The following is a 144,179-nucleotide window of genomic DNA, read 5'->3' as shown; positions in this document are numbered from 1 at the left end:
ACCGGTTTCCTTCCTTCAGCTTCTCTTGGTCCTTCTTGTCAGGCAGAGGTCCGTCTTGGTCAAAACAGGATCTGATTTGTTAGGAGCGGAGCTACTATAGTTATACTCAGTTTCTTTTGTCTTTGCAGGCCAGGGGGCCTGAGCCTGGTTCAACCCAGTTTTGGAGCACTCTGTTGACAGGAAGCTGCCGTCTTCTTTCAGGGTGCAGGGCAGGGACATCAGACGCTCCGCAGGAGGTGGAGCCAGCATTGTGGTGGTGGAGTACAACCCTATTCAGAGTCAAGGACTACTCCGCCCACCCATCCTGGTGTAAGCACCCTATTCACCACCTGGCAACCCCGACTGTCCCCGGGAATCCCCCAGCCCTGTCACTCAAACAAACCCAGACAGCAGATACACATCCTGGCAGAGGCGGGCTGAAATAGTTAGGCGAGCAAATGCTAACTTTCTAAAAGTAGCATTTGCAAACACAGGATATTAAAATAAACCTTGTTAAAGGAAGTATTTTATTATTCTGAGTTCAGGCATACTAAACTCGACGTGCCACCGTGTTCCCTGAGCCTACCGGGACTATAGCATGTAATAATTCCGGCTGCTCACCTTGGCCTAAGAGAACAGGCAGCCCCTCAATAGTGAAGAACGAAAAGGGTGGTAATTCACTATTAGGATATACCACACACATCATGGCTTGTCCTACCTTACGCTTACAATGCACCCTGCCCGTCGGCCTACCATAGGGGTGACTGATATGAAGGTTAGGGAAGGTTTAGGGACTGGCAAGTGTGTGCACTTGCGCAGTCAGCGTGACAGTACCAGACTGTACGCAGGGTCTGCAATGGCGGACCCGAGACATATCTTACGAGGCCGCTTCTGTGGGTGGCGCAACCAGCGCACAAAGGCCCACTAGCAGCATTTGTATCAACAAGCCCCGGCACTCCGCGTGCACGTTACTGGGGACTAACAGTAAACCAAATAAACCAATCGTGGAAATCAATTACAGATACACTTTACATTGGGAGCACTTGCACCTAGGCACGGGTTGGCCATGGCGCAGTGCCCTGAGCATCGAATACCAGCAAAACATCTGAGGCACATCAGCAAAAAGTGGAAGGGAGACTCACGCCAAGGTGCCAGGTCTAACACGTGTCCCCTCCAGCTGAAACGTGAGAAGACCTACCCTTCCCCAGGGAATTCCTCATCACTAAGGTGGAAAAACCTTGACAGACCGTCCGCATTGGCGTGGTCTATGCCAGGGCGGTGTTCCACCATGAAGTCCATACCCTGTAGGGAAAAGGACCACCTCAACAGTTTTGGGTTCTCACCCCTCATCTGCATCAACCATCTGAGAGGCCTGTGGTCTGTTTGAACTCGGAAGTGAGACCCAAACAAGTAGGGTCTAAGCTTCTTCAATGCCCAGACCACAGCAAAAGCTTCTCTCTCAATCGCACTCCACCTCTGTTCCCGTGGAAGTAACCTCCGACTGATGAAGGCTACACGTTGGTCCCAGCCCTCCTCAGTCATCTGTGAAAGAACAGCCCCTACCCCATGCTCTGAAGAATCTGTCTGCACTAGGAACTCTTTGGAGAAATCAGGAGCCAGGACTACGGGCGGCGTGCACATGGCCGTCTTCAGGGTGTCGAATGCTTCCTGACAGGCGTCAGTCCAGATCACTTTCCGGGGCTGCTTCTTCGAAGTCAGCTCTGTCAAGGGGGCAATGATGCTGCCGTACCCCTTGACAAACCTCCTGTAGTACCCGGTGAGTCTGAGGAAGGCCCTCACCTCTGTTTGGGTCTTGGGGGCTTCCCAAGTTAGGAGGGTCTCAATCTTGGGCTGCAGGGGCGCCACCTGGCTGCTCCCAACTTGGTGTCCCAAATACACCATGGAACCCTGCCCAATCTGGAACTTGCTTGCCTTGATCGTGAGGCCTGCCTTGCGCAGTGCCGTCAACACTTCCCAAAGGTGTCGCAAGTGTTCTTTCCACGTACCGCTGAACACTGCGATGTCGTCCAGGTAGCCGGCACTGAACGCGTCCAGTCCAACCAACACCTGGTTGACCAACCTCTGGAAGGTGGCAGGGGCGTTCTTCATCCCAAATGGCATAACCCGAAACTGGAAATGCCCATCATGGGTTGAAAACGCTGACCTCTCTTTGGCCCCGTCAGTTAAGGCGATCTGCCAGTACCCCGACATTAAGTCAAACGTGCTGAGATACAGGGCAGCCCCCAACCGATCGATGAGCTCATCAGCTCTGGGGATGGGGTGCGCATCGGTCTTCGTGACCGAATTGAGTCCTCGATAGTCCACACAGAACCGGAGTTCGGGTGTGGCTCCCGGCGTTGCAACCTTCGGGACCAAGACCACTGGGCTGGCCCAAGGACTGCTGGAGGACTCAATCACCCCAAGAGCAAACATCTTCGAGACTTCCTCCTTGATGCAGGCTCATACCCTGTCAGTCACGCGGTAAGCCTTGTGCTTCACCAGCAAACTGTCTCCCGTGTCCACATCATGGACGCACCAATCTGTGACACCGGGAACCAGGGAGTACAAGTCAGGGAACTGCCCCAGCAGCTGGCGGCAGTCACTCTGTTGCTCAGGGGTCAGGGAGGGTGAGAGGTTAACTCGGTCCACTGACCCATCTCACTCGGAGGCTACCAAGAGGTGCGGAAGAGGTTCGGTCTCCTCCTCCATTCCGTCATCGGTTGCCAAGAGCATGCCCACTTCGCACCTCTCCAAGTGGGGCTTAAGGTGGTTAACATGTAGGACCCTCAAAGGGTTCCTGGGACTTTACAAGTTCACCAGGTAAGTGGCAGGACTCTTGCGCTCCACAACCTCAAATGGACATGTCCACTTATCCTGAAGTGCACAAGGCTCCACTGGGGCCAAGACCCACACCTTCTGTCCAGGTTGAAGCTCTACCACAGTGGCATTCAGGTCGTACCACCGCTTCATCTCTTCCTGGCTGGCTTCCAGGTTTGCCTCAGCAAGTTGCCTGAATCGCCTGGTCTGGTTTCGGAAGGCCAGCATGTAACTATATACATTTTGGGGAGGTTTCCTGGGAAATTGCTCCCAGCCTTCCCTAACCAGACTCAGAGGTCCTCGGACTGGGTGACCATACAAAAGCTCGAAGGGACTGAACCCGAGCGACTTCTGTGGCACCTCTCGGTATGCAAAGAGTAGGCATGGCAAGAGGACGTCCCACTTAAGCCTCATTGGTCCTTCTAGGCCAATGATCATGCCTTTCAGGGTTCGGTTGAATCTCTCGACCAACCCGTTTCCTTGGGGGTGGTAAGGGGTGGTGAACTTGTAGGTTACACCACATTCTTGCCAAAGGGATTTCATATATTTCAATGTGAAATTGGTGCCGCTGTCAGACACCACCTCTAGAGGGAATCCCACTCGGGAGAAAATTCCCATCAGTGCTCGTCCCACCACGGGGGCCGTCACTGTCCTCAGAGGGATGGCTTCAGGGTACTGGGTGGCATGGTCCACCATGATCAGGATGAACCTGTTGCCCATGGCTGTCTTGAGGTCCAGAGGCCCCACAATGTCAATTCCCACTCGCTGGAATGGGGTACTGATGACGGGGAATGGTTGGAGGGGAGCCTTGTTCTTCCCTCCACACTTACCACTTGCTTGGGAAGTTTGGCAGGTCATACAGTGAGCATCTGACCTCCTGTGCATTTGGGGTCAATAAAAGTGGGTGGCAAGCCTGTCATAGGTCTTGTCCATCCCCAAATGTCCCGCTAACGGCACATCGTGAGCCAACCCCAGTAGGAAGGCTCTGAATTTCTGTGGTAGCATCATCGCACGGGCTGACCTAGGTTCAGCAGCCTTAGGCTCTGAATACAGGAGATCGTTCTCCCAGTAGACCAAGTGTTTTCCGGACTGAACACCATTGGCCTGGTCTGCAGCCTGCTGCCGCATACCCACGAGAGAAGGGCACTATTTCTGCTCCTTGCAGAATTCCTCCCTGGAGGGGCCACCTTCTTGCTGCCAATGGGTCAGCGCAGGCAGGTCCCCCTTTTCGGCGATCTGTTCCCTGGTAGGCTCCAGGGCATCCCCCGCAAGGTCTGCCTCCTCCTGGGCTGTGGAAACTTAGGGGGCCGGCTGTCCGCGCCCCCTGCGCCTTCTCTCTAAGGCCGGTTCCTGGACCTCCCCTTCAGGCTCCAGGACTTCTTTAACACCCCTACTGGCTGCCATGGACCGCGTGGTCATGCACGCCCAGTCAGGTAGACCCACCATCCGCAGAAGAGTCGTTCTCTCCACCTTTCCCCAAGGGAAGTTTTCCAAATCGTTCCCTAGCAAACAATCTACAGGCATGGAGGTCCTCACAGCGACTTGCAGAGTACCTGAGACCCCCCCCACTCGAAGGGAACCTGAGCCATCGGATACTGGCTCTCAGAATTGTCAGCATTGACAACCCTACGGTAGGCGTGCGGTAGCACCTGCTCTTGAGACACCAGGTGCTGCCTCACTGCAGTCACACTGGCTCCGGTGTCTCGAAGAGTCTCCGCCTTCTTACCGTTGATGGTTACTACCTGCCCATATTTCTTAGTGTTACTAGGTAGGTAGTTCTCGGGGACCATCTCACTGTCTCCTAGTGAGACTAGGGTCATCTGTACGGGATCCCCACCCCCTTGGACTGCTACTTCCTCCCCAAAATTAACACTAGCCATTTGCCCGGGGGAGCACCAGTGCGTGTGGGTTTTCCAAATAGGCGACATTTAGGATCAGTGGCTATGTGACCCTGGTCGCAACATCTGTAACAGGTGATGGGCCCTCTTGGAACAGGTCTACCTGTTCGGCCTCGGTCTGCTTCGGGGGTGGAGGAGGCTGAGAACCTTTCCCTTGGTTCCCTTGGGGATTACTTTGGGTGCCTTTCTGGAACCCTTTCTGTTTTCCCCTGTTCCCCCCACTCTTCTGCTGGGGACCCTGCCCACCTTTGGCTGAGTCTCCCACTGGACCCTTGTGGACCCTAGTGCTGAGCCAGCGGTCCGCTTCCTCAGCAAGCTTCCTCTGGTTCGACAGCTTGCTATCGATCAGGTGCTGGCGTAGCTGAGGAAAACAGTTAGCGGACAAGTGCTCCCAAGCCACTAAATCAAGATGCCCTTGAAAATCATCCACTTTGCTACCCTTCACCCAACCATCCAGCGCTCTGCAGAAAAAGGTCACATATTCCACATATGTACCCCCAGGAATCTTAGCACAACCCCTAAACCTCTGCCGGTACATCTCCGGGGTTAACCCAAACCTGGTTACTAGGGCATCTTTCATGTGTGGGTAGGAAGTGCACACCTCGGAAGGGAGATCTAGCAGGGTGTCCGGCCCCTCAGTCAGGAACCGCCCCCACAACCCCACTCCCCAATCTTTCTCAGGGAGCCGGTGGGAGGACATGGCTACCTCGTAGGCCCAAAACCACTGCCCTATGTCATCCCCCTTAAAGTATTCCTTCACTACATCTTTCGGTACGTAGACCCTTGACTCTACCTGCACTGGCATTGTGCTGCCACCAGGAGCTGCGTCCAAGCTATTTGCTTTCAGCTCCAATTATTTTAGTCGTATCTCATGCTCTAGCTGGAATTTCTTCTCCGCCATCGCCATCTGTCCGTTCAATCTTGCCATCTCAACTTCATGCGCTCTGGTCGCGGCCCTGTCCGCCAGCTCGTCTGGGGACAGGCCTCCGTGCACCTCGACAAGGCTATCTGGTGGATCCACCACCAGCCGATTCTGTGGCTCTCTCGAATCTTTTCAGGCTCTCAGTGCCTTGATGGGTTGGGCTTTGTTTTTGCACCCGGTTTGGGCGACTCAGAACCTTAGGCAGTAACCTTTCAGCTGCTCTACTTTGTAATTTTCAAGCCTTTCCCAATCAACATCCTCTTCTCCAGAGATGACAGAGGCTGCTCTCACGGGGAGTGAACCAGGCATGGTTTGACGATACGAGATCTCTCGGCAAGACAATAAATCTGTGGCTTCGTTATAGGTCTGCTCTCACTACGTGGTGATCAGTAATTCACTGTACATAAATCATAAATGCAAATTCGGAAATCCCACCGCTGCTGCCAATGTTAGAATCGGAGGTCTCTGGTTGGCACAGGTATGCACTTGTGACAAGCAGGGGCCTTCTCCTCTAGTCAGGGCAAGGGAACTACTCCGTAGGAATAACCCCTGCTCACCCTCTAAATTGCGTGGCTCGAGCAGACAAGGCTAATCTTCAGGGCGATAGTTAGTTAAGCATTTATGATCACATACTGTAAACCCACTAACCCACCACAAACGGACACCAGTCGTTAGGTTGTATCAAAAATACGTAGACTTTATATAAAAATATTTCATATGCAGAATTATCACAAGACCATATAACGTTTAACGATTTGCGGGCCACCAGATTTAAATAGGAAATTGTTCTTTAGCGTTTCTTGGTTAGCAAGGTAGGATGACAGGGAAAACAAATGTTGCGGACCCTGGATTCGAAGCGAACTCGGGATGGAGTTCAAGTGTACCTTGCGTTGAGTGTCTGAGGCGTTTCAGGCGCGGCTACTGGTGAGGGCGGACCCGAGACGAGGCCAACTGTTCTCCACGGTGAGGAGGGTTGTGGCGATCCGGGGTCTGATGCAGCTCACGGGGCGAGGCGCCGTTCAGGCCTGCGGGGCGTACTACTTCCTAGCACGCCAAGTCGTACCTGTGGATCTGTGAGGGGCGTCGCGTTCTCGGGCAGACGGCCTTTCTTGAGGTGCGGCACGAGCCTTGGTATGCAGGAGGGCAAAGCGAGACAGTCGGGTATGTTACGACGTACGGACCGTCCGAGGCTATCAGATGCACTCCGTGCAGGATTCCGGCGGGAGAAGATGAGAGGCGCACAACGCGCTCCGTAGCAGGCGGGGTGGCAGGAGAGCGGGCGGCCCGGCACTTAAGCGGAGAGCGACTCAAGCTTGAGCGGGGCTCTCTGCAGCGGGGCGACCAGGCTCCGAGCTGTCACGACCTAGGAGGGGCGAAGGCACCTGAGTCACAACTCCGGCGAGGGAATAAGAATTTAAGGCCCAACAGCAGACGGGCACAGGCAGAATAGAACCCAATGGTCCTGGGGTTCCGTTAAGGGTGCAAGCTCGTGATCAAGCCCTTGGAGATTGTTTCAGGCACAAGTCTACAAAGTCCTCTCTGGTCTTTTCCTCTCCGTTCTCAGCAAGGCACCACTGCAGGCCAGTCCTTCAGGGCAGCGACCGGTTTCCTTTCTTCAGCTTCTCTTGGTCCTTCTAGTCAGGCAGAGGTTCATCGTGGTCAAAACAGGATCTGATTTTTTAGGAGCAGAGCTCTTATATTTATACTCAGTTTCTTTTGTCTTTGCAGGCCAGGGGGCCTGAGCCTGGTTCAACCCAGTTTTGGAGCACTCTGTTGACAGGAAGCTGACGACTTCTTTCAGGGGGCAGGGCAGGGACATCAGATGCTCCGCAGGAGGTGGAGCCAGCATTGAGGTGGTGGAGCACAACCCTAGTCAGAGTCAAGGACTACTCCGCCCACCCATCCTGGTGTAAGCACCCTATTCACCACCTGGTAACCCCGACTGTCCCCGGGAATCCCCCAGCCCTGTCACTCACACAAACCCAGACAGCAGATACACATCCTGGCAGAGGTGGGCTGAAATAGTTAGGCGAGCAAATGCTAACTTTCTAAAAGTTGCATTTGAAAACACAGGATATTAAAATAAACCTTGCTAAAGGAAGTATTTTATTATTCTGAGTTCAGGCATACTAAACTCGACGTGCGCCTGTGTTCCCTGAGCCTACCGGGACTATAGCATGTAATAATTCCAGCAGCTCACCTTGGCCTAAGATAACAGGCAGCCCCTCAATAGTGAAGAATGAAAAGGGTGGTAATTCACTATTAGGACATACCACACACATCATGGCTTGTCCTACCTAACGCTTACAATGCACCCTGCCCGTCGGCCTACCATAGGGGTGATTGATATGAAGGTTATGGAAGGTTTAGGGACTGGCAAGTGTGTACACTTGCGCAGTCAGCCTGACAGTACCAGACTGTATGCAGGGTCTGCAATGGCGGACCCGAGACATATCTTACGAGGCCGCTTCTGTGGGTGGCGCAACCAGCGCTGCAGGCCCACTAGCAGCATTTGTATCTACAAACCCCGGCACTCCGCGTGCACGTTACTGGGGACTGACAGTAAACCAAATAAACCAATCGTGGAAATCAATTACGGATACACTTTACATTGGGAGCACTTGCACTGCGGCATGGATTGGCCATGGCGCAGTGCCCTGAGCATCGAATACCAGCAAAACATCTGAGGCACATCAGCAAAAAGTGGAAGGGAGACTCACGCCAAGGTGCCAGGTCTAACAGTTACGTATTGCAGTATTTCTTTTCTTTTGCAACGTGTGTGATTCTAGCAATGCAACCTGCCTAACCTTGTGGAAACAGTTAGAAGTAAGCTGAACTGTTGCTTAGAAGTGGTGACTGGGATTAGAACCTACCAATCCACCGGAAGGAATACTACCCATTATTATAAATTGGTTTTGTATTGTGTGGTCATATTGTATATCTTCTTATATAAAGATTATACTTGTTTTATAAAAACTTGTGTGGAGTCTATTTATGGTGAGATTATTGGGTTGCTGTGAGTGTAGTTGCACATGCTGTACACTTGTGCCTTGGAGATAAGCCTGACTGCTCATGCCAAGCTACTAAGGGGGTGAGCAGGGCTATCTCAAACAGTGTCCTTACTTAGCCTAACGTTGTAACGAGGGTTCCGGATCTCGCATCTGGTAACAGCAGTGTGGGACAGGGACTCCCGCCTCCAGCATTTAGTGGCAGCGGTGAGGGATAAGGACCCCTACTTCCAACAGTGGCAATTTGTTTGATACCATGAACTGCTATATTCGGTGGTTCCAAATGGACGTTAGCAGTTAGCGCAGAGGCTCGTGAAACCCCATTTCAGTCAACAGGACTACTGGTCGTACTGCAGTGAAACCCACAATTTGGAGTTTTCACCATTGGGATATGTAGCACCCTGCATTATGGAAGTAGAGGTGACTAACAAATATTAAAAAGGAAGGTTTGGAAATAGAAACAGCTTTATTATGCCATGCAGAGTTGGCAGTTAAAAAGCTGATGAATGGGCTGCAATGGCAGGTCAAGAGCCATGTTTTCGCTTTGTCACAACTTTAGTGCCAAAATTAATAGTGCAGTCCACTGCTGACATTTAACTTACTAGCCATGGGTACCCTTGGTACCATATACTAGGGTCCTATAGCTAATGTAAATATGTCAAGCAGGAATTCGCCAATTGCACATACATTTTGAGGGGTCCAGAGAATATGCACTGGAGCCTGGTCAGCATGGGCTGTGTGAGTCAGAGTATAAAAGCAACAGCATCAGTTAACAAACTGGGGGGTTATCATGCACAAAAAGATCCCTTATCTTCAAACGCTGTAGAAAGTAATGTGGGAATGGGTTAAATAGGCAGGCTATACTTAGACCTTGAAACACATCCTGTCTCTCCCTCTTTCCTCTCTCTTTTACTTGCTGTCTCGTTATGTTTGGTTTTGTCAGTTCCATTTTCTCTCACACAATTCCTTTTGTATTTCTAGAATGACTTAGTCTATCTAATTCACTTTCTTACCTTTATTGTCCCTGTAACCTTATCTATGTGGGCGTGACCACATGCAAGGTTAAAAATAGGATTAGAGAACATCGCAGCTTCCATTCGATGTAAAAAAAGAACACCAAACTGGCAAGACTTTTTAAACAAAAGACACTCAGCCAACAACATTTTCTGGCTGGTCCTTGAAAAACCCAATTACACTACAGACATGGGCTCACTATAAAGGGTACTCTTCTATAGAGAGCAGAGATGGGTTTTTTGTCTGAAGAGTGATAGTAAGGGACTTAATGATGACATCCCTTGGACGTCCCTCTCCAAGTGATTAAGATTCCCTTTGTTAGGCCAATGACACAATACCTACTTCCTGCGTGGGTTTACACCATCCAATACCACTATGGTACCCCTTTGCCGTTTTTCTCATTGAGCTCCTTCATATTGTGAGACATCAAGTGAGAGGTCTGACCTTCCATCCTCCTTAACTTCCCCTGATCTTTGGGTAGGCCTCGAATTGTTTATGCTGTTCCCGGCCATATACATATCCTTGGGGTTGGGGCATATTGGAGTTTCATGTGGTGACTTGTTTATACCCAGATCCTGTCTATCCTCCAGGATCACAGTGGGATGTTTCTTTCCCATACCCATTGGGGTGACACTACCACACCCTTTGAACCCAGGCTCTTAAGCTAGGTAACACTCGCTCCTGGGTTCTGTATGCACTGCCGTTTTGAATAGATGGCACCCATCTAACTGTAACACTTGAGTTACTGGGTTTCATCTCTATGTGGATCGCGGAGGTGCCGGCCACCTCTGCTACTCTTCCCCCTGGCTCCAAATTGCCTGGATCCACCACCTCCAATTCCCACATGACGCCCCACATCTTGCTGTAACACTTGGGATTTGGGCTGCAGCACTAGGTGGGTCGGGAAACTGCGTGCCAACTTTTGCCATACTCTTTCCTTTTTGGCTCCACATTGCATGGAGCATTTGTAATGACTGGTGGCCCTCCGTTTATGCCTAAGCCCTATCCTGCCATGTCGCATGACTCTTTACAGTTATGCACTTTACCGCAACAGTATTTGTTATTTAGCGGGTGATTTGAATAACTTGCGGCAATACCTCAGCCCAACCCTGCCATGTCGCATGACTGAGTCTAAGTCCTGCACTTTGCCACTTGGAAACTTCCCTGATTAACCCCACGGGAAGCATAGTGCCTCACTTGGTATACTGTGGTTTTCCTGACTCGCCAGCATACCGCCTCCTTTTTTTACATGGTCTTTTCCCTATTCCCTGAGAATTGCAATACGATGTTTGTTTTATGGGGAGTGAATATCACACACGCCTCACCTGGATGTGTTTGTGGGTTTAAATCAAACTTGCAGTTCCTGTAAGAGCATCTGCTAGGGGTTGCTATGGGCTTGATGACCCCCACAACGCTCACTTTTTTTCCCCCACCACTGTGGCGATCTAAATTATGTCATCAGTCCTACAGGTAGCCCCCCCCAGCTGAGGGTGAGCTTTATACCGACCTGTGTGTGGGCTGGTCTGGCGCACTCCACAGGTTTGCATTAATAGGTTAGTGCACTGGCCTGATGTTGGAAGAGGGGTTGTTTTAATGAAAGAATCCATACTAATATTATAAAGAGAGAGCCCAACCCTTTGAGGCGGGTAATCTCAGTAACCACAGCACCAATCACAACACCCAATACAGCATTGGAAAGGGCAGTTGCAGCAGAAGGACATAGGCTATGCAGACGGCACCATATATATATATATTTTGTTTTTGCTGAGTTTTATATAGCGTGAACGTGACCCGAACTGAATAAGGTATCAGAGCGCTTTACATAGCACCAGATACGTTACATGAGGACACACATTCACTTTTGTTAGGCACGGGGAGATTAAGTGATTTGCCCAGAATCACAGGATGTTTGGCGTCGTTACCAAGACTCAAACCCAGATCCCCAGGTTCGAGGTCGAGCTCCTTAGCCGTTAGGCCAACTCCTCTAAACATTTAAAAGGTAAAAGAACCGTGCCAGCAAAGTAGTCCCTTGTGGGCGTGTCTGCGTTGTGCTGTGGGCATGGGCTGGGGGCATGACTAACACCGGGGGCGTGTGGTACAGCCATCACATCGTGGGCTGTGGGCGTGTGCTGGGGGCGTGACAAACGCTGGGGGCGTGTGTCCTCTCTTCATGCCATGTGAGTTGTACATACAAGCGCCAATTACGTTGCTGCGCAGCATCAAGGGGCACGCTGGGGGCGTGACATGCTGGGGGCGTGAGAAACGCTGGGGGCCTGTGTCCGGCCTTCATGCCATGTGAATGCAATTGCGCCGCATCAAGGTGCATTCTGGGAGTGTGAGAAATGCTGGGGGCGTGTGCTACGTTCCGCCCTTCATGCCATGTGGGTCGTACATTAATCAGAAGATCGTCTGCTGTGGCCGTGTGCTGGGGGCGTGACAAACGCATTCACCTGGAGGCCTGGCAAGTAACGTTACTGCAGCCTTTCCTGCGCGCTGTTACTGAACTCTCTCATTCAACGAAATTACACGCGCCTGCTACCATCAACCAGGGCTCTAGCCGGGCTCAGGCGGCGGATCAGTACACTAATTACACGCGCCTGATAACATCAACCAGGGCTGCAGCTGGGCCTCAAGCGGGGGAACAGGCGCCTGCTAACATCAAACAGGCCTGCATCTGGGCCTCAAGCTGGGGAACACGCAAATGAGTGTGTCTGCGGGGACAACCACTGCAGCCTCTCCTACTCGCTTTCATTCAACTCTCTCGTTAAACGGATTTACCCATGAAACTAAACGATTGACAAATGCATGGATTAGTACATATAACAATATAAGAACAAGAATAATAAAATGCAAAAATTCATGAGTTTCAGCGGCGTATTCACAAGAGAATGATCAGGTCTCTTAGAACAGCCGCTCTTCTAGCAGCATCAATATAATAGCAGCTTCCGACTCAACTAGTCCAACTAATCCCTGCCTTACTCTCAACTAGTCCCTAACCATCCTCTAGCTACCAGAAAAACTGATAGAGCGCGCGAGGCCACCCGACCAATAGTTTACGCCGTTTCCGGCTTCAGGGCCCATATACTTTCAAACCACCATATATATCGATCGGGTGACTTCACGAGCTCTACCAAGTTGATGTGTGTGTGTTCCCTGCTAATAATTTTCAGTGCACCCGACTTACCATCCACCGATGCGGGTACCTAATGACCACAATGAATCAGGGAGCTAGCTGTAAAAGAAAGGCAGCAAAATGCAAACCCAAACAATATCATTCAAATACTGTTTAAATGACCACGGACAACTGGAAGTTTTAAAATGTTTATCTAAATTCAATATTTCCTTGCATGAGGTACAGTAAAATAAGGCAATCAATAACCAAGATAACGTAAATTATATAGGCATAAAGAAATAATGACAGGGTAATCATTCAAATGTAATATGAAATGCAGATGGAAAATACTATAAAATCTCAGAAATGTTTAAGCATGGACAGTTTATGCATGAATAACTATGGGAGGGCCTATAAAGAGTAACACGCTTCACTTAAGGTGAATGGGCCTTTGAACAATCTAGGCAATGAAGTTCTAGACCATATCATAAAATTACAGACTGCAATGCAAAATATAATTTCTAACCAGTGAGAAGACATAGGAACAAAACCTTATGGAAAACATGTAATTGACTTTCAATAGTTGCGGAAAGGCATGGAAAATATAACATATGCAATGATGAACTTTATTAAAGCAAAGTCAGAAATTCAGAAGGTGCAAGATTTAAAGAGTTTTCCGAGCAATATTTACCTAGAAAGGTGTGGAAACCAAACCCTGGCCACGGGTTAGTTAAGGACAGGAAACCCTCAAGGAAGGATACCCCTCAAAGGACAGCAGGTGCAGAATGGACACCCAGGACAGGACAGGATACCCTCGGAATAGGAATCAGGACAGGACCCTCAGGACAGGACAGCAAACCCTCAGGACAGGACCCTCTTCAGGACAGGACCGGAACCCACAGTTCGGAAGCAACGCCTGCGCTCCACCCGTTCTGCAGCTATCGATCAAGACCCCGATTGGGTCAGCGAACTCCCAGCTAAGTGCTTGCCAGCACTTTAAGGTTCAGTAGAACCTCAGTCTATGGTCAAATTCGGACAGAGTGCTTCGCAGCGCTCTGTATCTTCAGTCACCTATTGAGTGCGTTGGGTCAGTGACAGGTCAGCTAAACCAGACAAGTCGGACGGCTCCCTAGGTGAACCCAGGGTAGATATACAGTTTGGGGACAGTGTACCACCCCCCAATGTTGCAAAGTGTCAGAATCCCTCAATTTCGATTGGTCCTAAGGTAGGATTTGGGTAACACACCAATCACAATACAAGATTTTAAGCCTTCATTAGCATACTTGGGTACCGCCTAGCAGGTTTGGGGTTCCCAGGAGAAACTGTGCAGAAACACAATGACAATTTAACATTGTATCATATGAGGAGCAACATTCGCCGATCTCGCAGGGCAGAGGTGACTTTCTCAGGAGCATCTCGCCCATCACTGCCAACTGGCTATGTTCCATCAGCCAAGGTTGTCAGGTCCCCGAAAAGTCGCATCTGCGCAGAAGGGACCTCCAAGATGGCTTTCAGTACAGACAGACCCCCATTCCCCGCGGTACATGAAAAGTAAGCGAAAACAAATTAATACATAATAATGTCATCATGAAAAATACATCACAGGATTTGTACTTTTGACTCATCATCAAGAAATAAAACTATTGCATTAAAATGTTAGCTACATTGACACAGTCACAAGAGCAGTGGCACGAGCAGTACCACATGATAAGCACAGCTATGAATTACGCATGCGCATAACTTTCCCTCCACTTCTGCAGACGCGTCAGGACACGTGAGTGTGGCTGACGCATGCGCAGTAACTAAATACAAGCGGCGGCCATTTTAGGTGACTTGGGTAAATTATTTTAGTAAAACACATGTGCAAGCTTCACTATCTATGTTCAAACTTAACATAAACGTTAGTAAAACATACATTTGTTACCTTATTACACAAAAACGAGGTTCTTGACTTCGGCAAGCCGCAAAATATGCGAAGCTTTGCTTCATCAATTAATCTTCACTTCTGGTGTCATTATATGGTTATGATGAGATTGAAACTGCAATAAAACATGTAACAACTTATCACACTAAACCTCCTATAACTGTTTCACCGTTTAACATATGTTATATACTTAGTTATATCAAATTCTATCAATTCTAGATATCCCACGAGACAATGGCTTTAGCTCCTCTTTGAATAGGTGGGAAAAATAAGCCATAGGAATTATTCTTAATAAACTCTTTTAAAACACACTTTTAATTATTTCTTCAATTGCTTTGCTTAAGTAAATTCTTAACTCTTCTTTATCAATAATTCATTAACATTAAACGTGTAAATGTTAATTTCCTTTTAACTTGTGTATATGCACATTTAACTTTTTTAACATTTTCTTTTCTGTGTAACTCAAAAACTGGTCTTCAGATGAAGTCTGTGAAGGATAAACACCGACTCAGCGAGATCTTGAACAGGTAAGTTCAGAGCAGTGTGAATGTCTTTCTTTTGTTCTTGTTTGAATTTGGGCTGGTTCATTTCCCTTCTTTTGCTCAGAAAAAAACAAAGTGTTCTTAAACTCAAGTCTATAGAAAATAGTTTTTCTCTCTTGGGACCAAAAAAATGGTGCATTTTCCAAAACGCTAATGTCCCTAAATAATATGAGCCTGAAACATGTAATTATTGCCACCCGAGTCGATGCAGAAGTAAAACATTTCTCCTCTCGAGAGCCGGTGCAGAGAAGAGACACTTCTCTTCACAAACTGAAATGGAAGTGGGAGGAACCCAAAACTCTTCTATAACAATGTTCACTTAGCGACACCACTACCCTGAGCTATCTTCCAGGATGGAACAGTACATTCGGTAGTGAGGTGTTCTAAGGTAAAACTCTTCAGTGAAGTGTGGTCTTTTTTCAGTGAAGTGTGCTGCTTCAAGGACAGACCACACTTCACATTCTATTTTTTGAGAGATAAGAAAGAACAGCTAGTAAGCTCGATGGCAGCCATCTTGAGATTCGTTTGGTGTAGTCTTGTTCTTCAGCTGGGTAACCCTAATTTTTTCATGGGTGGGAATTGTTTTCTACTTTTAATTACACCTACTGTATGGGGCGTTCGTTTGAAATTATTCTTCTGGACCCTGACACTATGGCACAGAGCAGACAGGCTTAACTTTAAGGCAATGTGTATAGTATTTATGCACTAATCCAACAGGATAAAGTCAAAACTAAATGCAAGCAAAATCCCAAACCAATTAAAAAAGATAGAGCTCCTTCTCTTTTAAGAAATAAAGTGACACCAAGATGACAAAAATTCAATATGTATAACCTGGGTTATGAATTTCTATACTTTGAGGGTGAAAATAGCTCTAAAAAACATCAAGCTTCAACAATGGGCATCTGGTTGCACTTGAAAGGGACAAGGGGGTAAGTCTTAATGCCAACCATGATGAGGTGCTCGCGGGACACAGGGACCAGGTTTGTTCCGGTGAAATGTTTTACCTTTGCACTCAGTCTCTGGAATGGAAGTCAAAAACCTGAGTGGGGCAAGGCAGCAGGCTGTGGCTGAAGAGGGCTCCATGTCATCAGATAGCTGCTAAATGAGGTCTCATGAAGCCATTGTCTTTGGGCAGGAAAGCTCCAAGCAGTAGAAGTTTGAATTTTGCACCTCGGACTTAGTCACTTTTATGGATCTCAGATTCTTCCAGTATGTCAAAGCTGTAGGATATAGGTAAACAGGGCACCACAAGTCCGGAAATGTTGTCCATGAGTTCCTGCTAACCTAGATTTACAGGTGCAGATAAGAACATAGCGGAAGCAACCTGAGTCTTTGGCCCAGTGGCTACAAACCTTCATCAAATCGGCTTGGCAGGTTGGTCTCTTTCCCCTGCCAGTTTGTGGATCAAAACGTTGGCAAGCCTAGGTTTCAGTATTTCTTAGGAGGACAACTTGATACTAGCGGAAGGTCCAAGGCCTTGGGGACAGCACCTGGGGTTCAAGACTCACCCTCCCAACAGAGGGCAGCAGCAGGATCCAGGCTAGGTCCAGTTGGATCTGGTCAGCTGGGAATGCAGACAAAGATCTTGAAGCTTGCTGTATCCTTGCAGTCCAAACAGGAGCCTTATGCCTCTTGGAGTTAACTTTTTTGTCCTGGATACAAGAGGGTGAGCAGGTCCAGTGTGTGGGGCCCTTCTGAGGTCACAAACAGCAGGCCCAGTCCTCTCTGTTCTTTCACAAGTCCAAAGTGATATGAGGAGGGCCCTGTGGGTTCCACATTTATGCCTCGCGCTAGCCTCTGGGCGCGAGGCATAAATCGCCTAGTCACTCCCTAGTCTATGGAGCAAATGTTCAATGGGGTGACCCTACCCACTTTTGCACCACTTCGTGTGTGTTTTACTGTAAACAATACCACAGAGTCCCTCTCAGCCCAAAACTAACATGGCAGAATCTGTCTTCCCCTGTGCAAAGCTCATGTGCTCACCCTAGAGGTGTGGCCAGGGAAATAAATAACCCCTCCTCTGCAGTTACTCAAAACCTGTTGTGGGAGCAGTTCCTTTCCCACTGTGTCTGGTGCTTGACTGGCAAGACGACTTTCTCCCAAATAAACCCTGAAGTCAAGGTTAAAACAAGAAAGAAACCCTGAAGAGGTTAATGGGTAAAAGACATTGCAACACCCTTCCTGACAATAGTAGTTTAAAGGTTGTGTGAGTGAAACCAACTCGTGCTTATGGTTACTATGTTTGTTCACTGAATCTTGAGGAAATATAACTTTAATATTGTGAAAGATACACTAAAGTTACTTTACAGCATTTGCAAAAGGAGGAGGTCAATTCCAGTGAATGCTAGGATAACATTCTTGAGCATCTGTTTTCCCAAGAGGTGAAAATAAATGTAGAACAGTAGAAGAACCTACAACTGAAGTGTGAACACTTGGGGAGTCCACCCCAAATCCATGATCTGAAGGAACATGCGGCTGCCTTAACAATGATTATAAAATGTAATGAACTGAGTGGAGATATTTTTGGAGGTACTTGCATCTTTTAAGAGTGACACGATGTATGAATTGGAAAGTAAATCTAAATAGTTGTATTGCATTTACGGTTTGGTGTACCTTTTTGGGTGTGCAAATAGAGACCATATGATAGTTGGATTTTTGTTTTGGATTGGCTGCACTTATGATTCTGCTGACACTGTTAAGCAAAGGAGGAGGTATCAAGTGCATGGACATTTGCAACAGCTACCATTTTTGAAAGGTCAAATTACTTGCATTGCAATTTGATATTATTCACCTCGAGTTTGGAGACACAAATAGTAGAACATATACTCACGCCCAGCACGATCGGAAGGAAGCCCCAATACTCTGGACCTGTTGTCTAATTTACTGCATTCAATTGGGGGTGAAGTAGCCCTGTTGATCGTAGGAGACTTCATTTGCCATTTTGAACCGCTTAATGGGGTCCCTTCGATCACAACAGAAGAAGATGAAATCTGGTCAGTTCCACCCCCTAATGTCTATCCAGCAAAATCTTGGAAAGCCCATGCTATACAGTTGACCTCTCTCACTTACACCTTTTCTATCAGAGCATGCAATGGGCGTTTTCAGGGTGATATCCCAGGCCAGCCAACCTATAGAGGTATGGGACACGTATCCGTTATAGATTACTTCATGGTTAGTCTGCCTCTGTGGCCTAAAGTGCTGGATTTTAGGATTACTGCTCATACTGAAAGTGATCATAATCCTTTGACCACTGAGATGGACTTCCAGCTGACTAGTGAGGTCGACGCCCAGATTGCTACTAACAACACTGAACTGAGAATAGTCCAAGGTGGGAGAAGAATCCGATGGGCACCCGTTAAGATGTCCACTGAAAACATGGCCAAAATGTATCGGAATATAATCCCCCTGCTCGAAAGAGCTTATACAAACGACGCCCACTTTTCTGATAAAGGTCTTTGATAAGGAATTGGTATTAGTATTGGAAGACACATTTTACAAATCAGGCACCATTAACTCAAAACCGGGAAGAGATGGCAATCTCTGGTTTAACAGGGCCTGCAGGGATGCGAAGGGTGCATTATTATCAGCACTACAACAGGGTAACATTTCTTGTGTCACTACAGCTAGACAGGCATATAAAAATATCATAACCAATGCGAAAGCAGAGTGGGAAGCAGACCGCTGGTCTGCCATTAGATCCGCACTTGTGGCAAAGGATGCTAGGTCTTTTTGGAACCTTGTCCATACTGGAAAACCAGAGGGCAGGACTACAATCGACCCTAACATCCCAGAAGAAGCCTGGTCTTCTTACTTCAAAGAGCTTTTTTCAGTTCCCTGTCATCACTAAGCGAGTCCCCGTCAAGCCTCGTGTCCCCGGATCCTATGTGGCCTTCATCGCTGTTTACTCTGGCAGAAGTCCAAAAGGCTTTATTAAGTATCCAGCCTAACAAAGCCCCGGGACTAGATAGGATTCCGGGTGATCTTTTTAGAGAGGAGCCTATAATATGGGCCCCCTATTTCTTAGTTCTATCCAATGCGATACTGCAGGGGCAACCATTACCTTGTACTTGGTTGGGGGCGGAGATCATTCCAATCTTCAAGAAGGGTAGTCCACTTGAACCTTCTAATTATAGGCCTATAAGCCTTATTGACGTGAGCCAGAAAATATACGCTAGGCTCCTTTTACAACATCTACAGGACTGGACTAATGATAACATCTTGACTCCGCTCCAAGCGGGCTTTAGGGATAAGACTACAACAATAGACCAACTATTCCGACTACAGATACTTCATTGGAAGCACGTAGTTCTGGAAGGGGGAAGCTTATACCTTACCTTCGTGGACCTAAAATCGCATTTGATATGGTGGACCGGAATCAATTATGGAATATTTTATTATCAATGGGCGTACCACCGTATCTATGCTACCGATTCAAAATTTTACACGAAGGTACATATGCTAGAGTTCGCTTTGGCAAGTCAGGCCAACTAACTGGGCCATTTCCGATTGGGAAAGGTGTAAGACAGGGCTGTGTCTTAGCACCGACCCTGTTCTCCCTCTTCCTCAATGGGCTCAAAGAAGACCTCCTTGCCATCGACGACATTGACTCCCCCAAATTGGCCCTTCAAAGATTTCCTGCACTAATGTTTGCAGACGACACTCTGCTGCTTTCAAAATCGCCAATGGGCATGCAGCGAGTGTTGAACCAGTTTACCAAGTTTTGTAATAAAAGAAACTTGGTTGTTAACATCAATAAGACCAAGTACATGGTCTTTAATGCAAGTACCATTAATTGCCCCCACCCGACGATGGAAGGCAGACCTCTGGAAAGGGTCCCAATTTTTGAATACCTAGGACTATCCCTGAACGACAAAATGGGGTGGGGCCCTCAAATGACCAAGGCCAATCTAAGATTAACCCAGGCAGCAGGGGGGATTCTTAAAGTGCAAAAAAATTGTGCGCTTAAAATAGTAAGCGCCCCCCCTTGAGATCTTTAGAGTCCAAGCCAGGGCATCATCCCTCTATGGGGCTGAACTATGGGGGCACGTAACACCAAATGACCTTTCTATTACAGAAAATAACTTTATTAGGCAACTCTTGACCCTGCCAAGAAGTACCCCCTTGGTTCCACTTAGACTGGTCTTGAATATCTGTCCAATTGCAGATGTTGTTGCTGCACGGCCAATACTTTATTGGAGGAGGCTGTGGAGTACTCCTGAGCTGCTGTGTTATAGGGAGGAATTGAAAGTGGGCATGGCCTCACTAGGTGCTGGTAGAATCCCTTGGCTATCTTTTGTAAAGCAGACCCTCATTTCGGTTGGGCTCGAGGAACTCTGGTTAAACCCCGAGGTCTCTTGCCCAGCGATTTTGAAAAAGACCATGTCGTGTACTGTAAAAGACTTCAATCTAAGGAAGGTTCTCCGTACAGCTAAATCCTCAAGTTTGACTGATACCTTCCTGGATTTTAAGTCCACTTATAGCTTTGAGCCGGAGTTAGATGCCATTCAACCTACCCTGGCGAAGAAGCTATATTTACAATTCAGATACGGTACTTTGCCCCTGTACTCAATGATTGCTAAGTGGACAGGTGGCCCAGCGCGTCCTTGCCCAGGATGTGGAACAGAGGCTGAAACTCCCACTCACGTTATCCTCTTCTGTCCGGCTTATGGTACCATCAGGAAGAAGTGGATAATCCAGTTGTGCAAAAACCTGGGCATTAAGCACTATCTCGCTTTCTATAGGATTCTGAAAACTGATACCAACTCTGTGATAGAGTCTGCGGTGGTGAAGTTCTTGTTCTCAATGTGGTTAATTCGAAGGTACTTGATAGCCAATACAAATCTGCACTGAGTTCTAATGATAACCCGAGTATGGATTAAAATGATTTTATATCTTTTAGCAATTTTAACACTAATGGATTTTATTACATTTTATACTTTTTAAAGAAAGTGTATAAATCAAGTTTTAATGCTTCTTATTAACATTTACTTGAAGCCGACACATGATTCAAATGTAAATTTTGGTTAAATCGATTGGATGTAATGTGTATATCTTATGTGCTTTTATGGTATTTAAAACCGCAATAAAGCTTTGGAACGAACGAACGAGAACATGAGCTATTTAGAGAATACAGATTTATAAGAGAAAATCAAGTGAAAAACTAAATCATGCAGAAGAGCTGTTCAGCAAATTCATGAGTGATCCCCTATTGGGGAAGGTAAATAAGTCAGGCCCAGATTGACTGACATTTTGCATCATGGTGGCGACACTTTTGTAGTGCTCCCATGACACTAGACGTTAGTTGAGATTTACAAAGCCACACAAATATGGATTTGCATGGCTTTGCCTTAAATTACCCCCCAAAAACTGCCTTGCATTATCTTGCTTCGAGGAAGCGTTATATGAGTAGGGTGGAGCATTGGCGTTCCCATGCACCCACTCGTGCATTTTGACACAAACCCAAATTTACTACCTATGCCATCCTAAACAAAAAACATTCTAACTACAGCACAGGCACCCTTGCAGAACAGTGCAAGAGTGCCTGCATTGGCTCTAGGCAGTTTCAAGTGAGCCAGCACAAGGAGAGTTCAGAAGTGCGCCATATCATAATAAAGATTGCCACATTTCTACTCTTTCCCTTTCACACAGCACAGCGCAGCAAGTTCCCTTGCTGCATTGCATTTGCTGAAAGATTAGTAAATCTGGGAATAAATGCTGCACAGGAATAAATATAAGATGCTCTCGGAGAAAAAACAACCAAGCATTGGCAAATTCAATAGGTTTCACCGTTGCAAGAGCTATTGGCTTTGGTAATGTATTTTAGCCATGTTGTACACCAGTGTGGCTGCTGTTCAACATGACTAAACGTTAGTGGTGTGGTGTGGGGTAGATTGGAGTGGTGTAGTATGGGGTAGATTGGAGTAGTGTGGAGTGGGGTAGACTAGGGTGGCATGGAAAGGGATGTTTTGTTTAAGTAGCATGGGGTGGGGTAGATCGAGTTAGCATTAAGTGGGGTTGAGTGGTTCAGACGAGAGGGGGGTAAATTGGAGTAGTGTGGAGCAGAGTTGATTGGTTTAGAGTGGAGTGGGTTAGAGTGAAGTGGGTTAGAGTGGGTAGATTTAGATAGAGTGGGGTTGACTAGGGAAGTTTGAGTGAAGCAGAGTGGGGTATATTGAGTAGAGAAGAGTAGGATAGGTTGGAGTAGAGTGGGGTAGATTGAGTGGGGTAGATTGGAGGGTGGGGTAGATTGTAGAGGAGTGGGATAGATTGGAGTGGAATCAAGTCAAATCAAACAGTATTTATAAAGCATTGCTAATCACCCCTGGGGGTATCCAGGCTCTGAGGTCCTGAAGGTCTCTTGTCAAAGAGCCAGCCTTCCTGAAGTCTGCCATTGAGGGTGATGTTCGTAGGTGGAGGGGGAGGTCATTCCAGGACTTGGCGGCGTGGTAGGAGAAAAGGTACAAACTCTGCTTTGGCTTTGACGGATGCAGGGAATGTGAGCAAGGGAGGCACAGTGCAGCTGTCCGTCAGAATGGAGTGGGGTAGATTGCAATCGAGTAGAGTGGCATAGATTGGAGGGGAGTGGTGTAGATTTGGGTGCATTGGGGTAAATACGAGTAGATTTGGGTGGAGTGTGGTAGGTTAGAGTGCGGTAGATTGGGGTAGGATGAAGTGAGGTATATTGGAGTAAAATGGAATGTGATAGATTGGACAAGAGTAGAGTGGTTACTGGGCATGCTGAGTGAATTAAAAGTAGGCTTAAAGTGGCACTACTTTTATTTAAACAAAGAGTAGCCATCCAAATTTAAATCAGAAACCCAAAGCCAGGACGTCAGGCCTGGTCACAACCCCTAAAGCTATTAATTCGTAGTTATTGCTACAAAGTAATTTAGTCATTATCTTGACTGACAAACAATGCAGGGCTCTAGGTATAACATTCATGTAGAATTGAGCAGACAGACATTGAAATGGTCCATAGTGTAATACAGGGAGCATTACAGTCTGCCAACTACTTTCAACAGCAAGAAGCAAAACCAAAGAATACATGTCATTGAGCAAAGAGAATTGCCGTAATGTTAGTGCAGGTGTTGGGGCTAAGAACAGTCTGAAAGAGTATTCCACCATTGGTCACTAGACCTTCCTTCTCCAGTAACAACACAAGAAGGAGCTGCACAGAGAGGTTGGGTCAAAACTCCTACAATAATTCTCATCTTTTATTCTGGTGCATCATTACTTGGTTTTGTAGCTTTGCACCTGTCTAAATGTACATTGTTTTAATTTTGGAGAAATTCTTTTAAGACAAGGCCTTAATAGCAATGGCCCAATTTAAAGTTTGTTTAACAATAAAGAAACATTTTTACCAATTTGTCAATGCCACTCCCATAGTGTGTTGACAAAACTACTAACAGTCATGCAGCTTTGTGGTGCTGCAAAACAAGCTTATGGTGAAAAAACAGCGTGTTAGGTTGGCTTTCCAGTCAAAAATGAATTGCTTACGCAAGTATGCACATGGTTTGATTTAACAACCTACTGCTATATTTGCGCGCTTGTTACCAGTGTTTCCCAGGATGGTAGACTTTAGTCAGTAGGGTAGCTAAGTGGGTTGCACACTAGCTATACAGATTGCTTGCATTTACCGCTCAGACCCCCTCGTAACTGAACTTCACACAGACCCCCCAGACTCCTGCAAATACCTCACACTCTCCATATGCAAGAGCGCCGTTCAATTGTGCAGACTGCACATCTTCTACCACTCCCCCAGGTAAGACCGACACCTTCACCGACTACCTCATGGAAATCATTACAGCCAAGGTTTCCCTCACCTCTAATGACATTTTCCTGTGACTTCAATCTGCACTGTAGCAACCCCAAGGACCCTAAGGTCAAGGCCATCAAAGACTTCCTGGCTGATCAATCAGTTACCCAACCTTACACACTCCCAACACACATGAAAGGCCCCACGCTCGTTTGGATCATTGCTAAGTAAACAGCGGTCAGGCTTATCTCAAGAGACTCATGCGACTGGTCTGATCACCAGGCAATTACCTTCCTATTACCTGGCACCCAGAAGACAAGGCCAGCACAAATTGTGAAACCAAAATGCTGGCTCACAAAGAGCCTAGAACTGGTGAAACTGGCTGCACACTGCGAGAATGACCTCCCTCCCCCCAAATATCTCAACAACCTTATAGAACAATATACCTCGACTATGTCTGATATACTCGATGATCTTGCCCCGCTAAAGTTAAAAAGAACCCAAATCATAGACATAAACCCCTTCTTCAACGGTTCCCTCAACAATGAAAGGAGAGCCATCCAGCTGATAGAAAGAAACAGGTGACAGCACCCTTCAGCCTCCCATCTAAAGCTTCTCTGACAGACCAGAAATGCCAACAATAGGAACACTTACAAATCAAAAAAATGAATTATTTATATCAGAACTGGAGAACACCAAGAACAGACCTCACAAACTCTTTGAAATGTTCAAACACCAATCTAATAACCGGGCTAAAACGTCCAAAGAAACCCCAAGTTCTCAAATAACCTGCAAAGAATTCTCCTCCTTCGTCTCTGCCAAAATTACCTCCGTAGGAAACAAACTTAGTTCTGCTACCTACTTCTGCCCCCCTCTGGATGGGCCCCATCTCTCCTCGCTGCTGCCGCAGACGTCTCCCAAACACCACACGCACTGGTCCAACTTCAAGGTATATGACATTCATTCCACCTCGGAAATTCTATCCTCCTTGAATCCAAACAACCACTTTAATGACCCACTCCCCTCCAACTGTTTGGCTGCTACCTCCCCATCTATCATTCCTATTTGGACTGCAATAATCAACACCTCCCTTCTACAAGACTCGATTCCTGACTCTCTAAAAGCCGGTCAAGACGTCCCCATCCTAAAAAACCTAAGCTGAATCCTGTCTTTCCAGACAACTTTAGACCAATATCCAATATCCCACTACTAGCAAAAGGTCTGAAGAAATGTGTACAACTTCAACTAAGCCAACACAACACCAACTTCAATCTACTAGACAATTTCCAATTGAGGTTCAGCCAGGGCACAGCACGGAAACCAACATTCTCCATATTGTGGATGATACTCTCTGAGCCCTTGACCAAGGCAAAACCTGTCTCCTAATCCTACTAGATCTATCCTCTTCTTTTGATACAGTAAACCACGAGAAACTTTTTGAATGCCTCGAACTCAGGATGGGACTGGGGGATCCGAGCCCAAATGGTTCAGACCCTTCCTCCAGAACTCCTCCAGAGATTCTTAGTCAACGGTAATTTATCCGCTCCTTCTCCGATTATGTTTGGATTCCTCTACGGATCAACTATTTTCCCTACCCTCTTCAATCTCTACTTCGAACCGCTAGCAGACGAACTACGTACCGCCAATCTCTCCTACCACATGTATGCCCATGATACCCAGATCAACCTCAAATTCTCTTCCCCGGAGGAGATGTATTCCCACAATGAGGCCCTGAAATCGACTGTTCAATGGCTCACTTCCAACCAGCTCAAACCAAATGCACAAAAAATGGAGTTCCTTCTAATCTCCCCAAAACCAACCCTGAAATTAGGGAATGGACTAAGTCGATCAAAGCACTAAACTGCTCAACGACCATAGTGGCCTTTGCCAAATCTCTCGGAATAACTCTTGACAGCAACCTGAATATGCGTCACCACATCAACTTGATGGCTAAAACTGCCAGGTTTCACCTGAGCTATCTGAGAAAACTAAAACCATTCCTTGACACTTTGGACCTTAAAATGGCAGTCCAGGCACTAGTTATCTCCAGAATTGAATATGGAGACACTACCCTCTCTGGCCTACCCAAGATCTCCACAGCCCCGCTAAAAGCTTGCCTCAATGCCACCACCAGAATCCTAACAGGTTAAAAAAATTCGGCCACATCTCACAGCATCTGAAAGCTCTGAGCTGGCTTGCTCTTGAAGCCAGAGTCCAACTCAAACTGGCATGTATCACTCACAAGGCGCTGCACACGAAACCCTCTGCATTTCTCACCCAGAAACTCATGGTGTCCGGTGGAGCCAGAAACTCCCGGCCCTCCAGACACCTTTTGCTCCAGCCACCCCGCTTCCGAAAGAAAAAAACCTACAATTGTGTATTTTCTGTGGCCACACCAAGAATCTGGAACTCACTGCCACCCGCCATCAGAAGAATTCCTTTCTGGCACTTTTTAAAATGGAAGCCAAAACATTCCTAATGGGAAAGTTCCTCTCATAACTCTTGCATTGCACACACCGTTCAGCAACCTTGTTTTATTTTGTTGCTACTACACCTTAGACTGTCCGGCTGCTATCCACCTTGCACCTCTCTGTACTCCCACAGATCTGACTCTTAAACTTTCTCTACATTTCGACTTGAAAATCATATGCACTTGTTTTAGTCCCAAATGTTTCACCACCCTACCTACATCTTACTTGTATGCAACTTGTTATCCCAGTAAAGGGCTCAGATACCCGAATGGATCATGTTTGCGCTCTATAAAACACTAAATAAATAAATATAAATCAAGGTTTTAAATCGTTAACGGGAAAGGCATACATTTTGCAAGGTCGATAAAATAGGGACAACTGGTTAGGATAACAGAACATAGCAGTCATTGATGTGTCCTATATAATCCGTCTCTAGTTACTATATAATACTTTATTGCTTTTCTCAACGGTACTCCTGTATTGGCTTGAAGTCTGTGCCTCGACCTCACTAAGCACATCAGTCTAACAAGTTATATAGCTAGCTACAATCTGCCCTCCTGTGTAGTATTCTCTGCGGTCATCCTAAAAAGCACTCCCAATCCCTCTGCATACAAATACAACATATTCTTCAACTGATATCTCTTGCTCTGTCTCCAAGGGTGTTAAATGTCAGGCAGCCTTGAACAAATCCACTCACTAATGGCTGCGTAATAAAAGAACTATACAAAAAAAAAGGATGATTTTGACTCCAGACAATAATATTTAATGGCACATGCAAGTACATTTTTCTAATCGATTGTTAAGGAACAAACATTGAACTAATGTAAACTGACAGTGGTTCATAATGCAGCATGATCCATTGCATCAAGTAAGAGCAACCAACAGCAAGAAATTACCGTCCCAGAAAACTATAATGAGGCCCTAGGAAAGGGTCCTGATACTAGTAAGCACACACCGGAGCGGACCAAGGCAGTTATCACAAGTCATCAATCAATTAAACCTTTTTAATCAAATGGATAATCATTTTTTTTTTATTTTTCATATTAGCAAAAAACATTTCATACATTTTTGGGGAAGAATAGATACACTACAAAGACAATGTTCAATAAAACATTAATACATTAGTCATGTCCCACACATCATACTCACATATCACAGTCCTACTATCATCCATTCCGGAACTCATCATCATTTATCCAGCAAAACACATACACATCAACAAGTGCATCAAGTAACCAGGAGAAGGCTGCTGAACTCGTGCTGGCATCAGAAGATCTCGAGTGAGCAATGCCACTGTATCAGTGATCCAGCGGCGTACCAACAACAACAGCTACTCCACTATCATATACTCACCTGGGCCCATAAACACACACTTGGTTTAGTAAACCACTGGAGTCAATGTTTACAATGTTTTCTACAGTTTTCAAGATTAGTTATTTACTATTCCTAACTAACCTTTCACTGATCAAAAAGTTATTTCCTCTGTTCAATGGACCATTAGTTGAACTAGTTGTTTGTGAAAATGACATAAGCTAACTTGTACTTTTATTTAATGTAAATAACCACAGACTCCGTAAAGTTGTATATCTTTATCTCAAACGCATGTGAACCATCTCAAATACACAGTGCAGTCACCACCTTTCTTAGGAGAGAAAATGCAATTAATTCATCAAACAATACTTTGGACTCATGCAATGATCAATGCTCAGAAAGGGAGAGGACAGAGAGAAAAGAACATCTGCACATAGCATGAAAATATATTTACCAAGAATGGTGTGAAGACCAACCCCATGGCCAAAGGGCTGGTAAGGGTCCCCCTGGGATAGATCAGGTGACAAAGACTTCTGGATAGGAATCAGGACAGGATAGGTGACCTCTCTAGAATACCAACGATTGGGTTGCACCCCTCTCTGAGACTCTCTTCCTCCTCGAGATTCTTCTGCAATCTTCTTATCTAACCCAAATAAATTAGGATAGCATTCGATTCTTCATCAGCGTCTCACTGCATCTCTCCCAGCAACAGCATCTCCCGTGGCAACAGCATCCCAAATTGTGCTAACTATCTAACTAACCAAGGCTACCTCAATTATACTTTTCGTTCATCATGTACCACCCACTAAAGTTTCAATATCGTGAAAATACGAATTCTAATTGGTCAGGAAAATGGGAAGATCATCACACCATGCTTACATGTCATCTAAATCAATTTGCCCATTGTTCACAAACCCATCTGCTTAATTTTTATTCATAATTTTATTTCCCACCTGCATTCATGACTTATTCGCAATAAAATTGTATACAGTCTTAATGCAATTACACATCGTTGAACTTTTCACCATCCGTTCCCAAGCTAAGACACTTTGCAACCTTGGCTTTCGTTCAATATCCAAGTCATCATTCCGGGTTAATTTTCAGTGCCCATGCGCAGTCAACACATGACTCAGCTTATTTCAGTTATGCATGAGAGGCCCAAATACGCACTAGTGATAAAGTTAGACAGATGTTACTTAAAAAAATAAATGGTTTCACTATACCACCAACCTCAATTCTAACCCAGTTTATTTATTAGACTTATCCCTGCATTAGCTTTAGTAAAATCCACTCGATTTAGTTCAAGCCAGCACATGTCATGCATGCGAGTCTTCAAGACTCTATTTTAGTATCTTCTGCTCATGCACAAGAATTTCCCTCCAAGCATTAGCTCGTCATACTGCGTAGATGCAGATGACACATGTGCAGTAAAGATTTCCCCGTTTAAAGCAGTTTTAGTCCTTTGTTCATGTTATTCTTGTTAGCAAACACATAAGCAAGCTTCACTAACCCGCCTATTGGTGTGGTGCGCATTAGTTTTACACAAAATAGTTTTAATAACTTGTTAGTGAGTTAAAGAAGTGGATTGCTTCAGAGCAACTCTCTTTTCTACAAGTTCTTGCTGCATCAATCCCTTCTCTGATGACATTTTGAGCCATCACAAAATTACCCATCTCAACCAGATGCCAACTTTCAGCATTTCTCATTTTCATTCTCCTCTCTTCCTTTCTTAATTTCGTCTTTGTTTTTTAAATCTTTAATCTTTTTCTATATCCTTCCTTTCATTTCCTCCATTTCTATCTCCTCGTATTCCGTCTTTCTTTTCTTTCCTTTTCCATTCACTTCATATCTTCCATTTCCTTTGTTTCTGCAACATTTGAACCAACTAGTGTTAGAACTATTATTGTTATACCAACTATTGGAAGAATTATTTGACCTAAAAATATTTTTCCCTAAGTCAGAAAACCAAGTCCCTATTGAAGAAATACTCTTTGTTAGTCTTTCCCATACACTGTCAACCTGTAGTAGTTTCAATTCTTCATGTAGTTTTGCAATATTCTTAATATACCCTCTAATTTCCTTACTTTTGTTAGGAATGTAAGTGCAACAATGTTGAACTTTAAGCATTCTACAGACTCCACCCTCTTTTGCAAACAAAATATCAAGCGCAGGCCAGTTTTGTAAAACCATAGACCTAGTTGCAACCATTTCTGTATTTATCATCAAGAAACCCCCAGCAGTATCCATCGAGAGATGATCAACTACTGTTGACAATTTACAAATTCTATGTGAATTCAGAATGACTCCCACTGAAGGTATCAATGCACCAAATATATCACCTATTATTTCTGAATAATTAGTTCTCTTTCTTCGTGTTAGTCTATTAGTGTTTTCATTGCTTCCAGTGATTCTTTTTACATGGTACATTTTTGTAAATACTATTCCAAAGTAGCAGCTTCCGTACCACCGTGCAGGCAACTTATAATAAGCACTATTTCCATCCACGTAGTAAACCTCAGAAAATACTTGATCAGTTCCCCCTTTTAATCCACAACCCCCCAAAATTAGGATGTTTTGTTCACATTCACTGGAACCAATGAATACATTATTATAATCTGTCTTTAACCTATGGAGGCAGGTTTTCTCTTTCTTCTCAAAGTCCAGGGACATCGTAGCATGAGCCTTGCCAGTTGCATAAATTCCATCTTTCCCGGCCCATGATGACACTTTGGTTTTCTGTTCAGCAGCTTTCTTTTGGAAATCCTGTCTCCTTCCCTCAACTAAATTTAAATACGCTTTCTCTTCTTCATGTAATATACATGTTAAATTATTCTTGTATGCCTTGACTATATCTATTGATTTCATTGTTAAGAAAAATTCACCCATAAACTGTGCATCTTGACTACTAAGTACTGGATTCATATTCGAATAGTAAGCTCTGAAAATACTACATCTAAATTTGAATAATAATACTGAAGTTTTCCTGTCGCATAAAACAGACTTTCTAGAACGCTACATGATATACCATATGTTAAGGGTAAATGGTGATACGTAACTCTCTCTGATACTGATGCTGGTAATTTCATACAGGCATAACAATCACTAATCTCCATTGTATCTACATATTGAAATAACAATTTTGTAAAAACATTTAAAGACGTGTCATTATCTGATACTGCATGATGAAAATCTGTCTCATCTGCTGCTTCTAATTCTACTCTGTCTCCTTTTATTGTAGCTGTCTTCTCATTAGTAACTGTATCATTCTTTCTACTTGTTATCATCAAATAAGGCACCGCCACTGTTAGAAATAACCATACTGCAATCACTAGTAAAATGCTACATATGCAAGCCCTACAACATCTTTGTGTGAAACTTCGTTTCAGTCGCTCAGTGACTCTATTTTTCTCCATTTTAATCGGAGAAGATAATTTCTCCTCTTTCTTTCTTCACTTGGAAATTCAAGCTCTTGTTTTAAGGTGGTCTCAATTTTCTTTCATCAATCTGTGTAGCATCTACTTCTTCTGATTCCTCACTCAAATCTAAAATCTCAAATTTTTCTAATATTACATAGGTCCACTCAGGGGCCTTGAATTTATTGTTTAAAATTCTCAGTCTTGGGCTTCTTCATGGATTTCTCAATGTTGACTGTTTAGACTGAGTTTGACTTGTAACCTCGTTCACTTGCTCTGGTTGTTTGTTTGTATTTCTCAGATAGTATCTCAGCCTTTTCACTCCACCTGGCCATTATCACCTTTTCTGACCCTTTCAACCTGAACTGCACTTTCACCCTCTTCGTCATTTCTAGAGCTCTTTTATTTTCAGTATGTCTAGGCACAATCTGTTCTTGTTCTGAATCACTCTCTACCAGTTCCTGTTGAGGTCTTATTATTGTTATTTTATCCACCTGAACTTGTTGTTCTTCTTCTTCTACCTGGTCCTGTTCGGGTCTTATTTCAAATTGATCTCCTTCTTCTGCCCGATCTTCTTCTTCTTCTTCTAACTGGTCCTGTTCAGGTCTTATTACAATTTGCTCTTCTGCTGCCTGAACGTGTTCTTCTTTTCCTGTCTGTCCCTGCTCAGGTCTTTGAATAGTTCCGTTTGCTTTTGCCTGAGTACATTCTTCTTTCCCAGTCTGGTCCTGCTCAGGGTTTCGAGTAGCCTTGTTCACTTCTTCCTGAGTGTGCTCTTCTACACCTATCTGATCCTCACTACTTTCCGGTCTCTCTAATCTGGTTCTTCATCTTGTCTAAATAACAACTTCAGGTATGTCAACCACTGGTATCCAACCCTCCTGACTTGTGCTCGGTTGTTCCTCATCTATAACTTCAGAATATGTCACTCTAGATTCTTCGACTTCACAACCTTCAGCTGTTTCAACTGGTTTATTCAGTTGCTGTTCATCTTCAGTAGGGTCTGGAACTCTTTTGGTATGACTCGCATGAATCCAATTGGGTAAACCTGCACTCTTCACTGCTGTGGTAGTGACCAGTATGATTTGACGTGGTTTAACCCACCTGGGTGCTAGGTTCGACATTCTGGCGTGTTTCTTCACTACCACCCAGTCTCCGGGAGTCAAATCATGCTCCTGTGTTGGCTGCCTAACAACTGCGTCTTCTCCAACCTGGTGAGAAACAGAACGCCCTGGGTCAGCCAATCCTTTGCAATAGTCTAATACCAAGTCATCTGTTATATTCATCAATTTATGACCAGGAATAAATGCTTGTTTCATTGCCCTTCCCATTAGTATTTCATGTGGACTCAATCCTGTTTTTCTGCCAGGAATACTTCGGAGTCCCATCAACAAAAGGGGCAATGCATCAGGCAATTTTAGTGATGTGGATGCACGGACCTTCCCTAACCTTGACTTGATTGTGCCATTTAGTTTCTCAACTATTCCAGAAGCCTCTGGACGGTATGCACAGTGCAGTTTCTGTTCAATATTGAATGCTTCACAGATTAATTAGATTATTTCATTATTAAAAAGAGGTCCTCCATCTGATTTCAAAGTGACTGGGAAACCAAAATGAGGAATCAACTCCCTCAACAGTAATTTAGCAACTGTGAGACTGTCATTTCTCCTAGTGGGATATGCCTCCACTTATCATGAGTACACACTATGACAAGGACGTACTTCATTCCGTTGCTTGGAGGCAACTTTATGAAGTCAAGATGCAGCCTCATGAATGGTCCTTCTGCCTTTCCAATTTTTCCCTAACTGACCACTGTCTTCCTACCTGGATTTAACTGCTGACAGATCAAGCATCTTTGGCAGAGGCTCTCTGCGACTACCCTGAACTTTGGAGTGTACCAATTCTGTCTGAATAGTCTAATCATGGCGTCCCTATGATACATTCTTGCCATCTGAGCGAGTAAGCAGTCTGGCATAACTGGTCTGCCATCAGTGTATAACCATATATCATCTTCTGTCCTTCTTTCACAACCTGTCTTTATTCATATTTCCTTTTCACTTGCCTCCACTTTATACTGCAACTGTCTCACCTCATCCCATGTTTCTAGAGCTGAGAAAAACATAAGTTGACAGCTGATTTCACTTGTTTCAACTTTTCTGTTAAGTACCATGTTATTTCTTGGACAATATTGAGCAATTTGGTCAGCATATCTGTTACCTGCCGCCACATAGTCATTTCCTGATGAGCAGCACACTTGACCACTGCTATTTTCTGTGGCAATTGTATTGCTTCCAATAATTCTTTCACATGTTTGCCATTTCTTATGGAAGATCCTGAAGAAGTCAGAAATCCCCTCTGCATCCAGAGCTAGCCAAAGTCATGCACAGCCCCGAAACCATATTGACTAGCCGTAAATATGGTTATTCTCCAATTTTTCTCAATTTTGCATGCCTTTGTTAAGGCCATAAATTCGGCTACTTGTGCAGACTTGACACCCGGTAAACAGGATGCTTCAATGACCCCAGATATTTTACGAACAGCATAAGCTGAACAGAGTCCTCCTTTCTCTGTTCTCATGCAGGAAACCATCTGCAAATGCTTCATGATCTGATTCCTTATGGGGAGTTTCTTTAATATCAGGGCGGGGCTTAGTACACAATTCAGTCACATCCAGACAATCCTGATCCACGTCATCTTTCACTTCTTTACAACTTTGGTCTGGCAATAATGTGGCAGAATTCATTATTACACATCTTATTACTGCCCCATTTTCCGCTCCCAGAATCACTCTTTCACACTTAGTCATCTGACTTGGGGTAAAGCGCTGTGTTTGAGTTCTTGTTAAAAGAATCTCTACTGAATGGGTAATGTAAACTTTGACTGGATGTCCCATCACAATTGATTCACTTTGTTCCAGACTCATACAAGTAGCAGCTACTACTTTTAAGCAGCAAGGTAATGCTGAAGCCACAGGATCCAGAGTAGCAGAAAAATCTGCTACTGGACGTCGGCTTAATCCATGACTTTGAGTCAAAACTGAAAGTGCTCAACCTTCTCACTCACACCAGAACAATGCAAATTATTTCGTATAATCAGGCATGCCTGAAGCAGGGGCCTCACTCAGACAATTTTGAGATTTCACAAAGGCTTCCACGCACTCATCATTCCACGTAATCTGATCTTTTGCTCTTTTCCGGGTCAACTGAATTAATGGTTTTGCCAGCAAGGAAAACGCAACTATCCACTGCCTACAGTACCCAACTACTCCAAGAAACATTCTCATTTCCTTTTGTGTCTGGGGCAGTTGCATTTGCTTGATTATTTTTATTCTTTTTTAGGTAACTTTTCTAACTCCTCTTTCTATTTTATGCCTTAAGTATCTAACTTCTTGTTGACAGAACTGCAATTTTTCTGAAGACACTTTGGGGCATATTAGCAAGAACCTCGTTAGAATTACTGCCGTAAAACGGCGATAATAGGTTTGCTAATATTCGCTATAGAATTCCAACAGAAGCCCAGGTTAGATGTCCTGCACATCTAACCTGGGTTTCTATTGGAATTCGGTCAAATGGTTCAGTAATGCAATTGTGTCAGTAACATAATCTTCAAGTGTTTTCGATGCCACTAGGAGGTCATCAATGTACTGAACCAGGACTGATTCTCTGGGCATGACCGATATTTCTAAACACTTTTTCAGGATTTGATTAAAAATCAAAGGGCTCTCTGTATAACCTTGAGGAACTCGGCACCATGCCAAGACACGGTCTTCGAACCTAAATGCGAACAAATACTGGCTGTCTGGGTGTACAGGAATAGAGAAAAAGGCTTGGCATAAATCAATTACTGTAAACCAGCCTGCATTCCAGGGTATTTGATAAGGAATCACTGCTGGATTTGCCAATACTGGGCAACAAGGCACTACAATTGTGTTGATCTTTCGCAAATCCTGCACTATCTTGTATTTTCTGCTAGGCTTTTCAAGTCCTATTATTTGCGATTACAAGGACTACTCATTATTTCTTTTGAAATGCCTTGTTTAACCATCCAATCAATTTCTGGGGCAACTCCTGCTTTCACTTCTGGACTCATTTTATACTGTTGTGTGTTGAGATAAACTGCACCTTCTTTCACTGTCACTTTTACTGGATCTACATTTGACCTTAGCCCAATATCTTTTCCTGTAAAATCCCACACTTCTGAATTCACTGTTTTTCTCAACTCTTCTGGTAATTCATTTACAGTCATCAAAGAATACATCTCATCTACTTCAGTGCCTTGCTTAGCAAGCATCATTTTGTATATAACATCCTCATCAGAGGTTTGGAAAGCGACACCATCTGGTGTACAATAGATCGTGCAATTCATTTTGCACAATAGATCTCTTCCCAACATATTTACTGGACTGGAATCGCAAACTACGAACTGGTGCAAATCTTAAAAATTTCCAATATGTACTTACATTGGTTTTGTGACAGGGGTTCTAATCTGTTAATTTGACACTCCTACAACTTGGATGGTTTTTCCCAAGAGGGGTAGGTTTGGGATGTCTGCTTTTCTCACAGTAGACCGGGTAGTACCAGTATCCAATAGAAAAGTGATATGACGACCTTCCACTTTCTCAGCAATAAATGGACCTAACTGATCTACCAGCAAGGATGCGCCAAGCACGCACTCCTCTTCCTCCCCACTCAGGCACTGTCATTGCACATAATCATCTTCGTCATTAACATTCTGTAAAAAATATTGTGTAAACACAGAAATTTTCTTACCGCTTTCTCCCTGAAATCCAGCATTTGCACTGCGTCTTTGAGGGTTCACAAAGTTTGGCATAGGAGCTGGTGGCACCTGATACAGTGGAGTAATTACCTGCTGTGGCTGATTCATGACCACTTCATTCTGCATCTGTGCATTTAAATTTTGATTTGGCCCATTATTATTCTGAACACTCTTACACTCGGTATTCCAATGTCCTAGCTTTTTGCATGCATGACAAGGAAACTTCTTCGCTTCCTCTCTATTCATTTGTCCTTTACTCTACCACCATTCGCCACTTGATCTTTCTGATTCTGCTCTTTCACCTGATTATCAGTCTGAGTATTTTATTTATTTTCCTGCTGTTCTGCCAATTTTACTTGTGCCCACATCATGTTCTCTTTTAACTTTCTACACCTTGCCTCTATATCGTCTCCGCAATACTTGGCATATTTCAACATTTCATCTATAGTCTTGCTCTGCCATCACAACATGTGCTGCTGAATCATCTGACTAATCCCTGGTTGCAGACCATACACAAACCGAGACACAAAATGTCCCATATCCTTATCACCAATATTCTCAAAACCACTATACTGCTTATACACCTGTAGTAACCACTCAGAATATGCATGTACAGATTCATTTGACTCTTGAGTTGTTCTATCTATCTTTACCCAATCTGTTTCATTAGAAGTGTTTTTGACTTTCAAGAAAGTAATTACTTGGTGATATTTGTTCATCACTTCCTCTGAGGATGCTCCTGTTTTCGAGTCTCTAGCATACTCCTCACTTGGCCAATCAACTGTGATCTTACACTCTGTCCATAAGCCAGCAGGTACTAAAATATCAAACAAACCATCCAGACCCTTCAACAGAACCTTCAAAACTTTCACAAATCTTCCAACCTGTTTGAACCATTCAACAGGTTTCTCCCTTAACCTAGGGAAATCATTTATAAATTACAAAATATCCTGTCTGCGCCATGAAACATGAACATATCCACCACCAGGAATCTCCCTCATGGGGCACAATCTCTCTGCTTTTTCTGATTCTTTCAGCAAGTATGCCGATGAGGCTCCGTTTGCTTGTGCTTCCTCCTTCTTTCTTGTCTACCTAGTCCTCCACTTATCAATGTCTCCCCACTTCTGCAAAATGTTCATTCACTCTTTTATCTGTAATCTTTTACCAGTCATATTCTCCAAGTCCTTGTCAGTAAATTCCACTCAATGTGGTTTCTGTAATAGTGTTGATCTCCATATATCTACTTGCAAGTTCTGTCAATCTCTCATGTAACAATTTTGCATTTCTGTGTATACTTCTACATACAAACAACAACTCTTCATCATTGTAAATGTTTAACCTTTCTACTCCCACATTTCCAGCTATCATCTCTTCCAATTCCACTTTCAATTTGTAAATATCTAAGAGTTTTGGTGTTGAGCTTTGTTTTTCTATTCCCTGTGCCCACCTCTCTAAATCTTCTGGAGTGACCACTGTTGAGCTTCTAGTTCCTAAAGGTACCATAGACCCTTTTTCTTTTGAATTTCCGGGTGCAACTCTTTTTGGAGTTTCTGTTAAAGGTTCCCTTATTGGGAGGTCCATTAATGAAATGACTGAATCACACTCACTGGCCTGATAATCAGATATTAATATTTCTATTTCTGAGATTACTCAAAGGAGTTATTACTTCTTGGAGTGTTGGGCAACTCATGTTATCTCCATATATCTGGATAACAGGACCTATAGTCACTGGTACTGTTAAAGCTTCAGTATTTAAATTCAATTGACTTATTTTCTGTACTATTTCCTCCCTAGTTTTACTTAAGAATTCTCTTTCTTTATCTTGGGGCACCCTGTTAACTGATGTATCATGTACAATTTGAGGAATTAACGGTGTTCCCGTTACTGGTGCACTTGGGGGCGACTCAACTGAGTCCTTTTTGGTCCGGTGGAGGATTTTTAGGTAAAATGTCCTCCGATAATTTGTCATCTGATTCACCATATCCTGACACACTTCTGATACCATAGCTCTTCTCCATTGCTTCCTCTGACCTTCGCGTGACTCATGCAAATATCTGGGAAAAATCCCCTATAAGTATCTCTCCCTCTGCAATGTTCTCATTAAAATGACTCAGTCTCCCATTCCTTCAAAGCCTCATACTGAGTTAACCTAGGTCTTGGTTCCAAATCATTCATTCTTTTCCTTAAATTCTGAAGTATTCTCCCATTAAACTTTCCATTTTCTGGGAAAGCTAGAACTCCATCACATTTGGTATATTCTATCCAATTCTTCAACCACACACAAGTATGATATCCTCTTTACATCATCATAAAGGAAGCAGGCATGTTCGGTGGCGGAATAGGAATTCCGTCTCTAGTTAACACAGGCTTATCTTTCTTAAAGAAAATCTTAATTTATTTTATTAACAAAATGTTTCCCTTTCCCCATACATTCTAGATGAATGATATATAAAAGAATATTCTGCAAACCCTTGAACTCTACTATCTGTGCGACTCACACCAGCAGTCAAATCAGGATCCAACGTATTATTTCTTCTTAACTAATGCTAACAAAGCGTCTATCTAATAACCAGTTAAGGCCCAGGCTTGCGGGGTTTGTTTAACCAATACTAGGGCAGCTTTCACTATCAGCCAATCAGGCTCAGGCTCACGCTTGTTGTCTGACCAATGCCAGCGTGGCCTTTTGTGACATCAGCTTTTGCTCCTTACTACTGACCCCTCCTTTACAATCTGCTTCTGTCTCAAGCCTGCTGTTTCAACCAATCCCAGCGCAGCTCTCTGTGACGTTTAGAAACCGGTCCTAGGATGCTTGATTCCGGTCTAGGGAAGACATAGCTTGGCAGTTCCGGCTGGACTGTTCCCATGAGGCACAGGGTCAAGACTGATTTGCATATGGCCATGTCTGAACTGGGGTGACGTGGTGAGCAAAATAACGATGGATTAAACCCAGATCTGTGACTGGGGGTGAATGTTTTGCCAATGTGCAACATTCCGTCCATCATCCTGTGTGTTTTGCAGCGCAGCTCTCTGTGACATCAGCACAACTCTGGCGACTGACCTTCCCTTCCCAAGGTAATGGAAAAACGTATTTCTTTACTTTTCTTTTAAATAAAATCTGTTAGTAACAAGATAAAAACATTCGCTACTCTGCCTGTTCTTACTAAACAAAGGATAGATTTTTTACTTATTCTGGAGTCTCAGAATTGCTCCTCTTCTGCTGTGAGTAAAAAACCTCTGCTTACCCTTCATTCAAGCTCGGGAGAACCTGTTACTCCTTCAGTGTTACCCCTAGTGGGAAATAAGACCACCAGTGAACCCTCTGCTATCACTCACACTCTACTTTTATACAAAATAGTCCCTAGTTTAATACTGCCAGCACCTACGTTGCTGCTCACTATCATTCCAATTGACGAGTAACCTCACTGCAGTATGGCTTCTGTCACCGCCCCCTAAAATTCTTTTACCAGGGATTTCCGGACAACATAAAACAAGATGCTAACTCTTTTGTTAAACATAAATCAATAATCAATATTTATCACCAAACTAGTCAATAATATCCATAACTCTGCTACCAGAATACTGATCCTGCGGCGTACCAACAACAACAGATACTCCACTACCATATACTCACCCAGGCCCATAAACAGAAAATTGGTTGCGTAAACCGCTGGAGTCAAAGTTTATAATTTTTTCCACAGTTTTCAAGATTATTTATTTACTATTCCTAACTAACCTTTCACTGATCAAAAAGTTCTTTCCTCTGGTCGATGGACCATTAGTTGAACTAATTGAGGGTGAAAATTACATGAGCTAACCTGACCCTTTATTTAATGTAAACAACCACAGACACTGGAAAGTTTTAAATCTTTATCTCAATTTCAAGCGCATGTGTCTCATCTCAAATACACAGTGCAGTCACCATCATTCTTAGTAGAGGAAATTCAATTAATGAATCAAACAATTCTTTGGACTCATGCAATGATCAATGCTCAGAAAGGGAGAGGACTGAGAGAAAAGAACATGTGCAAATAACGTGAAAATATATTTACCAAGAATGGTGTGAAGACCAATCCCCTGGCCAAAAAGCTGGTAAAGATCCCCCGGGATAGATCAGGTGGCAAAAACCTCAGGACAGGAATCAGGACAGAATACCAACGATTGGGTTGCACCCCTCTCTGACACTCTCTTCCTCCTCGAGATTCTTCTGCGATCTTCTTATCTAACCCAATTTATTAGGATTGAAGGTCCTCATTTAATTCTTCATCAGCATCTCTCTCAGCAACAGCACCTCCCACAGGAACAGCATTCCAAATCGTGCTAACTAACTAACTATGGCTACCTCAATTATACCTTTCGTTCTTCATGTACCTCCCACTAAAGTTTCACTTTCGTAAAAATACGAATTCTAATTGGTCAGGCAAAGGGGAAGATCATCACACCATGCTTACATGTCAACTAAATCAGTTTGCCCATTGTTCACAAACCCATCCCCTTAATTTGTATTTATAATTTTATTTCCCACCAGCATTCATGTCTTATTTGCAACTAAATTGTATACAGTCTGAATGCAGTTCCACATCCTTGAACTTTTCACTGTCCGTTCCCAAGCTAGGACACTTTGCGACCTTGGCTTTCGTTCAATATCTAAGTCATCATTCTGGGTTAACTTTCAGTGCCCATGTGGAAGTCGTCACATGACTCAGCTTACTTCAGTTATACATGAAAGGCCCAAATACGCACTAGTGATAAAGTCAGAAAGACAGATGTTACTTACAAAAATTAAATGGTTCCAGTGTATACCACCCACCTCTACTCTATCCCAGTTTATTTATTAGGCTCATACCTGCATTAGCTTTAGTAAAAACCAATAGATTTAGTTCCAGCCAGAATTTACCTCCAAGTATTAGCTCGTCATACTGCAGTTGAGGCATGCACAGTAAAGATTTCTCCATTTAAAGCAGTTTTAAACCTTAGTTCATGTTATTCTTGTTAGCAAACACATAAGCAAGCTTCACTAACCCGCGTATTGGTGTGGTGCGCATACGTTTTACGCAAAAAAGTTTTCATACCTTGTTAGTGAGTTAAAGGAGCGGATTGCTTCCGAGCGAGTCTCTTTTCTACGAGTCCTTGCTCCATCATCATTAAGCAAATGGGGTATGACCCAGAAATAGTCCAAGGACCTGGGTAACATATAGTATAGAAAACAAAGTGGTCCTAGGCACAATTTATATAGTACATTTCAATGCAATATTCATTTCTGCATATAGATAATCTTTAGAGGATTCAATCCTAAAGAATGGAAAAAACAACAGAAAGCCAAATGTGTATGCAGTCTCAGCGCAAAATTATACATATGTACCCAAAAGGAATTATTACCACACTGAGTTTTTGTATGACAAAATAAATTCACATTTTATTTCATATTAATATATACATATTTATAAACGACAGGAATAGGAAAGTTCTGCCAGTGCAGTAGAACGTGCAAGAAGGTGTGCTCAGGAGAGACAGGAAAAATAAGGAAAGGAAATTCAAATGGTTTTAGAACAAAAGATAAGGTTCTATTCTCTTAGTGTTGAGACTGCCCCTCGTATACTGTTCATATGGTTCCGTTATAGTGTTTCACATGGCGGGGGGAAAAAAGGGTGCAGGTCTCAGAAAGGGTGGGGATCGTCGACGTTTCGACCCTAGCGCTGTTGGGGGAGGATCAACGCCTCAGCTATGGGTCTTCCTCAGGACGGACAGAGGGAAGGGATGGGGCGAACCTGGGAGAAACCATATCAAGAATCAAACAACTGATGTCTAACTTAGTATTCCAAAAGTAAAAAGCCCAGTCCAGGGGTTGGGTACATTACCTAGACTGCAGAGACAGCATCCCAAAAGGAATGGGGTAGCTACCTAGAGACACAAGACACATGGCTCAGTGCTTACAACCAAATACTGACACTCAAGATAAATCTTATGCACCATACACGATTCTAGTGCATTTGCAAGAGAAAAAAAAAACATAAGCACTCACCAATTAATGGTGTGCTCCAATATTCTAAAGGTTAAACATCTGATGTAACAACTCAACCATGCATGGAGAGGTTACTCGGAAAAGTATCCAAAAGGATTGTATCCAATTCACTAAAAACAAAAAAAATCCATACAAATAATTGTCATGCCATACATATATCACAAACAGACTCAAAACTGGCATCGACACAAAACATTAAAAAACATTTAAAAGAAGACACTCACCCAAAGGTGATGTTCAAAATGTGGCAACCCAATAGGGAGCAGACTGTACTAAATGTTTTAAGCAAGCGAAGTCAAAACGCCAATCTTTAGATTCCAAAGTATCGTCCTGTAAAGTTAACATGAGCTAATTAGTCATGATTCCGAATTATTCCATAAACTATAGCCCCAGAGCTTACATGTACAATAAACAGCCTCCTTACTTGTATTGAATACAGACGACCTCCTAAACGGGTGCCATCACCTCAGACAACCCGAGGGAAGTAGCGTGTGGAAAGGTATATGCCAGACGCGTTGCGTGCACGCTTCCTAGGAGACATTCAGCCTGATTCGCAGCGTCAAATTAAAAGTCCCCACGGGGGAGCGTCTGCTAAAAGGCCTTCAAAGCTAGAGTCCCTGATCGTTGAAGGATAACTTAGAATGGCAACAGAAGGGTGCTCGAAAATGATTGATGTGTGACGCAGATACCAATGTAGAATCAGAATGACATCGTTGAACAAATGAACACCTATAGGATTATGTACACAGCGTCATAATCCAATCGACTTGAGAGAATACAGTCAAATGTAAAAGGTTAGAGATATAACAACATGATGATTCATTGTCTTTACTGCAAGGTTCATTGTCTATATTGCAAGGAAAAGTATATACATCTGGCCACATGATACATCATTTCAAACTTAGATGGAAAATACACAAAGTGAATCACATTATGACAGACAGAATACAAAATCAAAGCCCACTGTTCATACAAAAAGTACAGATAACAACAAGTGGAGCCCCCTGAACTTTACAGCGTACCCGACTGCAATGCTGCTGGATGCGTGTTTTAACTTTCTGCACCGTCTGACCTATGTACATAAAGCCACACGGGCAGAGGATAGCATAAATTACTCCCATTGAGTTGCAATTTGTATGATGTTGTAACTCATGGCTTCTCTCATTGTATGAAAATGTCTACAACTCCACAGTCATTGTACAGGCCTTACAGAACCCACATTTATGATGGCCTACTGTGGGCGCCATATTCCACAACGTGGTCTGGGTGTCCATACTTTGTTTATTAAGGAAGGATTGGACCATGAAGTCCCTTACACTCCTGCCCTTGAGAAATGCATGCATCGGGGGTTCTGGCATATCAATCTCATCTGTCACAAGGTGCCAATAGTTATTGATAACCTTCTTTATGTCTGTACTGCGGGTGTTAAAGGTTGTAACTCATGTCATTCTTTCATTACTCTTGTCTTTTACAGGTTTTGGTTCAAGAAGGTGTTCTCTATGACAGAACCATGCTCTTTTCTTGGCTTTTTTTTAAAAAGCTCTTTGGGTATCCTCTCTCTAGTAAACTTTCGGTGAGGATGGCTGCCTCTGTGAAGAAGTCAATTTTTCTACTACAGTTTCTACGCAACCTCAGGAACTGTCCATAGGGGAGATTATCCCTGAGGTTGCGAGGATGGTGGCTGGAGTATCTAAGTAGTGTGTTTTTTTCAATGGGCTTTCTTGTTATAAATACACAAATGAAGATACAGAATATAAATAAAATGATACATTTGAGAGCAATAAAACAGACCATCAGAAGATGAAATCCAAAAATAAAACATATGAAATGCATCCATATATAATAAATAAAAGTATTCTGCCAGAAATAAAAATAGGCATTCATGAAGACCAAGCATCTTAGCTTATATGTAGACCATTCACAAATGTATCACTATCAGTTGATATAATCAGAAGAAGAAAAAAGCAGAAAAAGAAGGAAGAAAAGCGAGATTAAGAGGGAGCAGACGGAAAAAAGAGGATACAGAGAAGAAAGAAGGGGAAAAAGGAAAGAAGGATTTCCCAAAGAATAAACCTTAAAAATAATGAATAAATCCGAACAAACAATACACCATTCAACCAGACATACTAAAGGGATATTGGTCAACCAACCCCTGTGATGACAAATCCATGTAATTGTCTAGAGCGGTCCAAACCCCACTAGCAATCGACGGAGAGAGATGAGCTTGATCAACCGAAGTATGAGCACTGCGTAAGAAGGAAACCCAAGCCCACCAAGTATGATACGAAACAGAGGAGAAGGATTTCCAGTCCATAAGAATTACTTTCACAGCAATGGTCAATAGAAGATCTAATAATTGTAGCTCCATGGGCTCCAAGGGGAGCGGAGATGAAGCCGCAAAAAGGCCTAATAAAATTAATGGGAGAGAAATTTGGAATTTAATATCAAAGATGAGCATAATATGCTTATGAATGAGGTCCCAAAAGGGTTGGAGTAGAGAGCAATTAAAAAACATATGTGAAAAATCTCCTGGCGATATGCCACAACTCCAGCATAGATTATCTTCTTTGAGATTAAGCGAATGCAGTCGCACAGGTGTCCAATGAAGAAGATTGATAGAGAAAAATTTAGATTGCATTAACGATGGGGCGATTTTATTTCGCAGAGAAAGTTTACCAATCATCTGCCATGTATCTGAAGAAATATGTTCAATGACACTATGTTCAAAATGACGTAACCATTTATGTTGAGCAACCGTATGAGGGGAAGATGAAGATGTAGATAAAAATTTATAAATTTTTGAGGCTACATGACCAGATTTTAACCACATTTGAAAAAGAGTAACCGTAGAAGAAGTAGGATGAAGACGTACTTTAGCAAGTGCCACCTTTATTTTAAGAAAAGTATAAAAATCTAAATTAGTTAAGGAGAATTGTTGAGCTAGAGAGGAAAAGCGTAGAGGCTCATCGTTAGGACCATAAAGATGTTTAACCAACGATATCCCTTTAGCCGCCCAGTAGGAAATCAAGGAAGGATCAATATTAATTTTAATTTTAGAATTCCGCCAAACAGACGACCATCTAGATTTATGAAGTGGAAACGCTACCAACTTATCCACCTTTGGAACCGCAGATAGAGTGTCTAAAATGATAGAGCGGGAAAAAGGGATAGATAAGGTAGACGCAGGGCCAAAAGATGCAGTCGGTAATGGAGAAGCCAATTCCTGTTCTATGAACAGCCAGGAAGGCACATGACTAACGGGACAAGAAAACCAAAGAGCACCTTGGGAGGCCAAAAAGGCAGTTTGGTATTTATCCCAGTCAGGCAGATTAACCCCTCCCATATCATAAGGTTTCCGTAAGAATTTATAAGCCATTCTCGCTCGTTTATCATTCCATAAAAATTTAGACGTCAAAACGGCAACTTCATGAAAAAAGGAATCTGAAAGTTTCACCGGAAGCATAGAGGATACGAAGTTAACAATAGGTGTAATCATCATTTTAAGAGTCTGAAGACGACCCCACCAGGAAATGTGTTTCGGTGACCAAGTATCCAAAAGGTGGCGAATTTTAAGAATAGTCTGGTTTTCATTATAGACAATCGTATCATATAAAGTAGAACAGAAATAAATACCCAAATATTTTAATTGTTTAGACTGCCATTTGAAACCAGCAGAACCCATATGTGTGGGGAAGCAATAGGCATTCAAGGGAAACAACTCCGTTTTATCCTTATTTAAGGTATAACCAGAAACCTTTGAGAAAAGGGCAATCGTATCCGAGATAGCAGGTATAGCCACAGCAATATCATCTGAAAATATAAGGACATCATCTGCGTATGCCGCAGTTTTAATGCAATGAGGACCAAAAGAAAACCCTTTAATGCCCGGATTCAGCTCAATCAATCTAAGGAGAGGGTCAATAGATAGCAAGAATAAAAGAGGGGATAATGGACAACCCTGTCTGGTACCCTGGCGAAGATTAAAAAAAGATGACGTAGCACCATTAACTCGTATATTAGCTCTGGGCTGGGCGTATAAGGACATGACCATGTTAATAAAGGAGTCACCAAGATTGTGTGCATATAAGACAGCCCGCAAAAATGGCCATGAAACCTTATCAAAGGCCTTTTCAGCATCAAGCGCCAAGGCCACAGCTGGGAGAGTAGACCGTTTGGCAGCTCCAAGAATGTGACAAAATGTGCAAATATTGTCACGCGCAAGACGTCCTTTCACAAAACCAGTTTGAGAGGAATGTACCAATGTAGGAATGAAGGATTCTAATCTCTTGGCCAAAATTTTAGCAAAGATCTTAGCCTCCATATTCAAAAGGGAAATGGGGCGAAAATTTTTGGGATCTGAATGATCCTTTCCCTCTTTAGGGATCACCACAATCGTAGCATCCGCCGCAGTACCAGAGACAAATCCATTCTGAATAAAAGCATCAAACACAGACTGAAGCTTGGGTACAATCACAGGAAGAAAGGTTTTATAAAATAGTATAGGGTATCCATCAGGCCCTGGCGCTTTTCCCGAACGAGTAGCCTTAATTGCGGAGGTAATTTCATCAATAGTAATAGGGCCACCCAAAAGAGTAGTATCTTCCTGAGAAACCAATTTCATAGGAACAGATTTTAAGAACTCTTGACATTGTTCAAAAGAGGCCTGATCAGAAGGTGAATATAGGTTATTGTAAAAATCACGAAAAACTGCAAGAATTTCCCCTGTCTGGAATTTTTTAACACCAAGATGATCAGTAATAGAAGAGATTTGGAAAGACTTAAAGGAAGAATCTTGGAATTTCAACGTAGCTGCGAGCATCTTTCCAGCTCTATTTTTTAACAATAATCTTTTGGATTTCTGAGCTTGAACCCCAATATAGGCTCTTTTGGTAACTATAGTGTTGTATTTGTATTTTAGGTGCTTAATTGACTGTAGGCAAGATGTATCTTTAGAGTGACGAAAGGAAGATTCCAGAGTTTTAATGTTAGTAGCAAGATCTGCAAGTTCTTTTTAATATCAGCATTCCTTTTAGACATACATTTAATAACCTGGCCTCGAAAAGTACATTTGAACGAGTCCCAGAGCACAATCGGGGAGGAAACTGATCCTTCATTCTCCAGAAAAAAAGTATCAATCGCGCTAGAAAATTCATCCACCTGGGAAGTGTCATATAAAAGTTCTGTGTTTAACCTCCAAGATCTAGCTGTCGATTTGGGAGCAAAGGACAAGAGAGTAAAAGTAACCGCGGCATGGTCAGAGATCAGAATAGGATGAATAATCGGAGAGGAGGAAGCAGGAACAAGGGAAGAATGAACTAGTAAGTAATCAATACGAGAAAAGGTAGAATGAGGTGAAGAAAAGAAGGAAAAATCACTACCAGTAGGGTTATGAAGGCGCCATATGTCTTGTAGATGAGAAAGGGAGCACATATTAAGCATTTGTTTATGGGATTTTGGAGGACGAAATTGGAAAGCTGAATTCCTATCCAGAATGGGATCCATTACCAAATTAAAATCTCCCCCAACAACAAGGTTACCAGAGTGAGGCGTATCATTCAATTTTTTAGCAACTGATTTCCAAAAAGCCGGGTCATCCTTATTAGGGGCGTAGATGTTCATAACATAAAGATCAGAAGAACCATCAGACAATCTAGTTAATAACCAACGACCCACAGAATCATGATCAGAAGAAACTATGGACAATGTCGAACCCTAAACCTTAAAATTACACTTATCTCCCTTCACCACTACCAACCCCCAAACCCTAAAAATCCTATTCCCTTCCCACTATCCTCACCTAAACCCTTTTTTAAAAATAACATAATAATTATGGACCTGATTTAGAGTTCAGCAGACAGGTTACTCTATCACAAATGTGACGGAAATCCCTTCTGGAATAATACAAGTGCATCATAACCAATCACACTTACAATACAGTGGACGGGGTATCCATCACATTTGTAATTGAGTAACCCGTCCGCCTAACTCTAAATCAGGATCTATGTTATTTTAAAAAAATACTTATGTATGCGGTGAAGGCGTGCAAGGTAAATTGTACAAATGCTTAGCTGTGTGGTAATTACCTACGTAGTGAAGACTACATGGTAAAAGCATTGCATGGTAAAGACTGCATGGTAAAGGTTGTCTCCCCTCTGGACATCTAGGTCTAGATTATGTGCAAGCAGTGGTTGAGGAGTTGGATATCTGAAGCTGAGGAGACATTCATATAGAGTTGTCCATCATCATTATATTTGAAAATCATGATGCTGTTATCTGAGAGTATTGTACCAAGTGGCTCTATGGAAAGGTTGAAGATGACAGGAGGCAATATAGAGGCCTTGCCTTATCTTGTCTTAGATATATTCTCTTATCCTATCGTATTTCATATTATCTTATCATGACATTAAAAATTATGTTATCTCTATAAAGATCTTTGTGAGACAACATCGCTAGCTATGTAGATAGCTATGATATGATGTTTTGTGCATGAAAGTGTTGTATGTTGACGCTAATTTTACCAGAATGCTTCTAAGATAAATGCTGGTGTGGAATATATATCATCACAACTGTGGTGCCACTACAAAAATGGTGCAATTGATCCAGGTATGAGCAACATTGCCAAGTCAAAGGGTATGATTCACAAAGCTTTATTCTCTCTATAAATATAAATGTTGGTGCAATTCATACCCAATGTGGGATTGCATAACACCATATTAAAGAACAATGTTCAGGAAGTTGACTCAAAGTTGGAAAGTTGTTGACTGACTGCTGTAGAAGCACACGTCTAGAAATTCAGAATGCGCTGAGATTACACTGAAACATCAGATGGAGAACAGAATAAGTCATATGAGGTAAAAGGCAAGAAAGGTAAGTATAAACTGCATGCCTGACGTTTGTGGCATAATCATAACTATTAACTGAGGGGCTGCTGTACTGAAGACTGATTCATGCAATGAATCAGAGAAAGGGACTTGAGGCAAGGAGTGCTAAGGAATTTTGCGATTACAAACCCAGCGATTGACAAAATCACAGGGTTTGCAACCATGAACTGGCTTTTAGGTATACATTAAACCGACTTTGTTAGAAAAGCCTTTCAAACTCTCAAAATGGGTTTAGTGACCTATACCTGAATCACAGTTAATAAGGGCATAATAATAGTGATTCTGTATGGCATGTATGAGGGGCTTGCTACAGCAATTGCGCGATGCAAACCATTGATCAGTTACTTGCACCACAAAGGAGGTGGCAACTGATTCGTAATAGGGAAGGTGTAATGCAGTGATTGGGGTTGTCTGTAATAAGAAGACTGTATCTCTACCCAAAGGAGCCCTCTTATGCAACCTTAGAATTAAAACAATTGGGTAAAAATAATGATGTTCTAAACCTATGCCTTACCGTTTACATGCAGCTCCTTGACGCCATTTCTTATCTCACTGTGCTATACTTGAAGAACTGAAATTTATGAATTGCAAGTTTTGTTGCCAATCATAGATCTCTAAACACAGCTTTCACTGTTTTCATTTAATGGCATGCTTGTGGTTAGTGTTCATTAAGGGCATTTGAGCCTTTTCAGCTTCTCTTTGTTTTTTGGCCACAAAACTGATAAACAGTGGACCCAACAACATATTCAACCAGAAAAATGAAGTTGCGATGCGACTGGTCCCTGCTCACTCTCCACAAACAGCACCAGCAGTGGTCCTCCACTTCACCACAAACAAAGCTAGTTGTGCACAGCCTCCATCGCTTCACTGGGCCCTCAACACGCATGGCAAGCACTGTACCACTATCCTGCAGGTTCAGCAATAGACCATCCCCGGGGCATGATACTGGTTCATCAGCATGGACATGGAAAGTCAATTAGGGGTCGCTAGGGGTCTCAGCTGTGACCCCTGGCTTGCCCCGTGATACCCCTGCCACTGTCTTTGCGACCCCTGGCCTCAGATGCAGCAACATCAGTGCCAGTAACAAAGTGGTTGCCCGTCCTTATGGACTGTGGTTGGGGCTCCACTCTCAGTTTTTATTACACCAATAATGAATAATGTTTCTGTTAGACTTGACATCCTTACCGTTGTTTCCCCTGACTTTTGCCTCCTGTATTTTTGATGCTGTGCTGGATTGTGTTTTTGCTGGCATAGTTGCTTTGGTCACTTTGCCACTGCTGATCAGTGACAAAGTGCAATTGCTCTCTGTGTAAATTGTTATTGCAATTGGTTCTTTCTGATTGGCATATTTGATTTACTGGTAAGACCCTAGTAAAGTGCACTGAGTGTGCCAGGGCCTGTAAATCCAATGCTACTAGTCGGCCTGCAGCACTGATTGTCTACTCACATGAGTAGCAATGAAAATGTATCTCAGACCTGCCACTGCAGTATTGAGCGCAGTCTTAAACTGCTATGTCAACCTGGCAAGTGCACCCACTTTCTAAGTCCTATCCTTCCCTCTTCTTAAATGTAAGACACCCCTCAAATAGGCTCAAGGCACCCCCATGGGCAGGGTGTGCGTGTATGGGAAAGGTAGGACATGTACTGGTGTGCGTGACATGTTCTGATAGTGAAATACTGCCAATTTTGTTTTTCACTATTGAAAGTCCATCTGTCCCATAGGATGACATGGAAGATACTCTGTAGCATCTTACAAATATAGCCTCCCATTGGGATGTGATAGAGGAATAAAGTTTAGGCTCTCTGAAATCAGAATTTAATAACACCTCTTTTAGTAAAGATGGTTTTTAAATTGTGTGTTTGAAAATGCCACTTTTAGAAAGCAAAAGACACACAGATAATGGACGGAATGCAGAGCAAATCAAACATTCCCCCAGTCTATAGATCTAGGTTAAATCCATTGTTCTTTGCTCACCAAGCCACCCCACTTTAAACCCAGCCATATGCAAATCAGTCTTGACCCTGTGCCTCATGGGAATAGTCCATACTGAACTGCCAAGCCAGGTCCTCCCTGGACCGGAAACAAGCATACTGGGACCGGTTTCGGGGCATCTTCCCTCATCAGCTAGGCTAGCTTGAAACCAGTGGTACAAAAGGGGGTGGTGATGGAGGGAGCGTCTGAACCAATCAAACACTCACACCCAGTCAACAGATCTGGGTTTAATCCATCACCGTTCTTTAGCCCACTCTGCCACCCCAGTTCAGACATGGCCATATGCAAATCAGTCTGACCCTGTGCCTCATGGGAACAGTCCAACCCGAACTGCCAAGCCATGCCTTCCCTGGACCGGTTTCTGGCATTTCAGCCGTCTTCAGCCAGGCTTGCTTGAATCCAGGGGCAAAGTGAGCTAGGGACTCATGTCTGAGCATACCCTGCCAACTTATGGCGAACAATGCGGTACAAAAGGGGGTGGTGATGGACAGAGCATCTGAACCAATCAAACACTCACAACCAGTCAACAGATCTGGGTTTAATCCATCACCATTCTTTAGCCCACTCTGCCACCCTAGTTCAGACATGGCCATATGCAAATCAGTCTGACCCTGTGCCTCATGGGAACAGTCCAGCCCGAACTGCCAAGCCATGCCTTCCCTGGACCGGAAACAAGCTTCCTAGGACCGGTTTATGGCATTTCAGCCGTCTTCAGCCAGGCGTGCTTGAATCCAGTGGCAAAGTGAGCAAGGGACTCACGTCTGAGCATACCCTGCCAACTTATGGTGAACAAAGCGGTACAAAAGGGGGTGGTGATGGACAGAGCATCTGAACCAATCAAACACACCCAGTCAACAGATCTGGGTTTAATCCATCACCGTTCTTTAGCCCACACTGCCACCCCAGTTCCATGAAACACAAGGCCCCAGGGCATCAACATTGGATGTAGGCCAGCAAAAGACAAACAGATATTTCAAACCCATCTAAAGTACAACTCCCTCATGCCACTCAGTCTCACCAGTGCTGTTTTCACTGGAAAATGCCATCTCAAGCTGTCTTGATTAATGAAGAACCCACTTGACATGATAACACACATTAATACCATACACTTAAATGTTGCACCTTATTAATATCAGTTTAAAAACAAAATTCATCTAACAGCAACTGAAAGGTGACCTACCTCTTCCCAAGGGAGAGTCTGCTGCTGTGTGACAACATATACGGAAGTGATTTTAGTAACGTTTGATCCGTTAGAACATTTTTTGTTAAAATCTGCAGTTTGAATTTTTTTAGTTAAAATCTGCAAATTATGCAGATGATGATGGTTTATGGGTCAGGTGTGGCAAATCCATAATTATGCGCCGCTTCTGCAAAATGGCTTTATTCGAGTGTTCCTGGCTATTAGCGAGGTGCATTCAACTGTTGGTGAGTCAGCTGCTCCTTCTGTTAATGTGGTATCTGGCTCGTGTTTTCTGTTTGGGATTTCATCTTTGGGAGGATTTCCAGTAACATTTTGCTATGGGTGTTTACTTGGTGTGTGTTAACTCTGGCAGGTCACCAGGGTAGAGATACTTTTAGATGCCACAGCCCCACGCCTACACATGTGAATGTAATTCAGCAGTCTAGGGGGCAGGCATTCATAATAGAAATTATAGAGAAGAAAGCAGGATATGGGGTATGTCCATATGTTTGCAATGTTTTTTAATGTTTAAGTAAGCTTAGATACATGTGAGTGTTTACTCAATATTGCTATGTATTACACAAGCCAAAGAACATAACCTTTTTTTTTTATTTGTACCTATATCAGCCATCTGTTTACTTACATTATTACTTAACATTTGTAGATTGGTCTGTAAAGTTGACATTTTGTCCTATTTTTTTTTCCTTAATGTTGACTTGTTCTCAATGTTTACAATCACTACCAAAAATGTGCGGCAATATCAGGTGGTTTGCTTTTTTCTTTTGAAGCTGATCCTATTTATTTCAGTAGTGTATAGCAGCAAGCCCGTTTCTGCAGGCTCTCTTCTCGGTTATTCTGTGTATACCATTCATGTGGTTATGAGCTTGATTCTAAATTCCACTGGCTTTCCTTTTAAGCACGCTCAGGGCCTGATTTACAAGATAAAGTTACACTTTTGTGTAAGTTTACTACCTCGTTATTCACAAAATTAATTTTATGACTCTGCACCAGTGCTTAATTTGAGCTGGTGGTTTCCGGTGCTCAGCACCAGCACTTAATCATCAACACCGGCGCTTTTCATGAGCACCAGTTAACGACATATTCACATTCATTTATGGTAGGCACAGGGAGATTAAGTGAATTGCCTAGAATCACAGGATGATGAGCTGACGCAGATACTTGAAGCTCTGAAGAAGGCAGTTCTGGCCATTATGCCACATCGTCTCCCCACTTTCATGGTTTGAAGTTGGTTCTTTTTTAAGCAGCGCTAACAGGAGAAATGAGCTGCTGCAAGCTGCCTCCTGACGAGAGCCCAGGCACTTTTTTTTATAATTCACCACAGCTCCGCCCTCCATAAAGTTGTGTGCAGAGTTCTCTTCCTCAACTGAGGAGTCTTTGGGTGAGGAGAACTGCACACATATAAGTATAGGGAGTGTGGAGCCTTTAAGCTCCACCTTTAGTTTGCGAAAATATGAAAGGTAGAAAACATACATGAAATGTAACTTTACCTTTGTGAATCAGGCGCCCTCAGTGTCAGGTTAGCAACTAATTAGCACAAAAAGAAATTGCATAACAGTTAGGTGCCTATTTAATTTTTTTTATTTTTTTTACAAAGACCATTTTCCTACATGTTCCTAAATCAAGCGGTCAAATGTCTTTAGAAACACACAATGAAACTGATTCTCTTGAGGCCAGTAATCTAAATTCACCGCACCCGGCAGCAACTGCAGGAAAACGTATTGCCATTGCGCCTTGCTTGAAATAATCCATGTACCCAACCAATGTTCCCACAAGGACCACTGTTTCTTGATATCTAAATTATAGCACAAATGGGAGTTTGTACCTGAACTGTGGTCCCAGCTCGTAGCAGACTACAGCGCATACCAGGCAGTATTCACTCCGAAAAATGTCACGAAGTAAAACATGGTGAAATTTGCTCATGGAAAGCCTCAATATGGCAAGCCTTGTACCTCAGAACAGCGGAACACATGCAGAACTAACACTTTCTTCCCCCATTCAGCTTTGCAGTTTTGTGGTAAAACTCCCACCTGAGAAAAACTGAAGCCCACGGTGTTAGTAAACCCACTGTCAATTGATTTTTGAGACCTGTGAAAGATACATTTTGGGGTTTCACTGTTCGAAGCAGATTTAAATTTCATTATCTATCCCGCCAAGCCTGGATAACGCCCAACAATGATATTCTTAACTTTTCAAAGAAAAATAGCTCAAATATGTCTTGCCCAGTGCCCAAAATCCTTAAAATGATGCTGGGCAGAGAGAGAGCGTGTCAGAGGTAAAATACGAGAGATACGGAGGGTCTGATAGATAAATCAATACTGATCAGTGATAGTGAGAGGACTATCACTTTACCAAGGAGCCCCTGGAAGATGGGGTCCTGGGCATTTGTCCAAGCCTTAAAACGTCTATGTGCAGATCATTGGTTTTTTTTTGCTTTATATTGCGCAAACTAGAAGGGAAGGCATCAGTGCGCTTCACATGAGCACCTGTTGTGTTACAGACAGACACATTCATTTTTTGTTACTCACAGGGAGATCAAGGTCCATACGTATCAACATTGCATTTTGCGAGTCCATAATAGCGAATGTTACCGATTTGCTATTATGGACTTGCAAAATGCAATGTATGTAGATTTTGAAAAATAAGTTGCGATTCATACCCATTCCTTATTTGCGACTGGCAAATTGCGAGTCGCAAATAAGGAATGGCTTCCAATTCATTCCTATAGGCCTAGAGGCCCTTAGGAATGAATGGGAATTGCATGTGCAACTTGCGAGTACCGAATAGGTACTTGCAAATAATAATAATAATAATAATCCACATTTGTAAAGCGCACAATCACCCGTAAGGGTCTCTAGGCGCTGGGGGCCGTCGGGAAGATTAAGCAAGCTATTGCCCAGAGTCGCATGGTGCTGGGCTAACCTGCCGCCGGAGCCGGGGATCGAACCGTGATCCCCAGATTCCAGCGTCAGTCGCCCTGGCCGCGGCGCCACACCTCTCCCTGCCTCCCTCCCCCACCGCACATGCAATTTCAAGGGTGCAAGGGTGCCAAATGGACACCATGTTGCACCCCTGAAATATGCATGTGTGCACATATGGTGCACATACATGCCCTTTTACGCCACATGACACCAACAAAAATGGAAAAAAGTGCATTTTTCTTGAATTCACATATTACCACCACCTTGAAGTTGGTTGTAATGTGTGATTCCTTAAAGGCAGGTTGCAATTTTTTTTTGCTTCCTGCATTTCATTTAAGGAATCGCAAATTGCGATTCCTTAAATGCATTTGCAAAATAGGGAATCACAATTTTTGCGATTCCCTATTTTGCAAATGCCTTTTGAGATGATACCAAAAGGCTTTTTCTCGTTCGCAAACGGGGCGATTCTGCGAATTGGCCTGTTTGCGAATTGGAAAAATGCTTGATACATCAGGCCCCAAGTGATTTGGCAGAATCACAGGATGTTGTGCATCCCTGCTGAGAGTCGAACCCGATTCCCCTGCTTTGAGATCGACCGCTCAAGTGGTTAGGCCACACCCTCTCCATTTGGCTCATTTCAAAGGACGGTGCTACTTTACCTCTGCTGGGGCCCACAGCGTGTGACAGGCACTGCCTCTCGTGAGATAGCTGGCCCTGAATCTTGCTCCTTTCAGCGTTTCCTTCTTTGACCCACTGCACACAATCACATCAGTGCCAGGTAAGGCAGACGTGCCCTTTATCGCTCTCCCAGGAATGCCCCTCGAGTGCTGCTACTGTCGAGAGCGGGTCGCCATAAACACTTGCCAGTCATGAAGAAGAATTGATGTGCCAACCGTCACGAGGAAGCAGTTTGATATCTTTCATCCCGCGCCAGTTATAGCACGAGTCAAAAACGTCAAACGGCGCCGCGGAGAATAAATTCATTTCACGAGGAGTTTTATAGGTTTTCGTTTCTGAGCCTCGGAGCTTTAGCGGCGGCCTGGGAGATGGACGGCGAGGAGTGCTTTCTTATTGGCCACCTGCCAGTCTCCAAAGGCTGTTCAATACCAATCTGTCAGGCAATTAGTGGCTAATGAATAAGCAGAATGTAACCTCCTCTGCCAGCCACTGGTAACGCCTAGTCACAGCTAAGTGTTCAGATGCTACGGTACCGTGGCCTCCTGATTCAGCCCCAGATGGAGCGGCGCTGTGACAGGTGGCCAGTGACATGTAATGGAGATGGCTTTGAGGGCTGGAATGCAGGAATCTCACAGTCACGGCTCAGCCCACTCACGCCCAGAGAACAGGGGTTGTGCCGTACTAGACACTTCACTGCTCCCATACGGGGGAGTAAAAGAAAGAAAACAGGTGGTACTGTAGTTTCCCCCCTTCTGAGAAAGCTCAAGTGAGAAGAGTAACTGTAGATTACAAATAATAGATATTAATAATGATAAATACAATAAAAAAGAATACAAATAATGAAGAATGCAGCAATGTTAGTAGAATAGATACCTAGACCCATAATTTTATGTCAGGAATATAAGAATGGCTAAATGTATACATATAAAATAAGTTATTTAAACAAATTTAGACTACAGCAGATTGCAATTCGTAACTGTTTGATTTGCTCATGATGACGGATGTATGATGTTACAACTCATACTTTTACCACGCATACCTTTACAACGCGGTTTTTACATCGCATACCATTACATTGCATAGCACTTTTGGGTGTTGTATAGTGAATAGTTTAATTTACTATTCCAACTCCAGTCCCCGTGGACACTAGGGAAGGTTATTGGATAGTAAATTAACCTATTCCCTATCCTAGAGCGCCCCCCAGCGCAATGCGTTGTAATGGTTTGCGTTGTAATGACCGCGTTGTAATGGTAGTGCGTTGTAAAAGTTTCGTTGTAAAGGTTGTTTACCATGATGACATCACGCAGGTGACAGTTCCCCACAGAAGAGCCAATGGAATAGAAAGGATTGCACTGTCTTTGTATAAAGGATTAGTACGACTCTAAGGAGCAATAGAAATCCAGATCAGGGATCACTCCCTGAATGAGATTGTGTAAATGTCCTATGCCATGGAACTATTGGTCATTTCAGGTGATCGGCGTCAAGAACTATGATCACGTCACCCCTATACTGATGGAACTCCATTGGTTTTTGGTTTATCTTCCAGTTCCACACCATCTTCAAAACCAGCTACAACATTTATAAAACCATCCCTTTGGTTCTAGGCACACCCACAGCCAGGGCACCATCAGACTGCAGACTAGGAAATGCAAAAAAATAAATATTCAAGGCAGCCGGCCTTTTCAATCTCTGGGCCCAGGATCTGGAACAACTTACTGTATCCATCAGGATTTCCTCAATGCTCCTCCAGTTAATGAAAACTTTGAAGATTCACCTCTTTAAAGAACACGAAGGGTCCTATTTAGATTTTAGTGGAGAGGGAATTTTTTTGCAAAGGCAACGCAATGTCCTCTCAGCCAAAATCACGGTCTCTCCGCTCACCGGATTTAGAGGTGGGCAAGCTAATAGTATATAGATGATGGAGCCTACGACGGCTCCATCGCTGACATACTCCTCCGATGACCTGATGCAGTGCGGGCTGTCAGAGGTTAGCCATCTGCCCTTCTGCCCAATTTAGTGTGGGTGGCTGGGTTGCTTTATTTACTGTCCTTCTCTAGGAAAAGTTGGTGTTATGAGACAATAAAAACTAAAAATTTACCCTACGCCATCGGGAGAAAACTTCTGTGCTGTTGTGTTTATTCGTTTAATTTTTTTCAAAAATAAACTCCTGCTTTGGGTGTTTGTTTTGGAAAACAGGTAAAACTTTATACAAGTTTAGCAGCTAGCCATCATGTTTGATGGAGACATCAATTCAACTTTTGCAACATTGCCAGGAATCACCATGACAGCACTTCCTGCCAGTGTAAAGAGATGTCAGTGGGGCCAGCAGACATCTCTAAATTTGGGCGTCCGGACGTCTGTCAGGGCAACCTAGGAATTTACTTTATTACACTGACAGACATTACTCCATCCTACAAACTCTAAATCAAGCTCTAAATCTCAGTACATCAGGGGTCCATAACCCAGCATTCTCGCCTATTACTCGTTCACTCTATGCTTGCATTTGACAATGTACATTGCTCTGTTGCCTTTTTTTACTAGGTTCACACTATAGAAATATCATTGACATTGCTTTAATGCTCAACATGGGCAGGCGGTCGATTGGCGACACAGCTAGGCTGCACCCATCGCTCTTTTGGACTCGCATTAGGAAGACCCCCGAGCTTTCTAACTATGCCAAAGCCCTCACTGAGGTCAAACGGATAGACACTGGACGCAAAATAGGATGGATTTCAAATGTCAGGAAAATGGTGTCAACCCTGGGGCTCCAAGCACATTGGGCTAGGCAGGAACCACCAAGCAAAGATGAGCTTAAACGTTTGTACTGGGAATGGGTGGATCACCAGGAAACCTGTAAACCCAATGTTGGTAGACTAACAGCAAAATTGTATTTACATAAGCAGACCCTATTTAGACATAATTCAGGTCCCGAGGGACAGGATGCTGGACATCCACTTTAGGTTCAGCACACTCCCTGTCTGCGAGACAACTGCAAAATGGCACCAACCCAAACAGACACCAAATGTTTTCCCATGTTGCAGGGTCCCGATGGAAAGTATTGCACACGGTATGGTTGCTTGCTTGGCATATAATGCCCTGTGGTCCAAGTGGCTAAAACCAATCTGCTGACAACTGGGCACACAGGACCAAGGACTGCCCTGAGCATTCTCAGGTCTGATTACAGACCTTTTTTCGTGTGCTTCGTGGCTAATAGCCATGCATGGCTAATTAGACGAAAAGCCTTGTCAGTAGTGGCTTAGCACCCTATTGAATGAAGCTGAGATGAAACTTCCACAGGGTTTAAGGCCGACTATATTTTATATACGTGCACTTTATATCTTAATTTTCTCCATTGTCATCTTAAGGAGGGCTTAAACTATTCTAATTAGGCCTGTTAGGGGGTCGCAAACTGAGCTCATAAAATGGCTTCTATCATGATGGATTGTCATGCTGTTCTCTTCCCATTTCCTTTACTGTATTTTACGCATGTTTACTGGAGATACCCGACACCGTCGTTAAGCATCCTTTACTAAAACATATCACATTGTTCCCTGATGAAGGGCGATCCACCCAAAATGCATTGGAACATTTAATCAAATGGAATCATTTGCCATGTACAGACAATGTTTCATTTAAATGACCATGGATTGAAAATTTAAATTCATGTCAATACACTTGAACTATCCAATTGACTAAGCAGCATTTTCTCGAACTTGTTGAACATAGGGGCACTCGACAAGGGTTCCCCTGTTCACCATTATTGTTCGTATTATATATCAATCCGTTTATTGAACAGTTAAGTAATAATGCCCTGATTAAACCCTTTATGGTACACAATATCCCATATTCTGTATTTGCGTACGCAGATGATGTTGCAATAACTACCTCGGATCCCTACCTAGCACTCCAAGAGATAGAGCGGCTTGCCACAGTATTCGGTCAAATATCAGGCTACAAATTAAATGCCGCTAAAACACAAGTGTTAATTTCTGGAACGGTTATTCTGGATGATGCTCGAATTGATAGAGAAGTGACATATTTAGGCGTTAAAATGAGATCATCTTTGCAGGAATTAGCTGACGCTAATTGGGCCACACTAAGGTATTATATCTGTTCACAGCGGTACCATTAGAATTTACTACGTCTCAATTACAACATTTTCAGTCTATTTGTGCTAAATTTGTGTGGGCACCTGGCAAACCAAGAAGGGCTATGCGATTCTTGACTCTCCCAATTGAACATGGGGGATTAGCAATCCCTGACTTTACGTTTTATTTTTATACATGTTTTATGTTAACAATGCGGATCTTATTAACTGGGGAAGGTAATGACGCGGAGGCCCCCTCAATTTTTCAGATGCTGTTGGGACCAGAGACCCGACAATGTTTATTTAAAGAAATAGATGGAAGCTATTTTAATCGGACAAGGTTTAAGGTGTTAATATTGGCTTCCAATGTTTGGAAAAAAATACGTAAACTATGTCAAATTGAGAAATTATCGTGGTATACCCCTATCAATATTATAAGACTTCTTCCCCCTATTTTCTGGGATGGGGTTGCTGTGGGGTGGCGGGTTAAAGGTATTGCTCAACTGGGAGATCTTGCTGATACGGAAGGTTCCTTAATTTCTTTTGTGGATATATCTAGAATGTTCAACTTGCCTAAGTCACAATTTTTTAAATATTTGCAAATTGGCTACTTTATTACCCAGAAAAGAATTATATTGGCTTCCAATATAGTTGTTGCTGCCATTCAACGACAAGCTAAAATCTGGGAGGTTTATCAGTTATTATTATCGCATAGAAAAGATGATTTAGAGAAACATGATGGTAAATGGTCTGCAATTTTGGGGGTCGATAATATATTTTTGAAAGATGCTATCTTAATGTCAAGGGAATCTTTACTGTCTGCTAATTTGCGTGTGCAATGTTACAAAACGTTTTTTAATTTCTATTATACACCAGCACGTATGTTTAAATGGAGAACAGGATGAGATGGTAAATGTTTTCGATGTGGGGGGGACAATGCCGATATGTTGCATATTTTTTTTAGTTGTGGCCACTTGACGAATTATATAGTTAGTATAGAACATTTTTTAAGTAGAATTTTTGGGATGCCGATTGTTATAACTTCTACAATTATGCTTTTAGGCTTGGGGCCTCAACTAAGGAAGGTTGCCCCCTTATTTAAACATCGATATTTGATTTTTATTGCTATGTCTGTAGTACGGTTGTGTATTGCAGCAGAATGGCTTCAACCTGATCCTCCATCTTTTGAACGTTGGAGGACAAAGATGTATAATTTATTTAACCTTGAGTTTAGTTTATATGCAGTTAAAGGGGTGAAGAAACGTAAAATAGGCATTGGAATATGGGGATTGTTTGCAGATCATATGCATGTTTGAAGTGATCTAAATGTCTATATTAATTTTGTTGATATACTGTGGAACAACAATTTGTTGTTTTTTTTGCAGAGTTTGCAGAGTTTTATATAGCGTGAACTAGACCCGAACCGAATCAGGTATCAGAGCGCTTTTTCATAGCACCAGTTACGTTACATGAGGACGACACACATTCATTTTAGGCACGGGGAGATTAAGTGATTTGCCAGAATCACAGGAGGTTTTGGCGTCGTTACCGAGACTCGAACCCAGATCCCCAGGTCCGAGGTCGAGCGCCCTAGCCGTTAGGCCAACTCCTCTCCCCTAACAAATAAATAATAGAAATTAAAAAAAGAACTTGTTGAACATAATAACCCTTCTTAGGGCTCTGATTGTGCCTAGGGGGACTCACCCAATCCTTGAGTGAGCTGTAATTGACTTTATTTGTATGTCTTCCGAACTAGCTCATTTTAGTTCTGATGTCAAGGTTGTAGACTATATGGTTAGTGATCATAACTGTCTTGTTATTGAAACTAGGTTTTGGAAAGTTTGTATTATTCCAGATAGCAGCCCTATCACAAACATTGATGTACATAGACCGAACGGAATTAGAATAAGGTGGGCTGGGGATAAAGCTGAAGTAACTTCTAATTGCATTATCTCATGCTGCTCAAATGACATTACATCAATTATTGATGAGAAGTCAAACTTGGAGGCCTGTATTATTCACTTTACTAAAATCAATGTTTTTATTAGTGGTAAGTTTACTAGGGCTGCTGGAAATATTAACAATAAAGCCAGGGGATGGTTCAATAATGCATGTACTGTGGCCCTGAAGACCTTAAAAAAGGCATTATCCACCAAACCTAGAGACAAAACGGTTGTAGCTAAGCTCAGATCTGACTATAATTTAGCTCTTAAGCAAAGGAAAGCTGAACTACGAGAGGAAGCTTGGGAGAGATTCGATCTAGCGGCTGTTTCGAAAAATTTTACTCTTTTTTGGACAGTTGTAAACAGCCCTTTTTTAAAAGATGATAAATTCCCAGTGTTAACCTCAAACGTAGGTAAGGAGTCATGGGTACAGCACTTTTCCGGCATTTTTAATTCCAATATGGTAATGTTGACGACAAGTTGCTCTTGGCCAGTACTTAGCCTAGATATCACCTTACAGGAGGTTCTAAGTAGTATCAGGGCTAGTAAGGGCGGAAAGGCCCAGGGACCCGATGGTGTTCCAGTTGATGTGTATAAATCCGCACCTGAGACTTGGGGGCCAGTACTAGTCAAAGTTTTTAATGCTGCTGTTCGCTATACTATCCCGTGTACCTGGTCTGAATCAATAATAGTCCCCATTCACAAGAAAGGGGACCGAGGAAACGTTAAAAACTACCGGCCAATTTCATTGCTGGATTCGTCCGTCAAGATTATGAGCCGTGTACTCCTTGTCCGATTAGAAGAATGGGCAGAGTCCAATCAGATAATGACAGACTGCCAATATGGGTTCAGGAAAGGAAGAGGTTGCATTGAACAATGTTTAAACCTGGAACTCCTGATAGGGAAATATACCCGAGCAAAAAATGGTTCACTCTACCTCTGTTTCGCTGATCTGAGCAGCGCTTTTGACTTGGTTGATCATGCCATACTATGGACTACCTTGCTAGAAATGGGAGCACCTAGGGAAATTATCTATTTTCTGGCCCGTTTGTACGAGAGGCTTAGCTCGAGTGTTCGGTACGGGCTCTCGGGCGAATGTACAGACAAATTTAGGGTCAGGAGAGGTATCAGACAAGGGTGTGTTTTGGCACCCCTGCTTTTCCCTCTGTTTATTAATGAAGTAGACTCGATCCTTAAGAAAGCACCAGCGGACGCCCCTAGAGTAAACACAAGTACCATCCCCGTGTTACTCTATGCGGACGACGCTGTGTTGCTTTCTAGGACTCCCCGGGGTCTACAGCTTTTGATGGACAACTTTGTGGCCTTTATTGAAAGAAGAAAGTTGGTCATTAACAAGAGCAAGACATATGTGATGGAGTGTGGAGCTAGAAATGTCAAAACTAAAAAACCCTATAGGTTTCTCATTGATGGTCAGGTGGTGCAGTGTGTGGATAATTTCTGCTACCTGGGGGTTACCTTCTCTAAAAATGGTCGCTGGGATGTCGAGCATAAGGTGGTGCGCGACAAAATGATTAGGAGCGCCAATGGAATATTTGCTTTTGCAAGCAAATTAGGTAGTAGAAGGCCCAAAGAAATGCTTAAGATCTTTGAAGCTAGGTGTCTTTCGGCTGCTCTCTATGGAGCAGGGATATGGGGGGTATCCAGGGTAGAACCTTTACAGGTAGAAGAGAATAAATTTCTGAAAAAATTATTGTGTCTCCCGACATCCACTGCGAATAATTTGGTCCATAAAGAACTAGGACTAAATCATCTAAATGACCTACTACTGTTGAGACCTCTGACACTTTGGCGTTCGGTCTGGATGAAAGACGAAACCTCATTTAATAGGGTTATCATTGAGGATTGTTTACGTCTAGACTATTTTCTCAAAATCCCATGGATTAAATACACAATTGAATCCTTCTCTAATGTGTTTGGGTTAAACGTTACATTAGATCATTGTTCTGCTTCGGATCTTTCTAAAGACAGTCTGAAATCAATCTTCTTAAATCACTGTGCTGAAAGACGAGCCACGGATGATCTCAAACTTTCCACCTGTATACGTTACAACCAATTGAACGAATTTGTGGGCCTACACCCTTACCTCTTCCAGGTAACTAAAGGGCAACATCGGTTTGTTCTTACCAGGATGAGGATGGGTACGGTCCACCTATTGGTTGCATTCCCTGAGATTAAGATGCGCCCTACAGGTCCATGTCGGTGCGATAACATTTCAGAACAAAGCACAGAGCACTTTTTACTTATATGTAACCTGTATAGTGAATATCGTAAATTCTTTTTAAAACCTTTATTTATTAAATTTGGAGCAAGAACCATCAAAGCGGCAATGAAATTACTTTTTAATTTGCATCACCCTGACATCTGTTTTTATACGGCTAGTTATTTACTCAAGGCAATTAGTTCTAGGAAAAGCATGAATTTTTAAATAATTTTTAAAATAATTTATCCACTGGAAACTTTTTTAAAGTGCGTTATTTGATTTGTTATATGTATCATACTGTATTTTTTGCGGATTGCGATTGCAAAGTGTATTTTCCTTTAACATGTATTATATGTATGTACTTTTATGGGCATGATTTACATGTCTCCGAATAAAGTTTTGACTTGACTTGAGTGAGCTACTTGTTGATTTCCAAATTCATGCTGCGGACTGGAGAGCGTTACCCCGGGAGCACATCTAAACTACTTATCATATCTAAACTTTGTTACGTTACACAAGGTGGTGCACGTACATTTCTCTTTTATTGATGAATTGCATATTAACTTTTAACTAGTAGATCTTGGCAATTGCACCTCTCATAGAGGGTGAACAGTGTATCTCTATGGATTGCTTGTGTCCATCACTCTTTACCATGTTGCTGTATTAAATGTTTATTTTGTATTTCTTTTATAAAACGTTTTTTTATAGCTTTTTATGACAGTAGTTGTCGAAATAAAGCTTGTACAACAACAACATTGACATACAATCTTACATACATACAATCATAATTGGATACCTCATGGAAAGGTACATTTTTATCTATGCCGGGCCCCTCAATGTTGAGCATTATACCCAATACATACAAATGCACAAAGACTTGTAGCTCAGTCTTCAACCATTGTGTGACAAGTATTGAAGGGATGTCGTCCAACACTTTTGTTCCTGACACCAGCACGACGGCTGTGTGAATAACTACCCTCAGAAACATCATGTATCCTTTAGGAGTCTCAGTGAGAGAATATACCACAGTATAACCCAGCTAAGGCTACGGATTGTGTTGAAGTTATAAAGTTAGCTTGAGAGGTACAGTCTTTTTTCATGCTATTGTGGTTGCTTTCACCAAGAGCTTAGTCACCTCAAAGATTTAAGCCATTTATAAATGATCTTGATGATGATGATGATGGATTATTTCCTATGAAAGAGCTTGAGCTGGAATAGTACACTTGCTTGGAAGCTGATGTGAGAATGAAAAATCTGTATTTTTTCTAACATGCAGTCCAAGGATGTAGGGCATTTATTAAATGAAGGCATGCAATCCAGAACACTGAGCAACTCTATCCAAGAATGAACTGGAAGGAGCTGCGTGAGAAGAAAAGTCATCAAAAACTATTCTTTTAGAGCATTTCACTTTAGATCAGGGTAAGACAGCTATGACTAAAGTCAGTAACAGATTGGGAAGCTGAAAGGGAGGAAAACATGGTGGCTGCCGGTTAGGGCGGACCGCGCGTTTCAGCAGACCTGTCCGTAGTTTCAGTCTGTAATGCCGTAACTCTTACCGGAGCCGGCTGAGCGGTGTGGCGGAGACCCTCGGAGCAAGTGGATCGGTCCTTTTTGTCTTCGTTTCCCCAATTTTCCACCCCTTGTGTGGGGACTCTTGGCAGCGAGGAGAGAGACTCTCGGCTATCGGACTTCTGGAGCGGCTCCGGCGCAGCTGATGTGCGTGAGTCTCGCCCCACCCCCTGCCTCCGACGGTGGTCAGAGGCAGCCGTCGAGCTTTGGCAGAGCCGCAGAGCGGCGGCTCGCGGACTCCTGGGGGGGTGCGCCCAGCGGAGAAGCGGAGAAGCGGTGAAGCGACAGTGGAGAAAAGGCTGCCACCTGGGAGGTCGCTTCTAGTAGAGCCTGCATCAGAGCCTGTTTTTACTACGGTCGACGCTGATGCTGACTCTAACCTTGATTCTAGGAGTACTGCAGGTGTGGAAGGCAAGGTCCTGAAGGGAGGTGAGCGTTTGAGCGATAGCGCAGGGCACGGCAGTACCCTGGGAAAACAAGGTGCTGGAAAAGGTAGGAGGAGGGGTAAGGGCCCTGGCAAAAAGATAGTGGGCCACAGCGAGCTTGCCGGCGGGTGCAAAAGAGGGGAAGGACCACCCGGGGTGGAGGCCCTGGAGGAGGGACAAACCCGTCTGGCAACCCTACAATCTCTCCCTGAGGGGATAGCAGGAGGGGAGGCTGTGAGTATTAAACCTAGCACTACCCCCAAGAAGCAGTCAGTTGTGAAAAATAAGTCTAAGGGGCCACGAAAGACTGCTCCCCGAATCACGCCATCGCTTAGATCTTATTTTAAGGTCTTACCCCAGATTTTGGATATCGGGCATAGCCGGGAGGGGGAGAAAGGCTCCCATTCTAATAATATGAGTGCTAAGCCTGATAAAGCTACCTTCCAGGGGCCCTTGCCCTCTGGCCCCGCGAGCATAATGGAGGTGGACATACTTGAGCCAGTCAGAAACCCAGAGGGCCCTCAAAAGGTGTCAGTGGAGGCTGAAAGCGAGAGCGGTGAGACGGGGGAGATCGGTGGACCAACGCCCAGGGGCAGTAAGGGGGGTGGCTCCCTTGAGGCAATGCTGTCAGAAATGAGGAGTGAGATCAAATGTGGTTTTGCGGAATCAAAACAAAACCAAACCGAGATCAGAGCCGTCTGTGAGACTCTTGGTAAGAAGGTAGATGGTCTCTACGAGAGAACAGAGAACCTGGAGGTGGTAGTGGGGGAACTAAAGGCAAAGTTGGAGTACGTAGAGGTCAGGATCCAGTCTCTGCGGAGAGAAGGGGATGCTGTGAAGGACAGGGTCGAGTCCCTGGAAAATTATTCCAGGAGAAACAACCTTAGACTCCTAAAGATCCCTGAAGGAAAGGTGGGTGGTGAGATCAAGCAGTATGTAGTTTCCCTATTAAAGAACGCCCTCAATCTGGAGGAGACCACTGCAGAGCTAGAGAACGACATTCAGAGGATACACCGGGACCCCTTTCGTCTGAACCCGGGGAGGGTGAAGCCCAGGAAAATCCTGGTGAACTTTCTGACTTATTCCATCAAAGAAAAGATCTTGAACCTTGCCCTTAAGGCCAATTCATTGAAGGCCCCGGATTTCTCCTTTGAAGTCCAGTCAGACTTGTCTAAAACCAGGCTTGACAGGCAGTGGGAGCTGGGCCAGAAAATGGACAAGTTTAGGGCCCTGGGGGCGACCGTTCAGATGAGGTTCCCTGCTTTTCTAAGGGTAATGTTCAATAACAAGATGCACAACATCCGCTCACCCCTAGATGCTGACGAGTTGTTAGCCACCATTAGCAACCATACACAGGGGGTAATTAGGCCACTTTTCACGCAAGCTATACCTCCTCTCTCTTATACTCGGGTATTCCACAATAATGTAATATCTTTCCTGTGTAATCCCCTTTAAATCGGATGCCTGGCAGGACAAGAAGATATGAACACAAATACCCCTAGTATCCCTAATACCGAGTATCAGCCGAATCTTGAATAATATATCTAATACTCCAGAAAAAAAGGGTTTGGATACTTGGTAAACTTTACAGCGCAATGGAGTGCTCTGGCTTTGGGGGAATATATAGAAGTGGGAAACAAGATAGAGAGTTTAGCAAATAATAGATAAAGGAAAAAAAAAGGGAGAATCTAGACGATGGAAAGTAATTAGTAAAAAAAAAAAAAAAACACAGCCACGGGTGAAAGGGAAAGAAAAAAGAAAAGAAAAGAGTAGAAAACATATATATATATATCTAAAAAGAAATTATTTAGGCTACACCTCACTTAGAAAAAAACACATTACTTCTCCTTTTTGGGCACAACTTTGGGGGGGCCCTCCCTCACCCATACGATTTCAGGGGTATAACACATCCACGCAGGCCAGCCAGAACCTTTAGTTAAAGCAGATAAGGCTACGGCAGGGTCGCGTTGGAGACGCAATCTGGCAATACATCTGCCCAGGTCAAGTATGGGGGGGTTTTCCAGGGTGGGAAGGGGGGAAGGGGGGGGAGCACTAAAAAGTTCTCATATACCGGACACTTTTGTTATGTATGTACTAGTATCCACTACAATTGCCGTGAATCTAATAATATCCAGGACAGGAGTAGTTACGCTGGGTTTCCTCTGGTTTTGAGGGGAAGGCGAGGGGTGAGGGGCCAGGATATTAAATGACGGGTCTACAGTTCTTATCCTGGAATGTCAATGGCCTGCGTGTGAGGGGAAGGAGGCATAAAATCTTGCAATATCTTAGAGACTCCCCCGCACAGGTCATTGTCATCCAGGAGACACATCTTTTAAAACAGGAGGTCAAGGATATGGTGAAAAACTTCAAATGGGTGGACAAATCTCTATGTACCGATCATAATGCCAACATTCGGGGGATTCTGATTCTTTTTAAGAAACAGGCTAAAGCTCAGGTCATAGACTACAAAGATGATCCCAGCGGCAGATGGCTATTGGTCAATGTTCAGCTGGAGGTGAGGGCTTTCACCTTGGTGGGATACTATGGTCCCAACCACGATGATCCGTCCTACCTGGACATAATCCAAAGCCACCTGATTACTACCCAAGACCCCGTGATATGAATGGGAGATTTCAACATAGTATTAAATCCTAAATTGGATAAATTGCCCAATTCTAGAGCACTGACACATGCCAAATATAGGTCAACTCTTATAACATCTATGGCAACCCTGGGGTTAGCGGACGTATGGAGGGAGAGAGCGGGTACTAAATTGGGGGTGTCCTTTCACAATCTAAAGTATAAGCATAAATCTCGCATTGATTATGCTCTGTTTAGTTACACTCTAAGGGATGCTTTGAAGAGCGTGGTATACCTCCCCTCTCATCTGTCTGATCACTCGGCAATCTCCTTTTCTTTAACACTGGGTCAACACACTAAACATACTTCTTGGTCCTTTGATCGGACTATTTTGCTTGAGGAAGTGAAGAAGGACTTCTTTGTAGGAGAGTCTACCCTGTTTCTAGATCGTAATTTAAACTCGGCCTCATTGACAATTGTGTGGGAGACGTTAAAGGCCTATTTGAGAGGGTGTATCACTAATGGAGCCGCATGCAGAATGAAGCAGTATAGTCAGGTAATATCAAGTATGGAACGGGAGTTGACATTACTGGACTCGAAACCAGGCTCTGATAACTTGCCCTTAGTAGATCAAGAGAGACGGAAGGAACTAAAAGGGAAACTCGACAACATCCTGCAGGAAAGGGTGGCTAAGAGGTGGGAGGCCAGTAAGCTCTCACACTTCGAATATGGAGAGGCTGCAGGTAAGGTGTTAGCCTGGAAAATCAAATCCGACCAGGCCAAGAATTATATCAGGGAAGTGAGAGTTGAGGGAGAAGCTAGCGCTAAGATCTCTAATACAGACAAAGAGAAATCCTTTCAGGAGTTCTTTCAGTGTATCTATAAAGAGGAGACCTTCGATGATCCAACGGCCAGGGATGTGTGGTTAGAAAAGGCTAGACTTCCCGTGCTCGCCCGGGAGCAGATCGACCGTTTGGACAAGGAAATAACAGAGCTAGAGGTCAGCAATGCCATCAAACAATCAAAGAAGGGGAAGGCCGCCGGGCCGGGCGGCATCCCTGCTGAGCTTTACCGCGCTCTCGGTTCAGCTATTGTTCCAGTCTTGACTGACCTGTTCAATGACATCCTATTGAATGGAGCATCACCACCGAGACGTGGGGCGAGGCAAATATCGCTCTGATTTTAAAACCTGGTAAAGACACGGCCGATTGTGGATCTTACCGGCCGATCTCGCTCCTAAATAATGATTACAAGATCTTTGCCGCAATTTTGTCGGTACGGCTTGGGAGGGAGATCGGCACGATTATACACCAAGATCAAAAGGGCTTTATACGGGGACGTCAGTTGGCAGACCTAACCCATGATCTGGTAGGAGCGATCGATATCGCCTCAACCTTTGTCCTTCCTCTGGCCATTATGACCCTGGATGCCACTAAGGCATTTGATAGGGTTAACTTGCCCTACCTGGATGCAACAATGAAGAAGTTTCATTTCGGGCCTAGGTTCTGTCGAGTAATCAACCTTCTATATAGTGCTCCCAGGGCCAGCCTTTTGGTGAATGGCACCCGTACTGAACCCTTTCGAATTAAGAGGGGCACCAGACAGGGTTGTCCGCTCTCTGCACTTTTATTTAACATCTATGTGGAACCCTTTGTTCATATCCTGAGAGAAGAATGTAGCATTCCACAATTTACATTCTGCGGTTGGGAGAAGAAGGTCGGACTTTATGCTGACGACATCCTCATTTACACCACAGATCCTGCCCAGGCTTTCCCGGTGGTCATAAAGAGGGCGGAGGAATTTGGACGGGTCACTGGGTATGAAATCAATGCGGGGAAAACTGAGCTTATGACCTGGAATATAGACAACTTACTTCTTCCAGTTACCCCCTCAATCCGTTATCTAGGAGTGAAAATCACCCACGACATCGGCATCCTAGCTCAGACTAATTTAGATCGGGTCTGTTGCGAGGCAAAGGCACTAATGAGAGCATGGTCCTTTCTCCCTTTAACAGTGTATGGGAAAACAAATCTAGTAAAAATGTCGATCCTCCTGAGATTTACATTCATCTTTAATTCAATTCCAATTGCATTTGATCCCAAACAGCTCCATAAATGCCAGCAGCAAATTAACTCTTTTATTTGGAGCTACAAATCAGTAAGACTGGCTTGGAAAAAACTAAGGAGGAGGAGGGAGAAGGGAGGGCTTGAATTGCCGGACCTGGAGTATTACGCCTGGGCATTCCAGCTGTCCCACTCCAGAATGTTGTTGAAGAACCCTGAGGACAATTCAAATGGGAAGATGTTTAGGGCTATGTTAACTGGGGCTAATCTTCCGCTTGACGGCTTCTTGTTCAAGTTTGGTCATCAAAGATTCTTTAAGAAGGTGAGACTAAAGATTCTATAATCATTGCTGAGAGAATGGGTTCAGATAAAGTCTAGAGTTGGGTTTGCATATTTTTCTAATCTCGCCCCAATCTGGGATTCTCCGGGGCTCCCTCCATGTCTAAAAGACAGTCTAGCAGTCCCCCTACGAGAAGCTGGGATTCTAAGATGGGGAGAGTTGATGGCGGGAGGTTCTTTGGTGGAATGGGAAGTGCTCTTTGAGAAGGTCGGTCCAGCTCTATCTAGATTCAAATACTTGCAACTGGCCAGTTGGTCTCGAGAGCAGTTAAAGAGAAATGATCAGGTCGGGGGTTATAGTCCTCTAGAGAAACATTTGGTAGAAAGACAAATGAGCTGTAAGGAGGTGGCCTTTTGGTACTGGTCCATTATGGAGGATGCAGATGGTGAACTCAAGCTCCCGTCAGAATTGTGGGGGGAGGAACTGGGGACACAGGTAGAGGATTTATGGCTTAGTTCTTTTAGCCTCTTATACTAAGCTGTCAAACCTGCATGGTTAAGACGCAACCACCTGTTTACACTCCATCGGGCATACCTCTCCCCCAAAGGCTTTCTAAATTCCAGCCAGGAAAGTGTTGTAATAAGTGCCTCCTCCCAGCAGCTTCAGATACTCATTTGTTCTGGGACTGTCCCGGTATCAGTGTATACTGGGAAGAAGTAGGGGCCACTCTGGAGTCAATTCTCCAAACTCCGATCTCCATCAGTCTGGCACTAATTATATTTGGTCTAGAGGAAAATTTCAAGGGGAGAGAGGAGACCTTTTTGTTTTACGCAATCCTCCTTGCAAGACGGCAAATATGCAAACATTGGGTCGATTCCAACCCTCCAACCCACGCAGAATGGCTGTCATCCCTATACGAAACATCAAAGGTTGACACAGCCAGGTCTGGCAGCTCCTGGAGTCTTGCCTTTTGGAATCTCTTAGTCAATTGAAGACGCAAAATTATTCGGGCCACGGGGTTTCCCCCCCCCGGGTCCGATGATTATGCCCTTTCAATCCATGGTCCAGATGGGGTCTGCCGGATCACAACGTAGCCAGGGCCAACAGGCTGTGATAGGCCTTGATGGAGTACAATCTTCCTGAAAGTACCTCCCGCCAATTTTATATGTCTGTCCGGGTGCAGGAAGAGGTCATGTTTTTTGCTCTCTCCTGGAAGGACAATAAGGTGGTTGTATACTTCTTGGAATGAGGATACGGCAAACGAGGACAAAAAAAAAAAGACAGCTATGACTAAAATTATAGCAATGACCTGATATCTGTGATAACATGAATCTTCCTATAGATAAGACGACAAGAGTATAAATAGGTAAATCTCCACCAAACAAGGGTCCATCCTCTTAACTATATGGAGTAAGTGCTTCTTTGTTTGGTGGAGATATCCTCCTATTCCTCGAAATCAAGAACTCTTCACCAACATCAGTGGGAAACATGCTGGGGGGTCACTTATGCAGCTGTCCATCATCCTGGTAAAAGGCAGGAAGACATCTGCATACTACTAAGGTGGGCAGGGCCAAACAAGTGAAGCTTCCAAGTGGTTTGTACATCATTTAAAGGGAGGACCAAGGACTCTGCTCTCACCAGGACAGGAGAAGAAAGAACCCGCTTGTGACAGTCACATTCAGATTGCATTCCAATGGATCAATAATGCATTCACCTCTACAAAGCATTTCAGATCATTTTTTAACCATGGGATTGCTGAGAAAACACACTTTCTTTGCCTTTGCCATGCCCAGGAGTGAGAATCATATGTCCTTTATAGAAGTGGAGCTTCAACAGGGCAACTGCTATGTTTATATGTTTAAGTGATTACTGTTGACATTTAATTTTTGTGAAATGAGCATTAGATCTAGAACCACATTCCGCGGGGCTCAGCCATGACTTCATGGGGGAAGGGGGCTGCGCGGCCCTCTTTCGGGTGCAATTTCAGGCCTGGGGCCTGGCCTTACTATATATAGATGTATAATATATGGGGAAGAGGGGGTATGTGGCCCCCCTACCCGGGCAGATTTTGGACCCAGATACCCCATTCCCTGGGCCCAGCCAAAATATAATGAGGGAGGGGAGACACTTAGCCCCCTCCCCTGCTAGATTTCAGACCCATCCCCAGGGGCCTGACTTTATGTCCCAGGGTGCCCTGGTCCCACCAAAGGCACCCAGTGAGCAGGATGGGGACTGAGGGGAGAGCCTCAAGGGCTCTGCGCATCCAAGTGGCTGCCCGCCTTCTGTGGGAGCTGGCATTGCTATTGCACACAGGGAGCTGCTGGAAATGCAGCTCCCTGCTTGCAAGAGCAATAGTTACCTCTATTTCCCTGCCCGCATGTCTGCAGGCAGGGAAAGAGATGAAACTTCAGCTTTCAGCAAACAGGAGCACTTTGACAGTTACCGCTTGCTGGAAGCAGAATGTTTGCTTTTGCTTGATTGGAGCTGTCAGCTCCCACCCAGCAAAAGAAAACAACTATGTCCAGGGGTGGGCACCCTGGGACATAGCAGGAGCGAGCCCTGGGAATGGTGGTCCCCAGGGCCAATAATTGCTCCAGAAGGGGGGGTGTAGTGCCCCTCCTTTGTTGTGCATGGGCCTGGAGAGGTGGTGGCTCCTGAGGCCTTATATGGGACTGCCATGTGTCCCCCTCTGTCTTTTAAAAAAAAAAATTGGTCCTGGGGAGGTGGTGGTCTCTGAGCTGGGTTTTTGCGCCATGGCCCCCCTATTGTTTTAAAAATAATCCAGGAGATGATGGTCTCCAGAGTGCAGGGGGGTTCTCGTAGCCCCACTAAATATAAACAATAGCCCCGGAAAGGTGGTGGCCTCCGGGGTGCTGGGGGTTTGCGCGTGTCTCTGGCTTAATGTTGACACTCGCCCCAAAGAGAAGGTGGTCCCCGGGGGCCCACATGGCACCCCTATGTATTTTTAAATTTAAAACCATGATAAAGCAGTGGTCCCTGGGTGGTCAGCGCGGCACCCACATTTATATAAACAAGAGCTCCTGGGAGTTGGTGGTCCCTGGGGCATAAATAAGCCCTTGGAATAAAAAAAAAAAAAAAAAATTGCCCTGGCAGGGTCCTTCTGGAACCCTAGCACCAGAGATAGAGGGTCAGGGTATTCCTACCCTGTCACCTTTTCTTTTTTTCTGCTTTTGTTTTTGGGACTCGGTTGAAGCTGAGTCCCAAGACGGCTGGCAACAATTCTAGGTTGAAGTGTTGGCAGCCAATCAGAGCTCTGCTAATCTCGGCACTAGCTCGTCATTATTCACGAAGACTTCATGATCATAGATATAAAAAATTAGATTTCCCTTAATTTCTCACAAAGTACTGAACAAATTTACACCAAATAACAAAAAGATAAATCCGCGGACCAAAAGCGAACTTTCTGCCAAAATGTGGTGTCATTCTGTCCAGTGGTTCGGGCTGCAGGCGTGTCTAAAGAGTTTATGCGAATTAACATGGAAAAACACAGTTTTGATACCCCTTTTTCATGGAACCCACTTGACAGATCGCCTCGAAACTTTCAATGCACAACAAGACCAAACTACCCTTTTTTTGGAAACTTTTGGGAAGATTCATCAAACGGCGCCAAAGTTATAGGCAAGTCATAAAATGCTTTTCCTATGGAAACATGGTCCTAACTAAAATTATCTACTGGCAACCGCCAGTAGATAATATATTTCTCCACTGTGTTTAGTTAGGTGAATGGGTTCTAAATGGCTGGCTGTAACATAGAGAAAAAAGTCTTGGTTCAATTACAGGACTGAGGGATTCAGTTTCTGTGGAGGTAAAGCTTGAGCGCTGGTACCACAGAAGTACTGCAATACCCGTGAAAAATAAAACCAATTACAAAACCAAATGTTTGTCGGATGTCTATTGGAGAATGGATGAAGGCAGTTGGTCATCCAACCTGGGTTGGGCACATGACCTCAATCGGCCAAGGGCTGCAGCCAACCTCCCACTGAGCATGGCCTAAGGCCACACGCAGCATGGGTGTTGGCTGAATATGATTAAAATCACAGAAATTCACTGAAAAAATCCAAAACGTAGAGTGACATTGTAGTTAGGTGTTGAAATAAGATAAAAGAAATGTTTGAAAAACAAAAAGCACTGAACTTCTCAAGTTATATTTTACTGAGCAAAGTTAACTAGCGTCCCCATCAAGCACTGCTTATGAATGCACATATTACTTCGCTCATGACATGTTCAAGACATGAGGAGTAATGTTGTCTGGTTTAGGTTTCCAAGTTAACCCATTTTGACCCCTTCCTCATTTCTTCTTTTTATCCCGGTGAGAGTATTATATGTTTTAGTTCTGCAAAGGTATGACACATGGACATGGAGGAAAATGTTGAAGTTTATACTAGTCTTGAGGTGATTCTGCAGAGACCTAACCTTAACCTTTCTTGGTGCTCTTTGCTGTATTCCTTTCTAGAGTATACCTCACTTTTATTTAGGATTCATTTTGGTGATCTTGTAATTTTAATTGTAAATCACTCTTTGGAATACTTTATTTTATAGTCTGAATAAAACCTGTCTCACAAAGACATGCGCCATAAAAGTCAGTACAGTGCTCTTACCAACAGTTCTCTGGCCATATAGGCAATTACAAATGCTTGCCAAAACTTTATTTTTTGGTTCTTGATGTCCGCCTAGCAGTTTTTCTCCAAACCATGTCACGGACCCACGTCCCTGCGAAGGTGATAAAAGTAATTTTTCCTCAGCATAGGTCTCTGATTGCCATGTGATGGAATCTGCTCTCCGAGAAACACACGAGTAGCTATTCAGGATTCATTTGGAAACATATAACATCATCACCCAGGTCCTCACAGCTCCTCTTCTCCAAACTCACTCACTCTCCCCTAAATTTCATAAAATATTAGAAAGTCCAGCTAAACGAGTGCCACCTTCCATCACCATGCAAGATCAAATCACAATAGATTTATAGTAAGATACGCACCGTGGAAAGACATTAAATTAGATGTGGAACATTATGTTCACAGTTATTAAATCTCAACAAAAAAAACTAGTCATCAGTTACCACTAGGTTTTTTTATTATCCAATTTCTGTTCTTTCAAGCCCTTAACATGCGATTAAGATGCCATTTCAACTGGTGGCTCCAGCTGTATCCTTTTTAATTTCTGTTTATGGCAATAAAACTAGTATGTATTTTTTGTTCGCAATGTAGTCCAACTAAATAGAATATTTACATCATTATTTACGTTCATGGATCTCAGTTTAATTCTAGCTTTTGAAACCATCATTAGGGTTTCTCATTTTGGGTGAAATGTCTTTTTGCAAGACACTTGAAATACCCAGCCACTATGGGAAAACTCCACAGAGCATTTATTGTCAAAGTTAAAATGGTGAGTGCTTGGAGGATATATCTTTAAGATTTAGATAAACATGTATTGAAAATTCACAAAAGCATTTATGTGTATCAAAGTAGCACTATAGGACTACTCTTTTGCGTACTCTCACATGTCTTTGTGGATTGGCCCCAAAACGTACATCACCTTATAAAAATGCAAGGTGCACACAATTCCTTTCTATTTGTCTTGATTAGGTTTGACTGTTATCTGAAAATCCTCATTTTATTTCGAGATGAAGGGGCAGATGTATCATCCGGTTTTTTGGTCGCAAATGCTGCGATTCGCAAAAAAGCAGCGTTTGCAACATAAAAATGGGCAAATGCGATGTATGAAAATATCGCACCGCAAAATTAAGGAATCGCAAAATTTGTGGGGGCACATGCATCAACCTATTTAGGAAGTGCAAACGGTGCGAATCGGTAAATTCGGCTGTTTGCGCTTCCTAAATACGTTTTTGGGATGCATCAAACACTTTTTCAGAATTCGCAATTTTTTTGCATTTCTTAAAAATGCGAATGCATTTAAGGAATCGCATTTGTGCGAATCCTTAAATGCAATGCATCAATTGAAAAAAAATGCGAATGTTGAAATTGGAAGTGCAAATTAACACGAGGTTGACCCTCGTGTTAATTAGCGAAATTCTTTCAAAATGCAAAAAAATGCATTTTTCACACTGTCATGTTACAGACACACATGTCCTTAGGACATGTGTGTTTGAAACATGCACTTTCAAATACATTTCAGGGGTACATTTCAGGGGTGCCCTGCACCCTTGGAATGCATCAACAAATTGCGAATTCGTAAATGCCTTCCCATTGACTCCTATGGGCCTTTTCGGCCCATAGGAATCAATGGGATTTGCGAAAAAGCAGTTAGGAATTCGGTTTTTATCAGCGATTCGGTAAAAATTGCGATTTTTACCGAATCACAAATAAATACCGAAAAAAATGATGCATAGCATTTTGCAATTCTTAATTTGCGATTCGGTAATTTTCGCAAATTAAGAAATGCAAAATGTATGAATGATGCATGTGCCCCGTGATTCCTTAATTTTGCGCAAGCATTTAAGGAATCCTAAATTGCGATTCCTTAAATGCTATGTATGTAGTATTTAAGCTTTGCGAATTTAGGCTAAGAAATCGCAAATTACCACCAACTTGTAGTTGGTGGTAATTTGCGAATTCTTATAAAAATGCACTTTTTTAAAATTCTAAAGGTGCCATGTGACGCTCATACATGCCCCTAGGGCATGTATGTGCGCCATATGCGCACACATGTCAATTTCAGGGGTGGAACAGGGTGTCCTTAAGACACCCTTGCACCCTTGAAATTATTCTCAATTTGCGATTAGCAAATTGCGAAACGCAAATTGAGAATAATTTCACATTCATTCCTATGGGCCTCCTGGCCCATAGAAATGAAAGGGAAATTATTCCTTAATTGCGATTAGCAATTTGCTAATCGCAATTAAGGAATTTTAAGAAATCGCTAAAAAATAGCGAATTTCTACATACATCCCAATTTGCAATTCCCAAATAGCGATTCCTTAAAAATCGCTATTTGGGATTCGCAAATGATGGGGATGATACATCTGCCCCTAGATTTTTTGTGGCCAATTCACAAAGAGAGCATTTACAAGAGAACCACATGGTACTATTTACTTACTCCAAAATACATTTGTGAGTTGACATCCTATTTTTGGCGCAATGTACATTAAATAAATCAATGAGTAAACACATAAATAAATAAAGAAAGAAATAGGAGTATTTGAAAGTTGATCATAACACCACCCTTTACTTTTAAGACACCTATTAAAAACAACGTGGCTTTGATCGGCAAGTTATTTCTTCATCATAAAACGAGGAAGACTCTAATATGATTCATTTACATTTTTTAGCTTGACTTTGAACTTTCTTAAATACAGCACTGAAACCGCAAAGATTAGAGTAAAGCAAAACGAAGCTATCTAACTTTTGATTATTCTTGGAATATTTAAACAGTTGCTAGTTATTTTCTCGTTTGAGAAATTGTCTTTCCCTCTAAAATAATTTAATGTAATTTGCGTATGTGGGTATCAGCTTGTTAAAGATGGCTCATAGTCCTCTGGTTTTGATTTCATTAGAGGTGTTTAATTTGTAAAAAGAGTACATTTCTGTGAATTGCTTTGATGTTGCTTGTCACATCTGGCCGGAACACCAATCATTGCATAACATGAAGGCATCGGCACTACTTCGGAAAGGGCCCACGACATATTAAAAGTTGTGTTTTGGTAAATTTGCGTAATTTCCTTTTCCAATATCTGTGCACAATTTTCAGGACATTACATAAAAACACCCAAACTTACACAAACCACAAATTTAGGGTATAATGCTATATATTAGTGACAGGGGTCGTTGTGTTAATTTGGAATGTGATAACTAATTTTTCGCTAAAAAAATTGAACTTAAATCCCACATAACTATCTATCACTCCCACTAACGTAATTTCGGACCTCTCATTTAACAAGTGTACCACAAATGTCAGAAATTACACGAGAACTCGGGCGTAATGAAAATTTGCCTCGGCCGTATTTTAAACTGTTGTAAGATCTCATCCTAGCCCCTTCTTTTGGTAGGAACAAAAGACAATGCAGTATGTCATATCGTTGCTAGTCACATATAAAGCATGGAACACAGGATACAGGTCTGTGGTTATATCTTCTTTATTCTTCGAGTGGGGAGCATGTCATGGCACGTCTGTCCTCTTCCGTGGTCATAGCTATACTGTCCTCTTCCTGTCCCTACAGGATGTGGTGTCCAGTGACCTGGTCACTGCCCTGCGACCCACAGGGTCCTAATGCCCTACGTCTGTGGTCACCTACTGTCAGGCTATTACATCTCCCCCTTTGTCACAAACAAAGCTTGTGTCACATGCATAAACATCATTGTTCCTTATCGTCGTCTCCTTTTCGTTTTCTTGTGCTGATAGAGATAGGGGAGAGAGAGAGAGCGAGAGAGAGAGAGAGAGAGAGAGAGAGAGAGATATTCTTCATTCTACATCTCTTCAATTAGTCTTTGTGGCTTCCTGCACACTCTGCTTGGTCTTGTCTCTCTGCTGTTTTCTTGCTCACTGTTTTCCACTTTCGGTGGTTTTTCCATTTGTCCTTCATCTTCCCCTTTCAGTTCCTTGAAGTGGGAGCTGTTTCTTGTTATTCTTTGATGATCAGATTCTGCCGTCACCATTGATCCCTTTACTTTGGTCACTACTAGCGGATCTTTTGAAAATGGGCTGTCTGACTTCCGTTGTTGTCTCTGTTTCACCAACACCAGGTCCCCTTCTTGTAACTGACGTTCAGATGCGTGTCTCTTCTTGTCAGCATATTCTTTCATTTTTCTCTTGGCTTCTTGATCTCTTTCCATTATGTCACTTCGATCCGTGCTCCCCTTTGCACATTTTTGAGGCAGTCTTGTTTTGCTTGATCTTCCCAATACCAGTTCCGCTGGACATCGACCTGTGGAGCTGTGAGGGGTATTTCTGTAGTCTCTCAGCACTTGACATAATGCTTGTCCAATTGATATCTGTGTCAGTTTTGCTCGTTGGACTGCTTTCTTTATAGTTCCCATAAATCGTTCTGCCATCCCGTTGGCCTGCGGCCACAGGGATGTTATTTTCCGATGCTTTATTCCCAGATATTCCATAAATCGACGGAATTCTTCTCCTGAAAACGGAGGTCCATTGTCTGTCTTTAGCGTTTGTGGGGATCCCCAGGCAGCAAATATATCGTCTAATGCTGGTAACGTGGCGTTTGCCGAGGTTGATGGTATTTCTCTCACAATTGGGAATCTTGAGAATTCATCAATGACTACTAACAGATATCTACCGGTCTCTAGTGGTCCATAGAAATCTGCTGCCAACTCGGTCCATACCGCTGGAGGCAGTTCTGACATTTGTAAAGGTGCTGGTTTGGAGGGTGATCCCGTCACTTGACAGACATGACAGTGTGCTACTTCTTCTTCCACCATGTTGTCTAGTCCTGGGAACCACACCTTTTCTCTCAACATCTTCTTTGTCGCTACAATGCCTCAATGCGATTCGTGAGCCAGTCCAACTGTTCTTTTTCTTAGTCTGTGAGGTATCACTATTCTTGATCCTCTCATCAAAATTCCGTTCTTGGTTTCAGATAATTCTTCACTTATCTTTTTGAAAGCCAGTAGTTCTTCTTTCATTACTCCTTCGCCTGTGGGGTGTTGTTGTTGATGTGTCTCCATCTCTTCTGTCGCACCACTTTCCCGATTGCCTGCATTGTCGGGTCTCTTTTTGTTTCTTGCTCTAGTTCTGCAATCGTTATTGACACCGGAGTGTTTTGTTGGAGGATGAAATTTAGGTATTCCTCTGCCATGGTGGTGCCATTTTCTCGATACGGTAATGGGTGTCTTGACATGTAGTCAGCTGGGTTGTGCTCTTTTCCGGGCTTGTGGACAATTTTGAAGTTGTAGTCCATCAGCCTGATTCCCCATCGCTCAATTCTTGGTGGTATCTTGACATTTGGATTTCCGTATATGGTAACTAGTGCCTGGTGATCTGTAACAATCGTGAATGGCTTTCCATAGACGAACATGTGGTAGTGCTCACATGCCCATACTACTGCCAGACTCTCTTTTTCTGGTTGAGAGTATGCTCTCTCAAAGTCTGACAGGCTCTTGCTTCCATATGCTACAATCCGTCGTGGCGAGTCTCGTCCCTGCTCGGGCTGTGCCAGTATTGCACCCAGACCTACTGGGCTGGCATCCACTGTCAACTCGGTGCATAGGTTCAGGTCAAAATATGCTAGGTGGTCCACTGCCGTTACTGACGCCTTTATCTCTTCAAATGCCTTGCTGCACTCTGCAGTCCATTCAAATGTTTCGCCCTGCTTCGTGAGTTCTCGTAGGGGGGGTGCTTACTGTTGCGAAGTCCTTTATGTATCTCGCACAGTAGCTGGCAAGGCCGAGGAATGAGCGCACTTCAGCTACATCTTTAGGTTCTTTTGCTTTTTCTCGAGTGACCACTTTGCTGCGATCTGGTCTCATTCCTTTTTTAGAGAAGATGTGTCCAAAGAACACCAGCTCCTCTCTTCCCAATTGACATTTCTTTTCGTTGACTGTTAGGCCCACCTCCTCTAGTTGTGAGCATACTTTCCTCAGTGCTTTGTCGTGTTCCTCATCTGACTTGCCAAACACCAGGATGTCGTCGCTGTAGTTCAGGCTGTTTTTTATCGGCCTAATTATTTGTCTGATGGTTTCTTGGAAGATTTCAGCTGCTGATGATATTCCAAAGCTTAATCGCTTGTAGCGAAACAGACCTAGGTGTGTTGAGAATGTCGTTATGTATCTTGACTGTTGGTCCAGCTCTAGTTGATGGTACCCTTTGCATAGGTCTAGCTTGGAAAATCTTCTCATTCCCGTCAAGCAGCTAATCATGTCATCTAGATGTGGCCCCGGATGGCGTTCTCTTTCAATGGCAGTGTTGGGAATTCTCATGTCCTCACATATCCTTATTTGTGCACTGTCCTTTTTTGGTACGGCGGCTCTATGATGTCTTGCTCTAGTAGTGCCTTTATTTCTTCTTCTACCTGCGGTTGTAAGGGAATCGGTACCCTCCTGTGGTGTTGGGCGACAGGCCTGACTGACTTGTTTATGTGTAGGGTGATCTGTCGTCCTTTCAGTTTTCCAAGTCCTTTTGTTAATTTCGGGTACTCCTCTAGGATGTTTCTTTTGTCGGACACGTGGTATGTCATCTGTAACAGGCCCATGACCTTCGCTGTGACATTGCTCAGTAGACATGGTGCGGGAATATCTCCTCGTAGTACATGAATTTCTTCTGTGACTGTCTTGCCCTTGTGCGTCATGGTGTCCGTGAATTTTCCCATGTTTGTCCCTGGATTTTGTGCACCCCAAGTGAATACTCGTACACTTGATGGTTGCAGGTGTGGCTTTCTCTTCATTTTATCGTATTCAGTGTCGCACATGATGTTGCATGTGGCCCCGCTGTCTAGCACAAATTCCGCATGGTGTGGCCCTACTTCGATGGTCACCCAGTCCGTCTTCTTTATTGACTGCTTATCCACCAGTCTGATGTGCTCTTCCTTGTGTTCTTCGTCTGTGGACATGAGGTATAAGCGTTCTACTCTCTCGGTTGTTTCTTCTTCTTCATCTCCCGACTCCAACGACGAGCTCCTTGTGGTCGCTTCCATGTGGCACACATGTCGGTTAGTTGGTACTCTTTGTCTCCCTGGCCTGCCCCTTTCATTTTTGAATTGCATTCCTTGGCACATGGTGGCGAAGTGGTTGCTTCTGTTGCATTTTCAACATATCTGACCAAATGCTGGGCATGTTCCTCGATGTGGAAATTCCAGGCTGCACCTGTAGCACTGGGACTTTTGTTTTCTTGTCGCCTGGTCCTTCGACCCTTTCTTCCAGCTTCCAGTTCTACTCTTGTCTGTCATTCTGTGTACTTGCTCCTCTCGTCGGTCCATCTGTCTTGCATGCGCCATTGCTCGTGCCTCTGCTCTCGCTAGATCCAGAATCCTTTCTAGTGTGGTTGGTTCCTTCAGTATTCTGGTACGAAAGTCTGTGTCACGACAGCCTTCTATCAATCTTAGACGGATCGCTTGTTCATTGTCGTACTTCTCAAATTCGCAATGTGCTACTAGTTTCCTTAGCCTCGTTGCAAAGTCATCCATTGACTCCTCCGGCTGTTGAAAAGCTATGTTGAAGCTATATCTTTCAAAGTCGATGTTTCTTTGGGGATCGAATTTGCTTGTTAGACACTTTATTAGTCCTTTGTATGTGCTCCTCTCGCTCTTTGGGAGCGTTATTAGGAGGTCGTCTATGTCATCTCCTGCCAGATTTAGGAATAGTCCTAGCTTTTTATCTTCGACTACATCTGTTGCTTCCATGTATCGCTCAAACTTCACAATCCACTTTTCCCATCTTATTCTCACTTGTGGCTCTGATATGCTGAATGGCATCGGTCTACGATACTGTGCACTTTGTTTTGTATCAGGCATCTTTAATTACTTTTACTTTGATGCTCTTTTCTTCCTTCTGGCTGTCTGGGGTGTTTGTAGTGTTCTTGCACTTTCTTTTATGTTTCCCCTTTTGATTTCTGTTACTGTGGGGCTCTTTTCGTGCCTCCTATTCTTTTTTTTTTCTTTGTTTCCCTTGTGTTCTGCTTACACTTCGATTTGGCCTGTCTTTAAGATGGCCGCCATGCACTTTCAATGGTATTTTCCTTTATGTGTCCCAAACAAAATGGCCGCTGTGTTCACGCGAGATTTCACGATCGAAATCTCGTGTTGCCTGTTTCTAAGATGGCCGCCACGTTGCTTCAATGCCCTGATTGGCTGTCTTTGCCTGACCGTGTGATGGCCGCCGAGATGTGCCCCTCTCGCGAGACCTCGCGCTTTGATTTTCAAGCGCGAGGACCTCGCGCTTCCAATTTCGGGCACTAGCGCTTGTTATTGAACGCTCCTTACCGCGCTTGGATGATTTCGTTGGACGCTGTCGGGGTGGGCTCCCGTGTAGCTCCTCGCGTCTTTCCTTTGCCGTTTTGGGTGGCGGACGACTTTCTTCACACGTGAATTCGTCAGTAGCCTTCGTCGCCAGATGTCATATCGTTGCTAGTCACATATAAAGCATGGAACACAGGACACAGGTCTGTGGTTATATCTTCTTTATTCTTCGAGTGGGGAGCATGTCATGGCACGTCTGTCCTCTTCCGTGGTCATAGCTATACTGTCCTCTTCCTGTCCCTACAGGATGTGGTGTCCAGTGACCTGGTCACTGCCCTGCGACCCACAGGGTCCTAATGCCCTACGTCTGTGGTCACCTACTGTCAGGCTATTACACAGTAGATTACAAAAAAACATGGCTCAGTGGGTACAATGTTTTTGTAGAACAACCAGCATAGTTTATCATACACACCTTTCCAATGGTCTCCGCCTTTCTATACATCTAGCAGAGTGGAAAGGCGTGGGAAGAGCTGCAATTCTGCAAAATTGTCTGAAAGAACAACAACGCAATTGACACAATTGAAATGTAAATATATGAATATTTAACCAGTTAAATTTGGGTATTTGGCAAATATACTAGAGCCATAGTTTCCAACCAAAACTTAAATGTTATTATTTATTTTGATTCCCAGTTTACATCGACCAGACCCAGAAACTCGTTGTTGAACGTTTCTTTAATTTTAATCCTCTGGGGTGAACAGGGTTTGTAAGGGCAGTGCGAAGTGTTGTATATTCCCTCCAATTTCGCTCATATTGCTAGAAGGTGGCAGCTTCTAATAGAAACATTCAGAGCAGGCTCTGTCGCGCTCCCCTAACTCCACTTAAAAACACAACAGAGATATTGTATTGCATCTACTGGCATCTATTTTGGTATTCAAAAGAAACACGATAGCCCTTTTTGACTGCGACCAATAGTCAAGAATATTTGAAAGAGACGGAAGGAACAATCCACCCATTGGGACTCCTGCTATGTGAAAGTAATCAAGCGGTTCTTACTTTGTATAGGAACGTGGGGCATATTATCAACAGATGGCGATGAATATCGCAAAGCGTGCATAGCGCGTTTCCATTTATCGGCGTCTCTCGCTGGATGTTATCACCTGGTTAGCGCGTTATTAGCAACGCTAATCTCCAAGGCGATAATTAATCCAGTGATAGCCGCGAAATGCGGGTATAGCGCTGGAAATCCAGCGATAATATTGCAGCGATAGGGAATTCCTTGTTGATTGGCCATGGTGGACTAGTCCACCTTCCTTTATACATATAGCTAAGTCTGAAATTTAGCAGATGTTAGCTTCCGGTGATAACCGCGGTTAGCGCCGCTTTTAATATCGCTATGGCTGTCCTGGGCTGGCTTGTTAATACCGCGAAGTACAGTTAGCGATCTTTTTCATGTTGTTTTGTAAAGGAACGCCTACTTTGCATCTCATTAGTGATGCGAGGCGTGGGAAAAACGGCTGCTAACATGCGCTAATGCATGTTAGCGCCACCATGTTAATAGTGCGATAATATTATCCCCGCTCTTTTTGGCTTTTAATGCAAAAAAAGCGGAGATATGGCCCTTGATAATATGCGCCCAAGCGTTTTCCCCTAAGTTTTGCTCAAGAGCTCATGGTCTGCACTATTGAATGTCCGCATGCTGAATACTAAGGCTGCCTAGACTTCTTTCATCTTCATACATCTTTAATCCACCACCAGAAACTCCCTGCCACTTTATCTCGCTGATGGAGGTTCCAGTCTTCTCCCCTTATTACAGTTTTCCTATCTTTCTCTTCCTTCTTCTTCCTCCTTGGTTGTTGTTCAGTCCCTTGCTCTGGGTCAAAGTCTGATGAGGAAAATTAAGTGCTGGTTCTCACAAATGAGTGCTAGTGGGTCCCACTTGAAGCACCCCACAAAATAAATACTTTAATCAAGTCTTTCTTCTATATCTATGATGGAAGGGATGTGGATAACCATGCAATATACTTGTCAAAGCCACTACTTAAAAGGGTCCTAAAGGTTCACGTGTGGATTCCCCAGCTGTCACTCTTACTTGTTTAAATTCTAAGGACATCCATTGATGAAAGCTAAAGTTACTAAGTTTGAAACATTGTTGCAAAATCATTGCTTAGGAATTTGCCGGTTATACCAGGAAATAAATCCATAGCAACCTAAGAAAAAGATTGCTTTTTTAACTTGATAGTGACTGGTTTAGGAAGCGGGTCCAAGAAAAAGACATGTTGGCACTCGATCCAAGATCTAACCTATGCTGTGTAGTCTGTCGTTTGCTGCGTGATGTGCACATTATATAATCCAGCACGTATCTGCACACATACCAATAGTGCTAAAGGAATGATCTGAGACGTGAAAAGCGAGGTCATGCAGACTGGAAAGTTTCATTAAAAACTGAACGTCCATCAGTGGTACCTTGTGCTGCTGTTATGTGGCTGATAGCTGTCGAAGAGTAGTCTGCATCTCTAAAGTACAGTAGGTAATGGGTTCCTTGCTCTCCCGGAACCTTGGGGCATATTATCAAGACAGGAGATAAAATTATCGCCGCAATATCGGCAGAAAACTGCTGATAAAGCGGCGATAATGGGCTTGATAATATGCTCTATGGAATTCCAATCGAAGCCCACGTTAGATGTGAAGACATATAACATGGGCTTTGATTGGAATTCCATAGAGCATATTATCAAGCCCATTATCGCCGCTTTATCGGCAGTTTTCTGCCGATAAAGCGGCGATAATTTTATCTCCTGTCTTGATAATATGCCCCTTTGTTATTTACTGCTTCCCTGGGAATACTACTCTGTGAGTTGTTAGCAGAATTCTTCAAGGTGTCCGAAAAGAATAAGTAATCAGCTATCTGATAATGCGGGGTTTGAACCATTTTAGATATTTTGTTTTATTTGCTGATTTTTTGCATCTCAGCCTTCCATGGTGCCTTCATCGGGTTCTGTCAATCCATTTCCAGAGCATCAACGCTTTTTTATATAGAAAGGAAGTGGATGGAGTGACATAGTAAATTAATGTATATTTGTAAAGCTGGTGTTCACACCTTAGGGCATCAAAGCACTGAACCACATGTTTATTATCATCATCATTTTAACTTTATTTGGGTTTGTTAATGAACCATAAAAGTACATTACAATTAGAGAAAAAATACATTTACAACTCATCCAATGCATAGTTAGATCTCATTTTGCATATTTGCAATAATCAGTTGACGTGCGGTTTATAATATGACAATTAAAAAATAACAATAAAATACAGACGCTAAAAATTTCCTTTAGGACACAATAAAAAACGAGTTATTACTAAGACAGAGCCGTCTACCCACAATAAGCGGGTTACTACAAACGGATCACTCTTCGTCTAGTTAACCACATCGAAAACAAGAATTTAGCAATAGCAGTAACTATCAATGCATTAGTGTCGGTTTTTAAAATTCTAAAATAATCTATGTAGTTCCTCAGTCCTAGATTGACACATAACTGTATAATCCATTTTTTCCTGCTGGCAGAATAAGCAGGACAAAACAAGATTACATGGATTAAAGATTCATTCGGATCATTACAACCTGGACAAGGACGAGCTAAACCCGATTTCCATTTATCAGAATAGGAATAGAGGGGTAGTGTACCATATCTGAATTGGAGAAATTTTTTTTTGCTAAGACAGGTTCTATGGCATCTAATTCCTTCTCAAAACTATAAACATTTTTGAAGTCCAAAAAACTGTCAGTGAGACTAGAGGGCCTGGCTGATCGAAGGACCTCTTCAAGGTTATGATGTTTTATAGACTCAGCCAGGGTTCTCTTTGAGATAGATTTGCATGTGTCCTCCGGATTAGACCAGAGATTCTCCATGCCAATCTTGGACGCCTGCCCCCTTATAAAAGATAACCACTTTATCCTCCCTACACCCGGGCGAGCCATGACAATTTTTAGTTCTTCTCTATAACACTCAAGCTCTGGGACACTCCACAATCTACGCCAATAAAGAAGCGGGCGTGAGGCAATTACTTCTGCAATTGGCCTCAGATTTGTATCCAACCTTAGTGGGACTAGGGGGGTGTTAGTAGGTAAGGAGAGCAGCTGTCTAATAAATTTATTCTCTGTTATACTAATCTCGTTCGCTGGACAATGGCCCCAGAGATCTGCCCCATATAGGGTGGAGGATCTGGTTTGTACCTTATATATTTCCAGCGGTACACTGACTAGCTTGTGAACACAGGATTTCTGTACTTTAAGAATACCCCCCATAGACTGAGAAAGGGTTAGATTAGCCTTAGTCATTTGGGTTTCCCAACTCATTCTATCATTTAAGGTCAGGCCTAGATAGGTAAAATTATTTACCCTTTCCAGGGCTCGTCCATCCATAGTTGGACAAGGGCAATTAGTTGTAGTGCCATTAAACACCATGTACTTAGTTTTGTCTATGTTAATTACCAGATTCCTGTCCCTACAGAATTTGGTAAATTGATCTAACACCCGCTGCATCCCCATAGATGTTTTTGAGAGCAGCAGGGTGTCGTCCGCAAACATGAGTGCAGGAAATTTACCACCAGCTAGGTTAGGGGCATCACTGTTTTGTACACTAGTTAAATCATCAACGAGGCCGTTTAGAAAGAGGGAAAATAGCGTAGGGGCCAGTACGCATCCCTGCCTAACTCCCTTCTCAATGGGAAAATCTCTTGTTAGCTGGCCGTTTTTGCCATAGCGAACCTTTGCATAGGTTCCATCGTGGAGTCTTTTGAATTGGAGACATAGGTAGGGTGGTATCCCCATTGTTGTTAATATGCTCCAAAGTTGGTTTCTGTCCACCATGTCAAATGCGGATTTTAGGTCCACAAATGTCAGGTAGAGGCTCCCCCCTTCCATCACCACATGCTTCCAGTAAAGAACCTGGAGCCGTAGTAGTTGGTCGATAGTCGAGGTTTTGGCACGGAACCCTGCTTGCAAGTGGGAGAGGATGTTATTCTCACTAATCCAATCTTGCAAGCGTTGCAAAAGCAGTTTGGCATAGATTTTTTGGGTAACGTCAATTAGACTAATCGGTCTATAGTTTGACGGGGCCAGCGGAGAACCCTTTTTGTAAATCGGAATAATTTCGGCCCCCAGCCATGTGCTTGGAAGCTCTTGGCCGTCAAGAATGGCATTAAATATGACGGTCAAGTAGGGGACCCAGATCTTCGGCTCATCTCTAAAAAGATCACCGGGGATCTTGTCCAGCCCAGGGGCCTTATTACTTTTTAACCCTTGAACTGCAAGGGTAACTTCCGACATAGTAAAGGGAATGGAGGGGCATTCTAGACTCGGTCTTGAAAACATTATAGGTAACAGATTGTGGGGGGAAGCGGTGTTAGAGTAGAGATCACCAAAATATGCACACCAAGCTTCCTCGGCTATATTGGGATCGATCTTTACCTTCCCTTCTGCCTTCCCAGTATGGACCAAGTTCCAAAAGGTTCGAGCGTCTTTCACTATTAGTGCTTGTTTAATGGCCTTCCATTTCTCTGTTTCCCATTCAGATTTTGCATGAGAAAGGAGATTCTTATAGAGATTCCTTGCAGCCAAAATATTAGCCCTGTGACCTGATTTGATGGCAGAAATTAGGGTAGACTTCGCCTTCCTACAGGACTGATTGTACCAGGGATTTGTGGCACATGCCTGTCGGTTAGTACGTTTAACCGGTTTAGAGAAACTAGCTGCTAATGTCAGCATTAATTCTTTGTGTATAGCTAAACATTTAACATCATTATCAGGATTGGAGGCGTTTTCATACAATGTATTCAGGCGCTCAAGCTGGGGAATGACGCTTTTATACAGTAATGCCAGGTTGTCTGGGGACGACTTAATAGAAGACCATCGAATTTTTTTACCACCCTGTGTAATCCTAATCGCACCGGAGACCAAATCAACCCCTTGATGCTCCCCGCCATAATTTGGCACATCCAATTCTGCTACCAATGGGTTGTGATCACTTTCCACGCGATCCGAGACGTGGAAACATCGAATCAGGTGCCATACAGACATACTAACCAACAAATAATCTATTGTTGACGAATGGCCCATTCCATTATAAGTACTTTTGCCTGGGCTATCCCCCGGAAAGCGGCCATTGCAAGCTCTAAGTGAAAATGTATATGTCAATGTGGTGAGCTGCATGGCCATTGGAGTCCAGTTTTTAACTGGATAAATGTTTGGGGGTGGAATCCAACAGGCGTCATCCTCATCTGATGTTAACTGAGAGACACCCCCGAGTGGTTCGAAATGGCAATTAAAATCCCCCCCTATTATCACCTTGGTATCAGTTGAGAAGCTGTTTAATAGGGCAGTTAAGGACTCTAAGATATGAGAAACTGTACCACCCAAAACCGGACGTAGGTAGATATTGATGATCGCTATTTTGGGTGTGTTTCTGCGGGTTAAAAGGATACACAGAATATCACAAGAATTGGTGTTAATTCTTTTGACCGAAAACCCAAGATGAACAGCCACCCATATGGTCAATCCGCCGGATGGTCTGCCCCTAGGACCTTTGGTTGCGGGCTCAGCATAAGTTACAAAGCCCAATCTGTGCTGTATAGTCCTGGCCCAAGTCTCTTGGAATAAACAAATACCATGGTTGTCCACATAATCACACCACTCCATATTCTCTAGTTTCACCACCAAACCCGCCACATTCCAAGATAGCAATAACAAATTTTCATTATTGGAACACAGTAAATCAGCTGGCTTGCCTGGAGGTATAACAGTTTCCACATAAAGATCACCCACTTCAAGACTCATCTGTTTCCTCGGGATCTCACGGTTAGTTACAGTGCAATTATCATCATCTGTGCTAGAGGGAGAACCACCATATTGGGGAAATGTAAATGTGCAACTTGTCCTACTCTGGGTATTCTCCTCCAAAAGCCCCCCACCCCCAACACTAGAATCTTTAGCTGATACCTTTGCTGGAAGTCAATCGCAGCCATCGAGGCCAGAAATGGCTCCATATCTATTCGAGGTTTCCAGTGGAGTAAAAGGAATCAAATGGTCCATATTTCTATTCCGCTGGAAAAACTCTTGCCCCGCAGGGTGCTGGCTACGTCCGTTGGCAGGGACTATATTCCACGCTAAATTGTTCCTAGGAGGGGGAGGCATCTGCAAGTGGTGCGTATAGTTATTGTTTGGAGGCAAGTGGGTGTTCCTAATACCATTAGGATCTAGGACCCCCCCAGAAAAAAGAGCAGGAGTCACGTACGACCTTGGATAGAAGTAAGTTAGGTCGTATGGGACAATGGCGGTATTCGAGTTCATAGAGGGGCCTGTTAATATAGCCCCAACAGCCACTGGGTTCCTAAAATTTATAACAACTATATCACCCTCAATATTTTTTTCCCTTGTACCCAGCCAAGACAGGCGTCTAACGTGGACTATCTCTCCGTCGATATAATAAGGGAGAGGTCTGTTTTGACCTAACCAATGTAGAATTTTATTCTTAAGTTGGGGATGGCCCTCCTTCCTGCCTGCTTCTAATGGGGGGACACCTGTGAGTACAACTGCAAAAGGTAGCGACTCTGGGGGTAATTCTACATTGGGTCCATATGAAGTACCATTAGTGGGCCTTGAAAACCTCCCCCTACTCGAGTACTTGGTCCTAGTACTAGAAGTAGCGTCGCCCGTCTGGGCTTCTGTTGGAGCCTGGGCCATGGATTTTGTTACTATTTGAACTGGAACCTTAGACTGTTGTGAAGTCAAGTTTTTCTGCTGGTTATTATTCAAAGACTTACTGGTTACAGTAATTGTCTTGGCAGAAATCATTGGTGTGTCTACAGTAACCTGTTTATTACTAGAGAGAGGTTTAGCAACTCTATTGTTACCAGTGTTGGGATCGTTTGGGGCCAAAGTATTAAGAGCAGAAGCTGCTATAGGCTGTGGTGAAATAGTCGGCACAGGGATAGGCAATAGAGAGGTGATAGGAGCACTTGATTTGGCATTATACAGGGCCTCCAGGTTGCCTAGTCGATGCTCAACCCTTTTGAGAATATCCAAAATTGGGAGCATAAAAGACCTAAGCAACTGCTCCACTGTATTCTGCTCCATAATAATGGGGGGAATGATCGCTAGGCTTGGGATAGTAACAGCCTCAACTTGCTTCCCTCGGGTATTACCAAGATGTAAGCTGGTAGAGTCTGAGGTTGGTACCACTATAGGCACTGTATCAGTCAGTGCCGAAGTTTTGGGTGCAAGTACACCAGAGGTCTTAAGTTTGGATGTCTTGCCAAACTCAGTATGACTAAGCTACCCCTTTGGGGTACTCCTAACCCCCTCCTCTTTTTGGTAGGCGGGGGACCGAGGGTTTTAGGGGTAATAGATGGTCTACTTAGCCTTTTCGGCTGCTCCTTGGGTAGTTCACATGGTACATTGACCACATTTAGGGACGGACTGGAGACAGATGGAAGCAAAACTGTGGGTGTGGGTAAGGGAGCAATTAAAGGAGGAACCGTAGGTAGTGGAGTGCTTCTAAGCAATAATGGAAATTCGTCCAATGACAGTGGATCATCCAGTGGTGTATCAGTAATAGTGACCGACAAAATAGGTGGGGAAGCCAAATCAATTAAAGGTCTATTTTTCAAAGACTCAATGGAGCGGCGTCGTTCAATCCTGCGTTCGGATAATGAGTCATCCTTATCCGATTCCACGACACCCCTAGTAAAGTAGTTGTCAAGTGTCCTTTTACTAGTTCCCATTATGCTGGAGTTCTCAGAGTTAGCCGCCATGGATGAGGGCCTACCTTACAGTTTGGAACAGAAGATGTTAGTAGGGTGGCCCGTCCCATCCTCGGGCGTCCCCGGACGGCCACAGACGGTCCCGCCCTTGTCCCGGGCTTCTCCCGGCGCCCTCCCGCGCGCTCCCGCGCAGCGGGATCGTAATACACTAATATGGAGGAAAGGGTGGAGTAGGGGGCGTGGCAGTCAGGGAGAGCGACCCAGGTGTTGAGGGTGGACCGCACGCAGGGACTCCTGGTAGTTAGAGTCCCTGCGGGTCCGCTCGCAGCCCTGTGCCTGCCTGTTCTTACTTCCCCAGTCCAAAATCCAGTCTCAGGAACACTGCGCCTCTTGCAGGTCAAAGCGCCTCGCACCACACGGCGAAGCGGGACCCGCGGAGCGGGTCCGGCGAGGAGCTGCTTTAGCAGGGAAGGGTCCAGGTGCAAAAGAAAGACCACGGCAACAACCGGTCCAACAGGGAGTCCCACGACGGTCTAGGCGGAGGCTGCTTTCACTGCTGGGGGAGGGGGCGTGGCAGTCAGGGAGAGCGACCCAGGTGTTGAGGGTTGACCGCACGCAGGGACTCCTGGTAGTTAGAGTCCCTGCGGGTCCGCTCGCAGCCCTGTGCCTGCCTGTTCTTACTTCCCCAGTCCAAAATCCAGTCTCAGGAACACTGCGCCTCTTGCAGGTCAAAGCGCCTCGCACCACACGGCGAAGCGGGACCCGCGGAGCGGGTCCGGCGAGGAGCTGCTTTAGCAGGGAAGGGTCCAGGTGCAAAAGAAAGACCACGGCAACAACCGGTCCAACAGGGAGTCCCACGACGGTCTAGGCGGAGGCTGCTTTCACTGCTGGGGGAGGGGGCGTGGCAGTCAGGGAGAGCGACCCAGGTGTTGAGGGTTGACCGCACGCAGGGACTCCTGGTAGTTAGAGTCCCTGCGGGTCCGCTCGCAGCCCTGTGCCTGCCTGTTCTTACTTCCCCAGTCCAAAATCCAGTCTCAGGAACACTGCGCCTCTTGCAGGTCAAAGCGCCTCGCACCACACGGCGAAGCGGGACCCGCGGAGCGGGTCCGGCGAGGAGCTGCTTTAGCAGGGAAGGGTCCAGGTGCAAAAGAAAGACCACGGCAACAACCGGTCCAACAGGGAGTCCCACGACGGTCTAGGCGGAGGCTGCTTTCACTGCTGGGGGACGGGGCGTGGCAGTCAGGGAGAGCGACCCAGGTGTTGAGGGTTGACCGCACGCAGGGACTCCTGGTAGTTAGAGTCCCTGCGGGTCCGCTCGCAGCCCTGTGCCTGCCTGTTCTTACTTCCCCAGTCCAAAATCCAGTCTCAGGAACACTGCGCCTCTTGCAGGTCAAAGCGCCTCGCACCACACGGCGAAGCGGGACCCGCGGAGCGGGTCCGGCGAGGAGCTGCTTTAGCAGGGAAGGGTCCAGGTGCAAAAGAAAGACCACGGCAACAACCGGTCCAACAGGGAGTCCTCGTTACATGACATGTTTATTATTTGCTAACACTATGTTACTCATTTTTTTGACCTCAAAAAGATGAAAGTTTGAGTGTACCTGCTAGCCGTTCCATTCTGTTCTTTTCAATGTACCTCTTCTACTTCAGACATATTTTCTTTCTCTCTCCAATACAATGTCTCACTAATGCTCACTTTCTCTTGTGTTCTTTTTCTACCTTTCTACATCTGTGGGATAAGCTTCTACAAGACCACTCTCTTCATTTAGCTGTAAATATAAAGCATTGTTTCTACCTGCAATCTCTGCACCAATGTCATTTTTTAACTATAGCTAGTGAATTTAGGTGTTTTTTTGAGTTTACAAATGTATTTTGTAACTGACATCCCTAAATATAACATCACATTAGCCTTTTTTTTAAGTGAAAGTTTACTCACCACTGAGTAGATATAGTTCAGATGTAGTTACCATAGAAAGTGCGTTTTTGTCATTTGTAATAACTTAAGCATTGTTTGTCAAATCCTAGCAAAACTTTCAAAACTAGGTTGCCGCTCACTTCAGCTGCTGTCTTGAAAATTCTGGGGGAATCCGTCAAGGGAGGTCAAGAAAATTGGGGGGGTCGCAAAAATGTGTTTTCATTATGTTAATTTGCATTGGAACTTTAGGCATGGCTAGAGCCCGAACTGCTGAACGGAATTACACCAGATCTGGCAGAAAAGTAGCTTTTTGTCCAGAAAGTGGGCTATTTGTTAATTGGTTTAAATCTGTTCAGTAGTTGTGGAGACCAGGAAGTGTTGGCAGCCATCTTTGCACTCACCTTTAGCTGAGACCCAATTTTTTTTTTTTTTTTTTTAAAAAGGGGGCAAGGTACAAATACACTGACCTCCTAGGTCTCCTGGAGGGTTCCCACAGGGACTCTGCAGGACCAAAAAAGTATTTTTCAAAACTTTTCGGCAGTATTTGTGGATCCTGACAAATTTCTTTTAAAAATTGAAGCGTGGTCTCTAGCACTTTGTTATTACTTGGCCCCCGAGTGGGTCAGGTCTCGGGGACATTTGCATATTATAGGAGGGGGGATCACCCCCCCCCCCTTCCTGGGGCTTTCTAATTCCCCAGGGACCACCACCTCCCCGGGACTTCTGTTTAATGAATGCAGGGCAAGCCCATATGGCCTCTTCAGCTGCCCCATGGATCACCACCTCCCTAAGGCTTATTTATTTATAAATCAGGGTCTTTTGGATACGCCTAGCCCCATGGGCTGCCACCTCTCCGCGGCTTTAATTTCAATGAATGTGGAGGCCGTGCAGATCTCCCCACAGCCACAGCTTTTGCCAAATTATATATGGGTGGCCAAGTGCCCCCACAAACCCTGGGACCACCAACTTCCCAGGGCAAAATTCCAGCTAGAAGGGGGGCTGTGCAGACCGTATCCTGGAGCCATAGATGGCCCTGGGGACCCCCATCCCCCCAGGGCCGGCTCCTGCTATGTCCTGGGGTGCCATTTCTTGGGGACATAGCTGTTTGCTATGGCTTGATGTGAGCTTTACCTCTTGTTGGAAGAGGAGCAGAATTGCTTTGACAGAGAGGGAGCTCCATGTTTAGCAGCTCCCTCTCTGTCAAAGCAATGCAGGCTCCCGAAGGAGGCGGGGAGGTGGTGGGTAGTCGGCGGGGAGTAAGCGGATCGTGGGGACCTTTAGGCTCCCCCCGTGGGCACTCTCAGTGTTAAGGTGGTGCTCTGGGAGGGACCAGGACACCCATAATAGAGGCTAGGCCCTGAGGAATTGGGTCCCCGGTGATGAAATTGGCTTCGGCCGGGGGCCGCTCATCCCCCCTCTTTCATTTAAAAAAACAAAAGCAAAAAAGGCCTGTACCCATGGAATCGGGTCCCTGGGCCCAAAATCGGCCTGGGGACCCCCCTTCCAAAAAAGGCCTGGCCCTGGTGGATGGAGTTCCCGGTGCCCAAATAGGTCCAGGGAAGGGGGGCCATGTGGCCCCACTCCAGAATATAAATGAAAAAAATTAAGAAGCCAAGTGACAAGTCAACAGAGGCCCCACCCCCTTACACTACCACTCTCCAAATGTGCCTCCTGGTGCACTATTATTTGGGGGATGAAGTCTCCTTGACTCCATAGGATCCTTGGGGTCCAACTACCCCTCCTGTTAACTCCAGTATGTCCCACACAGCGTGATTTGTGAAAGGAGTTGAGAGGCCATGCCTCCTTTCTCCACCAAGACTCACACACCCAATCACTCATCAATTCAGCCACTCACACTTCCAGTCATAAAGACATACAGACACTTACACATTCACTCATACACCCTAACTGCCACTCACACAACCATGCAATCAGCCATAAAGAAACTCACGCAGCTAAAGACTCACCCATACAGGTACTCACATTGCCACTCACTGGTTAATACAACTACTCACACACCCACAGAACCACTTACATGCCCATTCATACTCTCATAAAACCACTAACACACCCACTCAATCACCCTTACAGCCACTCACACAGCCATTCACTCTCCTAAACAGCAACCCACACCCACTCCCTCACCTCTACATACATTCAAACACCTACTCACTCATGGATGCCACCATGCACACACCCACTTCCTTACTAGTACAGCCACTCAGACAGCCAATTCCTCACTCATACAGCCACTTACACACCCACTCACACACCTATGCAGCCACTCACACAGCTACTAACCCATCTATTATCAATCAATGAACAGTCAGTATTTGTAAAGTGCACCGCTGTCACCCCGAGGTGTGTCTGAGTGCTGTGGCTGCTACATCTATGTCGAAGAGTCAAGCCTTGATTCCCCGTTCTGTAGTCTGCCAGGGAGCAGGTCGTGCAGAGGTGGAGAGGGTGGCTTTGGCAGCAGTGTAGGAGCAGGAGTGGCCCCCGCAGCAGGCACAACAATTGCAGGAGGCATGTGCGAGAGCTAGGGAGGAGGAGCACAGGTGTCACAAGGGAAGATGGAAGTTCAGCCCGTGATTGATGTAGGATGGTCTTTCATCGTGTAGTGCTTTGTAGGCATGCGTACATATGGCCTTATGTACATACAGCCACCCAGAAACCCACTCACTCTGAAATACAGTCACTAACACAGCCACTCACTCACTCACTCATACACCTACTCACATACCCCTATCACATCTATACAACCACTCATACACCAACTTTTACACCCATATAGCCAATCAAATATCCACTCCAGCATTAATACAGAAAGTCACACAGTCACTCACATGCTATGCTAGTAATAGTATAATTACCTACTAGTAGAGAAAGAATAGAAAGTTAATTTGTGCTGTAAAATAGTATATATCTTTGAATTTCACAAATATTCAGGCACAGCCCGTGCTGGGCGTTATACTGGGGCGGTGACGTCAGGCAGGGGAGGGTCAGGGTGGGGGGTTGTAAAATGCGGGATATGGACCACAAGAGGTAAGTACCGATAAAAATAAATAAAACAAATTTTGTTGCCCACGCTGCATCACATTTGGCGATGCAGCGTGGGCAACGAAATTCGTTTTATTTATTTTTATCGGTACTTACCTCTAATGGTCCATATCCCGCATTTTACAACCCCCCACCCTTTTTGTAAGGCTGTTTCATGCACACAATGTTTAGATCATGGTGGCTCATCGATTTGCTGCCATAAAAATAGGGAGGACTGAATGGCACATTTAAATATAAATTTACACTGATGCCTGTCTGATTTGCCTGCAGTTATGGCCCGGGGGCATTACATCTTTCCCATCTATCTCACTACAGAAACTGAAAGTTGCCATCGAGGAGAGCACAGGAGGGAAAGCACTGGGCCTGATTGTGTCCTTATTGAAATTATTAAGTGTAATATGGATCTCTGGCCCCATTGTTGATGAATGTTTATAACAGTCTGAACAAGTTGTCCATCCCCCGCTCTTGTGCTTCCTCAGTAATTGTCCCGAATTTTTAAAAGGACAATTGGGCGGAGTCTAAATGTTACCTCCCGCTCTTCCTGTTGACATGGCATGGCAGCTAAAATGTTGGGCAGAGTTCTGTATAATATAGTAGTAGATTGGGTCAGCAAAAATAATGTGTTAAATAAATGCCAATATGGATTTCGAAGTGGTGTAGGGACAATCGATCAATGCCTCAACTTGGACGTGATTAATGGGAAATACACGGTGGCCAAGCAGTCTTGATTATACTTAGCCTTTCTGGATTTGTCAATAGCCTTTGACTGTGTTAATTGGGCTACGTTGTGGCAAATTCTCATTAACCTGCAAATGGAACCATTTTTAGTTCACCTGTTGCTTTCCGTGCGAACGGACACTAAGGCCAGAGTCAGGTTTGGGAACAAAGGAGGAGTCACTCATTAATTTAGTATTGGTCCGTGGTTTGTCAGGGGTGCGCTTTAGCCCAACTTCTTTTTATTGTGTATATTATTCATCTTAACAGGTAGCTTAGTAAGTGCACCCCGGATGTCCCTATGTGAATGGTACCCCCAGACTGGCATTACTCTACATGGATGACGCACTGTTAATTGCTTTCACCCCCAAAGCCTTGCATCATCTAGTGCATTATTTGTTAATTTTATGGCCAGGCTGGATTTATTAACTAATAATAAATCTGTGCATGCAATACTTAGCTATTGTGGTGGGTAAAGAAGTGTTACTAAGCACAAGCTCCTTTTCATATCCGGGGATCACTATTAGCTTGTCTGGGACATGATCTCCACATATTGCACAAAGCAGGACCTTGTTCTCTAGAGCTGTTGGGTGTCTGCTTAGTCTTACATCACCCAAGGCAGAGTGAATCCTTACATCTCTTTTGTAAATATACTCCGCCTAATGTGTATCTATAGCAACTTATGGGTCAAGCATTGGGGCCTGGATGACTCAACATCCCTACAAAGGCAGGAAAGTCGATTTTGTAGGAGAGTCTTTTCAGCCCCTGTGTCAACTTCTAGTTTTATTTGCCATAATGAACTAGGTCTAGATTTCTTGATCCATTTTATTTGTAGTCATCCAAATCTGTTGCTATTTATTTGGAGTTCAGAAGAAGCACAATTCACCAGAAAGATAGTTCTAGACTGTTTGGCTTGTGACAAGGGTCTTTCGGTCCCCTGAGTAGCGTATGTTAAAAAGTCACTGGAAGCAATTGGATTGGGTGATAAGGGCATTCCCCGTCAGAAAGCAAGTCCAAGCCTTAATGCTAAAGTACTAAAGCAAGCCAACGAGGCGAGGATGAGGGCAGAAAGTCAAAAATCAAGTGTAAAGCATTATTTATATCTGAACCCTGGGACCATTTCTACTAATATTTGCAGAATGCTAATAAGAGCTGGGAAAGATTTTTATTGTCCTGTTTTCATGCTGATATAGTGAATACTTTCTTTGCTGTCCAGCCTGACACCAATCCCAGCTCGACTCCAGAGATTGCCCATGTACTAATTTGCATAAACAAACCTTGTTACATTTTCTGTTTGTCTGTGACTATTGTAAAATGTATCCCAGAACATTTCTCATACCCTTTTTAAGCTCAGGAGCTTACGGCTTTGTATCCAAGCTTATCACTTTTTACTAGTACTACCAGATGATGAAACATGTGGATATGTGACTCTATTTCATAAATCCACAGTTTGCTCTAGCAGGTCAATGTTTTTAGATTCATTTATTTTTTGCCCCAGTTGCTCAATGAATTGGTGTCAGACTCTGATTTAGCTTCGTTCTTGTTTATTCCAGCCTGTTTTTATTGAGACTGTTGGTCATTTTTATCCTAAACCAGACGAATTTATGTATCTCATTTGTGTGTTTAAAAAAAGTAATTTTATGATGTTGTATGTATTCTATTGATGTTTTTGCACATCCTGTGTGCTTTTAAGGCTGTTCACAGCCAAATAAAGAGAATTCTGATTCTGATGCTTCTGATTCTTAATGCTAGGCATAAATGTTGTAATGTTCACTTCACAGCCTTACTCATGCAGACAGCATTCTCTTCTGAGTTACAGAATTCATCCGTCCTTAAAATTTGTTTCATATCATAGCTCTTCATAAGGAGTATGGTGCTCAAGAGTTTAATCTACAAGATTGTCTTATCTGCTCGCTACATTAGTCCCCTGAACTTATTCAACTCCCCATCTCCGGTACAAAAACGTAGAGTGAAAGGAAATGACATTATCAATGGGGCGTTTGTAATGCAAGGTCAGATTCAGTATTGTTCGATTTGCTGCTATCTTGCACCGCTGCGGTCTTACTGTAAGGTTTTGCAAACCATTTCTTCTCAGAGTATCGCTTTTAATTTACAATTGTTCGTGTGCATCCACAGATTGGTACGTTTCCATCTATTGGAATCCTGCAAGTGATCCAAATAGTGCTGTGGTCTGTAAATATCCCTGCCCCAGCTTTCAAAATTGCATCAAAATCCTTTCTCTTCAAGGATTTTGTAGAGCTATGTCTCTCTAAAGAATACGGGCGTCTCTGTGCTGATGCCTCTCTGGCCTGTCTTCAAAGTCATGCCTCCAATCAGTCTTCGCTGACATGCAGCAAATCCTTACATATTGACTTTTGTCCCTGGGATAAATTCAAAGGTTAGAAAACATGAGTACAAAGCGCTTGTGCACTAAAGGTGCCATATGAATAAGATTGGTAGTAGGAAAATAGTGTGTTCTACTAAGTACACAGACAGCATGCCATATGTTCACATCACCTTCCTCTTACATTCAACTGCTGGTTGCAGTCTCTTCAACTCTAGTTGCAGACAGTGTATCTATCCGCTTCTACATATATATATATATATATGTATATACATATATGTATATATATATATATATATATATATATATATATATATATATATATATATATATATTCCTTGGATTCTCCTTGCTTTGACCCTCCCAGCAGAAGTCACGGCACAGCAAGCAGGTAGGATTTTTCAAAAGTTTCTTTATTCACACACCATGTGCAAAATAACGTGCATTAAATCGGACGGCCTACGCGTTTCGGCTACTGCTAGCCTTCCACTGGACCATAGAGTCCCTGGTGTCTAGACCATTTTTAAAGTGCTCAGTGCAGTTTACCCTTTTCCATTTCCATTATCCATCTAGACTGTCAACCTTGCTTACAACTCATGGCTCATTAGTGATCGCCATTTTCTAGGTGTATGTGATTCATTATATATGTGTAGCCATATGTATACTAATCTCACAGTAAAGTACTGATTGTGAGTCATATAACGTTTATATATATGCTACACCTACTTATTTACAAACTATTTACATTTCTACAAGATGGGTGATAGTATCTTTCCAACTGATGGCTGTTATGTTACAGTGAAGTACTAGTTATTTACAGCCCTATACAGTATGAATTATTTTTCTGTTATCGGGTCACTTTGATGCCAGTGATTCATGCCGCTCATTTGCTATATACATTATTACAGATATCTAGCTATACCCAGGACCTCCTAGCTCATATTGTGATCGCACTTATCTATGCTAAGGTTATGTAGTCTGCATAGTGCATTCATAGAATGGTATTAACATAGAATTTGCATCTTCAATTTGTAAAGTACATTTATATACATTGTAGTTTCCTGGTTCAAAGTGGTGGTCTGTATTGCATCTTATCATACTAGCATAATCTTCAGTCTATTTCACCCAAAAGATTGTTCTCTGAAATGTATTAGTTCAGTTAAAGTTCTACTTATGGCTAATTCTCTTCTTAAGATTGTTGCCCTATTTACATCTATTTACATTGTCCGATCTCAATTGGATTCTCAGATACTTAGTCGATTCTTGGTCAGTTCAAAGATTTACAGATGTACAAACAATTCGGCATCTAAATTGTGTCCAAACGGATATTCTGTGCCCATTGCCAGGATCATTCTCGACTCGAGTTTGCGTAGTTGTAGTGTATGGTCCCCCCTCTCTCTCAGATGGTTTGCTGAGTTTGATTCCTGAGTACTTTAGCAAATTGGGGTTGCACTGATGGTATTTGGCAAAGTGTGTAGCCATAGAATAGCTCGGGTCCTCATTTTTGATCGCTCGTAGATGTTGGAGGATCCTTAGTTTTAACTTATTGATTGTGCTTCCTATGTAAGATTTCCCGCAAGGGCACAAGAGCCTGTAGACCACACACTTAGACTCACATGTTATGTGGTCCCTTATTTTCTCAATCCGTCCATTTTGTAGTTTGTATTCTGTAATGTTTGTGCCATGTTCGCAGGCCTTACATTTGGCACATTTCCAGAATCCTGGTGTGGCCAGCCATGAGGACTTTTATGGCTGCTTCAGTTGTAGATGGCTCTGTGTAAGGATATCACGTAAAGAAGAAGTTTTCCTGTATGTGATACTCGGATAGGAGGTCAAATTCTCTTTAAGAGTTTCATCAAGGAGTAGGATCTTCCAATTTCTCCGTAGTGCCTTTTTAAGTTCATCACTCTGGTTGTTGTAGTCGATGATCAGACGTGTCACATTGTTTTTATCTCCTGGTTCGTCTCTGGTCCCTTCCCTTTTGCTGTTTCCTGGCACAAGGAGGTCTGCTCTCTTCTTCAGATTCATCCTATTTTATGCTGTTGCAATGACTTCATCAGGGTAACCTATTTCCTGGAATCGTTTACTCATATCCTCATTTTTTTGTTCCAGTTCATCCAATTCTGAGCAATTTCTTTTAGCTCTTACCATTTGTCCATATGGAATGCTCCATTTTAACTTTACTGGATGACCACTGTTGGCATGAAGTATGCTGTTGCACGATGTGGGTTTTCTGTGAATTTTAGTACACAGGGTTTCTCTTTTCACAAAATGAGATGTGCGTTGCTTTAAAATGTTTTAGCCCTGTTCATTTTTATTTTTGGCAGTGCTGAATTAATTCTGTGTTCTCTGTGTTACCAATGCCTCCTTTGTCTTGCCAGTGTGTGTGTGTGTTTGCAATAGGCCACCATTTGCCTTTGTTCCTCATGCTATGTGGCCAGGGGCCATTTTGTATAGTCAGTATCCATTGACCTGCATGTGTTCTCTGTGTTCCAGGCCTCCTGCTTCTTGTTGTGACCATGTGGCTGGCTGTCATTAGCCAGTCAGTGTGCTTTGCCAAAGGCCTGTATGTCTTCTTTGTTGTGGCCATGCCTTCATGCTGGTTGTTGTTGCAACCATGTGGTTGGTGGATATTTTGTGTAGGCAGCCAGTGTGCTTTTGCCATAGGCCTGCATGTCTTCTCTTTGTTCCTGATGCCTTCTTGCTCAGTGTTGTTGTTGATGACCATGCAGCACTGCAGCCCTTTTGTGCTTTCAGCCAGTGTGGCCCTTTGCCAAAGGCTTGCATGGATGGTTGAAAAATGAAATATTTTGAATTATATATGGTTGAGAATAATTTGACTTATTTAATATTTATAATTTTAATTTACATTTTTTTAAATGTATATTTATTTATTTATTTTATTGTTAATAATATTATTATTTTGATTTTGATTTTATTAGCCTGTCTAATCACGGCAATGCAGACGATGAGTGATATTGAAATGTAGTTATCTCTTTCTCAAAGTAGTAGCCAGTCGTTGCAGGAAACTCAGATAAGTGGACAACAACAGCCACAGCCAGCAATAGTAGTTCCTCCCGAAGTAGGAGCAGTTCAGGAGATTGAGCTTCGTGCTGAGGAAGTAGATGAAGCCACTCTTTCTGAAGACATATCGTCTTCCAAATCTTCAGCAAGAAAAAAGGAGTGGTACTCCATCATCTTCTTCTCTAAGCCCCCCTTCTGATGATCTAGACACCACTTAGACCCCACCTCAGTCTGGTATTGGTTTCTTTTACTGGAGAAACACCTGACACAAAAAACTTCCCTTTCACCACATTGAAAACAATTGGACATTTGAAAGGCCACAGACCTCTAGCATCACAAATATAATAATTTACTCTAATCTGATAAATGACACTATTAATGTTGCTACTTTTTATAAATGCATTACATAAGCTCTTTTTAAACACATGTTTTTATATCACATGTTTGGGACTAAGAACCGACCAAAGCTGATTAGATGAAATAGTCGGAGGAAGGCACAAGCTTGCTCGAAAAGAAATGATGGGCTAGACAAAACTGTCTGATAGCCCCCTCTTTCATTGTTTGCATAAATTATGAAATTGTAGTGTATTTATTTTTTGAATTTTTGTCTTGTACAATTTCCTTTTGTAAAGGTTTTTATTAACTTATACAATAAAAATTACTTACATAATTACTTACCTCAGTCTGAGAGTGAGACACACCACAAGAGGCTAGGGAAAAGGAAGGATCCTAAAAGCCTTAGACCTACGGATGCAGAGGAGGAGGATGACAACAAGTGGTTTGTTTGTCGGAAGGGTGAACGCACCGGACGAGCGTACCTTTGTCCCTGGGGCTCCGCAGAGGCGTGCAGCAGCCTGTGGGTCGTGGCTGTCGGGTGGCCGGGCTTAGCTCCGCTGTCTGGGACCAACACCTGCTTCCGGCTGGCCGGGCTTGGCTCCGCCGGTCGGGCAGGCTACAAACTACAGCCCCCATCAGCACTTGCTCCAGGACGCCTCCCCTACCATCACTGCACAGCGCCAGGTGGCGCATAAAGACCCACCCACTCCCTCGTCCCGCGAGGACGCGCGCGGGACGCGCCGGGCTAAGCCCGGGCAAAGGGCGGGCCCTCTGAGGCCCTCAGAGACTGAAAGAGACTGGACTGGGCCACCCCCTTGATATCCACTCTCTCTTGTCCACCTAAGGTATTCAATCGCGTTATTATTTTTACCAATATATTAAGCAGTGGGTAATAGGTCTGATGGAGGCCAAAAGTAAAAAGGTAGCGGCTAAAAAGACACCTATGCTTACTCGCTCAACCACAAGAAAACAAATTCTGGTGCCAACCCCTCTACCTACTTTAACTGCCATCGACAGGATGTTGCAACAAACGATTGGTGTTGTTGTCAATGCTATCGAAAGCACAGAAAGAAGATTATCACTACCAGAGAGTATGTGCTTAATAAATCAAACCCCACACACAGAAAATGTACATGTTAGTATTCCAAATGAAACTACAATGTCACATGATTCACTTCTATTGGAATCATTTGTAGGTTTGCCAAGGTATGATTTAATTAATTCTGATGTACCACAGTTTACGGGACCCACTGTACAAGGGAGAGTAGATTGTCTATAACACCTGACTTATCAGCGAGTATTTTACCACAGCCCCTAATATCTAGTATTGTGTCTGTAACTAATGGGGATTTGAATTGCTGTGTTACTAATTCTGTCACTCCAACTGTACAAATCAGTGACACCAGCCTGTTAAGTAGTGAAACTGACGGTGAGCCCGTACCCTCAAAAAGGAAATTAACCCAAAGTCGAAAAAGGGTAATAATAAATAATCAGACTAAAATATATAGACGGAAGAAGAAGAGGGTTATACAAATTTCAGAACCCAATGTAAGAGAAGGTGACAAACAGCAAAATGGTGGAGGGAGACAGGCAAAAGATATAAAGTCACTGGAATTGCAAACTCTTAATGTCGAGGCAGTTATAGAACGTCTCGAGAAAATAGTAAAGGTTTGCATTTTACCAGTGATGGAATCCCTGGGAATTTTAAGTAAAAAAATAGAAAATCTTGAGAAACTGGGAATAGCTAACTTGGATGTCCTTGAACAACTGGGTACACAAGTTATATCTCATTCAGTTAACTTAAATCCCGGGAACCAGAGTAATAGTAAACCAAGAGCAGTAAATTGTGCTCCTAATGCGCCCAATGCGAAGGGAAATCTGGCACCCACTACAAGTGGAAGGCAAGGGCCAATAACCATCATCCCCAAGGTAGGTCGAGGTCAAAAAGTAGATGGGGGACAAAGTAACATCAATGAATTTGCCCCCACTAACAAGAGCTTACCCGCACTAAGGCGCCATATTAACAATGTTATTCCAGCTACTATTAATCTGCCACCTGATTGCAGACCATTCGTAGCAATACTTGCGAACGTCCCCAAGTTGTTGCCTAACCAATTCGAAAACCAAGAAACCTTGAAAAATAAGACCTTGCATTGGTTGGTGAAAAATTGTGGATTCCCATTATGAGGCGCGGAAGAGATTATAACTACACAGAGGGTAGGCTGGGTAGGGCCAAACAAAAAGGAAATAGATGGGGACTGCATAATTATAAATTTTAGGACCACCGAGTGGGCAAGAGATTCGATTTTGCATGCACCTATGCCATCGAATCACGAATATAATATTACATTGTTCCCACTTGATTATTTTTATAGGAACCAGTCAGGAAGACACATCACTACATATAACTTCCAGCATCCAAGAGTGGTTCCTACTAAATATCCAAATGTCGTACCTAATTGCCGCCCCCCAGTGCCCAACCTAGTGCCCAACCTGTATGATAACTTCGCGGTCCCAACTTTTAATAGATTCCAGCTGCTCAGTTCACTTGAGGAGAATGATTGACTGTGCGAATTACCCCTGACCCCGAGCTCTGGAAGTACCGTAACAGGCGATACATTAACATCTACTCAGGGTAAAGAGCAGGGTGATGAAAACTGGGTAAATAATATAACTGAGACGCAAGTAGCTTCATCATGTACTGAGTTATGTATAGGCAATGTTGTGGATAATGAATTAACTGTAACCAATGACAACGCTATTGTTCCTCTGATTGCAAGTTTAGAAGTTTCAGTTTTGTCTAATCACATTGAAAGTACAGAGATTAGTAATGCTGACTCGCTTGTATTTAACAGTTGGAATATAGCTGGAATTAATTCCAAATTAGGTACTACATTTTGGGACAACTTCATCACATGTGGTTATGACATTATCTGTCTACAAGAGACATGGCATACAGGATTAATAGAAGTTGAAGGTTACAGTTCCTACAGTGTGGCAGCAGTGGCTTCGAAAGCTGGTAGAGCTAAGGGAGGTCTACTGACTTTGGTTTCAACTAACTTGACAGAATTTATGCCTGGGGAACACTCTATAGTCTGTCAACATGCGTCTATATTGCGCCTAAAACATAGCCATGATAGGGATTTAATCATTGTGAATTTTTACAACAACATTGTGGGCCCCAAACGTGATAGGATTGTCCCAGATGTTGAATGTGCTATTGAAGCTGCAATCTCTCTTTCCAAGAATAACTATATAGTTCTGTGGGCAGGTGATTTTAATATTCAAGCCTGCAGATATGCCCGGAAGGGGATATGTGGTCACCACGAGGATTATGTAGGGGGTGACAGTGTTTATGTTAACCATTTCCCGCACAGTAACTATGGCAGCGCATTGAATAATTTAATAGCCAAGTTTAATTTGGAACTGCTTGATTGTATAAAAAACAAAAATAATGAAATTTGTCCAACTTTTAGGGGGAGAGATGCCCATACTAATATAGATCACATCCTGGTGTCTAGTGGCTTAATTTTTACCAATGTTTGGGTAATAGAGCAGCCGGTGAGTGATCATAACAGCATCTCTATGGAATTATTGGGCTGGGGTCAAAAAAGTGTTGTGAGTAGTAAAGCTGTACACGGGATTTCCGCTGAGAGACCAAATGGAACAAGAATTAAATGGATCAAAATTGACCCCAATAAATTAACAAAGGATATTATTTGTAAATGTACCAGAGAGGTTGAATATTGCCTTGCTCCTAACGTGATAGCGCATGATGTTCTCTCCAACTTTATGAAATTACATGTACAGTTGAAAATTCCCTGTTAAAAAGAAACAGAAGGGTTAAAAGAAACAAAACTGTATGGTTTGATAAAAGTTGTGCTGAGACTCTGAAAAGACAAAAAAGTGTATTGAATGCTAGACCTAGAAATAAAGAAAGAGTCAGAGAAGAACGTAATAATTATAAACTGGCCCTGGCAATTAGGAAAAGGGAGCTACAGGACGAGGCCTGGAATAAACTTGATATGGCCGCTGTAACTAAAAACCATAAACTTTTCTGGGAAACAATAAATGGCCCATTCTTAAAGAATGAAAATACCCCCGAGGTTAGTTCCCATGTCAGTTGTCTTGCATGGATTGTACATTTCTCAGAGATTTTTAATTCAGATCTTAAAATTGATGGGTCGATTTTATGTTTTAACTGGAAGAAAATGCAGTTGTTTTTAACTATGAATGAGGTGATAGATGCAATTAAAAAAAGTAAGGGTGGTAAAGCCCCAGGGCCCGATGGGGTACCCATTGACTTTTATAAGCATGAAATAACATTATGGGCACCAATCTTAACTCATTATTTTAATGCTGCGGTGGAAGATGATCTACCACTGACCTGGAGCCAATCAATTATTATACCCCTTTATAAAAAAGGACCCAGGTCAGAGGCTAGGAACTATCGTCCAATCTCTCTTTTGGACTCAACAGTTAAAATCCTTAGTCGAGTCCTTTTAGTGAGATTGGAAGCCTGGGCCAAGGAGAACAACATTCTGTCTCCAGTGCAGTATGGGTTTCGTAGGGGATTAGGAACACAGGAACAGTGCGTGAACCTGGAACTCATAGTTGGCAAGTATACCAAAGCAAAATCAGGTAATCTTTATCTATGCTTTGCCGACTTGAGTTCCGCGTTCGATCTGGTGGAACACGCACTGCTCTGGCCCATATTAATATCTATGGGTGCCCCTACCGAAATTATCCATCTGCTAGCTCGCCTGTATAGTAATTTATCATGTAAAGTAAGGTTTGGAATAGATGGAGAGTGTACCCCTTTCTTTGAAGTCAAGCGAGGCATCCGTCAAGGATGCATATTAGCTCCTTTATTATTTTCACTTTTTATTAATCATGTGGATACATTTCTGAAACTGACTAATACAGATGCTCCAACTATAAATGGTAACCCCGTCCCTGTCCTTTTATATGCGGACGATACGGTCCTCCTTTCTAGGACACAGAATGGTCTACAACAACTAATTGACCAATTTCAAATTTTTATTAAGAACAGGAATTTGAAAATCAACAAAGGGAAGACCGTCACCATGGTTTGTGGTAAGAAACCTAGAAAACACAAACCTTTTTTCTTAGATGGAGAGAAATTAGAATCTGTTAATAGTTTTTGCTATTTAGGAATCAATTTTTCGGGTAATGGGAAATGGACAAATGAACAAAATAGTGTCCTTTTCAAAATGGCCCGGAATACAAACTGTATTTTCAGATTCGCAGCGAAACTGGGGGATCGCAGAATTCGTGAAATGTTAACCCTTTTTAATGCTAGATGCATCTCCTCTGCTATCTATGGGGCTGGAGTATGGGGGTATGATGCACAGTGTGCTAAATCTATCCAGATGAGGGAGAATGCATTTTTAAAAAGATTAATTTGTGCTCCAGTTATGGCTTCAACAGAGTTAATACACAAGGAATTAGATATGTACTACATCAATGATCTAATTGCCCTTTGTCCTCTATCCCTGTGGCGTTCAATATGGGTAAAGGAGGAAACCAGGTTCACACAGGACGTAATAACAGATTGTATTAAACTTGATTGCCGATCGAACATTTCTTGGCTGAAGCATATACATTATTGGTATAAAACTTTATATGGACTGGACATTTATAATGATTTAACAATGGACCCTATTTTATCAAAACGGGAGTTGAAGGTCTCGTTTATGAAATATGCTGAAGAGACCAGGCTGGAAAAATATACTAAACAGAGCACATTCATTTTTTATCAACGCTATAATATTAATGTTGGCTTTCAAACTTATCTTGTAACAGTTAGTATTCCATCCCACCGTTTCGTTTTAACCCGTCTCCGCCTAGGAATTGCGCATCATCTTGTGGCTTTTCCTGTGCCCAAAAAACCTGGAAATTGTGTATGCCCATGTGATGGTAAATCAAAGCAGAGCACATGTCACTTTATACTATCTTGTACTTTTTATACTTTTTTAAGGAAATCTTACTTGAAACCCATCTTTTTAAAATATAATACGCATCATCTACAAACAGCAATGTCACTAGTATTTAATCTAGAGTCTTCAGATGTATGCTTTTATGTGGCTACTTATATTTTAAAATGCATCTCTGTAAGAAAATCAATTATTGTATGAATTTTGTTAGTTGTTAATTGTACTATGCACTTTAAACTTGATGCTGCTGAACTACGTATTTGTATTTTGCACAAAACCATGGTGCACTTTGAATTTGATGCTGCTGAATCATATAATTGCATTTTGCACACATATTGTTGTTGGACTAATTGCTGCTACCAAAAATTTTTCTTGTGTAGGATTGTCTTATTACCTGCAGTTTATTCATTATTATTTTAATCCAATAGTTAGTTTAGGTGCTGCTAATTGGATATGCACTTTAGAATCGTTAATTTGCACATATACTAATCTTGAGATAATACTTAGCACTTTAAATTGTATATTTGAACATAACCAAAGGTCGTAGGATTGTTAAGTTTTTAGCCAAATTTGTTGATCCTATGACTATGCATTTTTAATATTGTTAAAATGTTTTTAACATGAGTGCTATTATGCAAGATTATTTTTGAGATAGCTTAATTTAGTATTGTGTTAAAAATTCTCTTGTGTGTATGCTGCTATATGGTTGTATTTCTTTTACAAACCGAATAAAGCATCTTTGAACTTGAACTTGACAACAAGCCAGTTATCATGGATGTTAGCCAAGCCCCGGTGGAGACTGAGGTTATACCATCCCACCCTGTGGTGATGGATGTGGCACCACAGATACCACCAAAGCCAGCTGCCATATTTGCAAAGTCCCAGCAGCATCCTACATCCACAACCACCTCAGTAGAAGAAGGTACAGCAGAAAAGCAAATATCACAACACCCATCTACTCCCAGTTCATCTGACATTGGCAGTGGCATCAGCATCAAAAAGTGGACCTCCCCAGTTTAGAAATTCTTTGCAGTTAGCAAGGGAGGTGAACATTGCCATATGCTCCATTTGCAGAGCGAATTGGGGTAAGCTTGGTACAAAAACTATGGTACCAGAGGCCGAACAACCAATTTGAGAAAACACCACATGAACCAATGGAAGGCACACATTTGTGTCCAAAACCTGCAAGTTTTGTTGATGAAGTAGGTGAAAGGCTGAGCAGGGAACCCAATCTGAACATGGTGTAAGGTGAAGAGGACGAAGACTTTTTCATTACGCAAATCAGCCCTGTCCCCACAGTGCAGTAGTATCGCCCACGTCAGCAACATCGCAATGGGATAAAACTCAGGTGGAGACACCAAGGCAAAAGTGTACAGCGACTGCCCCACTGTAAGGCACATGGAGTCTAACACTGTCTGCTCTCAAGTCACCTGCATCAGTGGCACCAGAAAATAAAAAAATGCAGGCTACTATCCCTGACATGTTTACACAGTGGGGCAGTACAAACGCAACCATCCAACTGCACTTTTGTACAGCTCGATGCTGGCTAAAATGTTAGCACTGGATCTCTTCTGTTTTTCTTTTGTGGAAGTGGTAGGTTTTCTAGAATTTTTGGCAGCCATCTGCCCGAAATGGAAGTTTCTGTAGTAGGGGATCTCTGTGTATAGTCATAATCTAGTGAATAGTCCCGCCCATGAGCGTGGACCCCGGCAATCAAAAATAATCTCTTAAATTGTCATAAAATTGCAGAACTGCAAAGACACTTAAGAGAGAATTTAAAGACAAATAATGCAGCCTATATCCACAGGCTACACTGTCCAGTACTTCAACTAGAAATTCCACCAAAACACACACAAACAGCACTGCCTGCCCAGTTTCTCCCAAAGAGAAACTTGCCTCTACCAGTAAAAGCCTCTGGAATGATAGAGAGAAAGGCATGGACAGACAAACCCCATAGGCTGCCATTATGTGGCTTAAATAGGATACTGTGCCTTTAAGAGAACTTTCCAGAACTTCTCCCAGTATCCCAGAATGTACAGCGGGTCCCTCTTACTTTCAGTTCTTTTTTCCGGCTCCTGCTAACAGGACTCTGGTGCATTGAGCTCTCCTTTTTCAAGGGTTTATTGGAAATTTTGTGCACTTTTGGATTAAAAGTGTTTTCAGTTTGTGTGCTTGGTGTTTCCCTTCACTCCTGTGTATTTGTTCAGGCTTTTTAGGGCTCTAAAATGCCTGCTCTTTTTGACAAGTGCCCAGCATGTGCTCAGCATGTGGAAGGAAGAAGGCCAAGTCTGATCCACACGACGTCTGCATACTCTGTCTCCCTGAAGCACATGTCCCTGAAGATTGTGAGATCTGCCAGACCTTCACCACAAGGACTCTGAGGGACAGGCTGAAGATTAGGCTTCAAGGCCTGGAGGATAGATGACTGCAGGCTGCAGGTGGGTCTTGGCAGGCTGGGAAGGCTCCCTCTGCCCCTGCTGAGGCCTCTGGGGGCTCCCCAGAGGCAGGAAGCCCAGCAAACGGTCCCGGTCTCCGTCGACGTCGATTGCATCGATGACGACGTCGAGAGGGATGACGACGGTGTGTTCCCCATCTCCCCGGGGCTCCGGGTCGAGACAGCGTGGAAGGTCGACGTCGAGAGGCCTGGGTAGGCCGCCGTCGAAATCACCGCCGACGGCGTCTTCGTCGTCGACGTCAGCGTTGAGTCATCGACGTCGACGAAGAAAGACCGACAGGCATTGGCGCTCGCCCTCGAAGCTACACCACCGATCGCTGTCGAGCAGACGGTCGCCGTCGAGGGGCTCCTCGACGTCGAGGACCGCGAGAAAACGGTTGACGCAGAGGAGGAGTCGACGCTCGTCATTGAGGACTGACCGTTCGTCGTCTAGGTGGCGGCGTTCGGCGTCGAGGAAGAAGCGCTTGACGTCGAGGAAGCGGCGTTCGACGCCAGAGTCACGGGGTCGACGTTCGACGCCGGAAAAGCGACGCTCGACGTCGAGGAGAAAGAGATCGGCGTCGCTGAGGCTTTCCGCTTCTCCTAAGCGGTGCAGAAGGAGTTCTGGTGCCAAAAGCCACGCTGGGTCTGGAGAAGGACGCCGGAGGCGTCGCTCACGTACTGGAGGGTCAGGCTCACATTCCCCTCCTCCGAAGAAGTCACCGGGCTCGGTGTACTCGGTGGTTTATACACCACCTCGGCCTAAGACGCCTCCCCCTTTGCCTAAGGAGGATCCTCCCATCAATCCTCCTCTGCCTCCACTTCCTCCACTTCCTCCAGCGGGACAACCTCCGCCACCGGCCCCACCTCATGGGCCTGCGCCTCGGCCAGAGATGCCTCCAGTCCTGCCACCGAGATCGGTGTCCCTGCCGCCGCTCCCTACTCATGACGGATGAGTCTCTCCACGGTGGGGGGGGCACACTCCGGAGACTTACAGATTCAGGGGACGTGGTCACAGACGGAGTCCACGTACCACATCAATTTCCTGGAACTCAGAGCTGTTCGCTTGGCGCTGAAGGCTTTTCTTCCGTCCTTACAGACCAACTCTCTGCTTGTACAGACGGACAATACGACCACAATGTATTACCTCAACAAGCAGGGGGGCTCGAGATCGTGCACCCTGTCGCAGGAGGCGCAGGCGATCTGGCACTGGCTTCTGGCCAGAGGACTGACGATAACGGCTACCCGTCTACCAGGTGTGCAGAATGTTTAGGCAGACGCACTGAGCAGACTGATTCAGGAAAATCATGAATGGGTCATAAACGACGAAGTGCTAGGAGAAGACTTCGCAAGGTGGGGGACTCCAGGCGTAGATCTGTTCGCCACCGCCGAAAACAGCAAATGACGAGACTTCGCCTCAAGGTACTACCAGCTGGGGACGCTGGGGAATGCGTTATGGATCAACTGGACGAGCAACTTTCTGTACGCTTTTCCACCCATTCCCCTGATTCCGACGGTGCTCATCAAGCTGTCCCGGTCCAGGGCGCGGATGATCCTGATTGCCCCGGAATGGCCCAGGCAGTGGTGGTTCACGGACCTGCTTCACCGGTCTCTACTTCCTCACATACGGCTGCCGTGCAGGCCGGACCTTCTCACGAAGTTCGGCGGACAAATGTTGCACCCCAACCTCTTGTCTTTGAGTTTGGCGGCATGGCTCCTGAGATATTGCAATATGGTCATTTGAATCTGCCAGAAGATTGCATGGACATACTGAAGGAGTCTAAACGACCTTCCACTCGGACTTCCTATGCTTACAAGTGGAAGAGGTTCTGTATCTGGTGCCAATCCAAGAACTATGACCCTACGACGTGTAAGGAGGATGTTATTCTTCCTTACCTTCTACATTTGGCGTAGTCTGGCCTTAATGTTCATTCTATTAAGGTTCATCTTGCTGCTTTGACTGCCTACAGGAAAGGCTCTTCACAGACTTCCTTCTTCCAGATCCCTGTGATCAAAGATTTTCTGGAAGGCTTGAAGAAAGTATTCCCTCCTGTCAGGCTTCCTTCGCCTTCATGGCAACTGAATGTGGTGCTGTCCAGATTGATGAAGGAGCCTTTTGAACCTATTCATAATGCTTCGTTGCAGCACCTGTCTTGGAAGGCGGCGTTCCTCGTGGCCATTACATCGGCCCGCAGGGTGAGTGAAATTCAGGCGTTGTGTTGCCAAGAACCTTATACTGTATTTCATGCTGCTAAGGTTGTTATGCGTACTCACCCTAAATTTCTTCCCAAGGTTAGTTCTGATTTTCATGTCAACCAGACGATAACTTTGCCTACGTTTTTTCAGAATCCTTCCTAGCCAGCGGAAAGGTCCCTGCATTCCCTGGATGTTAGGAGGTTGTTGAAATGTTATCTGGATAAAACCAAGGATATCCGTAGGTCAGACCAAATGTTTATTAATTATGGATCGGTCAGGACGGGTCTTGCAACCTCTAAGCAGTCTATCTCTAGGTGGATTGTGTCCTGCATACAATAGTGTTACCAAAGTACTAATAAGACCTTAGGGGGTAAACCTAATGCTCATTCCACCAGGGGCAAAGCTGCCACGACAGCTCTGCTCCATAATGTTCCTATTGCAGAAATCTGCAAGGCGGCCACTTGGAAGTCAGTCCATACCTTTGCTAAGCATTACTGCCTGGACACTGATGCCAGGGCAGATGCACAGGTTGGGCAGGCTTCGCTGCAAAATCTGTTTGCACAATCGTGGTGTTATTCTTCTTTTCTCCACCGCCGCTTTGGTGTGGGGATGGGCTTGCCATTCTATTCACTAGATTATGACTATACACAGAGATCCCCTACTACAGGAGGAGTAGTTTCTGTCCTGTAACTCCAGTTCTGTAGTAGGGGTATCTCTGTTATAGTCATAAGCGCCCACCCTCCTCCCCCGGTGGAGAGAGATGTTCATTTAAGGAATACTACAGGTCAGGCGTGTTAAGCCTTCAAAAAGAACTGAAAGTAAGAGGGACCTGCTGTGCATTCTGGGATACTGGGAGAAGTTCTGGAAAGTTCTCTTAAAGGCACAGTATCCTATTTAAGCCACATAATGGCAGCCTATGGGGCATGTCTGTCCATGCCTTTCTCTCTATCATTCCAGAGGCTTTTACTGGTAGAGGCAAGTTTCTCTTTGGGAGAAACTGGGCAGGCTGTGCTGTTTGTGTGTGTTTTGGTGGAATTTCTAGTTGAAGTACTGGACAGTGTAGCCTGTGGATATAGGCTGCATTATTTGTCTTTAAATTCTCTCTTGTGTCTTTGCAGTTCTGCAATTTTATGACAACTTAAGAGATTATTTTTGATTGCCGGGGTCCACGCACATGGGCGGGACTATTCACTAGATTAAGACTATAACGGAGATACCCCTACTACAGAACTGGAGTTACAGGACAGAAACTACTCCTTCCCTGCTGGCCCTATTTTGCCATAGTTGCTGTTTCAGCACTATATCACGATGTGCTGGAATTGCTTGGCCAAGCTTTGCAGCAGAGTGCTGTTCACACTATCCACCTGATGACAGACATGTGGACCAGGTGCTAAGACACTGATTACATGTGCATCACTGCACACTGGATCTCCTTTGTCGGTGTTAGAGAAAAAAAGAACTGCAGGTGTTGACACTGCTGAGATTTATAGTGGAGCTCGGAAGCATACAACAGTCGCCATGTTCGTCATTGGAAAAAACCCATACTGCTGCAAACATTTTGAAGACTTTAACAACTAAATCTTTGAATGGCTGTGACAAAAAGGGCTTAACATTGGATTTGTTGCCATGGGCAATGGCAGTAAAATAGTTAAGGCTATGGCAAATGGCGACCTTTTCAGGGTTCTGTGTTTAGCTCACTACACATCATCATTGTACAGGACTTTCTCAAAAAAGAAGAAAGAGTAAGCAACTTACTGTCCACCTGCAGAAGAATCTGCACTCATTTCAGGCATTCATTTAAACCCCAGCAGCAGCTTACATAATAGAATGCCATTTAAAGCCTGGAGAGGCCCATGCAGGTAAGAGCGGTGAGGTGGGGTGGGGAGGGAGTCAACAGAGGACAAAGAGGGAAAATTAAATTTAAAAACAGGAAACCACTTACCTTGTGCTCACCGAATCTCCAACACTGCGATGCGGCAAGCGCAAGGTAAGTAGTTTTCTTTTTTTAATTTAATTTTCCCTCCTCATCTTCTGTCCAATCCCTCCTCAGCCCACCCCACTGCTCTTACCTGCATGGGCCACTCCTGGTTAAAGCACTCACATAGAAGGTGCAAACAAGTTGGAACTTGACTTATTACATGTTGCAATGTCTGGTTGAGCAATACAGACTGATCAATGAATATATCATGCAAAGAGGAGATGCAACTGTGAAAGGCATGATCATTGAGATGGACAAATGGGGCCTAGTCAAATGTCTGACAGAGATGCTGCTTCCTTTTGAGGTGTTCACTTAGGAAGTCAGCAAGGAGGACAGTACCGTTGGCCAAGCTATCCCTTTGTTGCACATGCAACAGGAATAGCTAAAGGAGGTGTCTGAAATTACACAGGTGCTGAAGAAACAAAAAATGTGTATGAGTCGGTAGAGAGCTTAATCCTTTGCTTATCTGTTAATACAAAGCTTCAAAGAGAAAGAATGGTCGGGAGGGATCAATACCAAAAATCCTATACAAGTCAGGGATTATAAATTCCTTAACTGGGGGAACCCAATTCTCAGTGTTATTTTAGAACTATTTTATGTACAAGAGATCACATGCCTAGTCATCATCATGATTACTAATTTTATTTGTAGTAATCCGTACTTCAAAGCAGTCAATCTTTTTATATTTTTTACATACTATTATTTGTCATATCAAATGCACATATATACATACATCTCTGTTGAAACAAAATATCTATATACACATTTTTAAATACAAAAACACATTCTGTCACAAGAAAGCAATTCTTTTTTCACCCAAAGAAGAACTATTAAATCAAAGAGAGTGACCCCCTATTCACTCAGGGGGTCCACTAAGAGGAAGTTGTGTACCAACACAATCGGTTCTAAAAAGTTCTGAATCAAAATTCCAGATTGTGTTCAACAAAAAACTTCACTCAAGTACAGAGTATCAACGGACTCCTCTTGTCAAAAATGGCATGTCGACGCGGATGCGTTTCGACCTCCAGGAATCTTGGCCTCCTCAGGACAAGGGTGAATAGAGAACCTATACATACACAGAAAAAGACCCACAAGGTATCAGGTCTATCTAATTCAAATACAAATGTCTCTGCGCCACCCCAGTGCAAAGAAACTACCACCATCACCAGAGGTGAGAACCAGTGGGAGGAAACAAAAAACCAAAGTGTCATTCAACCACTACATATACCAGAGTTTCCACATATATAGATGAATTACACTACTACAAAATCATGAACGTGAGCCACCTTAAACCCTTCACAAAGGGACAAAAATAATATTAATAAAAAATGAAGAAACAAATCAAACAACATAATCAATGACATCACATACAACTCAAGCAACGCCCACTATGGTCTCCACATGTGGACCGGATCCAGGCTACCCCTGCACAACGTAGAGGCACCAACACCCAGAGAGTGAAGATGGCAAACAACTTACTACTATTCCAACTTAAGCATAGTCTCCAGAAACATCAAAGGGCTAGATAACTTCCCTATAGAATCAAGCAGAATACGGTGACAGGAATTAATCAAGGGGCAGCTCTAGTAAACAAATGATCAAATCTCAAGAAGGTTACTAAACTAAACCTACTCATACTTCGAGCGGGTCCACTCTCTTACCTGGTAAAACAGGGACAATCCTTTCTTAAACGAATTGCTGATGGCCCCTTATACGGCAGCCCACCGTCCTCTTAAGTAATTCTTGGGGTGTCCGCCAACTCTGTAAACATAGGACATCAATATTAAAATCAATACTATCGGTCGCCCTTGCAAGGCATAGAGAAACATTGTGTCCTACTCTCAATTCACCGTGTTCCCATAGTAGCCATACCCGCAGTTACCACATACCTGCGTATTCCGAAGTAATTACGTGAGGGACCTCTAAGCTTCTTCCGATCCAGCGAACGCCTAGCGTGGAGACAAGCACCCGACTAATACTTTGCTCGGCGCCCCACTTGATTGCAACCTTCCGTGTCAAATGATCGGCCCCAGCATAACCGTAAACTAACAAAGGACTACTACCCCAAAGCGTGTATTGCTATGCGATCAAAAATATGCTGAACAATCAAACAACACTAGCCGGCTCACGTTCAAGTAGAAAAATAATAAATATCTAAAAAAGAGCAAACAGCAAAATAAATCAATAAACCACCACTGAACCAAAATTGGTAAATGGAAATAATGCGTAATAAAAACAATTCACTGCAAAAATACCTGGGTAAATAAAAGTAAAAAGATGCATACCGCAAAAACGTCCACTATGCTAAATAACCCAACGTTCAAGCCCCCACGGGATATGTCGCGTGAACGACAATATCATCCTCAACCATCATGGTGCCGAGTGGCGTCACAAAGCTACAGAGGGCAGCGCAGAGACGGACTGACAAACAAATGTCAACATTAGGTATAGACATACAAATAATGACTACAAAGGGAGATACATACATACCAACAAGCACGAATATATTCACAAAATGCCGAAACAAAATATATAAAACATAATGCATCACTGTACAGGAGAGTACACACGCATATTTTTACTCAGCTATATACAACAAATCTTACAAATCTTCAATCGGAACCTCAAACAGGAAAATCCTATTCTGTCTGGGAGTCAGGAAAAGGGAATCATCAGAACAACGCCCATATTTCATCGCGGTCATTCAAGCCATGTGTCGCAGTGTGGTACTTCTCAATCATCCTGGCTTCAAGTTTATTCAGAATCATTTGCAAAGTCACCTTATTTTGGGATTTAACAACCAACAGCACAGACCACCTGATATAATTTTCGCTGTGGCCATGTTCCAAGAAATGTTGTACTAAGGGGGCCCTCTGAGTTCTACAACGGATTCTTGATTGATGTTGCATCACTCTCTGTTTGACTGCTTGTGTTGTCTGCCCTATATATACCTTATCACACGGGCATGATAGGCAATATACAACGTTTTTTGTACTGCAATTAGAAAAGTTATTTTGGACATGTTTCACGTTATTCAACATCACGAATTTGGAGTTAGTGGTGTGGATACATACCCCACAATTGTTACATTTAAAATGTCCAATTACCGGCGGGAGGCCCAACATGTTTCTGAGTCCCCCTTTGGGTGGCGACTTCCGGGCTGCTTTAACAAGATATTGGCGTATGTTTTTACCTTTGCGGAATGCAAATAAAGGCTTAAGGATGTTGAATTGCTCAATGAGCCTCCAATTATGTAAAATGATTTTTTTTATCTTATTTGCTTTGGGATTGTATGTAAGCACACACGTGAGCCTATCAGAGGACGTTTTTTCTTTGGCAGTTTAAAGCATCTCACGTGGGGTAAACCATGCTCTTTTTAATGCTGTTCTGACCAATTTCCTCGGGTACCCCCGGTTGCACAACTTAATTTGAAGTTTTTCAGCATTCTCAAAATAGTCAATTTTGTTAGTACAATTTCAACGGATCCTTAGAAATTGGCCATACAGCAGATTTTCCTTCAAGGATCTAGGGTGCCAACTTGCAAAGTGCAGTAACGTATTATGGTCAGTGGGTTTAGTGAATAAACAAACTTCGAGGGACCCTTCACTATTATATACTGATACATCCACAAAATTAATTTTAGAATCACTGTATGTACTAGTAAAGTTAAGGTCAATTGAACGATTATTCAACCACTCATGGAACGCTAAAAGTTGTTCCTGCGTCCCAGACCAAATCATAAAAACATCATCAATGAAACGAGTCCATCGAATGATGTTCGATATGAAGGGTGTCGCATTGTTAAAGATATAATTGGTTTAGAAGGTGTCCATTACCAAATTCACGATCTCAGGGGCAAAACAACAACCCATGGCCACCCCCTTGACCTGGGTAAATAGTTCATCCTTAAAAGAGAAAAAGTTGTTTTTTAAGCAAATCTTTGCCAAGGCGCAAATAAAATCAGTCGGAACCACATGGGGTCTGAGTCTTTCATCCAACACTTTCTCCATTACGAGTAGGGCTTCATCTTGAGGTATATTTGTGTAAAGGCTTTCGACATCGGAGGTGACCAACAATTGTTGGTCACCATCAAATATCGAACCCTCTATTTTAGAGATGAAGTCCATGGTGTCCCTAATGTATGCTTTAGTCAAAGGTACAAGAGGTTTCTGGAATATGTCAATATAATGCAAGTGGTTTCAAAAGGGTCCCACAAGCCGCACTAATGAGTCGACCTGGAGGTTGTTGGTTGTTCTTATGAATTTTGGGTAAAACATACATCTTATGTATTTTAGATGTCATGGTGTTCAAATATTCGTATTCATTTTTGCAAATAAATCCATCTTCCAAGCCTTTAGTGGTCAAATGCAAAATATGAGCCTTAAGACTAGCGGTCGGGTTGTCAGTAATTTGACGATAATGTTGGGGATTCCTAAGGACAAAATGAGGATTTGTTGTACAGGCCACTTGTGTTAAGTTCATTAGTAGCATCGTTTTCTGAAAAGACAATTTTTAACCTTATTTTCCTTATAAACTGAAGGACTTCAGTTTTAGTGTTCACAGGGTCCTGAGGGGTCAACGGGACAAACGACAAACCTTTGTGTAGGATTTGCGTTTCTATTTCTGTCAAGGGATGTTTCGATAGATTATAAATAGGGATCAATCCATTCTCTCCATGTGAGCTCATATTAGATTGACTCATCTGTTGTAAGTTTTCCTGCGTGTTCTGAATATCCCCTGCTCTGGTGGCAAACAATTACTGGCCACTTTAATTCCTTTTTCAGAGATGTTTCAAACTACAAAACATGTATTGCTGAGTGACCTAGAAAACGAATGGCTGGGAATTAGAGGCCCACTTCTCCAGGGTGCAATTCTGCAGTGCAGCCTTCAACTTTAGTGCCTGAGGGCAGTGCTGTTAGCTCACAGCAGCCAAAACCAACATGAACAACAACAGGAAAAGGAGCATCAGCCCCAAGATGTGCATATGATTGGTTTCTAAAGGTAGGGCTTAAGACCAGTGCAGAGGTAAAGGCAAAAGAGGTCGAGCGAGGTGGAGCACCAATAACTATTGAGACAATGTTCCAGGCCTATCTGGATGACCCAAAAGAGGTGCATTATTGGCACAGGAAGAGGCACCAATGGCCAGTGCTCAGCAGGTTGGCAATAAACTATCTGGCTTGCCCGGTAGCCAGTTTCTCAGCTGAGCATGTTTTCGGTGCTGCTGGTGCCATAGTTACAGTGATGAGGAACATTCTCACACCGCAAAATGTGTAGAAATTAACCATGATCAAATGAATCAGCACTTTATATCACTGAATTACTCCATACCTGAAGTATGACAGGAGGCAGATGAGGGTGAGTGGTCAGCCTGAGGTCATGGAAGTAATGTGTAAGCTGACCTAAGTCAGGGTGAACCACCTGAGTTTGAGGACAAGCTCTACTTCCCTGTCTACTAGGCCTGGACCACCAACCATAGAGCTTTCTCACTCTCACATTCTATTGCTGGATTGGAGTTGCACCAGTGTGCACATGATGGTCCCCGCAACCTATTTTCCTAAAGGACATTGGAGACGCAAATGTGTGTCTGCCTCCATCCTGTGCCTATCTATCCTTTCCTAGTTTATTCCCCTAGCTGGTCTGCCCCACATTATTTGATTTACAAGACTGGACAATGTCTTTTTCGTGAAACAATGGATTGGCAATGTACCACGGTGATCACACCTGCATTAGAAGAACAGGTAAATGGCATGCATTGCTCGCTTAGTAATTGTTGTCTGTGAGAGTGTTGAGATGATTCATGTGGTGGCAGGCAGTCACACTGGGTGTTTGTTTATCTGTTACTTTTATGCTTGAATGTGTTTGTGATGATTTACATGGTGGCCTAACAACAGCTGATCATTTTTTTCCATGATGGTGATTTTTTTCCTTCCCTTTTAAGAATTAGTGAGATTTGTCCACTCCACACTGCTTTGTTTCCTGCTTCACGCTTCTCAAAGACCCGACCAGTCCCTTTAAGACTCAAACACAAATCTAGCCTACACAAAAAATTACTCAATGTTTCTTTTGTTGTAAATCAACAAATTGTACTACATGTTGATCAATTGCATTTGAGTAAGGACTCAGTCGGTATGGACTTTGACACCTTACTAAGAGTCAGGAGTATGATGGAAGGACTCAGGGCATGAGTACTTCGAGAACTGCCACCAGAAGAAGAACATTTTAATTTTCACTGAAAACAACTGATTTGGTGATGACTTTGAAATTGACTTACCCAACTCTGTGGAGTGGTCGCAAGAGCGCTGCTTTGATTTTACTTAATTTGGAAAATACAATGTTTCCTTGTGTGTGTGCTTATTGCTGTCTGGCTCAAATTTGAAGCTAAGTGGAGGTTGGGTGGGCAGCCTGTTGTTATAGGTAACTGGAGCCAGACATGAGGTTATGAATGAACATCACATTGTGCCCGTGCTACATATTATTCTTATGATTTATTATGATGAATTGATGATCATGAACGTTGCGGGTTTGATCAGTCCGATACTGATAGTTACGTGAAACCACTTTTGTGTGATTCTTGGTTGTTGTAAAATTGCTCTCACTTAATTGTTCACACATCAGTCATAAAATGAGTGAGTGCAAAATAGACTATTCTTCTCTTCTCTCTTGTGCTGTCTCTGACTCTTCTCGTTGCACTCATTGCGTTCTGTCTTTCTCCTTGATTCTACAATATAATTTATGTTTTATAATCTGCAGGCCTTCTCTTATCCTGCGCCAAACTGGGAAAGCACCATAATACTCACGCTTACCTTACCGGACCGCATCAGCCAGACAGGCACCCAAGATTGACGGACAGTCTAAGAAAAATGCAGATGCATCTCCCAATTTGGCAATACAGAATCACTTTTCTTTTATAATCATTAGAACTGTGTGTGTTGTTTGCTTGACTCCTACATAATTTGTAATATATTTGCTATCTTTCAGAGCTAGGTAACAGAACATTTAGACATAAAGTAACGTGGGTCACTCTGGGGGCAGACAGACTTTTTGGTTTGCATTGCTCATTCCTTCATTTTCATTTCCTCCTTAACAGATTTATGATAGTTGACTACGCATTGCCCAGATGAATTTTGTCCTTGTGTAGTGTTTGTCTTTGTCACACCTTTCCCCAAATCCCCTTTCCCATCCTTTCATTCAACCTCTAAACCTCATCCCCCGGGCTGTGTGATTTATTAAGGTGTGACCTAATAATTTACACCCTTAATTGATCACATATTTGGTGGGGCAGATGTGGTTAAAGAAACACCAACTCAGTGCAGGATCTTTAGCTCTCAGTATAGCCCACACTGGCCCCATTGACCCACTCATGCATAAAAACAGTGGGATATATCATCAAGACAATTATCGCCGCTTTAGCAGCTGTTTTCAGCCAGAAAGCGGCGATAATTGTAACAGGGTATCAACAAGGACACGCTAACAGGCTGTAGCGTGTGTTTCCTTGTATTATCACCCATTTCACGAACGCCTTGCATCTTATCGCTAACAGGATGCAAGGTAGGCGGCCCGACCGAAATTCTGAGAAAATAGTCGCTGACACAGCTTCTCACTATCGACAAGGAAATCGCTAACCTGCCTAGCAACATAAGAAGTAGCACTAACCGCGTTTTTCGCTGGTTTCTAACACCTGCTAATTTTCTGACTTTCCTATATGTATCATGGGAGGTGGATTGTGAAGCTGAGTCCACATCTCCCTAACAACAATGTTTTCCCTATCGCTGTTTTCTATCACTTTTTGCCGCTATTGCCGGGATTTCTATCGCCTCGGGATACACGTTGTTGATAGTTCGCTAACCGGGCGATAGACGGCAATAGAAATGTTCACACTACATGCGGTCAGCGATAATTTTCGCTGCCGCTCGATGATATGCCCCAGTGTTTGATATTTTCAGAACATAATTTGCCGGCATCATCATCATTCAGGCACTGTGTTGGGGCAGAACCTACCGTTCTCCACTTCAGGGTTCGAGTCCACTTCATTTTGTAACTTTTACTAGCTAATCAATGTTCTGAATAATTCAATTTAGCATTTCTTAATATGTTTTCTCTATCCGGTATTCTTTGTTGTCTTGTGTACTAGTAGTCTAGTCTGGTGACTGTCTCAATTGTTTGGAAAGCTTTGATATAAATATATATAACCCATTAACTCAGTTTTTAATTCAATTTAGTTTCCTGCAATAAATAGTCCTTATCCTACAGTTTGAGGTCACCTAGGAGGGAGTAAGACCTAGCTTCTGATGCCTTCACTGTTAGTACGCTAGCATGCTACTACTACCAACACCATGGCACCTTGAGAAGCCATGCAGCCCTTGCTTGATCTATTCAGGCAAGAGAACTATGGAACATTGTTGTACTGCAATATAGACAATTGATAATCACCTCCCTACTCCATAGATGTCAATATAGTTGCAGACTGCAAAGACTAGTAGAGTATTAGGACAAGGGAAGTGCATAATTCATTTGTATACAAAATCAGCAAGTTTTAAAAACAGGCTGTGGCAAACACAGCAGTGTGAAGTAAGACATCCCAAAAAAGATTTAAATCATAATGTAAAATTATAAATTATTTATTTCCCTAACAATAGAAAACAAAACATACAACTGGCCATACTCGCTCCCCAAACAAATCTCCCCAACCACATCCAATGTCCCAAAAGAAAATTGTGTCCAAGTAAGTCCCACATTGAAATTGTCCATTAAAAAAATCCAAATGTCTCAACTCCCACATTCCCACCCTCTCCCCACGACAAGTCCCACACACCGAAAAAACGTATTTATAAAGTGGCAGGAGGGGGCACTAATTACAGCCTAGAACAAGTAGCTTCTTGAGGTGCCCCTGCATGCGTTCCTTCCTAGCTCCATGGGTTCCTGCCTGGCTTCCATGAGTGCCAGCCTCTGCAGGACGCAGTGCTGAAAAACACTGTCAGGGGGGCAGCAGTGAAGGAAGTGCGGTGGGTGGCTTCCATCCGACTGCAGCACCGGTGGACTGGAGACAATGGGGTCTGGCTGGGGCCCTGTGCATCCGCTGCTAATGCCACCTCCTCCTCCTCTTCCTCAAGGGCTACCAGCCATTGATACTCTGCCCTGATGGCCTCTAGTTTCCTCTCTCATAGCTGGGCTGATCTCTCCTGTCGGTTTGGAACAGCAGGAGTAGCTATAGCAAGAAAGAAAAAAGACAAATTGTAAACAATGCTCATAACATAACGCATAAAATTATGTAGTGGCACAGTAAGAGTACATTTGGTGGCATCCTCGGTTCATTCGATTTTGATGTGATTAGAGTTTCAGACATTATGCACTATGGAGTACACAAGTATTCTTCTCTCTCTTGTTGTGCTAAACTAATGGAGGCATGCTAGATCAGCTGGCCCACCGAGTCATACTCACATTACTTTGCTACTGTCTGCAGGTGGGACAGCTGTAATAGACAATTATTTTATTTTTATGACTATGCTCCGACCAAAATGCCTTTCATTTTTACCCAGACTACAAGGCAGATGAATACTATGAATTATATACATTGGGTGACGTACTATAAAATCAATCATACAGACATCCTTCTGTCTGGTGAAGTAGCTGTGGGAAAAACAATGCACTACAGTACAGGGAAAGAATAAAGCAACAGGATATTGTATTTGGCACATTTGTCATAGACTATCCCATCTGCAAGATTCAAGGCACTTACTCACAATCTAATACCACACTTTGAAATCAGTTTTTTCCAACAAAATACATTTGCTTGGCAGTAAGGCAAGGAATTATTAACTTATTTTACTGTAGGGTAAGTTAGAGGGATTAGTCCAGGTAAGTAGGAGTTTTACAGATCATCATCATTTGCCCAAGCTTTGGCTAGTAGTGAGTCACTGTGGTTGAAAAATGTTTGGCGGGAAACATTTGAACAGACATAGGGCCATATGTAGGTGGCCAAATACCGGTCGGTAACGGCCGATTTTGGCCGTTACCGACCGGTATTTGTAGTTTCAGATGTAGGGGGCCCGAAAATCACCGATTCTGTAAATTTACCGAATCGGTAAATTTACCGAATCTGTAAATTACCGAATCAGTAAATGTACAGAATCGGTAATATGGGATGTAGGTGGCACTGAAAACAGTGCCACAGGCCCTTAGGAATTTGTTATTTACCATGAAATACTATTGCATGCTAAATAACGAATTCCTGTGTACATGCTCATCTGTGCATGTACACCTGTGCCACGTGGCACACATACATGCCCTAAGGGCATGTATGTGTGTCACATGGCACACAAGCCAGAATCAGGGGTGCAACAGGGTGTCAAAGTGACGCCCTGTCCCCCTTGACAAATCGGTAAATTTACCGAATCGGTATTTACCGATTTGGTAATTGCCATTGATTCCTATGGGCCACAAGGCCCATAGGAATCAATGGCAATTACCGAATCAGTAAATACTGATTCGGTAATTACCAAATCGTAACGATTCAGTAATTGATACCAAATAATTACCTACATGGCATTTACCGATTTGTAAATACCGAATCGGTAACATTTGGTATTTACGATTCGGTAAATGCCATTTACCTACATATGGCCCATAATCGGTTATGGAAGCCAAAAAAAAATATTTCACTTGGCCAGAAAAATGTAGTGCATGCAAAGAATGTTTTTTCAGATTTTCAGAAGCCTGGGACAGAACTTAGGAAAGAATAAATGAGTTATTTTTTGTCAAATATGTTTTTATTGCAGGAAAGAAATGTGAGCACATTATTGGCACCTAGTAGAGAATATGAGTCAGTAGGATGTTGAAATCAACAATTCTATACACGGCCATTCAGCCCACAACCCGGGGGTCGGGCGGCGTGTGCCATTAGGTCACGGGTAACATCCCTCCGTTCCAGCAGTGTTCAGTAGGTGGAAAAATGAAACACTTCTGCTTTTCGAAACAACCCAACGAAAACATCCCTTTTCCCCTCCCCAAACTTCCCGTTCCCCTCGGAGGAGCAATTCGTCAGTCACATCGGTACTTTATTCTAGTGTACATGGAAGCCGTTAGCGCAACCTTCCTCTTCCCCCCCTTCCCCCTCCCCTCCCGTCATTGGTAGAGTGTCGTGCGGTCTATCAGAGTGTTATAAGAGACTTAGGTCTTCTTCGGAGGCCCAACCTACTTGTGAGCTGTTATCGGAATCCAGGCCGCTCTCCTTCTGTACTATCAGAGTCAGTATGTGTATTGTGATCGCGTAGGGCCTGCACCAGTGTCTCCCATGCCTGCGCCATCTCTAGGGCTTTCTCATCTCGTCGCTTCCTCGCTTGTTGGTATCGTAATGAGCTTTCACTCCCCGCCCACTTGAGAAGTTCATTTCGCCACCTATCGCCTGTAGGACCAGCTCGCGCCTTCCAGTGTCTGGTGATTTCTCGTTTGGCCAGAAGCAGCCCTAAGTCTATAAACTTATTAGTAATCTTATTTTTGGGGGTATGCGGAAACCAATGTAGGATCCCTACAGCTGCATCTATCTGTAGCGATCTGCTTGTCACTTCAGTCAGTGTTTCTCTCACAAACAACCAGTAGGAAGTCAGCATCGGGCAGGACCACAACATATGCAGCAGGTCCGCTCCGTCCGTCCCGCATCTAGGGCAGGCCGCCGTTTCTAGGTCGAAGTATTTCTGTAGTTTCTCCGGTGTCGAATAGGCGCGATGTAAAACGTAGAAGTGGACCAGTTGGAATCAGGCATTACGTGTGCCCCTCCAGGCCCGCTGCACCAGCTGGGCCCACGCGGACTCCGGGATTTCTTTTCCTATGTCCATTTCCCATCTGGTCTTGAGGTTCGTCAAGGGGGCTAGTCTATCCTCTACCATTCTGGAGTATAAACATGAGACTGCTTTTACCGTTCCCGCAGACATCATGACGTATTGGCACGCCTTCGACACCTGCGGTTCCTCCTGGCCCATCTGCCAATGTGCCTGGAGTGCCCTCGTGACCGCCGCGTGGAGCAAATAATCGCCTCTAGGGACATCATAGCGGTCCAGAAGCGCCTGGAAGGGCAACAACGTCCCGTCCTCGTAAAGGTCACTTACGATCTGTATACCCATCTCCTCCCACTCACCCAGCCGTGACCAGTCTCCACCGTGGGGCAGTGCAGTGAGCACTCCCAGCGGGATCTCCGGGGCATATGGTCTCGGACTTCCTATTTTACGGTGTGTTCTGTTCCAGCACGAGCGTATGGTGCGTTCCTCCAGAGTGAGGTCCCTCAGATCTAGTTTCTGTTGTAATGCAATATATGCCAAAACATGTCGGGGTATGCCGGTACCCCGCGTCTCTTCCGGACCCCGAAACTCGCGCGCCATCTCCTGGGTATAGGTCTGTAGCTGTGCAGCCAAATAGTACTTCTCAAAGTCAGGCGCCACCAGCCCTCCCTCTGCCTTAGGTCTTTGCAAGGTTCTGAGCGCCACTCTGCGGCGGCCCGCGCCCCACAGGAACGCCACTATCATGGACTCCAGGCCCTGAAAGATAGATCTAGGGATCCAGATCGGCAACGTCCTGAAGTAGTATAAGAGGCGGGGCAGTGCGACCATCTTCAATAGAGCAATTCTCCCCGCCACTGACAGGGGCAGGGTGGACCAAAAGGTCATGCTGCCTTTGAGCGCTCGGACACCCCTGGAGATGTTACCTTCAAGCGTGTCAGCAGGGTGATGGTAAACGTGCACCCCCAAGTACTTGAAACAAGCCGGCTCCCATCGGATCTCCCTGTGAATGTCCGGTTCGGGACTGTCGCTTCGGATCGGAAACAGGCAGGTCTTAGCCCAGTTTACCCGGAGCCCGGACACCGCTCCAAAGGCCGTGAGCACTGAGTCCGCTCCAGCCAGGGCCGGTCCAGCGTCCTCCAAGAAAAGCAACAGATCATCCGCGTACAGGGAAATATACTGGTGGCCCAGCGGAGATTGCAACCCCCTGTAGTGGGCCCCAGTGCGGATCGAAATTGCCAGTGGTTCCACTGCTAGTGCGAATAGCAATGGGGATAGGGAGCAGCCTTGCCTCGTGCCTCTCTCCACAGGGTAGCGTTGAGATATCAGCGGGCCCGATTTCACCCTAGCCATCGCCGAGGAATACAACACCCTGGTCCATCCCAGGAAACCCTCGCCCAAGCCAAACCGCTCTAGGATCCTGTGCAGATAAACCCATTCTAAACTGTCGAAGGCTTTCTCAAGATCTATCGAGAGAATCACTGGGTTTGAGGCATAGGTGTGGTCTCCCTCCAACAGTCGAAACAAGCGCCTGATGTTCATCGTGGTATTACGTCCGGGGATGAAGCCCGCTTGGTCCGTGTGGACCGAGGAGCTCATGTGGCCTAGCAGTCGTGCGGCCAATATGCTGCTCAAGATCTTATAATCGACCGTGAGCATTGAGAGCGGTCTATAAGATGCTGGCTCCACGCCCTCGCGGTCAGGTTTAAGTAAAGGTATCACCAGGGCCTCCCGCATCGTACCCGGTAATCTTCCCAGAGTCTTCGCTTCCTTATAAACCTGTAGGAGTCTGGGGGCCAGGAGCTCTATGTACGCAGCATAGAACTCAACTGGGAGTCCATCTAGGCCCGGAGTTTTATTTCGCGCCATGTTTTTTATGGCGTGTCTGATCTCTCCAATCTCCACGTCTCGTCCCAGGTCTTTCGCCCGCTCCGGCTCCAGAGTGGGGATCGGGAGGTCCCTCAAGAAGGTGTCCGTCGGAGTAACGTCTGGGGCCAAGCGACTACTATAGAGCTGTTTATAGTAATTCCAAAAGCAGTGAAGGATTTCGGGTTGAGTATACACCGCACTGCCTTCCGCAGTCTGCATGGCCACAATCGGCGAGGTACGTCTAGCTGGATTGGCGAGCCAAGCCAGTAGCGTACTCGATTTGTCGCCCTCAGCCAGTGACCTAGTCAGGTACGTTTTATAGTCATAGCTTCGTAGCCGCTCAACCTCTACGGCTACAGCTTCTTTTGCCGCTAAGACTTGTTGTTGGAGCTCCGGATGGCCAGGTCGGGCGACTTCTAGGTCGCGGAGGGCTCGATCAGCTTTCGCTAGGTCCTCTAGGAGTATGCGGCGTACTCCAACTTTCTGCGTTATGCAGTAGCCCCTAACAACCACCTTAAAGGCGTCCCATTCCGTGGCCCTCTCTGCAGTCGTGCCCTCGTTCAGCTCAAAGTATCCCGCAATCTTGTCTTCTAAGTCACTACGGAACACCTGGTCTTCCAGGAGTTCCGGTCGTAGCTTCCAGGTTGGTACACAAGGGGTGCCCTGGTGCCAACGGAGATCAATCAGTAGCGGATTGTGGTCTGAGATGGTTCTCGTCAAGTACTCAGACCGTAAGACCGACGAGACCACCTCCCTCGATCCCAGCAGCCCATCCAGTCTCACATGTAACTCGTGCATGCCGGAGAAATGGGAGTAGTCCTGGGCGTGCGGGTGTTGCGCTCGCCAGATATCCACCAGACCCCATTTAGCCTGCCAGTCCACCCTGCCTCTGGCCACCCGACGCGTCGGGGAGTCCGGAAGGGGAGGATGGGACCTATCCAGAATAACGTCGGTCACCGAGTTGAAATCGCCCCCCAGGAGGATGGGCCCCGACAAGTAGCGGGCCAATGATCCCGACAGTTCAGTCAGAAAGGCGAGTTGGTCTGTATTAGGCGCATAAATGCAGCAAATGTTCACTTCTCGACCCCCTAGTCTCCCTGCAATTGCCACAAATCTCCCTCCTGGATCTATAGTGTGACTATGTACCTGTAAGGGCACTCCCGCCTTTATCCATATCAGCGCACCCCTTGCATACGCCGAGTATGTGGTGTTATACACTTGACCTCGCCATCTGCGCTGTAGCGCGAGCCCTTCTGATTTGGTGAGATGTGTCTCCTGCAGGAGCGCTATCTGTATGCCCCTGCGCACTAGATAAGCATGAACCTTATGTCGACTGGCCATGGTGTGCAGGCCCCTCACATTCCAGGTGATGCATTTCAGAGTTGAGATATCAGCCATTATCCCATATTTCGCGTTCCAATCTCTTTAAGTACATTACAGGCTCGGTTAAGTACCCAGCCACTCTCTTACCAATGACAAGTTCCCTTGTCAACAACAATGAAGTAACTTTCAAACAAGAATCCCTCCCCCTCCCCCCCAGAACAGGTTCCAAACAGTACCATCTAGACCCCATCCAAACTGTACCCTCCATAAACCTTTCCTCAACTAACCTGACGGTAGCCACCGCAGGTATGCCTTAAGGGCGATGTGGGGGGTCGAGCAACAATGTGGGGCTGCCCCACTGCAAGCTATCACGCGACCGAGCCTCATAGCATCATGGACTATATTGGGGAGCTCCGCAACCCCCCACACAGTCAGTAAGTTAACATTTCCTCAGGCGAGTCTCATCCTCCCCACTTAAGCAGCCTCCCCCCAACCCCGACCCCTGTCCCCATCACCAGAACTGGCTCACCCAGCAGTGTCATTGTCCATCTAGCAGACCTTCCGCCGTTTCCGGGGTGACAGCCGGGAGTTTCAGGCTATCAGCTTCCGAGCCCTCCGTGTCCGAGCAGCCCCCGCTTTCATCAGGATCCGATTGTGTTTTCTCCTGGTCTCCTTGAGGGCCAGAAATGGAAGAGACCATTTCTATCACTCCACGCCTCTCCGCCGCTGTCTCCACCGTGGAGGGACGAGTGGTTCTGCCCCTGCGGTGCCTGAACCTCTTAGGTTTCCGCAGCAGACTGTCTCCCATTGTTGCTTGAGAAGAGGCCCCAAAGCCATCCTTGCCAGCTCTGTACAATTCAAGCCAACTGCACGTTTCGTCCGGGGTGTCGAAGAACTTGGTGGATTCATCTATTATGATGCGGAGTCGTGCCGGGAATAGCAAGGAGTACTGGATGTCCTCAGCACGCAGTTCTCGTTTCACCGCCAGGAATGAGGATCGACGTCTCTGCGTCTCGTAGGTGTAATCCGGGAAAATGTTCACACGGCTATTGTCCACCTGGTAGGGTCCCCCCTTTCTGGCCGCCTGTAACAGCAGGTCCCTGTCGCGAAAATGGAGTAACCTCGCCACCACCGGGCGGGGGGGGCTACCCTGCAACGGCGGTTTGGCCGGCACCCTGTGTGCCCGTTCCAACGTATAGAAGGGCGACAGCCCCTCCGGTGCCACCGTCGTTCGCAGCCAATCCTCCAGAAACGCCACCATGTCTTCACCCTCAATTTTCTCCGGAAGGCCCACGATCCGAATGTTATTTCTCCTGTTGCGTCCTTCCGCATCCTCCGCACGTTTCTCTAGGGCTTCGATTCTGGACAGGGCGTCTTTCATCGCGGCGTCCAATGTTTTCTGCGCCGGTTCCAGGTGGCGCACCAAACCCTCCACTTCCTTCACTCTGTCTGAGAGCTTACTGTGGTCCGCTCGAAGTAGGCCCAAGCCCGTCGCCACTTGGGCTATATCCTCTCGGAGGGCTGATCTAGTCTCGGTGATTGCCCGCAGGATTTGGTCCAGTTGCTCCTGAATCGGCGGATTATTCGGTCCTTCCAGGAGTTGGCGCTCTTCCGTTTCAGGTGGCAGTGTATCAGAGGCGGTCTGGGCGCCCCCTTTAGGGCCCTTCGGCTTTCCCATGTCGTGTAGGGGGCCACCGGAGGGTCTCCTCGGAAACGGGGGGTAGTGAAGTCCGCACGGCGTGCCCTCCAAAATTTTTCAAAGCGCCCTCCTCGCGGTCAACAGCCGGTCTCCAGGTTAGTGGGCTTCCAGGCGGTGGGCAAGGTGGCCAGGGTGTGTGCTCGCAGGCAAGTACGTCCGGGGCGTGAGGACCCTGCTCACCTAGGTCAATGGTTGCCCACTTGTGGACGCGATGTCAATGGGGGGGGCAGGCAGGAGATGCCCCGCCGAGGTGGCGATGGAGCTCGAGCAGCTGCGCGCTCCTCATCCGTATCGGGCTCCAGCACGTGATCTGGGTGCTCGTGCAGAAGATCCAACTCCGTGCGGCCTGGGCCCGTTATGTGTGGTCGAGGAGTCCCCCCGCAGGTCCCAGTAGCCAACCTGCTCCAGTGCTCAACCCTGTGGTTCGGGGGAACAATGATGGCCAAGGGCTGTCCCAGCTTCCTCCGTCGTGGAAAGAGCCCCTCTTCCGCCTCTGCTCTCGGTCAGTTCACAGCGTCTCCAGAGCTTGGATCTGAGGCGTCTGCCCCCCCCGGTCCGTCCCTATCTGCTCGCCGGCCTGCCGGCCCCGCCAGCTAAAGCGTCATCGACCGGTACTACACCGCTCCACTCAGTACCTTCACATCAGGGAGCTGCACGGGCGACCTCCGGTTCCCCCTCGGCGCTGCCGTGCGGTCCGCTTCTCAGGACGGTGCGGGTGTCAGAACCTGCCCCGCGGGTCCCCGCCTCCGCTCTTCTCCCGGCTGCGGGCAGGCCGATCCGCCCCTCCCCCTCCGGTACGTTTCTGCAGCTTCTCACGGTAGAGCTGCAGGGCTCACCTCAGTGGTCGCCGGGTGTCGACGCCCGCCTCTGGAGATTTCAGGGGAAAATCCTGCGATGTTCTCTCCCTTGAGAGGGATCGCCGACGCCTCTGGGTCTCCGGCCGCTCTCGCCGCAATCAGATCGGAGCAGGCGCCATCTTGGTTCACGCCGCTCGGCTCCTGCACCTCCTCTCCGCTCCGGTCCAGCGGCCGCTGCAGTCCCGCGGCCAGGGCAGGGAGGTCCGCAGGGTGCAGGGGATGTTTGTGCGGGGTCGGGGCTCCCAATAAGCCCCCGGGTACAGGATTAATAGAGGCTCGACCACGGAGCCGAGCTTCTAGGCGACCTCCGCCATTGGCGCCCAAGCCACGCCCCCAGAATAAATGAGTTATGTACTAGGAAGTGACTAAGTGGGCACAGGAACAGAAGGGAAGTACCCCTTGTTTTCGCATTACCATGAACTTTGTAAATGGCACATTAACTGAAGAAGACTCTCATTACACAGTCAACAATGCAGTCAACAATGCAGTGCCGCCGAATTAAACCATGCAGCCGTTTGGTCACCATGGGTGTTACTGGCAAAATGCCATGGGTGGGGAAAGAAGGCGGTGATGATTGATGATGGATGGGTAGGATACATAAAATATGTCTCACCTGAAAACTGCTGTGAGTCAGAGAGTAGTCAGAAATACCACATCAACCCTTGAAGCAAAGCTTTGCTAAAACCAATTCAAGCAAGTAGAGTAGGTGAGAAGCACAACCCTACAGAGGAGCTCCCTGGTTCCTTGTTTTGTCTTCATTCCAAGCATTTATCCATTCATCATTGTATTGTTCTGGTATTTTGTAATCTTCACCCTTGGCTTTGCTACTCACCAGTTAAGTTTTACATTCTCTCATCCAGTCTTTCCCATTGAAAACCATCCATCTTCCATCCAAACATGACTCTCAGTCTCAATTAACCTTTTGCCAATATAGATTTACCCATCCATGCATCCTTTCACCCGTTCACCCATACAACCCACCCGAGGATTCCTTTCACTCACCCAGGTAGGCATCCTTTCACCCACCCAGGCAGGCATCCTTTTACCTGTATACCCTTTCATCCATCCTTCACCCACGCATGCATCCGATTCACCCACTTGTATGCATCTTTTCGCCCACGCATCCTTCTCTTTCACTCATATTACATTTCACCCATCCTTTCTCCTTCCATTTTTCTTTTACATTTCCATCAACCCGTCATAGTTAAAGTTCATTACTTTGTCTCCTGAGTTGCAGATAGAAGAGGCATTAAATACTCAATTTCTGCTGTATCTGCTAAAGCAGGGTGTTCACAAGTCAACAGTACACCCTTACAGTGAGTATATTATTAACTGTCAATAAGCAGACAATATGACTTACCACCGCCAGCCACTGCCACTGGCTCACCCCTTTGGACAGCTGCCGCGTCCGCTTGGCTGGCGCCGTCACTGCTGGCTGGTGCAGCTAGAAAAAACTTTACACATTTTTTTAGATGACAAACACGCCCCCCTAATAATTTTTTTAAAGCAAAATACAACCACAATACATCATCACAATTCAGTTACACTATCTTCCATAAAAAATATTGGGTTGGGCATTTTTTAAATGCTAGGTAGTCAAGATAAACAATACCTTTTTGTAATGGAGTACTTATCATACTTCCTTCCAGGCTTGGTACACGGTCATCATGAACTGCTGGAATTCTATATTCATACATACAAAACATCAGGAGGTCCATCATGACCATGGACACTCTCTCATTTTACTGATTTAGCATGAACAAGAAAAAGAAATCCTTCTTATCTCGACAAACATGCATAGAATACCTTACTTGGGCATACACTTTTCAAGGCAGTGCAGTCGTAAATGACCAATGGGTTCTCTGAGTCTTACAGGGCCACCACCAGTCCACAAGTATGGGCAAAGTGAAAGCTTACTGACAAAGCAGCGGAAAGGAAGCTATATACAGACTAAAGAGACAATTTGAAATAAAGTACAGAAACTTAATATATAGAAAATAAGTAAATAGGATAATGCAGGGTTAACAAAAATGTAGGAAAGAGAAAGATCGAAGAGGATTTGGTAGAAAATGTAGGAGATGGGCAGAAATAATCCAAAATGTGGAATAGGGAAATAAATATTAATGTTAACAACATGAGGATTTACTGGGACAGCAGAGCCATCTGCCGCAGAACTTTGGGAGGCATCTCCAGCTCCCTCACCTGCCTCTTCACCCTCTTCTTGCCCCTGGATGCTGATGTAAAAACATAAATAAAATAAAGAAAGATTGGTGGTAAATAATCGCTCCAAATATATTTTTGGACAGGAAAAGGCAATCACAATAACACTGCACTTTTCTAAATCAGATCAACTAGTCATATCATGGACCGTCCTATTCCAAATTTCCTAAATTTTCCTAACCCTATTCCAAATGTCCTAAACTACATTTTGGAAATACTAATAAATTGCAACAAATGAGGTTTGCCTCTCATCTCATTCCCCATCTCTCAACCCCTGTGAGGTGCCAATTCACTAAGTCCATATTTTTCAATGCATAGATGGATGCATGTATAAACATCACTGGGAAATAGCTTGACACTGTATGGGCTACACAAAAATAAAGGCTCAAAGAAGTGAGAGAAAATGCTAACTCACTAATACTAACTAACACTATCTTACTTACAGGACACAGGAGTTTCTGCAGTACTTCTTAAAGAATCAGCCCAAGCGAGTGCCAACAAGTACGATTAGGTAGCACTGAGCACCTGTCGTACATAACATTTACATAATGTTTGTAAACCTAACTTACCTTGATGTCAGCATGCATGCTTGCTATTTGGGAAAAAAATATTAGCATAGAACACAAGTAATAATAATTACTCACCGAGCTCAGTGATCTCAATAACTGGCAGGTAAAGCTGGTCCTTTTCCAGCATGTCGGACCACAGGTGCATCCAGTGGCATAACCAAACTCGAGGGGGCACCCCTGAAAGGTACATGGAGGGGCCCCCCTCTGGACTCACTCAGGACCTATCAGGCCACAATACTGTGCTGAGGGGACCCACTGGAACTCAGTCTCCCCTGCCCTGCAAGGGCTGAGGGGGCCTTTGTTAAGACCCTGGGTGCAATAACTGCTGCAGGGTGCACAGGACCCCTGAGCACCGGCGCACAGCACTTCACACCCTCTCCCAAAGCTGCTGATGCTTCCAGAGTCCCAACCCGCTACCAGACCTGCCACCTGCTGCCAGGGGAGAGGGGAGGTGGCGCTGGACATAAAATACCAGTGCTACCTCCTCCACCTCTGAAAATAGGGCACGTGGCTGCACACCTTCATGGCGCCTCCTTTCACAAGGAAGGTGGCTCGTTGTGCTTTTGGGTGGCGTGCCGCTGCCCTTTTCTGCCATGGCAGTGTGGTGAAGAGAGAAAAAAGAAATGGGAAAAAAGGAAGGAAGGTAAAAAATAAGGAAGTGAAGCAAAAAATTAAAAAGTGCAAAGCTCACAGAAAACACACAAAAAATAGAAACAAATGCAAAATGCCCACACACAAAGACAAAAGGTAAGATAATAAATAAAAATGAGGGAAAAATAAGTTTCTTAGGGGAAGGATTAAACAGATTAAGGAAGGAAGAAAAAGCAGGCACCAGCACCATAAACAGAGTGTGAAACAAGATGGCCGTGCCCCTGCAAATCAAGTAGTGCAGTTCACCTGAGATTTCCACCTGAGAACAAACTTTGTGTTGACAGATAACTTAAACGTCACTCCAAGGGGCGCAACAAGGGAACTTCGCTCAAACGCGGAACTCCGCGTAGCACAGTGGAAATTTCTTCCCACTTCACACAGAGTTCCACGTAGCACGACTACGCAAACTCCACCCAGGCCTACTAAATCAACAAAGCAATCTTTTTGAACCAAGAGCTAGCTTTGTGCCAAATTTGATATAATTATGTTCAGCATTTCGTACGGTAGTCATATTCAAAATTCTTATGGAAATTCATATTAGATAAACACTTTATATGACCAACCTTTTTCTCTGCCCCCACTTTATGGACCACCCAGAAACTTTCAATGCAGAACAATAAATGATAAATAATATGACACTTATATTGGAAAATGAAAAATCATCAAGGGGCGCCAAAGATATAGGCAAGTCAAAAATTGCTTTTCCTAAGGAAAAATGGTCCTTCCAAACCGCAGCGGGTGCACGTAGGCTTCCGCACCCAGACGCTAAGTATTACGAAACTTCTCCAAGAAAATATTTCAGAGACGGCACTCCCGTGGTACGGCAAATTTATTCAAGAATGTAAGTGTATAAACACGCATGCATGCATAGCAAGACAAAGTGAAAAGTTATAATGAATTACATCACCTTTGTGCCATCGCCCCTTTTTTCCTGTTGCATTTTGTTCACCTTGGAACTCTCTGAACTTTAGAGGCGTTAAACAGCAGTAAAGCACTTTCTTTCCCCCTAAAACATTTGCTGTACATCAAACTTGCCTGTTGAGCCTGTTTAATTTCCCTGCATGCCTATCGTAGGTGAACCCTAAAATTAGGCGTAGGTGGCCAACTACGCTCCACCAGCGAAGTGTGTGGAGTTTAGTCACTCCGGGGCATATTACCAACAACTAGCGATAATGTTTGTCTCTAACTTGTTTAGAGACAAAAATTATCGCCGAAAATCGGCGATTTTTATCGCAGATAAACCTTGCTATTAGCAAGGTTTATCGCAAATGCGATAAAAAACGGCCGCAATGCATGAATATCGCTGAAAAGTCAGCGATATTCATGCATTATCGAGCAAATGCTCCTAGCCATGTTATGTTATCCACCTCCCATTGGATAACATGGCTAAGAACTGCTCAGGGCAGGTGTTAGCTTTTGGAGATATTCGCGCTTAGCGCGAATATCTCCAAAAGTTGGTAATAGGAGATAGCGATGTTAGCGACTGTTTCCAGTCGCTAACATCTTGGCACGCCCACTTTGCATGTCATTAGTGATAAATATCACTGACATGCAAAGCGGGGCCCAAGATGGTCGCTATCTCCTATTAGCTGTCACTAACTGGTGTTAGCGACAGCTTGGTAATAGGGAGATAATTTTATCTCCGCTTTCTTGGCTTTTAAAGCCAAAAAAGCGGAGATAAACCCCATTGATAATATGCCCCCAAGTGCTCTACTTGGAGCATGGAGTTCCACAAACACTCTACCTATTGACTGCAGTGAAGTGGAGTTCAGAAATCTTCTTGAGTCTCTCATGAGCTGCACAGAAAATGTAGGACCCTACGGGTGCTTATCCTACTTGCAGCACTGCTCCCATCACATGCTCCCTCATTCCTCAACATGCACACCTCCATTGCACGTGCCCCCAATTATTTTTATTTTGTTGTCAGAGATGGGGAAGCTGTGGGCTTAGGGAGGGTTTTACAGGTGACTCTATGGACTCCAGGAGGACATAGGAGCAGCTAGATGGAGGAAGGGTCGGAGATAACGAAGAAAAAGCTACATAGTTGTCTAACCGAAATGGCCCTATGGATGCACAATCACTGCTTAAAACTTAATGCCGGCAAATCGGAAATACTACTGTTTGGAGGAGCTAAACTTACATGGAATGCCACATGGTGGCCACCCTCATTGGGATCAGCCCCTACCCCAAAACAGCATACCAGAAATCTGGGCATCATCATGGACGACGCATTGTCCATGAAGGACCACATACGACTACTCTGGGGCAAGGGCTTTGCAATACTTAAACTCCTTGCAAAAATCTTTCCCTGGATACCATTGGACTGCCGACGCACAGTCACTCAAGCCCTTTTGGTCAGCCGCCTCGATTATGGTAACGCACTTTTCGAAGGGATGAATGATCAACTCTTCTCCCGCCTACAGGTCCTACAAAATCAGGCGGCCAAACTGGTCTGTAATAAAGGCAAGCGAGACTCAGCATCCGCTTGCCTTAGGAAACTCCACTGGCTACCGATGCGCCAGAGGGCCATTTTTAAAATACTCTGTCATGCGCACAGAGCTCTCCATAAGACTGGCCCCACAATCCTTCAAGGGAAAATTGACTTCTATGTCCCCAACAGGAACCTAAGATCGAATCACTCAGCTCTAGCCAAACCCAAACGTATTTATAAAACAAGAACGGGCGGACGCGCCTTTTCATATCTGGCAGCTAAAGGGTGGAATGAGCTACCTGTAGATCTCAGACACACCATAAACTACCTTCAGTTCCGCCAAAAATTAAAAACTCACCTTTTCCCAAAAAATTAATCCCCCTGCATAGCCATCAGCAGTCTTCCTCGTTTTCATAGCGCCGTGATATCCCTTGGGATGAGTGTTGCGCTTTATAAATACCGGAAATAAATAAAAGATTGCCACCAGAGAAAGAAGGTCTTTTATTTGCAGCTTTTTGTGTTTAAGACCTTGAATCCTTTGATACCTTCATGTCAAGCGTCTGTTTTATTTCATCGCCCATTGTGCTTCATAATTTTTGAGCTGTGAAACAGAATAGAGGTGCATGAAGATTTCACTGTGATTTTTCTGCATTGAGTCTTTAACAGCCCTGTCTGGGTTGCTTGTTTGGCTGATAAGATCGCAAACTAGGTTATGCTCTAACTGCATCTCTCTCAATGTCCTGAAGGTCACAGGTTTCAACCCATCATGCCATCTCCTTTTCAGCAGATAGGAAGTAAGTGAGCATTGTTTGCAGCACACTGAGCCAAATCTGCTCCTGGTGCCTGGAAAATGTTGCGTGTGGAGTGGATTCTGAAGAATCGTGGCTGGTGATGAAGGGTCAAATTGAAGTGAGAAATAATGCACATCGACAAGAACAGGTGTTGCCCAGCTCTGATAACTGTGCCAGGACTGATCAATCAATCAGAACATTGGTAAAGCGCACTACTTACCCGTGAGGGTCTCAAGGCGCGGGGGGGGGAGTGTTGCTACTGCTAGAACAGCCAGGTCTTGAGGAGTCTTCTGAAAGTTAGCAGGTCCTGGGTCTGCCGTAGGGGGATGGTGAGGGTGTTCCAGTTCTTGGCGGCGAGGTGGGAGAACGATCTGCCACCGGAGGTCACTCTTTGGATGCGGGGGACTGTGGCGAGGGTGAGGTCGGTGGAGCAGAGCTGGCGGTTGGGGGTGTAGAAGCTGAGTCGTCTGTTAAGGTATGTTGGTCCGGTGTTGTGGAGCGCCTTGTGTGCGGGGTGAGGAGCTTGAAGATGATCCTCTTGTAGACGGGGAGCCAGTGCAGGTCTCTCAGGTGGGGTGTGATGGGGCTGCGGTGAGGGATGTCGAGGATCAGGCTTGTAGAGGTGTTCTGAAAGCGTTGAAGTTGTTTCAGAAGTTTGGCTTAGGCTCCTGCATCGAGGGTGTTTCCGTAGTCCAACCTGCTGCTGACGAGGGCCTGGGTGACTGTTCTTCTTGTTTCGATGGGGATCCACCTGTAGATCTTGCGGAGCATGCGGAGGGTGTTGAAGCAGGATGATGAGACAGCGGTGACCTGCTTTGTCATGGAGAGGGTAGAGTCGAGGATGAACCCTAGGTTGCATGCATGGTTGGTGGGTGTTGGAACTTTTCCCAGTGCAGTCGGCCACCAGTAGTTATCCCAGGCCGAGGGGGTGGATCCGAGGATGAGGACTTCCGTCTTGTCCAAGTTCAGCTTCAGTCGGCTGGTCTTCATCCACTCGGTGACTGCTTTCATTCCTTTGTGGAGGTTGCTTTTGGCGGTGTGGGGGTCCTTGGTGAGGGAGAGGATCAGCTGGGTGTCGTCGGCATAGGAGATGATGTTGGGGTTGTGCAGTTGGGCGACGTGGGCGAGCAGTGCCATGTAGATGTTGAACAGTGTTGGGCTGAGGGACGAGCCCTGGGGTACGCCACAGATGATATTGGTGGCTTCAGAGTAGAAAGGGGGAGGCGGATGCTCTGGGTTCTGCCGGAGAGAAAGGAGGTGGTCCAGTCCAGGGCCTTCACTTGGATCCCGGCATCATAAAGGTGTGTGCGTAGGGTGCGGTGGCAGACTTTGTCAAAGGTGGCTAACAGGTCCAGGAGGATGAGGGCCGTGGTTTCTTCGTTGTCTAGCAGGGCTCTGATGTCATTGTTGGCGGCGATGAGGGCAGTTTCGGTGCTGTGGTTGCTGGGGAACCGGGACTAGGACGGGTCCAGGATGCTCTTTTCCTCGAGGTAGCGGGTCAGCTGTCTGTTGACGGTCTTCTTGATGACCTTTGCTGGGAACGGGAGCAGGGAGATGGGCCGGAAGTTCTTGGGGCCCTTGGGGTCATCAGTGAAGCAAGAAATGATGCACAGCGGCAAGTACAGGTGCTGCCCAGCTCTGATACCTGTGCCAGGACTGATAACTCTGCCTATTCCATATACTGCCTTCCATGCCACTTTCTCACACTACTCAGCGGTGCTAACACTGGCAGTGGGTACAAACCCTGCAAACTTACATCTTGTCACCACTTCCCATGAGTACTTGCTCCTCGCACTGCCCTCTTGTCATGCCTCTTCCTCAACCTGCCCTTCCATGCCAATTTACACTGCCCACGTAAGTCAACTCTTCAACTTTCCTACCGATGCCACCTCTTCAAACTACTGATATGCTAATCTACAGTGCTCACCTCTGTAAGCTCCTCAAAATATTCATATGTGCTGGCTGTCTTCCAATGGTCTATTGGTGCCATCTTCTCATACTGGGAAAACAACAAATGGCCAGATAGATTATTTAAAGAACTAGATTGAACCTCACTTAGCCTAAAAAATCCTAAGCGGGCGCACTTTTCATTCAGTAGTTTTTTACTTATTTCATGTTTCTAAATGAAGCATTCACATATGTCCGAGAATCAAAACCTTTTCAATAGCAAAGTTCACATAAAATACAATAATCACAACACATTTTTACACACATTATAAATGAGACATATTTACAGTAACACCATATATATGAAAAAACACACAAACAGAAGATGTCTCTGTTCAATAAATGCATAGGGCACCAGTCCTGATATCAAACCAACAAGCCAGGGGCCGTTCGCTGCTTTATGCTGGCCTACTAGCTTGACTGTGCTGGAAACCAATACATCCAAGGGTCACTTCTCAGGTAAACAATGTCTTAATTTACAGTCCTGATATGCCCTTCCTGAATCCCGTTCCAACACAGAGTCAACGCGTTTCGAACCCAGCTGTATTTTGGGGGTTCTCCTCAGGACCTGGACTGGAGACTGTCCTGTACTGTGAAACATACAAATACGTACATAATCGGTGTGAGAAAAACGTATAATTTTCTTTTTTCTGACTCATACTCCCTTCACCTTCAACAAAAAGTACCTGATTTGAGGTCTTGACGGAGCGACTGTTTTGATTCACTCAAGGGCGCTAGGATTCTACAGCTATACAAGATACAAAAAGATTCCCAGAGTCGCTATCATGTTATATTTTCAAAAAAACGGCTAGCAGCAAAACATATATGTAATTAGGTAGCCTACCTCGCGGTAGTTGTGTCCTCAATTAATTGCAGTTTGGAGGTACCCGGTCCTGTAAATACCAATCAAGCAGCGATTTAGTTTCCCATTACACACGCTGTCTAACTGTCACTCAGTTTAGCTGCTGCTCGATTTTCACATACCTTCCAGATGAATTTTACATAAGGCTTGCATAAGGTTATTTTTAATTATACCTCTATAATTGTGTTTTGAAACTCTGTGAGTATTGGAGGGGATGGTTAGTGGAAGTAAGTTATCTGAGAGCACTGTGTTAAGGGTAAAATAGGAGCGGAGTAGGGAGAGTGTATCTTAATCAGATAAAGATTAGTGTTTTGGTGTGGTTTTAGCAGATTATGTTTATAGGTTGGGGGAATTTAATGGTATAGGTATGTAGTCCTGTGCGTTCCATAGTGTAGTTGGTGCTTGTTAGTGGGGTAGAGAATGGTGTGGGGAGTGAGTGAGGTAATGTGATGTAAAATGAGGGCGTGTGGGGGTGGGGGATGGGGGAATGTGGGAGAAGGGAGAGGTTAAGTGAAGGTAAGGCTGTGGAGTAAGTTTGTATGTATATTCACTGCAAACATATATGACAAGTAGGTGTTTTGTTTCTACAAATTATTAATTAAGTCTTTCCTAAAGTGTACCTTGTAAGTCCACAAGATAGGGTGACTAATATTGAAAACAGAGGCATATTATATATTTTAAAAGTGTGTCCTCACAGAGACTGAAGTTTCACTGTGTAGGTCCAGCAAAAATTTCCATAAGCCTGGGTTTTATTAAGATATTTAATTGTATAGATCCACCTGAGAACATTCTAC

This window comes from Lissotriton helveticus, chromosome 9 (assembly GCF_964261635.1).
Source record: "Lissotriton helveticus chromosome 9, aLisHel1.1, whole genome shotgun sequence".
In the NCBI taxonomy this organism is placed as follows: domain Eukaryota; kingdom Metazoa; phylum Chordata; class Amphibia; order Caudata; family Salamandridae; genus Lissotriton; species Lissotriton helveticus.
The sequence above is the reverse complement of the archived record's forward strand: the minus strand, read 5'-3'. Positions refer to the sequence as shown.